Raw genomic sequence first — 141,979 nt, forward strand, 5'->3', positions numbered from 1 at the left:
GATTATAAATATGTTTAAGGAAATCAAAGAAATGAAAGAAGACACAGGAAACCAATTTAATGAAATAAGGAGGCAATACAAGACATAAATAAGAAAATAGAAATAATAAAGAAAAACCAGTCAGAATTACTACCAATGAAGACCACAGTCAATGAAATAAAAAAAAAAACAACTAGAAAATCTCACCAGTAGAATAGATGGAGAGGACAGAGAATTTATTTAAACTAGAAGATGAGGTGGCAGATCTAATACAGTACAACAAAGAAAGACTGATAGGAAAGTAAGATATTTTATATTTATAATTTACCATTTCTCTCTCTGTCTATGGTTTTTCCGAGGTAGGGTCTCACTCTAGCCCCGCTGACTTGGAACTCACTCTGTAGTCCCAGTCTACCCTTGAACTCACAGCAATCCTCCTACCTCTGCCTCCTGAGTCCTGTGATTAAAGGCATGGGCCACCACACCTGACTACCATCTCTTTTGACAAGACACTTAACATAGGTCAATCCTGAAAATACCATTGTAAGCAAGTGTAAAATTTAAATCTTCTTTATACACATTTGTAGAATACTGATCATATGAAATATGCTGTGTATAGGCCAAAGTTATAAGTTCATTAATTTTAACCAATTTATTTTAAGAATGAAGTGATTTAAATACCTACTTCTACCCTATGTAGTTAGTTCAACTTATTTCCATGATTTTAGGAGTTAGTCAAAATGTGAAATTAAAATTTAAGATTATACTTAGTTCTTAGCATGTTGCTTCAATGTCCTGTTTAAAATCGGGCTGGAGAGATGGCTTAGCAGTTGAGCGCTTGCCTGTGAAGCCTAAGGACCCCAGTTCAAGGCTCAGTTCTCCAGGTCCCACATTAGCCAGATGCACAAGGGGGCGCACGTGTCTGGAGTTCGTTTGCAGTGACTGGAAGCCCTGGCTTGCCCATTCTCTCTCCCTCTATCTGTCTTTCTCTCTGTGTCTGTCACTCTCAAATAAATAAATAAAAAATGAACAAAAAAAATTAAAAATAAATAAAAAATAAAATAAAATAAATTACATTCTCATTAACATTTGATGGAAAGTAAGGTTGTATGTTGATGGCTGAATTTTTGTCTGATACTCTTAATAAAGGTAACAATGTGTAGCTGACTTATTTATTAACTTCTGTGAGTAAATACACCTTCCAGATTAGGAAGGTGAGTTTCAGAAGTCCTACATGGTAGAGAAATCAATGATTTTTGTTTGTTCTCTTGGTCTTTTTTGGGGGATTTTTTATTATATATTATATATTATATATATATATAATATAATATAAAATATAATTTATATATTTTTTCTAGGCTGTATCATGGGTTTATAACTTTCATTGTTACACCATGTCCCTTAAGTACAAGAGAAATTCAAAAGAGATTACATTGTATGTATATTGGATTTATTTGTTTTGGAATATCTGTCTCAGTAAATTCTGTATATTAAATCATTTTTAAAACTGTCAAAAAAAAAGAGAAAGAATTCAGGGTATAGTAGGAGAAGAATTTCACTCCAAAGACATAGTAGGTATTTTCAATAAAATCATAGAAGAAAACATCCCCCAAATTGGGGAAGAGATGCCAATGCAGATACAGGAAGCCTTTAGAACACCAAACAGACAAAACCTGGAAAGACCTTTCCTCGCCATATTATAATTAAACTACCAAACATACAAACCAAAGAAAATATATTGAAAGCATTCAGAGAGAAAAATCCAGTCACATGCAAAGGCAAGCCCATCAGGATCACAGCAGATTACTCAACACAACCCTTCAAAGACAGAAGGGCTTAGAGTGATGTATTCCAAGTTCTGAAAGATAACAACTGTCAACCAAGGTTATTTTATCCTGCAAAGCTATCCATTCAAATAGATGGAGAAATGAGGACATTCCATAACAAAAACAGGGTAAAGGGATATTTGAAGACAAAATCAGCTCTACAGAAAATACTCGACAGGATCCTCCATGCTGAAGAGAAAGAAAAGCACACATATAAGGAACCTGGAAAAAAAAAACCATACTCAAATACTAGTTAATACAAGAGAGCAAAGGTAAAACTGGAAGAACTACAAAACAAGAAAAATGGCAAAAATACACACCTTTCAATGATATCTCTTAATATCAACGTCCTCAATGCCCCAATCAAAAGGCATAGGTTTGCAGACTGGGTTAAAAAGCAGGATCCTTCAATTTGTTGCCTCCAAGAAACTCACCTTTCTACAAAGTATGGACACTATCTTAGGGTGAAAGGTTGGAAAATGGTGTTTCAAGCAAATGAGCCTAGAAAACAAGCAGGGATTGCTATTCTAATATCTGACAAGGTAGACTTCAGTCCAACACTAGTTAGAAAATATAAAGGACACCAAACATATATGCACCTAACATAAGGGCTCCCAACTTCATCAAACAAATGCTATTGAAACTAAGGTTACAGATAACACCTGGCAAAAAAAAAATAAATAAATAGAGATGCATATGGATTAAATGAGGTCATAGAACAAATGGATCTAACAGATATATACAGGACATTTCATCCAGAAACTGCAGAATACCCTTTTTTTTTTTTTTTTTTCGGTTTTCCAATGTAGGGTCTCACTCTAGCTCAGGCTGACCTGGAATTAGTCTCTGGGTGGCTTCGAACTCATGGTGATCCTCCTACTTCTGCCTCCCGAGTGCTAGAATTAAAGGTGTTCGCCACCATGCCCAGCTTAGAATACATATTCTTTTCAGCAGCACATGGAACATTCTCTAAAATAGACCATATATAAGGACATAAAACAAATCTTTTTTTTTTTTTTTTTTTTTTTTCGAGGTAGGATCTCACTCTATCCAAGGCTGATCTGGAATTCACTATGGAGTCTCTCAGGGTGGCCTCAAACTCACGGCAATCCTCCTACCTCTGCCTCCTGAGTGCTGGGATTAAAGGTGTGCGCCACCACACCTGGCACAAAACAAATCTTAACAAATAGAGGAAAATTAAAATAATTCCTTGCACTCTATCTGATCACAATGGTCTCAAACTATAAATCATTAGCAAGAACAGCTATAGCACATACATAAAATCATGGAAACTAAACAATACACTACTAAATGATGAATGGATCAATGAAGAAATCAAGAAGTACAATGATTGTGATGGGGAGGTAATATGATGGAGAATGGAATTTCAAAGGCAAAAGTGTGTGTGGGGGGGAGGGAATTACCATGGGATTTTTTTTATAATCATGGAAAATGCTAATAAAAATTTAAAAAAAAAGAAATCAAGAAAGAAATAAAAATTTCATAGAGTCGAATGATAATGAGAACACAACATACCAAAACCTTTAGGACACAATGAAGGCAGTCCTACGAGGGAAATTGATAGCTTTAAGTGCCTATATTAAGAAATTAGAAAGGTCTCAAGTAAAGCCAGGCGTAGTAGCACACGCCTTTAATCCCAGCATTCGGGAGGCAGAGGTAGGAGGATCACCATGAGTTTGAGGCCACCCTGAGACTACATAGTGATTTCCAGGTCAGCCTGGGCTAAAGTGAGACCTAGCCTTGAAAAAACAAAAAACAAAAAAACAGAAAAAAAGGTCTCAAGTAAACAACCTAATGCTTTACCTTAAATCCTTGGAAAAAGAAGAACAAGGCAAACCAAAAATCAGTAGACAGGAAGAAATAATAAAGATTAGGGCATAAATTAATGAAATAGAAACTAAAAAGTGCAATCCAAAGAATCAATGAAACAAAGAGTTGGTTCTTTGAAAGGATAAACAAGATTGATAAACCTTTACCAAATCTGACCAAAAGAAAGAGAGAAGAGACATAAATTAATAAAATTAGAGATGAAAAAGGCACCATTACAACATACCAGAGAATTTAAAAAAATCATACAAGGCCACCCTGAGACTACATAGTGAATTCCAGGTCAGCCTGAGCCAGAGTGAGACCCTACCTCAAAAAAACAAAACAAAAAAAAAAATCATAGGGACATATATAAGTACATATATGCTGGAGCATGCCAGCTGAAAAGGTTCGAGCCTGATGGGGAGTGAGGATTAAGGAAAGACAAGAAAGACTGAAAGCTAGGACTCCAGGGCTGAAGCAAAAATTCAAGCCAGGACAGAAGACACAGTTTATTTACAGCATTCCTTTTTATATCTTTTTACAGTTTTTCCATGGACAAAAGTTCCATGAGTCTCACACAAGTTTCTATTAAAAAAAAAAAAAAAAACTTTCCTGGTACAGAGTTTTTGCACTTCAATCACTTCTCAGTACAAAAGACTTCCGACACTGAATGTACATAATCTTGCTTACATGTAGGTGCTATAGTTTTGCTAATGTGTTGCTGCTGAAAGCTCAGAGCTATGGATACAAGTCCAGCCAAAATGGCTCCCAGCACATCTATTCCACTAAATTTGAAAAATCTAAAAGAAAGGGATGATTACCTTGGTTTATATGACCTGACTAAATTAAATCAAGATGAGATTTAACCACTTAACTAGACCATGTAACAAGTATGGAGATCCAAGCGGTTATCAAAAAATTTCCCAACTAAAAAAAGTCCAGGCCCAGATGGATTCACTGGTGAATTTTACCAGACCTTCAGGGAAGAACTAACACTGATGATTCTTAAACTTTTCCATAAAATAGAAAAAGAAGGAATTCTACCAAACTCCTTCTATGAAGCCATCATCACCCTGATACCAAAACCAGGCAAAGATAGAACAAAAAAAGAAAATTACAGACCAATGTCCCTCAAGAACATAGGTGCAAAAATTCTCAACAAAATATTGGAAAACAGAATACAAGAATATATCAGAAAGATCATTCACCCCAACCAAGTAGGTTTTATCCGAGAGATGCATGGATGGTTCAACATACAGAAATAAATAAATGTAAAACATTATAAAAATGGACTGAAGGGCAAAATTCATATGATAATGCCACTAGATGCAGAAAAAGCATTTGACAAAATCCAACATCCCTTTAAGATAAAAGTCCTACAGAGACTGGGAATAGAAGGAACATATTTCAACATAATAAAGGCTATTTATGGCAAGCCTACAGTCAACATATTACTAAATGGGGGAAAATTGGAAGCTTGTCCACTAAAATCAGGAACAAGACAAGGGTGTTCACTGTCCCCACTTTTATTTAATATAGTACTAGAAATCTTATCCATAGCAATAAAGCAAGAGACACACATAAAAGGGATACAAATTGCAAAGGAAGAGCTCAAGTTATCATTATTTGAAGATGACATGATTCTATACATAAAGGATCCTAAAGACTCTATCACCAAATGGTTAGAGCTGATAAACACCTATAGCCATGTAGCAGGGTACAAAATAAACACACAGAGGAAAAAATCAGAGAATCACTCCTATTTACAATTGCATCTATAAAAAAAAAGTACCTTGGAATAAACCTAACCAAGGAAGTGAGGGATCTCTACAATAAAAACTTGAAAACATTGGTCTGGAGAGATGGCTTAGCGGTTAAGCGCTTGCCTGTGAAGCCTAAGGACCCCGGTTCGAGGCTCAGTTCCCCAGGTCCCACGTTAGCCAGATGCACAAGGGGGCACACACGTCTGGAGTTCATTTGCAGAGGCTGGCAGTCCTGGCGCGCCCATTCTCTCTCTCTCCCTCTATTTGTCTTTCTCTCTGTGTCTGTCGCTCTCAAATAAATAAATAAATAAAAAACAAAACTTGAAAACACTCAAGTGAGAAATTGCAGAAGACACTAGGAAATGGAAAGACATTCCTTGTTCTTGGATCAAAAGAATCAATATTGTGAAAATGGCAATCTTACCAAAAGCAATCTACACATTTAATGCAATCCCCATCAAAATCCCAATGGCATTCTTCACAGAAATAGAAAAAACAATCCAAAAATTAATTTGGAAGTACAAAAAAACCTTGAATACCTAAAACAATACTGAGCAACAAAAATAAGGCTGGTGGTATCATCGTACATAATTTTAACCTGTACTACAGAGCCATAGTAACAAAAACAGCATGGTACCGGCACAAAAGCAGATATGTAGATCAATGGAACAGAATAGAGGACCCAGATGTAAGCCTGGGTAGCTACAGCCACCTGATCTTTGACAAAAATGCCAAAAATACTCACTGGAGGAGAAAAGACAGCCTCTTCAGCAAATGGTGATGGGAAAACTGGTTATGTATCTGTAGAAGGATGAGAAATAGATCCTTGCCTCTCTCCATGCACAAGAATTAAGTCTAAATAGATCAAAGACCTTAATATCAGCCCTGAAACTCTGAAACTGCTAGAGGAAAAAGTAGGGGAAACCCTTCAACATATTGATCTTGGCAAAGACTTTCTGAATATAATCCCAATTGCTCAGGCAATAAAACCACAGATTAACCACTGGGACCTCATGAAATTGCAAAGCTTTTGTATAGCAAAAGACACTGTGAATAGAGCAAAGAGGTAACCTAAAGAATGGTAGAAAATCTTTGCCAGCTATACATCTGATAGAGGATTAATATCTAGGATTACAAAGAACCAAAAAATTACATAATAGGGGCTGAAGAGATGGCTTAGCGGTTAAGCACTTGCCTGTGAAGCCTGAGGACTTTGGTTTGAGGCTCGATTCCCCAGGACCCATGCACAAGGGGGTGCACACATCTGGAGTTCGGGCCGCAGTGGCTGGAGGCCCTGGCTCTCTCTATCTGCCTCTTTCTCTCTCTCTCTATCACTCTCAAATAAGTAAAAATAAACAAAAAAAATTTTTTTACATAATAAAAAAATAAAACAACCCAGTTAAAAACTGGGCTATGGAACGAAATAGAGAGTTCTCAAAAGAAGAATCACAGATGGCATATGTCAGGTTCACACTGCTGGTAGAAATCACCCAACCAAGAACAGCTTGTGGGGAAAAAGAGGTTTATTTTGGATTACAGGCTCGAGGAGAAGCTCCATGATGGCAGGGGGGAAAAGGCACAAGCAGAGGGTGGACATCATCCCCTGGCCCACATAAGGTGGACAACAGCAAACATCGGCATGGGGAAACTGACTATAACAGCCATAAGCCCACCCCAACAATGCACTGCCTCCAATTGCCATCTGCTGGGGAACATAATATCCAAAAAACCTAAGTTTATGGGGACACCTGAATCAAACCACCACATTCCACCCCTGGCCCCCATAAACCGATATCCATACATGAGGTAAATGCAATGCATTCAGTCTAACTTAAAAGTCCCCATATATATATACACTCCTTGATATATAATATATAATATATATATATATATATATATTGTTCATTTTTATTTATTTATTTGAGAGTGACAGAGAGAGGGAGAGAAAGAGACAGATAGAGAGAGAATGGGCACGCCATGGCTTCCAGCCACTGCAAACGAACTCCAGACGCATGTGCTGATGCCCAGCAGGCACGGGAAAAGGTATCAACTGAAAGAAAAATATATTTAAGCTTTCCAAATGGAGAACAGTGTGTGACATCAATTTGCCAAAGATGATTAGGGCGGAGCCCTTGAGGATTGCTTCTTGTAGTTTTAGTGGCGCTATAAGCCTCAGCTTCTCCAAGTATATTCTGACCAAGGAGGTCGGCCGTTAGGCCGGACACCACCAGAGAATTACACTGAGGCATAGAAGCCATTTTATCAGCCAAATTGTTTCCTCGAGAGAGACAGTGCGGTCGGCCCCAGTGTCATTTTTGGCCTTAGTCCTGGAATCAGGGGCACGGTCCAGTGTTGAACAGGGCTGGGGATATCCTCTGGGGGAGTTTAAAGACTAACCCTGAAGGCTGGACTTGGATTTGTAATCCTTGGCCCAATGAAACCCTTTCTTGGATCAGGGGCAGGGTGTGCGAGGCAAATTAGGGACTGTATGAATTGTTGGGGTACTCTTGGCCAGGTTAGGTATTCTCTTTTAAAATGACCTTCTTTAAAATGACCGCACCCAAAACAAGACCTCCCTTTTCCCCCCAAGGCTTGTTGTAAGGCACAAATCAGGGCGGCCATATCTTCACAGCAGGCACTCTGTAGGGCCAACGCCATGGCCCTTGCCTGATGGGATGTGGATCCTAATCTTTAGTGGCCACGGTCCATTTACTCATAGGGTGATCAGGTATGGGATACCCTCCTGTGAGTTGTTGGCCAGGGAGGTCCCTGATGCCCCCAAAACATTAAAGGCCATTGCCAAGGCCCTTGGTTTTCCACCAGGAATAGATGGTAAGACCCTATTGCTGAAGACTCCACATACTTGACTTGCAAGATCACTGAGAAACCTTGCTGGTGCTGAGCTGAAAACCTTCTCCATGTAGACCAGTTGACAGAAAGCTGGGAAAAGCCACACTGCATGCAGTTCAATGGGAGAGAGAGAAATCACCAGTGAAGATACTCAACAGTGGACACTGCAAGCCTTATATTTAGCCAGCCAGGCCAAATAAGCCAACAGGTGCAATAATGGCACATCTGTCATGGGGAAACCAACCACCATGTAAGTTGACTGGGGGCCTGCTCTATGGGAGGGAATACATCCCTGATAGTGAAAACCTACAACAGGGATAGTCATGAGCCCTAGGGGTGTAATGTCTGCTGCCATCTGACTAAGTGTATATACTATGCTCACCAAACTGCCCAGTAAGCACTTCTCTTGATGTTCATATCCACATATTAATGGTACTCTCACTTTTGGTTAGAGAACCTTCTCTTTTCAGATGGCAGTGACCTTGAGATGACTCAGAAAGCACTATGGTACTGAGAAGTGACAGAGGAGTGCTCACCACTGAAATATCTCAATCACACCTTCCATGGCTCAGGGTCTATTGTGGAAGAGATGGCAGAAAGAATGTAAGAGCCAAAGGAAGGATAGGGCTCCTTACAACGTGCTCCTCCAGACACAAAATGGCCTGGATATCCATGACCTCACAGTGCCTGACACTACCTACACAAGACCATCATAACAGGAAAAAAAAGATCACGACATCAAAATAAAAGAGAGGCTAATTGAGAGGGGGAGGGGAAATGATGGAGGGTGGAGTTTCAAAGGGGAAAGCGGGGAAGGGAGGGAATTACCATGGGATAATGTTTACAATTACGGGCGTTTTCAGTTAAAAGATTTAAAAAAAGAGGGCTGGAGAGATGGCTTAGTGGTTAAGGCACTTGTTTGCAAAACCAAAGGACTCAGGTTCAATTCCCCAGGACCCACATAAACCAGGTGCACAAGGGGGCACATGCATCTGGAGTTCATTTGCAGTGGCTGGAGGCCCTAGCACACCCATTCTCTCTCCCCTTTCCCCTGCCTATTTCTGTACCTCCCTCTCAAATAAACTTTAAAAAATAAAATATTTTTTAAAAAAGATTAGTTAAAGCTGGGTGTGGTGGCTCATGCCACTAATCTCAGGACTTGAGAAGCAAAGGTAGGAAGATTGCCATGAGTTCAAGGCTACCCTGAGACTACATAGTGAGTTGCAGGTCAGCCTGGGCTACAGTGAGACCCTAACTAAAAGAAAAAAAAATTGGGGGGTTGGACGGGGGAAATGGCTTAGTGGTTAAGGTGGTTGCCTGCGAAGCCTAAAGAACCCAGTTCCATTCCCCAGGACCCACGTAATCCAGACGCACAAGGGGGCGTATGTATCTGGAGTTCGTGTGCTGTGGCTGGAGGACCTGGTTCATCCATTCTGTCTTTTTCTGCCTCTTCCATTTTCTCAAATAAATAAAAAAAATATTTTTTAAAAGTTTTAAAGATGGGTTGTAAGGTGAAATTGTGTTGTGTTTGCTAGGGATGGAGTCATAGGCATGCTAGGCAAGCACTTGAAACAAAATCATGGCAGGTATGGCACTGGTGGTTCCTGAAAGGGAAGTTCCCTAACCTTTAAAATCTGTTAAGTGTGGGCTGGGGAAATGGCTTAGCAGTTAGGCATTTACCTGTGAAGCCTAAGGACCCAGGTTCAATTCCCCAGGACCCACGTAACCCAGATGCACGAGGGGGTGCATGTGTTTGGAGTTTGTTTGCAGTGGCTGGAGGCCCTGGCATGCCCATTCTCTTTCTCTCTGCCTCTTTTTCTGTTTCTCTCTCTCTCTATCTCTCTCTGTCTCTCAAATAAATAAATAAATAAAACATTTTTTAAAAATCTGTTAAGGGCTGGGGAGATGGCCTAGCGGTTGAGCGCTTGCCTGTGAAGCCTAAGGACCCCGGTTCGAGGCTCGGTTCCCCAGGTCCCACGTTAGCCAGATGCACAAGGGGCGCACACGTCTGGAGTTCGTTTGCAGAGGCTGGAGGCCCTGGCGCGCCCATTCTCTCTCTCTCCCTCTATCTGTCCTTCTCTCTGTGTCTGTCGCTCTCAATTAAATAAATAAAAAATGAACAAAAAAAATTTAAAAATCTGTTAAGTGTGACCACACAGGCAATCCTTAAATGGGTCCCCATGACAACTGTTTTTTTTTAAAAATATTTTATTTTTATTTATTTACTTATTAGAGAGAGAAAGAATGGGTACACCAGGGCCTCTAGCCACTGCAAGCAAACTCCAGATGCATGTGCCACCATGTGCATCTGGCTTATGTGGGAATCGAACCTGCGTCCTTAGGCTTCACAGGCAAGCGCCTGAATAGCAATTTACACCAAGGTATCAAAGGCCCTGTTCTGGCTCGGTTCCAGGCCATCCGCGTTTCCAGCACCCTCCACCAGAGGTCACCGCTGGTAAGGTTCCACCCATGCCTATCCTAGCTGGGCCTTGGCCTGCATCCCAGGTTTGCAGTTGTGATTTATTTTTGGCTTGTCAGTGCAACCACCCGTCACCAAGTACCAAACTCCAAAAGAGCAAGATATCTGACTTACAAGTGTCTGCTTGGGACACCGCTTCAGCCCTCTGCTGTCCCGGCCTTTAGGGCCTCCAGGACCTTTGAGATTTTTGTCCCTTTTATTCAGGGGCCTGCGAGGACCTAACAGGGTGAGTATCCAGGCAATAGGTGGGGAGCAGAGGGATTATGAGGCGGAGAAGACAGAAAAACCCAATGGTCAGGGAGCTTTCTGCAGAGGATGGGCTCTGTGCTGTGTGCTTTCTGACTCAAGGTTGGGGGGAGGGATGTAATGTTCCAAACCAGGCCACCCACTTGGTACAGGTATCAGGGGACTGATGGAGCAGAGGACAGGCCCAAAGGTAGTCTTTAATCCCAGCCCTTGGGAGGCTAAGGTAGGAGGATTGTCTTGAGTTCAAGGCCAGCCTTGGGGCTACAGAAGGAGTTTCAGGTCAGTCTAAGCTGAAAAAAAATAAAATAAATAAATCCCTAGCCCTAGTCAGGCCTCAGGGCTGGGGACAGACACACACACACATTGCCCGAATTTGCTTAACCTGGCTCTGCTAAGGAATGGAGCCTCCAGCCCAGGACTGCATCCTGGCATGGGACCAGATGCACCCTCCATGCAAGGTCAAACAACAGGAGGTATGTGAGGGGCACAGATGCCCATTTTGGGAACTTGCCTGCAAATGGGCTTGTGTGAAACAAACACCCCCCCACCCCCAGGCCCTGCTGACAGGGCAGCAGAGTTCTGTATTCAGCTCAGTTCAGGTGCTTGGCTATTGGCAAAGAAGACTGTTGTTATTCTAAACCTTCCTCCGGTTACCAGGCGCCCAGTAGCAGGGACACCAGGCTTCCTGGAACAGCCTGAGTCCTGAGGCAGCCAGGACTGCTGCTTGGCTGGTCAGCAAATTGGGCCCTTGAGAGGCCAGGCCTTCTGGGGCCCGTGGAAGTGGGGCAAGAGGCAGTGTGTGCCTGTTGTCTGTTTGTCTCTGTTTTGAGGCTAATTTTCTGCAATGGTCAAATGCTGAGTCTTAAGGTAGGGGTTCAGTTCCCTGGCAGGAGCCCTTTATGTTCCCCCTGCCCCACAGAAAAAAGAGTAGGCCAGATCTGTGTCCAAATTTGACTATGCTAACTGTGGTCTGGAGGTGTGTAGCTCAGTGGTAGAACACTTGTACAAGGCTCTGGGCTTGATTCCCACTACTGCAAAGAAACAACAAGAGGAGGGCTGAAGAGATGGCTTAGCGGTTAAGGCATTTGCCTGCAAAGCCAAAGGTCCCCAGTTCGATTCCCTAGGATCCACGTAAGCCAGATGTACAAGGTGGCGCATGCACCTGGAGTTCATTTGCAGCAGCTGGAAGCCCTGGCGCACCCATTCTCTCTCCCTCTCTGCCTCTTTCTCTGACACACTCTCTCTCCCTCATTTAAATAAATTTTGAAAATATAACAGAAGAATCAGCAGGCTGGGCATGTTGCTCTGTGGTAGTGTGCTTGCCTAGGATGCACAAGGTCCTGGGTTCAATCCCCACCATTGGAAAATGTTGCCATTGACTTTGTACTGTCTACACTGCCCCAGGACTCACTGACCATTGTTAGGTAGAATCTGAGGTATTCCATCCGCCAGAGTCTGAATCATCTAGAATCTGAGGTAGGGCTGGAGAGATGGTTTAGTGGTTAGGGTGCATGCCTGCGAAGCCTAAGAACCCAGGGTCGATTCCCCAGGTCTCACATAAACCAGATGCATAAGGTGGCACATGCATCTAGAGTTTATTTGCAGTGGCTGGAGGCCCTGGTGTGCCCATTCTCTTTCTTCCTCAGAGTCAGATGAAAATAAAAATAATTTTAGAATCTGAGGTATTCCAATCAGCCAGAACCTGGACCAGAGGCCACCTGCCTAAACATTGACTCACACCTAGGAAGCAGAAATTACTATACACCTGTGCTGGACAAAGACAGCACAGGCTAACCAAAGTGTGCTTTTTTTTTTTTTTTTTTTTTCTTTTTTCGAAGCAGGGTCTCACTTTGCAGTTCCAGGCTGGCCTTGACCTTATAACAGCCCCCCAACATCAGCCTCCTGAATGCTGGGACTAAAGGTGGGTGCCACCACGCCTGGCTTAACCAGGATGTTCTACTGAACATCACTATCTAGTGAGGGAGAACACAGCACACAGTGGCAAGAGAAACCCGAGGCTCGAACCAAGACTGTTTTGCCCAGCTCTGATGCAGTGTTTGGCTTTCATCCAGGTGCGATGTCTCATGTTTGTAATTCCAGCACTCAGGAGCTGAAGCAGGAGGACTGTTACAAGTTCAAGGCCCACCTGGGCTACATAGTGAGTTTGAGGCCAGTCTGGCCTACAGAGTAACAAGGCCAGGTGTGGTGGCACACACTTCTAATTGCAACACTAAAGGTAGGAGGATCACTGTGAGTTCGAGGCCATGCTGAAACTACATAGCGAATTCCAGGTCAGCCTGAACTAGAGTGAGACCCTACCTCGGGAAAACCAAAAACAACATAAATAAACAAATAAATACATAACAAATGGGAGCCCAGGATGATGGTGCACGCCCCTATAATCCCAGCGCATGGGGAGATGGAGGTAGGGCATGGGGAGGATCAGCTGAGGTGGGAGGATCAGGAGTTCAAGGCCAGCTTCAGCTATATGACATCCTACCCCACCTCCTCTTCCCCGCCAAAAGCAAAGGAGCAAAAAAGAGTGTTCAGTAAAATGAAAGTGCTGGTGATAGAATGAGTGAAGGAGCAGTGTGATGGAGGAATGCATTCAGGGTGAGAGTCACAGCTGGGGAAATAAGGAGAGACCACTGCAATAGAACATTGCTGTGACGAAACCTTGGCTTCTTCTCATTTTGGGTGAAAATTCAGAGAACACAGAGCAGCAGGACATTTAAATTTGTCCTTTGCAGTGTTTTTTTTTTCTTCTTTCTTTCTTTCATTTATTTATTTATTTATTTGAGGTAGGGTCTCACTCTAGCCCAGGCTGACCTGGAATTCATCATGTAGTCCCAGGCTGACCTTAAACTCTTGGCAAAATCCTCTTGCCTCTATCTCTACCTCCACCTCCAGGGTGTTGAAATTAGAGGTGTACCACTCTGTCTGGCTCCTTTTATTTGTTTATTTTATTTGTTCGTACATCAGGAGTTCAAGGTCATTCTTGGCTACAGGTGACCCTACCTCAAAACCCAACCAAAAGCCTGGTGTGGTGGTGAATGCCTTTAATCCCAGAACTTGGGAGGCAGAGGTAGGGGCCTGGGCTAGTGTGAGCCCCTACCTCGAAAAACCAGAAAGGAGGGGAAGAGGGAGTAGGAGGAGAAGATGAAGAAATAGCTTAGTGGTTATGACACTTGCCTGCAAAGCCAAAGGACCCAGGTTTGATTCCCCAGGACCCATGTAAACCAGATGCACAAGGAAGCACATGCATCTGTACTTCATTTGATGGCCCTGACACACCGACTCTCTCTCTCAAATAAATAAATATAAGATTTAAAAATGCAGAAGCAGCCGGGTGTGGTGGCACATGCCTTTAACCCCAGCACCCGGGAGGCAGTGGTAGGAGGATCATTGTGAGTTCGAGGTCACCCTGAGATTACCTAGTGAATTCCAGGTCAGCCTGAGCTACAGAGAGACTGTATCTGGAAAAACAAAACAAAACAAAAAAAGTGCAGAAACAGCTCCAGCCCATGAGGACACATCCTCCGCACTGAGGGGAACTGACTGCTTCTTTCTGCTCCTCTCTCAGGCTTCTGAATCCCCCCTCCCAAACACGGAGCATGACCCGGGACGAGGCTCTCCCTGACTCCCACTCTGCACAGGGCTTCTATGAGACCTATGAGCCCAAGGAAATCCTGGGCAGGTAAGACCTAGACCTTCCCCAGGATGTCCTGACCTGGCCTAGAGCAGGCTCTGTGGCCCGGAGAGACCCTCCACACTGGCCCCTTGAAGAATGCCTGTTGTAGGTGCTGCCTTTCTGAAGCCAGAACAGAGGAGAGGGATGTGACATCTGCAAGTTCTCCTCACAGGGACTGTGGACAAGAACATCTAAACTCACTTTGTAAGCCGGGTGTGGTGGCACACGCCTTTAATCCCAGCACTCGGGAGGCAGAGGTAGGAGGATCACCGTGAGTTCAAGGCCACCCTGAAATGACAGAGTTAATTCCAGGTCAGCCTGGATCAGAGTGAGACCCTACCTCGAAAAACCAAAAAATAAAATAAAATAAAATAAACTCACTTTGCGTTAGGGGCGGGGATCCCTCTCTCTCCCCTTTCCTGCTCCCTTCCCCCATTCCTTTTCCTCTTACCTTTGACCTCCCTCCCCTCTTTCTTCTCCTTCTTTTTCGTTTTCTTTTCGTTTTTGTTTTTTGAGGTAGGGTCTCAATCTAGCTCAGGCTGACCTGGAATTCACTATGTAGTCTCAGGCTGGCCTCAAACTCATGGCAATCCTCCTACCTCTGCCTCTGGAGTGCTGGGATTAAAGCTGTGCACCACAATGCCTGGTTTCTTCTTTCTTTTCTTTATATTTTAAAAAATATTTTATTTTTATTTATTTATTTATTTTACAGAGAAAGAGGGAGAGAGAGAGAGAGAATGGGCACACCAGGGCCTCCAGCCACTGCAAACAAACTCCAGACGTGTGCGCCCCCTTGTGCATCTGGCTAACATGGGCGCTGTGAAATCGAACCTGGGTCCTTTAGCTTTGCAGGCAAATGCCTTAACTGCTAAACCACCCCTCCAGCTGCCCCCCCACCTTTTTTTTTGAGGTAGGGTTTTGCTCTAATCCAGGCTGACCTGGAATTCACTATATAGTCTCAGGCTGGCCTCACAGCAATCCTCCTACCTCTGCCTCACAAGTGCTGGGATTAGTGTGTGCCACCACACCTTGCTTTTTTTTTTTTTTTTTCTTTTTTAGGCAAGGTCTCACTCTAGTCCACATTGGCCTCAAACTTGCAGTGATCCTCCTGTCTCAGCCTCCCAAGTGCTGACATTCCAGGCATGTGCCACCATGTCCAGCTGCACTACTTCTGTGTGCTGAGGAGCACTGAATGAGGAGTCAAGAGGTCAACCCTCAGTTGTGGGCAAGCCACTCACAGCTCAATGTCTGTATTGCCTCACCCTATCATCTCCCAAAAGCTCCCAGGGAGAGGGGAGAAGCATAAACTACCAGGTTGGCTTGGTGGCACATGTTTGTGATCCCAGCACAAAGGAAGCTGAGGCAGGAGGACCCTGAGTTTGAGGCCAGCCTGGAATATATAGAGACCCTGGGGGTGGAAGCAGAGAGAGAAACAGAAACAGAGAGAGGCAAAAAGATTGAGCTAGCTAGGCAGTGAAGACAAGGAGAGGAAAGAAGGAAGGAAGCTGAGCGTCTTTAATCCCAGCACTTGGGAGGCAGAGGTAGGAGGATCACCGTGAATCCGCAAGGCCACCATGAGACTACATAGTGAATTTCAGGTCAGCCTGAGCAAGTATGAGACCCTCGAAAAACCGAAGGAACAACAACAACAACAACAACAAAAAAAAAAAAAAAAAAAAAAAAAAGGAAGAAGGGAGGGAGGAAGGGAAGGTTACCACAGAGCAAAACACCTCTGCTCTGGCTTTGACCTGGGACTTCACCGTGGGTGAGGGGTCGTACAGCCATCTGTCCTCTGCCCCTCAGGGGAGTTAGCAGTGTGGTCCGGCGCTGCATCCACAAGCCCACATGCAAGGAATACGCCGTGAAGATCATTGACATCACAGGCGGAGGCAGCTTCAGCTCCACTGAGGTTCAGGAGCTGCGAGAAGCCACACTGAAGGAGGTGGACATCCTGCAAAAGGTCTCAGGACATCCCAACATCAGTGAGTGATGGCCCCAATCAAACCACAGTAGCCTGCTCCGCCATGATTCTGCCCTGGTACCCCAAGTCGGGGCATGCAAACACACCCCACGGCTGGCTAGAACCATGCAGGCACACTGTGTACTTCAGACTACCAGCTCCCCCCTTGCTGCTCTGACAGGGCTGGGAATGGGGGCAGATGGGGCAGGGGAGTGCCTAGTCCTGGGGCCCATGCACACCCCTGCAACCCCCTTTGAGCATTATCCCATCCCCAGTCCCCTGCTTCTGAAGCCGGTGGCAGGTGGCTTCACTTGCCACTTGCCGAGCTCTGCGGGCTCTGCTCAGGCTTCCCTGCTCCTTGACGCCAGCCAGCCGTTTCCATTTCAGTACAGCTGAAGGACACATATGAGACCAACACCTTCTTCTTCTTGGTGTTTGATCTGTAAGTACCCAACCCCGGAGTTCCCATCGTCCTGGGATCTAGGAGAACCCCTGCCCTGGTTACCCACCCACTTGTGTGGGAGATCAGCCTCTCCCCACCCATTCGGGGATCATAGATATGTTAGGGCCAGGCTGCCAGGTTTCAAAACCTGGCACATCACTTAGAGAATGGCTTTTTTTGTTTGTTAATTAATTAATTATAGCCGGGCGTGGTGGCGTGCGCCTTTAATCCCAGCATTTGGGAGGTAGAGGTAGGAGGATCGCTGTGAGTTCGAGGCCACCCTGAGACTACATAGTGAATTCCAGGTCAGCCTGGGCTAGAGTGAAACCCGACCTCGAAAAACAAAAACAAACAAACAAAAATTAATTAATTATTCATTTGAGAGAGGAGGAGGCAGAGAGAGAGAATGAGAATGGGCACGCCAAGGCCTCCAGCCACTGCAAACAAACTTCAGACACATGTGCCACCTTGTGCTTTTGGCTCGCATGGATACTGGGGAGTTGAACCTGGGTCCTTAGGCTTCATAGACAATTGCCTTAACCACTAAGCCATCTTTCCAGCCCAATCTTTAAAATATTTTTATTTATTTGAGAGAGAGAGAGAATGGGTACACCAGAGCCTCTAGCCACTGCAAACAAACTCCAGATGCATGTGCCACCTTGTACATCTAGCTTTATGTGGGTCCTTTGGCTTTACATACAAGCACCTTAACTGCTAATCCATCTCTACAGCCCCCACTTTTTTTTTTTTTTTGAGACAGGGTCTCACATAGCTTGGGCTGGCCTTGAACTACTGATCCTCTTATCTTCATGCTCCATGAAGCTGGGATGAAACTCAGTGTCTCACGCATGCCAGGGAAGCACTCTATCAAATGAACTACTCCCTGGCCCTAATTGTTTTGGGGGGATGGTTTCAAGGTAAGGTCTCAGTCCAGCCCAGGCTGACCTGAAACTCACTCTGTAGCTCAAGCTGGCCTTGAATTCACACCAATCCTCCTGCCTTAGCCTAAAAATTCTGGGATTAGAGGCAAAAACCACCATGCCTGGCCGTATTTTCAACCTTTTGAGACAAGTTCTCATGCAGCCCAGACTGTCCTCCAAATTGCTATGTAACTGACAATAACATTGAACTTCTGGTCCTCCTGCCTCTGCCTCCTGAGTGCTAGGATCACAGGTGGACACTATCAAGTTCTTTCTTTTCTTTCTTTCTTCTTCTTCTTCTTCTTTTTTTTTTTTTTTTTTTGGTTTTTCATGGTAGGATCTCACTCTAGTCCAGGCTGACCTAGAATTCTACCTCTGCCTCCCAAATGTTGGGATTAAAGACATGAGCTACCAACACCTGGCCCTTTCTTTTGTTTTAAGACAGCAATTTTCTTTTGAAAACTCTTTTTTTTTTTTTTTTTTTTTTTTTTGTCTTTCGAGGTAGGGTCTCACGCTGACCTGAAATTCACTATGTAGTCTCAGGGTGGCCTTGAACTCATGGCGATCCTCCTATGTCTGCTTCCCAAGTGCTGGGATTAAAGGTGTGTGCCACCATGCCCGGCTCAAAATTCCTTTTTAAAAAACATATTTGAGGGCTGGAGAGATGGCTTAGTGGCTAAGCACTTGCCTGTGAAGCTTAAGGACCCCAGCGTAAGGCTCCCCAGGACCCACGTTAGCCAGATGCACAAGGGGCACATGTGTCTGGAGTCTGTTTACAGTGGCTGGAGGCCCTGGTGCGCCCATTCTCTCTCTTTCTCACTTTCAAATAAATAAATTAGAATAAATAACAACAAAAAAACACATTTGAGGGCTGGAGAGATGGCTTAGCGGTTAAGCGCTTGCCTGTGAAGCCTAAGGACCCCGGTTCGAGGCTCGGTTCCCCAGGTCCCACGTTAGCCAGATGCACAAGGGGGCGCACGCGTCTGGAGTTCGTTTGCAGAGGCTGGAAGCCCTGGCGTGCCCATTCTCTCTCTCTCCCTCTATCTGTCTTTCTCTCTGTGTCTGTCGCTCTCAAATAAATAAGTAAAAATATTTAAAAAAAAAAAAACACATTTGAAAGAAAGGATGGATACACCAGGGCCCCTTGCTGCTACAAACAAGTTTCAGATGCATGTACAGGTGTGTGGTATTGGGGAATTGAACCCAGGCTGGCAGGCTTCGCAGACAAGTGCCTTTAACTGCTGTTCCATTCCCCGAATCTATTTTGTGACATCAGCTTCCTATGATGGTGGACTCCCTGCCCCAGTACTCACTCTGTAGCCCAGGGGAGCCTCAAACTTCTGCCTCAGCCTCCCAAGTTTTGGGATTACGGGACTGTGCCACTATTTCCAGCTTTTCACTTTCCTACTAATCACAGAAGAGTCTCCTAGGACCCCCTCCAGACTTCGCAGCAGCTGTCCCAACACAGCTGTCACAGGGCTCTGTCCATATGAACACCGGGGACAGATCAAATGTCTCTGACCTTTGAAGAGGTTACTATGAGAAGCTACTTTTTTTTTATTGCTGCCCTGAGATGTCCTCTAGCATGTAACTACCATGATGGTTCTTACACAGACCTTTCTAGGTCAGATAGGAAAGATGGAATTGCAATGCCTTTTAAAAAAAAAAAATTGTTACTTTTTATTTATTTATTTGAGAGTGACAGACAGGAAGAGGCAGATAGAGAAAGAGAGGATGGGCGCGCCAGGGCCTCCAGCCACTGCAAAGGAACTCCAGACGCGTGCGCCCCCTTGTGCATCTGGCTAACGTGGGACCTGGGGAACCGAGCCTCGAACCGGGGTCCTTAGGCTTCACAGGCAAGCGCTTAACCGCTAAGCCGTCTCTCCAGCCCTTGCAATGCCTTTTGACTTTTCTTTTGGGGGGGGTTTCTAGATAGGGTCTCACTCTAGCCCAGGCTGACTTGGAATTCACTATGTAGCCTCAGGGTGGCCTTAAACTCATGGAGATCCTCTTACCTCTGCCTCCTGAGTGCTGGGATTAAAGGCATGTGCCACCACTCCCGGCTTGACAATTTTTAAAAAGATTTTTTATCTATTTATTTGAGACAAAGGGAAAGAGACAGTGTGAATGGGCATGCCAGGGCCTCCAGCCACTGCAAACGAACTCCAGACGCGTGCAGCACCATGTGCATCTGGCTTACGTGGGACCTGGAAAATCAAACCAGAGTCCTTAGGCTTCTCAGGCATGCTTCAAAACTATTTTTTATTTTTATTTTTTAAAATATTTTTTAAATAATTTATTTATTTGATAGAAAGAGAGAAAGAGGGAGAAAGAGGAGAGAGAATAGGTGTGCTAGGGTTTCAGCCACTGCAAATGAACTCCAGACATGTGCGTCCCCTTGTGCATCTGGCTAACATGAGTCCTGGGGAATGGAACCTAGGTCCTTTGGCTTTGCAGACAAATGCCTTAACTGCTAAGCAATCCCTCCAGTCCTATTTTTTATTTATTTATTTATTTTTAATTTTTTAAATTTTTATTAGCATTTTCCATGATTATAAAAAATATCCCATGTTAATTCCCTCCCCTATTTTTTATTTTTTAAAACATGTTTTTATTTATTTGAGAGATAGGTAGAGAGAGAGAATGGGCGCTCCAGGGCCTCCAGCTACTGCAAATGAACTGTAGATGCATGCACCACCTTTGCATCTGGCTTATGTGGGTCCTGGGGAATTGAACCATGATGCTTTGCAGGCAAGTGCCTTAACTGCTAAGCCATTTCTCCAACCCTTTAGTTTTTATTTATTTATTTAGAGAGGAAAGTGGCAGATAGAGAATGGGTGTGCCAGGGCCTCCAGCCACTGCAAACGAACTCCAGATGTGTGCACCACCTTGTGCATCTGACCTATGTGGGTCCTGAGGAATAGAACCTGGGTCCCCAGGCTTCACAGGCAAGTGCCTTACTGCTAAGTTATCTCTCCAACTCACCTTTTGACTTTTTGAAACAGGATGTGGCTATGTAGCCCAAAATGGCTTCCAGCTTTTGATCCTCCTGCTTCAGCCTCCAAATACAGGTATTACAGGTATACACGACCAAGCCAAACTTTGAAAAATGGTTTATTTATTTATTCCCCCCACCACCACCACCACCAAGGTAAGGTCGCACTTTGGCCCAGGCTGACCTTGAATTCACAGTGATCCTCCTACTTCTGCTTCTGAATGCTGGGATTAAAATCATGTGCCACCACATGGCCCTATTTATATTTATCTGACAGAGAGAGAATAGGCACCAGAGGCACCTGCCATTACAAATAGACTCTAGATGTATGTGCCACTTTGTGGATCTGATTATATGTGGGTAGTGGGGAATTGAATTTGGGCCTTCAGACTTTGAAAATAAGTGCCTTTAACAACTGAGCAATCTTTCCCACCCCCCAAGCCAAGTTTTGTTTGCCTGTCTTTTTTGTTTTTTTGAGGTAGGGTCTCGCTTTAGTCCAGGGTGTTCTGGAATTCACTATGTAGTCTCAGGGTGGCCTTAAACTCCTTATGGTGATCCTCCTACCTCTACCTCTTTTGGGACTAAAGGCTTGCATCACCATACCCAGCTCTTTTCCCTCTCTCTCTTTCTTTCTTTTTTTCTTTCTTTCTTTCTTTCTTTCTTTCTTTCTTTCTTTCTTTCTTTCTTTCTTTCTTTCTTTCTTCTTTTTTGTTTTTTTCCAAGCCAAATTTTGAGCTGTATTTCTTTCTTTCTTTTTTTTTTTTTTTTTTCCTGAGATAGGGTCTGATGTAACCAAGACTGGCCTCCAATTCCTGATCCTCCTGCCTTAGCCTACCAAATGCTAGCATAACAGGTATGTACCACCACACCCCACAGCTCTTAAGTTTATTTTTTTCTAGGTAGGGTCTCACTCTAGCCCAGACTGACCTGGACCTGGAATTCACTATGGAGTCTCAGGGTGGCCTCAAACTCATGGTGATCCTCCTACCTCTGCCTCCTAAGTGCAGGGATTAAAGGCATGTGCCACCATGCCCAGCTTCTTCTTTAAAAAATTTAAAATATTTTATTTATTTGAGAGACATAAAGAGGGGAGAGAGAGAGAGAGAATGGCTATGCCAGGGCTTCTACCCACTGCAGAGGAAATCTAGACACATGTGCCAGTTTGTACATTTGGCTTACATGGGTACTGGGGAATCTAACCTGGATCATTAGGTTTATAGGCAAGTGCCTTAACCACTAAGCCATCTCTCCAACCCTCTTCTTAATTTTTGCTTCCTCAAAATTTATACTTTTTCTGGGCGTGGTGGCACACATCTTTAATCTCAGAGGTAGGAGGATTGCTGTGAGTTCAAGGCCACCCTGAAAGTACATAGTGAATTCCAGGTCAGCCTGGGCTAGAGGGAGAGGGAGACCCTACCTTGGAAAACCAAGAGCAAACAACCAAAAAAAAGGGGGAGACCTGGAGAGATGGCTTAGCGATTAAAGCACTTGCCTGCAACGCCAAAGGACCAGCTGGGCATGGTGGTGCACTTGGGAGGCAGAGGTAGGAGGACTGCTGTAAATTCAAGGCTACCCTGAGAACACATAGTGAATTCCAGGTCACCCTGGACTAGAGTGAGGCCCTACCTCTGAAAGCCAAAACCAAAACAAACAAACAAACAAACAAAGGCAAAGGACCTAGGTTCAATTCCTCAGGACCCACATAAGCCAGATGCATAAAGTGGCACATGCATCTGGAGTTCATTTGCAGTGGCTGGAGGCCCTGGCATGCCCAGTTTTTCTCCCTCTTCTTCCTCTCTCTGCCTCTCAAAAATAATAGTAATAATAATAATAAAATTAAAAAGAAAATCAGGCGGGGTGTGGTGGCACATGCCTTTAATTCCAGGGCCAGAGTGAAACCCTACCTCAAAGCAAACAACAACAACAAAATAAAACAAAAAAAAAAACCCTGGAGAGGTGACTTAGCATTTAAGGTGCTTGCCTGGGACGGCTAAGGACCCAGGCTCAATTCCCAAGTACCCAAGTTAGCCAGGATGGCACATGCATCTGGAGTTCGTTTGTAGTGGCTAGAGGCCCTGGTACACCCCGTCTCTCTCAGGCTCTTTCTCTCTCAAATAAATAAATAAATAGAATCGTTTTGCCAGGCTTGGTGGTGCACGCCTTTAATCCCAGCACTCAGGAAGCCGAGATAGGAGGATCACCATGAATTTGAGGCCAGCCTGAGACTAAATAATGAATTCCAGGTCAGCCTGAGCTACAGTGAAACCCTACCTCGAAAAACAAAGCAACAACAAAAATCCTCAACTCTTTCTGATCTGGTTCTGAAGTCCTGGGCTAGTCAGGGGTCCATCCTTCACCCGGAGTCCTGACAGATCCCAGCAGTGCACATCCACGGCTGAGGACCTCACCCTGGCACACATCCCATCTTTCCAGCACTCTTCCAATTGTTCCCCTCCCTCCTCCAGGTCCTCCTCACACTCTGGTCCTTGCTCCTTCATGCAGAATGGCCCACTTAGCCTCTGGAGGTGTCCACGTGGGAGATGGCTCTCTAGGGCCAGGGGAGGAGCGGGTGGTCTTGGAAAACCTCTGTTCCCACAGGATGAAGAGAGGGGAGCTCTTTGACTACCTCACGGAGAAGGTCACCTTGAGCGAGAAGGAAACCAGGTGAGGGGCATCCCTTCCCCATGTCCTAGTGCCACAAATCCAGCAGGAGGCCTGTTGAGCATCAGACTCAGTTGCAATTGTGTTGGCTTTAGTGGCCTCCCTGGCCCCTTGGCTCAGTCTCCATTGCCCCAGCCTGTCCTGGATTCTCCCTTATTCGCAGTATGGCTGGCATTAGGGCTTTGGTCTCCCTGCATCTTACCTGCCCTACAGAGAATGATAATGTGTGGATGTGTGGAACGCTCATTATGGTTTCTTTTGTTTGTTTGTTTTTCATTTTTCACTCTAGCCCAGGCTGACCTGGAATTCACTCTGTAGTCTCAGGCTGTCCTCAAATTCATGGTGATCCTCTTATCTCTGCTTCCCAAGTGCTGGGATTAAAGGTGTGCCCAGCATGCATGTGTTACCGAAAAAAATGTCACTCAATTTCCGAATCAAAAATAAAAGGGAGGGGGCTGGAGAGATGGCTTAGCGGTTAAGCGCTTGCCTGTGAAGCCTAAGGACCCCGGTTCGAGGCTCGGTTCCCCAGGTCCCACGTTAGCCAGATGCACAAGGGGGCGCACGCGTCTGGAGTTCGTTTGCAGAGGCTGGAAGCCCTGGTGTGCCCATTCTCTCTCTCTCCCTCTATCTGTCTTTCTCTCTGTGTCTGTCGCTCTCAAATTAAAAAAAAAAAAAATTAATTTAAAAAAATAAAAAATAAAAGGGAGGGATGGCTTAGCGGTTAAGGCATTTGCCTGCAAAGCCAAAGGACCAAGATTTGATTCCCCAGGACCAAGGTAAGCCAGATGCACAAGGGGACGCATGTGATTAGAGTTTGTTTGCAGTGGCTGGAGGCCCTGATGTGCCCATTCTCTCTCTCTTTCTCTGTCCAATAAATAAAAAATCTAACTCACCAAAATAAATAAGAGAGAATGAAGGATGGGAAGGAAGAAGGGAAAAAGGGAAGGAAGGGGCAAGAATCAAGTAAGGAAAGATAGAGATGAAAAAATAAAAATTAAAAAAATAAAATAAAAGGGAGCTGGCCGTGGTGGTGAATGCCTTTAATCCCAGCACTTGGGAAGCAGAAGTAGGAGGCTCATCAAGAGTTCAAGGCCACCCTGAGACTACCGAGTGAATTCCAGGTCAGCCTAGGCTAGAGTGAAACCCTACCTTAAAGAAAAAATAAAAAAATAAAAAGGAGGTGAGAATGGGGGAAGCACCAAGCAGAGGAGCCGAGCAGCATGCTGGTTAAGGATGAGAGAGTGCAAGGCCCTGGAGTGGCCAGGGCCATGTCACAGGGTGCCACACAGCCAAAGAGACAAATAAATAAAAATTAAAAATAAAAGGAGCCGGGCATGGTGGCGCACGCCTTTAATCCCAGCACTTTGGAGGCAGAGGTAGAAGGATCGCCCTGAGCTCGAGGCCACCCTGAGACTCCATAGTGAATTCCAGGTCAGCCAGGGCTAGAGTGAGACCCTACCTCGAAAAATCAAACAAATAAACAAACAAACAAACAAAAATAAAAGGGCTGGGGTAATTACTCAGTGGTTAAAGGTGCTTACTTGAAAACCTGCCGGACTAGGTTCTCTTCTCCAGCATCCATTTAAAGCCAGACATAAAAAGTGGTGCAGGGGAGGGGGGGAGGGAAGGGTATCACCATGGGGTATTTTTTTTTAAATATTTTATTTATTTATTTATTTGAGAGCGACAGACACAGAGAAAGACAGATAGAGGGAGAGAGAGAGAATGGGCGCGCCAGGGCCTCCAGCCACTGCAGACGAACTCCAGACGCATGCGCCACCATGGGGTATTTTTTTATAATCATGGAAGTTGTTAATAAAAAAAATTTTTAAGAAAGTGGTGCAAGCATCTGGCATCACTTGCAGTGGCAAAATACAAAGAACTCTTGTGTGCCCCCCTTCATAAATAAATAAAATTTTATTTTTTATTGTATTTGTGTGTGTGACAGAGAACTGGAGTACCAGGGCCTCCAGCCATTGCAAATGAACTACAGATGCATGTGCCATTTTGCGCATCTGTCTTACATGGGTCCTGGGGAATCAAACCTTGGTCTTTTAGCTTTGCAGACTAATGCCTTAACCACTAAGCCATCTCTCCAGCACAATAAATAAAAATTGAAAAAAAATTGCTGTGCATGGATGTTCACGCCTTCAATCCCAATAATAGGGAGTCTGAGGTAGGAGGTTCACCATGTATTCAAAGTCACACTGGGCTACAGAGGAGTTCCAAATCAGCCAGTGCTAGAATGAGACCTTGCCAAATAAAATAATAAAGCAAATAGGTTGGGTCTTTAGCTCTGTGGGAGGGTGCTTGGTTAGCATGCACAAGGTCCAGCGTTCCATCCCACTTGCCTGGAATAAAATGAAAATAAAAACCACATTGAGGCTTGGTGGTGAAGACCTGTAATCCCAGCACTAGGGAGGCTAAAGCAGGAGGATACTGAGTTCAAGGCCAGCTTGGGTTGCACAGTAAGACCTTGCCTTAAAAATATAAAATAAACCGGGTGTGGTGGCGCATGCCTTTAATCCCAGTACTTGGGAGGCAGAGGAAGGAGGATCACCTTGAGTTCGAGGCCACCCTGAGACTACATAGCGTATTCCAGGTCAGCTTGGGCCAGAGTGAAACCCTACCTCGAGAAACCTAAAAATAAAAATAAAATAATAATAATAAAATAAGGCTTTGTGTGGTTGGCACATGCCTTTAATCCCAGCACTTGGGAGGCTGGGGTAGGAGGATCACTGTAAATTCAAGGCCAGCCTGAGATTACACAGTGAATTGTAGGTCAGGCTGGACTAAAAAAAAAAAAAAAAAAAAAAGCCAATAAATAAATAAACCAGCAGCATGCACTTGCCCCCTTAGGAAGATCATGAGGGCCCTGCTGGAGGTGATCAGTACTCTGCACAAACTCAACATTGTGCATCGGGATCTAAAACCTGAGAACATCCTACTGGATGATGACATGAACATCAAGCTCACAGACTTCGGTTTTTCCTGTCAGCTGGAGCCAGGAGAGAAGCTTCGAGGTTTGGTACCACAGCTTTGGCCCATGCTGGGGGGCCTTGGAGATGAATACTCCCTGGGCTTTCCTCATAAATTTCCCCCTAGATTAAAAATCCTACCACTTCAGGGCTGGAGAGATGACTTAGTGGTTAAGGCACTTGCTGGCAAAGTCTAAGGACCCAGGTATGAGTCCCCAGTACCCACATAAAGCCAGATGCACAAAATGATGCATGCATCTGGAGTTTGCAGCTGCTAGAGGCCCTGGCATACCCATTTTTTTTTGTTTGTTTCTCTGTTTACAAATAAATAAAAAGAACCCAGATTCAATTTCCCAGTACCCATGTAAGCCAGATGTACAAGGTAACACATGTGTCTGGAGTTCGTTTACAGTGGCTGGAGGCCCTGGCGCACCCATTCTCTCTCTCACAAATAAATAAATAAGATCCTACTACTTCAAAAGCTACGGAGATGGCTCAGTGGTTAAAGGTGCCTGCTTGCAAAACCTGCCAGTCTATGTTCAATTCCCAGTGACCCATGTAAAGCCAGACAGACATTTGTTTGCAGAGGCAAGAAATCCTGGCATGCTGATAAACAAACATGTGAAAATAAATATAATTTAACTTAAAAAAAAATCTAGCCAGTGTGGAGGCTCAGGTAGGTGGATCACTGTGAGCTTGAGGCCAGCCTGAGTCTACATAGTGAATTTGACGTCAGCCTGGGCTAGAGTGAGACCCTACCTCGAGAAACCAAAAATAAAAAAATAAATAATCCTACCACTTCAGAGGCTACACCTCTCTTTAGGCAAAACCTCATCCTAGGGCTGGGTTTCCACTACTCAAGCTCCATGACAGCCCAGAGAGCATCTGGGGAGGTGTCTCCGTGGTTAAAGGCACTTATTTGCAAAAGCCTGCTGCCCTAGGTTTAATTGTTCAATTCCTCAGCATCTAGATAAAGCTGGATGCTGCAGCAAGAGACTCTGGTGTACACACACACACACACACACACACACACACACACACACTTGCAAATTAGACCCAGGAAACTCACAGGTGGCCCTGTGAACCTGTGTACCCTACCCCTGCCCTAGGGCCTGAAGTTGGCCAGTGTTGGGGGACAGGTTCCATTAGGCACTGTTTCTGTTCCATCTCTGATTTCCTGGACTTCCAAGTGCCCCTAACCTGTCCTGTTCCTGCAGAGGTCTGTGGGACCCCCAGTTATCTGGCCCCTGAAATCATCCAGTGCTCCATGAATGAAGACCATCCTGGCTATGGGAAGGAAGTGGATATGTGAGTATACCGGGAACTGGGGTGAACCCCAGGGCAGGAGCCCAAGTGGAGTCAGGAGCTAAGGCCAGCACTCCCCACGCTTCCCTGGGCCCGGCTACTCCGCAGGTGGAGCACGGGCGTCATCATGTACACCCTGCTGGCTGGCTCCCCGCCCTTCTGGCACCGGAAGCAGATGCTCATGCTGAGAATGATCATGGATGGCCAGTACCAGTTTGGCTCACCCGAGTGGGATGACTACTCAGACACCGTGAAGGACTTGGTGAGAGGCCAGGCACACCTGCCCCCATCCAACCCCCACCCCCAGGCTTCTGGGAGAGGAAAATGTCCAGACATGGGGAGGGGCACCTCACGATGCCTTCCTGCTAGGAGAGACCCCATGGACGCTGTCTTGGCATTCCCAGCTCTCCTCTTCTGTTCTCTCAGGTTTCTCGCTTCCTGGTGGTGCAGCCCCAGGACCGCTGCACGGCTGAAGAGGCCTTGGCACACCCCTTCTTCCAGCAGTATGTGGTGGAGGAAGTGAGGCACTTCAGCCCCCGGGGGAAGTTCAAGGTACTCAATCTTCCCTCCCCTTTGCCCAGGGCCCTGCTACAGTTGCCGTTGTTGGCTCCTGAGATCTGCAAGCGGCAACCCCCCCCCCCCCACAGAAGGCCTTATACCCCAAGGGTTTCCAGAGCTGCCCACTTTTACATACCCACCCTTGGCAGTTCCAACTCAAATTCTGACTGCAAGGAAAGCAGGTGTCAGCAGAGAGTGAGGGGACTCTATGAAGAGTTTCCCCTGCCCCCAAGCCACTTAAGACTTCCTGGCAAATAAGCTAGAGGGGCCAGAGTCTGCAGAGGGCACAGCTGCCAGAGCAGAGGTTCTCAGGGCTGGCCCCCTGCAGGTGATCTGTCTGACGGTGCTGGCTTCAGTACGTATCTACTACCAATACCGCCGGGTGAAGCCAGTGACGAGGGAGATCGTCATCCGAGACCCCTACGCCCTCCGGCCTCTGCGCCGGCTCATCGACGCCTATGCTTTCCGAATCTACGGCCACTGGGTGAAGAAAGGGCAGCAGCAGAACCGGGCCGCCCTCTTTGAGAACACACCCAAGGCCGTGCTACTGTCCTTGGTTGAGGAAGAGGACTACTGAGAGGCTGGTGGGTTGGGGGGCGGGGGTGCAAGCCAGGAGGGAGGGGAAGCCACAGACAGGTGGGCCTCTGCATGGAGGTAGTGAACCCACTCTGCCCTTTCAAAGGCTCTGCCCAAGATGAGCAGGTGTTACTGCCACCTAGCATTAGATGCAGTGGGCATGGGAAACACTTGTAATCACAGCTAGTTGGGAAGCTAAGGCCTGCCTGGGTTAATTTAGGAAGACCCTAAAAGGAAAAAAAAAAAAAAAGTAACAGGAGGTCTGGGGATGAAACTCACTGGTGAGTGTGAGGCCCTGAGTTCAATTCCCAGTATGGTGATAAATGGATTAATAAACAACTAAATAAATAAAATCAGTGTACCTTGGGCCAGAACAGACTGCAGTGGTGGGGATGGAGAGCAGATCTGTGCTGCGAACTATTAGCCTCTGGTTTTCCCACTGTCCAGATGTATACCATCTCAGTTTATCTTTATGGGGATCCAGGGTTATTAACAACTGGGCTTCTTTCCCAGGGTTCCAATGTGAGATAAAAGAGAGAAATGGGCCAGGTGGCGCAGGCCTTTAATCCCAGCACTCAGGAGGCAGAAGTAGGAGGATTGCAGTGAATTCAAGGCCACCCTGAGAATACATAGTGAATTCCAGATCAGCCTGGACTAGAGTCAGACCCTACCATGAAAAACCAAAAAAATAAAAAATAAATAAATAAAAAGAAAAAAGAAAAAAAACAAAAGAGAGAGAAATGGTTGGGGAAATGAAGGCAGAAGAATCATCATCCTTGGCTACATAGGGAGTTGAGGGCCAGCCTGGGACACAGAGACCCCATCTCAAAAAACAAAAACAAGGGCTGGAGGGATGGCTTTGCGGTTAAGGTATTTGCCTGCGAAGCCAGAGGACCCAGGTTCGATGCCCCAGGACCCACATTAGCCAAATGCACAAGGGAAGGGGGCGCACACATCTGGAGTTTGTTTACAGTGGCTAAAGGCCCTATGCGCCCATTCTTTCTCTCTCTTTCTCTGTCAAATAAATTAATTAAAATTAAAAAAAAAAAAAAAAAACAAGGCCTGGTGTGGTGGCACATGCCTTTAATCCCAGCTCTTGGGAGGCAGAGGTAGGATTGCTGAGTTTGAGGCCACTCTGAGATTAGTGAATTCCAGATTGGCTTGGGGTAGAGTGAGGCCCTACCTTGAAAAACAACAAGAAAAAAACCCAAAAACAAAGCCTGGAAAGATGGCTCAGTTGGTTAAAGGCCCTTGCATGCAAAGCCTGCCAGCCTGAGTTCAACCCCTCAGCACCAATGTAAAGCTGGTTTGCAGCAGCAAGAAAGTGGAACACAGATACCTTGGGGTTGTCCTATGACCTCCACATGCATGCCATGGCAAAAGGGCCCATACAGGGCTGGAGAGATGGCTTAATGGTTAAGGTGTTTGCCTGCAAAGCCAAAGGATCCCAGTTCGACTCTCCAGGACCCACGTAAGCCAAGATGCACAAGGGGGCGCAAGCATCTGGAGTTCGTTTGCAGTGGCCACAGGCCCTGGTGTGCCCATTCTCTCTCTCAAATAAATAAATAAAATATTTTTAAAAAAGTAACACACCACACAAATGAAATTTATAAACCAACAGCCAGGCATGGTGACACATGCCTTTAATCTCAGCACTTGGGAGTCAGAGGTAGGAGGATCACTGTGAGTTTGAGGCCACCCTGAGACTACCAAGTGAATTCCAGGTCAGCCTGGGCTAGAGTGAGACCCTACCTCAGTTAAAAAAAAAAAAAAAAAAAAAGTCAGAGGAGGGTTGGCGAGATTGTTCACCTGTTTGTTAAGTCACTTGCCTGCAAAGCCTATCAACCTGGGTTGGATTCCACAGTACCCAGGTAAAGCCAGATGCACAGAGTGGCACATGTACCTAGAGTTCATTTGCGTCAGCTGGAGACCCTGGCTCACCCATTCTTTCTGTCTCCTATCTCTGCTTGCAATAAACAAGTAAAAGACAGAGGAATGCCTGAGATACAGTATAGGAGATTTTATTGATCTCATGATGTTTAGTGACACCATGGGAGCAGGTTACTCTCTGGGAAATGCTGCTTTCAGGGATACATGGAAGTCCCTAAATAACGACAGGAGAAGCTTCTGGTATTGTCTCCCTGGGGGAACATTTACTTTGTTACTCCCACGGTGCACAGCCTCACCTGGTGAGATTCAGTTCTCCTAGACTGCTTTAATATGAGGCACTGTGTGTAATCCCAGAACTGGGAGGTTGAGGCAGGGCCAGCATGAGCTTGATGTCAGCCTTGCCTATACAGCATTGCAAGACCCCTTCCTAAACAGCAAAACGGCATCCTTTAAAAAGCCCCAATGACTGCCTTTCTATAGACAGTCCTTCAGAGGGATTAATCTACAAGAGGCAGATGAAGGGAGCATTTTCCTTCTGCAGAAACTTCCTAGGAAGATAGAGCTGCCAGATCCCTGAGTCAGGAAGAAAGGGAAGGGAACAGGACTGAAAGGGTTAAACACACTATCTTAAAGAGAATTATTCCAAATGTTGGAGCGTTTGGTCCCCATGACGTTAATACTGTGCTTCTCAGAAAACACCCGGCCACCGTCAAGTGCCCGGTCTTCTCAGGCGGCAGCAGCCTCCTCTGGGGCGAGTGCTCTGGGCTGCTTCAACCCCCAGGAGGTGCCTGCCACAGGGGGAAGGGGTGGGCAAGGAGGCCCCCCCAGGCAGTGCAGAGCCTGCAGTTCGGCTCCCTCTGGCCTCCGCACTGCTCACAGCTCCCCAGGCGGTCGGCCTACACCAGAAGCGCAGCGGAAGCCCAGGTTGTCTGAGGCTGAGTCTGGAGTGTTGCCCATCCTGCCGGGAAGCCAAAGAGAGAGCATGGGCACTGTGGCAGAAGAGGCCTGTGGAGCTCTGGCACGCAGCACCGAGGGGAGCAGGCTGGGAAAGAACCCGGCTTGAGGGCAAGGCCGCAGTGGGGTGAGGAGACAGGGAGAGAGATGAGGAGCTCTTAAAATAAAACAGCTATAGGTAAGAAATGAGAATCATAGCACTGGCCAAAGACCTCTCATAAATATTCTCACATTCTTCATTTCCCAACTGCTCAGGCAGGCAGAGAATCTAACACTACAAATACTGAGACGCGGTGCCCGAGGCAGACCAAATTTCATCTTAGAGAGTGGTCTTAGCTCAACCACGCAAGCGCACAGCTACTAACTACCCGTGTGAGATGAGCAGCCCCAGGGCCTCTCTAAGCCTTTTCTCCCTATCCCCATAATTTCATACATGTATATAATGTATTTTGATTATATTCGTGCCTATTATCATCTCTTATCCACCTCCCATTCCCACTAAGACACATCTCATTTTCGTGTCTTCTTTTTTTCTCTCTTTGTCCCACAGAGCTTAACTAGGTCTACTTACAGAGCCTAGGCGGGTTTACTTAGTAGAGCATGGGCAACTTAACAGCGGTTACACCGCTGAAGAACATCGCTCCCTTTCTCTGAGTAACCACGAGCTTTCAATAACTCCTTCAGGGGAGGCAGGACCTCATGTGGCCACGTCTTTTTTGTTTGTTTGTTTGTTTTTCAAGGTAGGTTTCACTCTAGTCCAGGCTGACCTGGAATTCACTATGTAGTCTTGGGGTGGCCTCAAACTCGCGGTGATCCTCGTACCTCTGCCTCCCTCCCTCCCAAGTGCTGGGATTAAAGGCGTGTGCCAACACACCCGCTCACCACATCCTTTTTATTTGTGAGACTTTGTTTTTGTTGTTTTTGTTTTTTGAGGTAGGGTTTTGCTCTAGCCCAGGCTGACGTGGAATTCACTATGCAGTCTCAAGCTTGCCTCCAATTCATGATGATCCCCCTATTACTGCTTTCTTTCTCCCCCCCTCAACCCCCCAAGGTAGGGTCTCACTCTGGTCCAGGCTGACCTGGAATTAACTATGTAATCTCAGGGTGGCCTTGAACTCATGACAATTCTACCTCTGAGTGCTGAGATTGAAGGTGTGCGTCCCCACGCCCAGCCTCTATTACTGCTTTCTGAGTGCTGGGATTAAAGACATGTGACACCACACCTAGCCAAAATGATTTTGAAGTGACATTTTTGCGTGCCACCCTAATTTAGAGAGTCAACTACTGCAGGAAGGAATGGCCTACTGTTGTGGCAATTACCATTTCCATTCCTCTGCCCATCTAGGTGAGAGGACTAAAGTTAAAAGGAGCCAGGCATGGTGATCCTCCTACCTCTGCCTCCCAGGTGCTGGAATTAAAGGCACATGCCAACATGCCCAGCTAATCTGCCTCTTTCTCTCTTTAATAAATAAATATTTAGAAACAAAATAAACAAAGAAAGAAAAGAAAAAGTTACAAGGGCTGGAGAGATCACTCAGCAATTAAATGTGCTTGCTTACAAAGCCTGACAGCTCAGGTTTGATTCCCCAGTACCTAAGTAAAGCCAGATGCACAAAATAAAGAAAAAAAGGAAAGAAAAATGGCAAGAACAAGGTCTTGAGCCCTTTTGCTTTCCATGGCAAGCACTGCTGTACCCACAACTTTCAGGAGAGGTGGAGTAGGGGAGGGGCATAGAAGCAGTGACGAAGGGAGCGGGTGTGCAAAGGTGGTAAGGGGTTGAAGAAGTTGGGGTGAGGATGGGGGAGGCTGCAGGAGGAAGTGGGGCATGAAAAGAAGGGCAGAATAAGAAAGGGGGTGCAGTGAGGAAGCAGTTCTCATGCCAGCGCTGGGCACCTGGGCTCCAGAGGTCTGGCATCCACACTTTTGGCCTTGGCTACTGGGGCCCTTACCTGGTGGTGACCCGGGCCCGATGATTGGCAGAGCCATCCACTGTGTCGATCCATGATGCTCCCCGGAGGACACGCATATCTTGGCCAGCAGCCTGGTATGGGGATGCCGTCCACTCCCACACGTTGCCCATAAGGTCGTAGAGCCCTGCAGCACAGCAGCAAGGGGCCCACTTACTATCCTCAAAGCCCTGGGGAGAAACAGGCTGTGCTTTCCTTTGCTACCTCCCTGAGGCACAGAGGTCACACCAAACCAGTGTGTGAGCCCTGGGAAACCTTACCGTAGTTATTCTGTGGGGGGAAAGCATTCACCGGGGACAGTCCGTGGAAGCCATCCTCAGCTTTGTCACCCTTGGGGAACTTTCCCTGGCGGAAGAAATTTAAGGTAAGGATTGATCAGCTTGTCCCAGGGTCACCCAGCTGTATCACCTGGGGAAGGAGAAGGCCAGTGAGTTAAGGTTCCTGTCCCCAGTTGCCGGTGTCCTCCACCACGGCCTCTGTGCTAGACTAGAAGTGTCCCCTGAGATACTCTCACACAGCGGTCCATGCCCAGTTCATGCTGTTCCTCCTTTCCCCACTCTCCCTGCCTTCTTCCCTGTTTCAAACCCTTCATGACATGTGCCTGTAAAGACAGCCATCCCCATCCCCATATCCCTTCTGTAGTCGCTGAAGCCCACACTTGCAACCTTCCCAGGAACCACTGATGCCTCTCCTGCAAAAAGATGTTTTTGGTTGGGGGAGAGTCAGGGTTTGAGGCAAGGTCTCACTCTAGACTAGGCTGACCTGGAGCTCACTTTGTAGCCCAAGCTGGCTTTGAACTCTCAGCAATCCTCCTAAGTCAGAGTCCTGAATGTGGGGATTACAGATGTGAAGCACAGTAGCCAGCAAAATTCTTTTTTTAATTTAATTTAATTTAATTTAATTTAATTTAATTTAATTTAATTTAATTTAATTTATTTGAGAGCGACAGAGAAAGTGAGAGAGAATGGGCGTGCCAGGGCCTCCAGCCACTACGAACGAACTCCAGATGCGTGCACCCCCTTGTGCATCTGGCTAACATGGGTCCTGGGGAATTTAGCCTCGAACTGGGGTCCTTAGGCTTCACAGGCAAGCGCTGAACCACTAAGCCATCTCTCCAGCCCTGAAATTCTTAAAAAGTGCAACCTATGGGGCTGGAGAGATGGCTTAGTGGTTAAGGCTAAGATGCACAAGGTGGCACATGTGTCTGGAATCCTTTTGTGGTGGCTGGAGGCCCTGGTGTGCCTATTCTCTGCCCCCCCACCCGTCTCAAATAAGAATAAATTTAAAAAATTAAAATTATTTAACTTATCTGCATATGTGTGTGTATGGCATGCCAGGGTCTCTTGCTGTTGCAAATGAATGCCAGGCACATGTGGCACATTCCGACTTTATGTGCCTCAGCTTCTTGAGTAGCTGGGATGACAGAACTGCACCATCAGGCTCAGTTAGGCACTGTCTTTTCCCCTTACTGCTTATCTGTTATCAGTTCCATTTAAACTTAAAGCCTTCAGAATCCCACAACGGCCTAACACAACACACGATCTGTTGCACTCAACTGAGGTTTGGTAAAGGAGGAAGACTGGTCTTACCTGCCACAGGTTGGTGCGGTTTGGCTGGAATCGGTTCCCCCACGGATAAACCTGGCCTGGGAGACAGCAAGGAGACAGAATCGAGTGATTAAAAAAAGCCAAAAAAAAAAAAAAAAAAAAAGTGAAGGAGTTAGGCTGGAGAAGATGGCTTAGCGGTTAAGGTATTTATCTGCAAAGCCCAAGGACCCAGGTTCAATTCTCCAGGACCCACATAAGCCAGATGCACAAGAAGGCGCATGCATCTGGAGTTTGTTTGCAGTGGCAGGAGGCCCTGATGTGCCCTCTCTCTCTGTGTTTCTTTCACTCCCTCTTTCTCTCTCAAATAAATAAATAAAATATTTTTAAAAAAATCAAAAAACAGCCGGGCGTGGTGGTACACGTCTTTAATCCCAGCACTCAGGAGGCAGAGGTAGGAGGATTGCCATGAGTTTGAGGTCACTCTGAGACTCCATAATGAATTTCAGGTCAACCTGGGCTACAGTAAGACCGTACCTCAAGAAACAACAACAGGTAGAGAAAGGAAGGGAGGAGGATACTTAATAGGTTGATATTGTATACGTGTAATTACAATGATTGTAATGGGGAGGTAATATGATGGAGAATGGAATTTCAAATGGGAAAGTGTGGGGGTGGGGAGGGAGGGAATTACCATGGGATATATTTTATAATCATGGAAAATGTTAATAAAAATTAAAAAAAACAACAACAACAACAACAAGAAAAAAAAGTGAAGGAGCCAGATATGGTGGGTGCCCACCTTTTATCCCAGCACCTGGGAGGCAGAGGTAGGAGGATCACCACAAGTTCAAGGCCACCCTGAGAATACAGAGTGAATTCCAGGTCAGGCTGTCAGCCTGGGTTAGAGTGAGACTCTACTTCAAAAAACCAAAAAAAAAAATAATAATAATAATAATAAAAATAAAAATTTGAGGGCTGGAGAGATGGCTTAGTGGTTAAGCACTTGCCTGTGAAGCCTAAGGACCCCGGTTCGAGGCTCAACTCCCCAGGACCCACGTTAGCCAGATGCACAAGGGGCGCACGCATCTGGAGTAGTTCGTCTGCAGTGGCTGGAGGCCCTGGCACGCCCATTCTCTCTCTCTCTCTCTCTCTACCTGCCTCTTTCTCTGTCTGTCGCTCTCAAATAAATAAATAAGTAAAAATAATTTAAAAAAAATAAAAAATAAATAAAAAAAATTTGAGTATGCATATAACCTACTGTTTTTACTGTGATAACTGTATGGTCAGGACCGTGGAATGACACATTTATGAGCACCACAGTGACAGTCATCCTACAGTCCCTGTGCCCCTAGGGAAAGGCTGTGTAGTTTTGATGGTTCTTTTTTTTTTGTGGGGGGAGGAGGGTTTCCAAGGTAGGGTCTCACTCTAGGTCAGGCTGACCTGGAATTCACTATGTAGTCTCAAGGTGGGCTTGAACTCACAGCGATCCTACCTCTGCTTCCCCAGTGCTGGGATTAAAGGTCTTTCTCAAACTGCAGCACATGGGAGGCATAGGTAGGAGGATTGCCATGAACACTAGGTCTGTATCTTTTTTTTTTTTTTTAATTTGGGGTTTTTATTGAGGTAAGGTTTCACTCTAGCCCAGGATGACCTGGAATTCGCTATGTAGTCTCAGGGTGACATTGAACTCTCGGTGATCCTCCTACCTCTGTCTCCCGAGTGCTGAGTGGTGGGATTAAAGGTGTGCGCCACCACGATTGGCTTGTTTTTTTTTTTTTGAGGCAAGACTGCCTTTAAACATTATTTTATTATTGACAACTTCCAAAACTATAGACAATAAACCATGATAATTCCCTCCTCCTCTCACTTTCCCCTTCACAACTTCACCCTCCATCATATCCCCTCCCCCTCTCAATCAGTCTCTTTTATTTTGATGTCATCTTCTTTCTTCTTTTCCTCATATTACGAGGGTCTTGTGTAGGTAGTGCCAGGCCATCTTGTGTCTGGAAGAGCACATTGTTAGGCATTCTATCCTTCCTTTGGCTCCTCCCCCCCTCCAAGGTAGGGTCTCAATCTAGCCCAGGCTGACCTGGAGTTCATTATGTAGTATCAGGGTGGCCTCAAATTCATAGTGATCCTCCTAACTCTGCCTCCTGAGTGCTGGGATTAAGGGCATGTGCCACCACACCCAGTCTTTTTTTTTTTTTAGTATCTTATTTTTATTTATTTATTTGAGAGAGGGAAAGAGGCAAAGAGAGAGAGAGAGAGAGAGAGAATGGGCACGTGAGGGCTTCCAGCCACTGCAAACGAACTCCATTTCCCTAGCTTAGCCAAGTTGTTTTCTAAAAATATTTTTATTTATTTATTTATCAGAAATAAAGAGGAAGGGAGGGAGAGGGAGATAGAGAATGGGCGTGCCAGGGCCTCCAGCCACTGCTAATGAACTCCAGCTGCCTGCGTTGCCACCTTGTGCACCTGGCTAACGTGGGGAATCAAACCTGGGTCCTTTGGCTTTGCAGACAAACACCTTAACTGCTAAGCCATCCCTCCAGCCCTTTAAAAATATTTTTATTTATTTATTTGACAAGTGAAAGAGGCAGAGTAAAAGCGAGAGATTGAGAGAGAATGGGTGCGCCAGAGGCTCCAGCCACTGAAAGAAACTGCAGACGCTCACACCGCCTCATGCACCTGGCCTATGTGGGTACTCGGGAATCAAACCTGGGTCCTTTGACTCCTCAGGCCAGTGCCATCAAAAAAATTGTTTATTCATTTATCTATATGACAGATGGCGAAAGAAAGGTAGAGAGAGAAAAAAAAATGTTTAGCCCAATTTTGGTGGTGGTTCTTTGTTCCTAAACTTTTTGTTCTAATTATATTTGCTGAAAGTAATTTAACCAGGTGTGGTGGCTCACACCTGTCATCCTAGCACCTGAGAGGCTAAAGTGGAAGGACTGCTGCAAATGTGAACCTACGCTGGGCTACATAGAAACTTTTAGGCCAGCCTGGGCTACAGAAGCCCTGTCTCAAAAAAAAAAAAAAAAAAAAAAAGCTGGGCATGGTAGCACACGACTTTAATCCCAGCACCACTTGGGAGGCAGAGGTAGGAGGATCACCATGAGTTCAAGGTCACCCTGAGACTACACAGTGAAAGCCAGGTCAGCCTGAACTAGAGTGAGACCCTACCTCAAAAAACAAAATGCAAAAGAAAAAAGGGGGGGGGGTGGGCTGGAGAGATGGCTCAGTGATTAAGGTGTTTGCCTAAGGACCCTGGGTTCAATTCCCTAGTATCCAAATAAAGCCAGATGCACAAGGTGGTGCATACCTCTGAAGTTCTTGCAGTGGCTGGAGGCGCTGGCATGCATGCCCATTTTCTCTCTCTGCCTTGTTCTCTCATAAATAAATAAATATAAAAAATGTCTGTTTGACCTTCCAGTTATTAGCTTTTAGTGTATTTATAGATCTGTTGATCTGAGTGGACTAGATCATAGAGCAATGACTGGTCCTTTGCCACAGATGGTATAAGAAACTGCTACAGGGAGTGTGGGACATTCCCACCGTTTCAAACCCCCATGCAGGGCCAGAAGAGGAGAAGAAGAAGGGAATAATCACCTTGGCATCCACATACCTTTTAAGCCCCCACGGGCAGCAAACTCCCACTCTTCCTCAGTGGGCAGTCGTCTCCCCCGCCATGCACAGTAGGCACCAGCATCATTCCAGCTCACGTGTACCACTGGGAGCTCCAATTTCTCTCTGATGCCAGAGCCAGGACCTGCGGGCTTACAAACGAGATAAAGTGAGACAGGCAGCCTTCTGGGATACAGTGGAAGGCTTGTCTCGGGTGACTGAGCTCAGTCATGCCATTAACTGGAGCAAAGAAGTGGTAAGAAATGTTTGGTGAGTAAGAGACTGCATACACCTGTAATTCCAGCGCTCAGAAAACGCAGGCGGGAGGAACCTGGGTTACCTAATGATATGCTATGTGTGTATGGGGGGGACCACACCTACCACTAGAGAGAGAAATGGGCACTAAGGAGCAGAATTAGAACCGAGGAAGCTGGGCATGGTGATGCACACCTTTAATCCCAGCATTTGGGAGGCAGAGATAGGAGGATTGCTGCGAGTTCAAGGCCACCCTGAGACTACATAGTGAATTCCTGGTCAGCCTGGGCTAAAGCAAGACCCTATCGCAAAACCTGCTGCCCCCACATTCCCCCTGAAAACTCATTTAAAAAATAGTTATTATTTATTTATTTACAGGACAGAGAAAATGAAAGAGGTACATACAATGAGAGAGAAAATGGGTGCACCAGGGTCTCTAGCCACTGAAAATGTGCACTTAGCTTTACATGGATACTGGGGAATTGAACCTGGGTCCTTTGGCTTTGCAGGCAAGCACCTTAGCCACTACTAAGCCATCTCTCTAGTCCCAAACCTCATTATTATTTTTTTTTAAAGATTTATTTTTTTTTAAATTTTTATTAACATTTTCCATGATTATAAAATATATCCCATGGTAATTCCCTCCCTCCCCACCCCGACACTTTCCCGTTTGAAATTCCATTCTCAATCATATTACCTCCCCATTACAATCATTGTAATTACATATATACAATATCAACCTATTAAGTATCCTCCTCCCTTCCTTTCTCCACCCTTTATGTCTCCTTTTCAACTTACTGGCCTCTGCTACTAAGTATTTTCATTCTCACACAGAAGCCCAGTCATCTGTAGCTAGGATCCCCATATGAGGGAGAACATGTGGCGCTTGGCTTTCTGGGCCTGGGTTACCTGACTTAGTATAATACTTTCCAGGTCCATCCATTTTTCTGCAAATTTCATAACTTCATTTTTCTTTACCGCTGAGTAGAACTCCATTGTATAAATGTACCACATCTTCATTATCCACTCATCTGTTGAGGGACATCTAGGCTGGTTCCATTTCCCAGCTATTATAAATGGAGCAGCAATAAACATGGTTGAGCATGTACTTCTAAGGAAATGAGATGAGTCCTTTGGATATATGCCTAGGAGTGCTATAGCTGGGTCATATGGTAGATCAATCTCTAGCTGCTTTAGGAACCTCCACACTGTTTTCCACAATGGCTGGACCAGATTGCATTCCCACCAGCAGTGCAGAAGGGTTCCTTTTTTTCCACATCCCCACCAACATTTATGATCATTTGTTTTCATGATGGTGGCCAATCTGACAGGAGAGAGATGGAATCTCAATGTAGTTTTAATCTGCATTTCCCTGATGACTAGTGACGTAGAACATTTTTTTAGGTGCTTATATGCCATTCGTATTTCTTCCTTTGAGAACTCTCTATTTAGCTCCTTAGCCCATTTTTTGATTGGCTTGTTTGATTCCTTATTAGTTAACTTTTTGAGTTCTTTGTATATCCTAGATATTAATCCTCTATCAGATATATAGCTGGCGAAGATTTTTTCCCATTCTGTAGGTTACCTCTTTGCTTTTTTCACTGTGTCCTTTGCGGTGCAAAATCTTTGTAATTTCATTAGGTCCCAGTGGTTAATCTGTGGTTTTATTGCCTGAGCAATTGGGGTTGTATTCAGAAAGTCTTTGCCAAGACCAATATGTTGAAGGGTTTCCCCTACTTTTTCCTCTAGCAGTTTCAAAGTTTCCAGTCTGATGTTAAGGTCTTTAATCCATTTGGACTTAATTCTTGTGCATGGCGAGAGAGAAGAATCTATTTTCATCCTTCTGCAGATATTTATCCAGTTTTCAAAACACCATTTGCTGAAGAGGCTGTCTCTTCTCCAATGAGTATTTTTGGCATTTTTATCGAATATCAGGTGGCTATAGCTACTTGGGCTTACATCTGGGTCCTCTATTCTGTTCCACTGATCTACATGTCTGTTTTTGTGCCAGTACCATGCTGTTTTTGTTACTATGGCTCTGTAGTATAGGTTAAAATCAGGTATGGTGATACCACCAGCCTCTTTTTTGTTGCTCAGTATTATTTTAGATATTCGAGGTTTTTTATGATTCCAAATGAATTTTTGGATTGTTTTTTCTATTTCCATGAAGAAAGCCTTTGGAATTTTGATAGGGATTGCATTAAATGTGTAGATTGCTTTAGGTAAGATTGCCATTTTCACGATATTGATTCTTCCAAGCCAGGAACAAGGGATGTTTCTCCACTTTCTAGTGTCTTCTGCAATTTCTCGCTTGAGTGTTTTAAAGTTCTCATTGTATAGATTCTTTACTTCCTTGGTTAGGTTTATTCCAAGGTATTTTATTTTTTTTGATGCAATTGTGAATGGGAGTGATTCTCTGATTTCATCCTCTGTGTGTTTGTTGTTAGCATATACGAAGGCTACTGATTTCTGTGTATTTATTTTGTATCCTGCTACATTGCTGTAGGTTTTGATCAGCTCTAACAGCTTGCTAGTAGAGTCTTTAGGGTCCTTTATGTATAGAATCATGTAATCTGCAAATAATGATAACTTGATTTCTTCCTTTCCAATTTGTATCCCTTTTATGTGTGTCTCTTGCCTTATTGCTATGGCTAAGACTTCCAAAACTATATTAAATAGAAGTGGAGACAGTGGACACCCTTGTCTTGTTCCTGATTTTAGTGGAAAAGCTTCCAGTTTTTCCCCATTTAGTAATATGTTGGCTGTAGGCTTGTCATAAATAGCCTTTATTATATTGAGATATGGTCCTTCTATTCCCAGTCTCTGTAGGACTTTTATCATGAAGGGATGTTGGATTTTGTCAAATGCTTTCTCTGCATCTAATGAGATGATCATGTGATTTTTGTCCTTCAACCTATTTATGTAATGTATTACATTTATAGATTTGCGTATGTTGAACCATCCCTGCATCTCTGGGATAAAGCCTACTTGGTCAGGGTGAATGATCTTTTTGATATACTCTTGTATTCTGTTTGCCAATATTTTGTTGAGAATTTTTGCATCTATGTTCATGAGGGAGATTGGTCTGTAATTTTCTTTTTTTGTTCTATCTTTGCCTGGTTTTGGTATCAGGGTGATGCTGGCCTCATAGAAGGAGTTTGGTAGGATTCCTTCTTTTTCTATTTCCTGGAAAAGCTTAAGAAGCAATGGTGTTAGCTCTTCCTTAAAAGTCTGGTAAAATTCAGCAGTGAATCCATCCGGGCCTGGGCTTTTTTTAGTTGGGAGATTATTGATAACTGCTCGGATCTCCATGTTTGTTATAGGTCTATTTAAGTGATTAATCTCATTTTGATTTAATTTAGGTAGGTCATATAGATCAAGGAAATCATCCATTTCTTTCAGATTTTCATACTTTGTGGAGTATATGCTTTTATAGTATGTCCCTATAATTTTTTGAATTTCTCTGGAATCTGTTGTGATGTTACCTTGTTCATCTCTGATTTTATTAATTTGTGTCTCTTCTCTCTTTCTTTTGGTCAGATTTGCTAAGGGTTTATCAATCTTGTTTATCCTTTCAAAGAACCAACTCTTTGTTTCATTAATTCTTTGGATTGTTCTTTTTGTTTCTATTTCATTAATTTCTGCCCTAATCTTTATTATTTCTTCCCGTCTACTACTTTTTGGTTTGCCTTGTTCTTCTTTTTCCAAGGCTTTAAGGCGAAGCATTAGGTCGTTTACTTGCGACCTTTCTAATTTCTTAATATAGGCACTTAAGGCTATAAATTTACCTCTTAGAACTGCCTTCATTGTGTCCCAGAGATTTTGGTATGTTGTGTTCTCATTATCATTTGACTCTATAAATTTTTTGATTTCCTTTTTGATTTCTTCATTGACCCACTCATCATTTAGTAGTGTATTGTTTAGTTTCCATGATTTTGTGTATGCTCTATAGCCTTTCTTGCTACTGATTTGTAGTTTAATTCCATTGTGGTCAGATAGAATGCAAGGAATTATTTCAATTTTCCTGAATTTGTTAAGATTTGCTTTGTGTCCTAATATATGGTCTATTTTAGAGAATGTTCCATGTGCTGCTGAAAAGAATGTATATTCTGCAGCCTTTGGATGAAATGTCCTGTATATATCTGTTAGGTCCATTCCTTCTATGACCTCATTTAGTCCAGATGCCTCTCTGTTTATTCTTTCCCTGGATGACCTGTCAATTGATGAGAGTGGGGTGTTAAAGTCACCCACCACCACCGTGTTTGGTGTTATCTGTGACCTTAGTTCTAATAGTGTTTGTTTGACGAATTTGGGAGCCCCCATGTTAGGTGCATATATGTTTAGGATTGTAATGTCCTCCTGTTGGAGTGTGCCCTTAATCAATATAAAGTGACCTTCCTTATCTTTTTTGACTAACTTCGGACTAAAGTCCACCCTGTCTGATATTAGGATAGCAACCCCTGCTTGTTTTCTAGGCCCATTTGCTTGAAACACCGTCTTCCAACCTTTCACCCTAAGATAATGTCTATCCTTTGTAGAAAGGTGAGTTTCTTGGAGACAACAAATTGTAGGATCCTGCTTTTTAACCCAGTCTGCAAATCTATGTCTTTTCGTTGGGGCATTGAGACTGTTGATATTAAGAGATATTATTGAAAGGTGTGTATTTATGTTTGCCATTTGTGTGTGTGTGTGTGTGTTACTTGTTCTACCTGTGCTCTCTTCTGTTAACTGGTATTTGAGTATGGCTGGTTTTTTCTAGGTTCCTTATATGTGTGTTTTTCCTTTTCTTCAGCATGGAGGATTCTATCAAGTATTTTCTGTAGAGCTGGTTTTGTCTTCAGATACTCCTTTAACCTGCTTTTGTCATGGAATGTCTTTATTTCTCCATCTATTTGGATGGATAACTTTGCAGGATAAAGTAACCTTGGTTGACAGTTGTTATCTTTCAGAACTTGGAATATATCACTCCAAGCCCTTCTGGCTTTAAAAGTTTGTGTTGAATAATCTGCTGTAATCCTGATGGGCTTGCTTTTGTAGGTAACTTGATTTTTCTCTCTAACTGCTTTCAATATTTTTTCTTTGGTTTGTGTGTTTGGAAGTTTGAGTATAATGTGGCGAGGAGAGGTTCTTTCTGGGTTTTGTCTGGCTGGGGTTCTAAAGGCTTCCTGTATCTGTATTGGCACCTCTTTCCCAATTTTGGGGAAATTTTCCTCTATGATTTTGTTGAAGATGCCTACTATGCCTCTGGAGTGGAGTTCTTCTCCTTCTACTATGCCCTGAATTCTTATATTGGATCTTTTCATAGTGTCCCGAATATCTTGAAATTCCCACTCATACTTTTCTATAAGTTTGTCTTTCTCTTTGTTGGACTGCATTAGGTCTGCCACCTGATCTTCTAGCTTAGATATTCTGTCCTCTCCCTCATCCATCCTACTGGTGAGATTTTCTACAGAGTTTTTTATTTCATTAACTGTGTTCTTCATTGCTAGTAATTCTGACTGGTTTTTCTTTATTATTTCTATTTCTCTATTTATGTCTTGTATTGCCTTCTTTATTTCATTAAATTGGTGTCCTGCCTCTTCTTTGATTCCTTTGATTTCCTCTTTGATTTCCTCTTTGATTTCTTCTTTGATTGTTTTCATGTGTTCTTTGACCTCTTTGAACATATTTATAATTATTCTTTTGAACTCTTTCTCAGGCATTTCCTCTAACTCTTTCTCACTGGAGGACATTTCTGATGCATTAATACTTTTAGGTGGATTTATATCGTCTTGCTTTTTAGTGTTTCTTGTGTTATAATGTATATATTTTTGCATCTTGGATTAAGTTAATGCTTGGATTTTCTAGCTAGCTGTGTATTCTTAGCTGTATCAATTGATTTGATGTAATATATTTTCAGGGTAGGACCTTAAGGTATTAGGTGTGGCTCTTAAGACTCTCAGAGTATCTACAAAGATGTTCTTAGGGGTTGAGTTTCCCTGCTATAGGAGTATTCAAGCAGGCTGAGTGGAATAAAATACTGGTAGATTCTAAAATTTAACTAAACACTGTACACATTCAATCAAAAACAGCCCCGAGTATGTATGCAAGAGTAGTTATTATAATGACCAGATCCTCTATCAATAAAGAGGTTTAGATTTCTGGTCTGTTGAGGTATCCAAGTCAGCTTGTGACCAAGTGAGACCCTTCCCTGGTGCAATCCCAGTTACCTTGGATGATTTTGGTCTCAGTCAAGTTGCTGCCTGGGTCGTCGGGCTGCTGTTCTGATTTCTGGAGCTGGGCACTTGCTTTTCCTACGGGGCAAACTGAGCCGCTGCTGCCGCCTCTGCTGCTCCCATAGCTGCCACCACCGGAGCCACCACCGCTGCTGAAGCTGCCGCTGCCGTGTCCACCGCCGCTGCTCACCCCGAAGCCGCTGCTGCGGGATCTGCCGCCGCTGCCGCTCCTGGGTCCGCTGGTACCGGTGCTGGAGTCGCTGAAGTTGCTGCCGAATTCTGCTCCTGCTTGGGTCCCGCCGTCAGCCCAAGTTGGCGTGGCCGGTCCCGGGCCGCTGCTGTGTTCGCTGGAGCTGGGTTCAGGCGGCGGGGTAGGGGAGGGAGCCGCGGCTGCTCTGGTTGTATCGCTGTTCCACGTGTGCTTCTACCTCACGGTCTGCTCTTCCCTCCGTTGCTCACTGCCGCTCTCCCCTCACGTTTCCCGAGTTGCGGAGAGCGCGGTGTGAGGGGAAAATCCCGCACCTGGCTTGTCCTGCGGCTTGAGCCGAGAGTCCGGCGGCTTCTGCCGCTCCGCGGCTGCGGCGGGTGGCCGAGCCGTCCCGGAGCCGCTGTTCCCGCCTGTGCAGTCTCTGGATGCTCTATAACTCTTCCACTTCTCCGCTGCCGCCTCAATTTCCTATACACCTCTCTTTTTAGTAAAAGTGTGTATTTTGCTGAGTTTTTTTGGTGTTTTTCCCCCCTAGGCTGCTTTGGCGTGGTACCTACGCCGCCATCTTAACCGGAAGCCCAAACCTCATTATTTTTGATCAGGTTAGGTGTCTAGGGAAACAAAACTTCCAGAACAAGGTTTAGCTGTGGGAGAAAATAAGAGGAACTGACACATACCTGCCTCCAAAATGCCCTTTGCACTGGCAGCCACCAGAGAACAGACTGTGAAAACAGAAGTAACATGAGAATTCTTCCTGACTTAGTCACCAAAAACAAAATGATGCAGATTTCAGGCTGTGGATGGATTTTCCTTTTCTTTCTATTCTTTTTTGGTTTTCTGAGGTAGGGTCTCACTCTAGCTCTGGCTGACCTTAAAATAACAATGTAGTCTCAGGGTGGCCTCGAACTCACAGCGATCCGCCTACCTCTGTCTCCTGAGTACTGGGATTAAAGACATGTGCCACCATGCCCGGCTCTGTTTTGTTTTTAATTTTTATTTTTGGGTTTTCGAGGTAGGGTCTCACTCTTGCTCAGGTTGACCTGGAATTCACTACATAGTTTCAGGCTGGTCTTGAACAAACAGTGATCTTCCTACCTCTGCCTTGTTTTGTTTTTATTGAGATAGGGTCTCAGTCTAGCCCAGGCTGGCCTTGAACTTATAGAAATTCTCCTACCTCCTTCCTTCAGTACAAGGATTAAAGGTGTGAGCTCTCTGGTGGATAGAATCTTTAAAGAGCAGCCCTCTCTACTCCTGTCTGTCTCTCCTGACCTTTTTCCTTTTCTGCAGTGCTGAGGATTGGACTCTGGCCCTTGCACATGCTAGGCAAGTGCCCTACCACTGAATTACCTCTCCAGCACTTGTTTTTATGTTAATTTTGTTTTGTTTTGTTTTGTTTTTCAAGGTAGGGTCTCACCCTATTTCAGGCTGACCAGAAATTCTCTGTAGTCTCAGGGTGGCCTCAAACTCATGGTTTCTGAGTGATGGAAATAAAGGTGTGCGCCAGCAGGGCTGACTTCTGATGTTAATTTTGAGTCAAAGTCTTGCTAAATTGGCCTTGAATATGCTATCTTCTTGCCTCAGCCTCCCAAGTAGCTGGACTGACCGCATGTGTCACCAGGTCTGGCGTTCACCACCCTTATTAGAGGAAAAGTTTGTTAAAACACTGTCTTGGGTCAGGAAGGATGTGAGGGTGATCTGGCTGTGACATCTGTCACCTCACTGATCAACAGGGTTGATTCAGCTGATCTAGCTGGATATGCTGGTGTCCCCTTCCTCCCTCTCTGCTCCACGTGTGGCCCTCCTGAAGCTGTGAGCTTGGTCGAAGATGATGACGGTGGTAGTTTGATTCAGGTGTCCCCCATAAACTTAGGTGTTGTGAATGCTAGGTTCCCAGCTGATGGATATTTGGGAATTAATGCCTCCTGCAGGGAGTGTATTGTTGGGGGTGGGCTTAAGGGCTTTATAGCCAGTTTCCCCATGCCAGTGTTTGGCACACCTTCCTGTTGCTGTGGTCCACCTTCTGTTGGCCAGGGGGTGATGTCCACCCTCTGCTCATGCCATCGTTTTCCCCTGCCATCGTGGAGCTTCCCCTCAAGCCTGTAAGCCAAAATAAATCTCTTTTTCCCACAAGCTACTCTTGGTTGGGTGATTTCTACCAGCATTGCGAACCGGACTGCAACAACGACCTTCCTGAACAGAGGAACGAACGGTCTTCTGCGAAGGGTACAGGAGCAGCAGCGCTCCCCTGACTGAGCATCCAAACAAGCTCTCAAGGGAGCTTCTGAAGCCTGGGTTTACTTGGCTAATTCTTAGTCTCTATGCAAGAAGAGGCTCCAGGTTAAGCGAGGAGTGTATATTCACGCTGTTCACATGGGGTGGAATCCTCTAGCTTCTGCTCTGCCTCCAGCACACAGACTCGATTCTCTACTGTGACCCAAGTGACTCCATATCCCTCAGGAGTTCCTGACAGGTCCCGCCCTGGCCCTTCCCCTCCACGACCAGGTTCTCTCACCTCCATTGGCTGCGAGGCTTGCTTTCGGAGCTCATCGGAGACAAAATCCTCAAAGACAAAGCTCCATCCAAACCCCTCAGCCTCTGTCCGGTACTTTTTCTCCCTGACAAACTCCCTGGAAAGACAGAGTTCAGTGGACAGGATTCCACACCCCATCCCTACCCTTTCCTGCTCCACGAAGCCTCGGTCCTTGTCCTCTAAGTCACACACTAGTTTTCCACAAGCTTTAAGAAATTACCCCCCCCCCAAAAAAAAGAAAAAAAAGTCGGGTGTGGTGGTGCACGTCTTTAATCCCAGCACTCGGGAGGCAGAGGTAGGAGGATCATTGTGAGTTCAAGGCTACCCTGACACTGAATTACAGGTCAGCCTGGGCTAGAGAGAGACCCTACCTTGAAAAAAAAAAATCCTTCTACTTCTGCCTACCAAATGCTGGGATTAAAGGTGTGTGCGACAATGTCTGGCAAATACATTCTCAAATAACTGAAAAAATTTCAAAAGCATATGCAGGAGTTGGAGAAATGGCTTAGCAGGTAAGAGTACTTCTCCCACAAGCATAAGGCCTGAGGACGCCTGACATGACCTGTTTTTTTTTTTTTTTTGGTTTTTCGAGGTAGGGTCTCACTGTAGCCCAGGCTGACCTGTAATTCACTATGGAATCTCAGGGTGGTCTCAAACTCATGGCAATCCTCCTACCTCTGCCTCCCGCGTGCTGGGATTAAAGGCGTGCGCCACCACGCCCGGCTATGACCTGATTTCAATCTCCCAAACCCACATAGACACTAGGGCATGGCCATGCACATCTGTAACTCCAGTCCTATGGGGAGCAGACAGCAAGCTCTGGAATCAGTAACCAACTGATTCAAGGGAACTCATGGATTAAGTAAGTAAGGAGGGGACAGATGATGTTTCTTCCGGCTTTCACACATGTATGCATGAGGCATGTGCACCTACGCACACTCGACACATGAAAAAACATATAGCTGGGTGTGGTGGTATGTGCCTGTAATCCCTGCACTTGGGAGGCTGAAGTAGGAGGATCATTGTGAGGTAGAGTCCAGCCTGAGACTACATAGTGAATTCCAGGTCAGCCTTTTCTAGAGACCCTACCTCAAAAAAAACCAAAAGCAGGGAGTGGTGGAGCACGCCTTTAATCCCAGCAATTGGGAGGCAGAGGTAGGATGATCAATGTGAGTTCAAGGCCAGCCTGAGACTCCATAGTGAATTCCAGGTCAGCCTGGGCTACGTTGAAACCCTACCTTGTAAAACAAAACAAACAACAAGAAGAACAAAAAATGTAAGGGTCTAGGGATGGCTTTGCAGTTAAAGCGTTTGCCTGTGAAGCCAAAGGTCCCAGGTTCTATTCCCCAGGACCCACGTAAGCCAGATGCACAAGGTGGTACATGCATCTGGAGTTCACAGTGGCTGAATGCCCTAGCATAACCATTCTCTATCAGTCTTCTCTCTCAAATAAATAAAATAAGATAAATATTTAAAAAAATATTTTATTATTTATATATTTGTTTATTTGAGAGAGAGAGATACAGATATAGGCAGGGAGAGAGAGAGAGAGGGAGAGAGAGAGAAAATGGCACACCAGAGCCTCCAGCCACTGCAAATGAACTCCAGATTCGTGTGCCCTGGGGAGTCAAACCTGGGTCCTTTGGCTTTATGCAGGCAAGTGCCTTAACTGCTAAGCCATCTCTCCAGCCCAAGATAAATACTGAAAAAGCCAAAATATTAAAAAAGTTTAAAAGTTGCACATATAAGCAACATACACGATACTGCAAAAAAAAAAATGAGTACAGATACGTAAAGAGAAAATTAAATAACTGTCCATTATCACATCAGGTAAAAGATACATCTTTCCACATTTGTACTCTACCTCCCCATTCTCTCTAGGGATTTATTCTTGCAGGGTTTAAGAACAAACCAAGCCGAGGATTTTTATGTTATTTAGGGCCCTTAATCCCCTTGAAGAACACCTAATGTACCTGAAATCTTTATTGGTGACAGGAAATATGTCGATGGCAAAAGGTTTTACTGTTACCTCCCGGACGGGCCCTTCTCCGTCTCGGCCATCTGGAGCATTTGTTCCCATGAGGAATTTCCCTCCAGGCAGCTGCACCATGCTAGGAGCCTGTGCATCTCCTACAGAAAAGGGGGATTAACAACAGGAATAGATGGTAAGACCCTATTGCTGAAGACTCCATATACTTGGGCTGCAAGGCCACTGAGAAATCCTGCTGGAACTGAGCCAACAACCTCCTCCATATAGACAGCTGACAGAAAGGTGGAAGAAGCCATGCTGCACGCAGTTCAATGAGAGAGAAATTACCAGTGGAGATACTCAACAGTGGACACACTGAAGTTTTAAATTTTGCCAGCCAGGCCAAATGAGCCAACAGGTGCAATAATGGCACATTTTTCATGGTGGAAACCAACTGCCCTCTAACTGGACGGGAGGCCAGCTCCATGGGAGTGAATACATCCCTGACACTGAAAACTTAAAACAGGGGTAGTCATGAGCCCTAAAGTGTAATGTTTGTTGCTGTCTGGCTAACTGTACATACTATGCTCATCAAACTGCCCAGTAAGCACTTCTCTTAATGTTCATACCTATATATGAATGCTACTCTCACTTTTGGTACAGAATCTTCTCTTTTCAGATGACAGTGACCTTGGAATGACTCAGAAGGCATCATGGTGCTGGAAAGAAGTGAAAGGAGTGCTCAGCATTGCAATATCTCTATCACACCTTCCAAGGCTCAGGGTTTATTGCAGAAAAGGCGGCGGAAAGAATATAAGAGCCAAAGGAAGGGTAGGACTCCTTACAATGTGCTCTCCCCCAGACACAAATGGTCTGGATATCCATGACCTCACAGTGCCTGACACTACCTACACAAGACCATCATAATAGGAAGAAAAGATGATGACATCAAAATAAAAGACAGACTGATTGAGAGAGGAGAGGATATGATAGAGAATGGAGTTTCAAAGGGGAAGTTGGGGGGGGAGGGCATTACACAGGATATTGTTTACAATCATGAAAGTTATTAAAAAGAAAAGGGGGGTTAAGTATAATCCTGACACACATGACAAGTAGTAATCTATGCATCCTATGTAATACCCATAATAGTATAAAAAGACAAAATATGAAAGCTTACTACTTTTAGCTTGAAATTCTTCTTCTGCCACTTAACTTCTGGCACCTTAGGCAAACTACTTCATCTGAGATTTAATTTCTTCATCTATAAAATGGGGACACATCTATTTTATGGGTGGCAGTTGTGTGCACTGAAATAACAAGTGTGAGCATTGGGGAGATTGTTCAGTGGTTCAGAGCTCCTCCTGTTTAAACATGAGTGCCTCATGGGCCAAAGACCACCAAGTTCAACTCCCCAGAATCCACGTAAAAAGATAAGCATGGCCACACACACTTGTTTGTAATCCCTCAGGGAGCAGAAACCAGAAAATTGCAGATCGATAGCACCTCCAGTTTGAGGGTAAAACCTTGTTAAAGGAAAGAAGTAAGAGAATGAACAATTAAGAGGATAACCAAAGTTCTACTCTGCTCTCCGCATGCATGCACATGGGGCATATGCATCTACATACACGCATGTACACACCACACTCATACCTTACACATATACATTCACACACACACACACACGTGTAACCAGGCGTGATACTTATAATCCCAGCACTTTAAAGGCTGAGGCAGCAGGATTGCTGCCAAGTTCCAGGCCAGTCTGGGCTACAGTGTGAAACCCTGATTCAAATGAAACAAAACAAAACAACAACAACAAAAAAAAGATAGAGGGCCGGGAAAAATGGCTCAAGAGTTAAGGGCATTTGTTTATACAGTCTGCTGTCCAACACAAAAAATGATACAAGTGTCTGGTGTTCATTTTCATTGGCAAGAGGCCTCTGTATATACACACACACACACACACACACACACACGTCAACATACGAAATGTTGCCAGGCATGGTGTGCACCTTTTTTTTTTTTTTTTTTTTTTTTTTTTTTTGGTTTTTCGAGGTAGGGTCTCACTCTAGTCCAGGCTGACCTGGAATTAACTCTGTAGTCTCAGGGTGGCCTTGAACTTATGGCGATCCTCCTACCTCTGCCTCCCGAGTGCTGGGATTAAAGGCGTGTGCCACCACGCCCGGCCCGTGGTGTGCACCTTTAATCCCAGCATTCAGGAGGTAGAGGTAGGAGGATGGCTGTGAGTTCAAGGCCACCCAGAGACTGTAGTGAATTCCAAGTTAACTTGAGGGTAGTGAGACCCTATCCCAAAAATACAAAACAAAGCAAAACAAAACACACACCAATAACAACAACAACAACAAAAACATGAAATGTTGAACACAAGGCAGATTTTTCCTCTACACAACCTTTTACCCCAGATAATTTATTATCATCTTTTTTCTTTTCAAGGTAGAGTCTCGCTCTGGCTGAGCTGGAATTTACTATGTAGCCTCAGGCTGGCCTCAAAACTCAGTGATCCTCCTACCTCTGCCTCCTCACTGCTGGAATTAAAGGTGTGTACCACCACACCCTACCCGCCTAGTAATCTTTAAAAATTTATTTTTATTTATTTATTAGAGTCAGAGGGAGAGGAGAGTGGGAGGGAGGGAGAGAAAGAGAGCGCATGAGAGCGAGAATGGGCACACCAGGGCTTCCAGTCACTGCAAACAAACTCCAGATGCATGTGCCCTCTTGTGCATCTGACTAACATGGGTCCTGGGGAATTGAACCTGGGTCCATTGGCTTTGCAGGCAAGCATGGCTAAGTCAGCCCTCCAGCCCCCAGCTAGTAATTTTTTTTTTTTTTTCTGAGGTAGGGTCTCACTCTGGTCCAGGCTGTCCTGGAATTAACTCTGTCATCTCAAGGTGGCCTTGAACTCATGGCAATCCTTCTACCTCTGCCTCCTGAGTGCTGGGTTTACAGTGTGTGCCACCACGCCCGGCCCAGCTAGTAACTTTGAAGCTATAACCTCCAATACACTTTGTGCCCTTCACCAACATTTCTGTGTACGTATTTCTTCTCTTTTTCCTCTGTACGTCTTGAGCATGAACCAAAAAAAATTGTTTTTACTTTCTTCAAGGCAGAATCTCATTGTAGCCCAGGCTGGCCTGGAGCTCACTCTGTAGCCTAGGCTTGCCTCAAACTCACTGCATCCTCCTACCTCAGCCCCTGGTGCTGTGATTCAAGGCATGTGCCACTACATGGAGCTTACCAAAAATTTTGGGATGGGATTTCACTGTTACATGTCCTGAGTTTACAAGGAGTGTGCCCACCTTAGATGCTTTTATTTTTGGGGTGAAGGGTTGCACTGAGGATAGACTCTGGGACTTGAAGACACTAAGCTGATGGATACCCCAGCCCTCAGCATAGACTCCTATTTTTTGTTTTGAAGCAAGGTTTCACTCTGGGCAGGCTGACCTCAAACTCATGACAATATTTACCTCAGCTTCCCAAATGCTGGGATTAGGGGTGTTGAGGCTCACAATTTAAACTGGTTTTGTTTTCCTAAACCTTTGACCTCTACTTCCCCAAGTGCTGGCATTACAGGCAGTTAATTTTGGGTATGTGTGATTTCTTTCTTTTCTTTTCTCTTTCTATTTTATTTATTTATTTCTGAGGCAGGGGTGGAGGTGGAGAATTGGCAGGCTAGGGCCTCTAGCCACTGCAAACTCCAGATGCATGAGAATCTGGGTTTGTTGTTGAGGTAGTCTCTCTAGCCCAGGCTGACCTGGAATTCACTATGTAGTCTCAGCATGGCCTGGAGCTCACAAGGATCCTCCTACCTCCACCTTCCAAGTGCTGGGATTAAAGGCGTACACTTCCATGCCCGGCTTTAAAATATATATATATTTCATTTATTTGCTTGTTTATTTATTATCTGAGAGAGAGTCAGATAGAGAGAATGGCGTGCCATGGCCTCTAGCTACTGGAGAACTCCACAGGCGCATGTGCCACCTTGTGCAACTGGCTTATGTGGGGCCATGACTGGCTTGTGTATGTGTTTTTAAATATTTGTATTTATTTATTTGAGAAAGAGTGAGTATGGGCACACCAGGGCCTTCTGCCACTGCAAAGGAACTCCAGATGCACGTGCCAGTATGTGTTCTGGCTTTACATGGGTACTGGGAAACTGAACGGCTCAGGCCTTACCAGCATGACCCTTCGACCTCTGACCCATATCTCCAGACCTTGTGTGATTTTTAAAAAAATCTTTTAAATTTGTATTTATTTACTTGAGAGAGAGAGAGAGAGAGGGAGAAAGGCAGATAGAGAATGGGTGTGTCAGGGCTCCAGCCCCTGCAAACAAACTCCAGACACATGTGCCACCTTGTACATCTGGCTTACGTGGGTTCTGGGGAATTGAACCTGGATCCTTAGGCTTTGCAGGCATTTAACCACTAAGCCATTTCTCCATCTCACACTTTGTGTGATTTTTACAAGCAGCCCCCGTCCCCCCACCCCCCAGGTAGGGTTTCACTCTAGCTCAGGCTGACCTGGAATTCACTATGTAGTCTCAGGGTGGCCTTGAACTCACAGCCATCCTCCTACCTCTGCCTCCCCAGTGCTGAGATTAAAGGCGTGTGCCACCATGCCTAGCAAATAAAAGTATTTTTATTTGTTTATTAGTTTGAGAGACAGAGGGAGAGGGAAGGAGGGAGGAGAATGGGTACTCCAGGGCATCCAGTCACTGCAAACAAATTCCAGATGCATGTGCCACCTTGTGCATCTGGTTTACATGAGTCCTGGGGAATCAAACCTGTGTCCTTTGGCTTGGCAATCAAACACCTTAACTGCTAAGCCATTGTTCCAACCCTAAAAATATTTATTTATTTTGTTTTTTCAAGGTAAGGTTTCACATTAGCCCAGGCTAACCTGGAACTCACTATGTAGTCTCAGGATGGCCTCAAACTCATGGTGAGCCTCCTATCTCTGCCTCCTGAGTGCTGTGATTAAAGGCATGTACCACCACGCCCAGCTATTTATTTATTTATTTTCTTTGGGACAGAGAGAGAGAGAGAGAGAAAATGGGTGTGCCAGAGCCTCTAGTCACTGCAAATCAACTCCAGATGCATGCGCCTCCTTGTGTACCTGGCTTATGTGGTACCTGGAGAATCGAACCTGGGTCCCTCAGCTTTGCAGGCATGTATGTGCCTAAACTGCTAAGCCATCTCTCCAGCCCCTAAAAATATTTTTAATAAATAGTAAAGCAGACCAGGTGTGGTGGTGCTCATCTTAAATCTCAACACTTGGAGGCTGAGACATGAGGATGGTCCTGAGTCTGAGACCAGACTGGGGTTACAGAGTGAGATCCAAATTGGCCTGAGCCAATTGGGAGAGCCTACCTCAAAATAAATAAATAAATAAATAAATAAATATATAAACATATATATATATATATACATATACATATACATATACACACACACACACACACACACACACACACACACACACACACACACACATATATATAAAAGACAGCAAAAAAACAGGGCTTAGCGATGGTTCAGCCGTTAATGCACTTGCCTGCAAAGCATAATAACCCAGGTTCGATTCCTCAGGTCCCAAGTAAGCCAGTTAGTTGCACAAGGTGACACATGCGCCTGGAGTTCGTCTGCAGTAGCGAGGGGCCATGGCACGCCCATTCTATCTGATTCTCACAAACAATAAGTAAATAAGCAAAAAAAAAAAAAAAAAAAAAAAAGCCGGGCATGGTGGTGCACACCTTTAATCCCAGCACTCGGGAGGCAGAGGTAAGAGGATCGCTGTGAGTTCGAGGCCACCCTGAGACTACCTAGTGAATTCCAGGTCAGCCTGGGCTGGAGTGAGACCCTACCTCGAAAAACAAAAAGCAAAGCAAAACAAACAGCAAAAAAAGAAAAAAGAAAAAAGAAAATAGGGACTCACGCCTGTAACCCTAGCACTCGGGAAACCGGAGTATTGCTTCAAGTCCTAGATTCGGCCAGAGCTACATAGCGAGACCCTGTCCCAAAGTCAAAATAATGGACAGAAGTCGGCGAGGCTCACGCGTCCCTGCCCGCGCCCGCGTGATGAGAGGAACACGCACACTGACCTGGCGCCAGCACAGGGATGAACGCGAACCACAGCAGCTGCACGAGCGCGAGCCCCATACCGACCGCCCCTCGCGAGCGGGCCACTGCGCCTGCGCAAGGACCCACGGGGGGCGGGAGGGGGCGTGACCTACCCGCGCGCAAGCGCACAGCGTCTCCCAGTCCCAGGCGGCAGGTCAGGGTTCTCTGGCCCCTCCCACCGACCGCCCACTAACTTTTAAAACTGTAATTAGCGGTGTGTGGGGCCACATGCCTTTAATACTAGCACTGGGGTGTCTGGGGCAGGAGGATCGCCATGAACTCCAGGCCACTGTGAGTTTACATAGTGAACTCCAGGTCAGTTTGGGCTAGAGACCCTACCTTGAAAAGTCAAAATAATTTTGAGAATGAGCCAGGCGTGGTAGCTCACGCCTTTAATCCCAGCACTTGGAAGGCAGAGGTAGGATTGCCGTGGGTTCAAAGCCACCCTCAGACTACCAGGTGAATAGGTGAATTCTAGGTCAGCCTGGGCTAGAGCGAGACCCTACTTTGAAAAACCAAAAAAAAAAAAAAAAAAAAAAACCACCTCTCTCCAGCCTCAGTAAACTATTTCGAGTGCATTCTGGTATTAGAGGTGTGCGCCACCAGGCCCTAAGACTTGGGATCTTCTAGCAGAACTTTTTCTTTTTTGTGGTTTTCCGAGGAAGGGTTCACTCTAGCTCAGAACGACCGGGAATTCACTATGTAGTACCAGGGCGGCCTCGGACTCTCGGCAATCCTACCTCTGCCTCCCCAGTGCTAGTATTTAAAGGCATGTGTCACTACACACCGCTATTGGGATTAAAGGTGTGCGTCACCATGCCTGGCTCTTATTTTCATTTTATTTTTCAGGGTAGTTTCACTGTAAACCAGGCTGACCTGGAATTATGTAGTCTCATGTTGTACACCGTCCAGCGGTGTTTGAAAAAACGTGAAATGAACACACCACAGGCAAAATATGATTTCATGGAGAGTCAAGGAGATGAGTTTGAGCGCTTTTCCCATTGACTACTCACACCTTTTATTTAGACTCAAGTAGCCAAAGCAAAGGGAAGTCAGGGTAAAACAGTTTGCATCAGACAAGATGATCGATCATGAACTAGGCATGGTAGCATATGCCTTTATTCTCAGCACTCAGGAGACGGAGGTAGGATAGCTGTGAGTTTGAGGCTACCCTGAGATTAGTCAATTCCAGATAAGTGTGGGCTCCAGTGAGACACTACCACCACAAAACAGCAATAAAATAATCATGAGTTGTTCAGGTTTATTTCATCAGGAAGTCTTTGGAGAAGCTGTTTTCCCCCTTCAAGAAATTCCACCCAAGGTTGATAGTTTCCCTTAGTTTGGTCTCCAGTCTCAGTGCTGGGATTAAAAGACATGTGCCACTAAACCTGACATATATTTTTTAATTTATTTTTTATCTATTTGTGGGGGGGGATGAGAATGGGCGTGCCAGGATCTCCAGCCACTGCAGACTAACTCCAGACCCGTGCGCCCCCTTGTGCATCTATCTGGCTAACGTGGATCCTGGGGAATCGAGCCTTGAACCGGGATCCTTAGGCTTCACAGGCAAGCACTTAAACGCTAAGCCACCTTTCCAGCCCGACTTATATTTTTTTTGAAGTAGGGTATAGCTCTAGCCCAGGCTGACCTAGAATTTATCCTGCACTCCCAGGCTGGCCTCCTACCTAGGTCTCTGGAATGCTAGGATTGCTTGAAGGTGTGTGCCACCATGTCTGGCCCACTTGCTATTTCTCCAAACCTTTTTATCCCTGGTATTTTGAAGCCAGGTGTGGTGGCACATGACTTTACGAGTCCCAGGCCAACTGTGATTTGAGGTCCAGGTCAACCTGAGTTGAGTCAGACTCAACCTCAAAAAAATCTTGTCGGGGCGCACGCGTCTGGAGTTCGCGTCTGGAGTTCGTTTGCAGAGGCTGGAAGCCCTGGCGCGCCCATTCTCTCTCTCTCCCTCTATATGTCTTTCTGTGTCTGTCGCTCTCAAATAAAAAAAAATTAAAAAAAAAAAATCTTGTCACTGCAAATGAACTCTAGACTTATGCATCACTTTGTGCACCAGGCTTTAATTGGATACTGAGGAATTAAACCTGGGCTGTTAAGCTTTGGAAGCAAGCACCTTTAACTGCTGAGAACACATGGGTTCAAAAACTGTTTATTTTCACGTGTGTACAGGCATATTAGTCTCTTGCAATGCAAATGCCAGACATACACACATCTTTGCCATCAACTTTCCACAAGTGCCTGTAACATGGAGCCACCTCCCCAGCTCTGACTGTATTTTAGCAACTATTTCAAAACCATATCAAATCTAATTGACACAATTTCACTCAAAAATTTATTATAGATGTTTTCAAAACTTTATGTTATCAGTTATGTCTCATGTTAGCATTACATTCAGATGTTAACAGGGCAGTTGGCTAAAATTTAAAATACACCCCCAAGAATAAAATTGTTTTTTCAAGGTATCATTATAGCCCAAATTGGCTTAAAACTCCTGTGTTTATGTCCAAAGTGCTGGGATTACAGGTGTGTACCACCACAGCTGGGTTCAAAAAATTAACAGTACAATTCTTCAAGGAACAGTTAAGAAACAAGGTAGACAGCATGCCAATTTAACATGTACATTTTTTAATCATTGCAGCTAAAACAAAACTTGTTCACCGGGTAAAAAGGACTTTGTGTGTACACTCAGTGCAATAAAAAAAAAAATACCATAGTTATGATTTTACAGTATAATTTAAACAGATTCCAAGTATTCTTTTTTTCATAAGGGAAGAAAATTCCTCTGAAAGTCACTTGAAGCTTGCACAAAAATGGCCATTTCTACAAGAGATTCCGATTCAGCCTTTCAGAGATGACATTCCAGCTCGCATGATCTCATCAACCAGGAGAATGTTGGTAGCAATCACAGTGCTGAAAGGAAAGGGGGGGAGGGGGGAATCAGACAACCCAGGCATGAACAACAACTAACAACTGGTTGGCTTAGTCTCTATGCTTAAGTTGTTAACATTTTAGGGAGGGAGGAGGAGTAACAACCAGGAAATTTCCATAGAAGACTGAGCAGCATTTTAGCCTTCATATTCCCAGGCTTACCAGGAATGAAGCAGCTGTTTCTTCACACAGTAATTATCCCACACACCTACATCTGCTGCCACCATCGGTTCACCTGTAAGTACCCAAATCTGAAAGTCAACATTATCAGATGCTGTTTAAAAGGGAGCCTTAATTTTGTTAAGGAACCCTTGCTAATCTGAAATAGAAAACAGGGCTGGAGAGATGGCTTAGCAGTTACGGCATTTGCATGCAAAGCCAAAGGATCCTGGTTCGATTCTCCAGGACCCACATATGCAAGATGCACAAGGGGACGCATGCATCTGGAGTTCTTTTGCAGTGGCTGGAAGCCCTGGCGTGCCCATTCTCTCTCTCTCAAATAAGTAAATAAAATATATATATATATTTTAATTTTTTATTTATTTATTTGAGAGCGACAGACAGAGAGAGAGAAAGACAGGTAGAGCCATCTCTCCAGCCCAAAATATATTTTTTTAAAAATTGGAGTTTCATACACGGATAGTGACAATTGTACATCACTACTCAGCTGTATCGACAAGTCTGTACTCTGGAAATTGTAGCACCAACCCTATACTTGAAATATATGACTTAGTCACTTTCATTTGTCTACCACAGTATATCTCAACCCAGAACCCAGGGTTCTGTAACACATTTACCCAAACAAACAACAACACACCAAGACGTTGCTCCCCTTTTCTCATGTTTCCTATCTTCACCTTATCTATAGTATAGTATCTATACAACTGTGTATACAATATAGTATTGTATAGTATCTATACAAATAGATGCATTCTCTCACCTGTGTTTAAGTCCACACCTACAAGCTGACCAGTTTCTGTATGTTCAGCTTTCATTTTAACTAATGTTTCCTGAAGGTCAAAACCAGAGTTCTGTGCAAGAACCTAAAGTAAACAAATTTGTGAAAAGATGAAAAAAATACAAATTGAGAAGTAAAATCTCAGCTGGACATGGTGGCGCACACCTTTAATCCCAGCACTTGGAAAGCAGAGGTAGGAGGATCACTGTGAATTTAAGGCCACCCTAAGACTATATAGTGAATTCCAGGTCAGCCTGGGCCTAGAGCGAGAGCCTACCTCAAAAAACAAAAAGAACTGGCTGAAGTAAAGCATACCCTCTGTTGAACATAAAGAATGCTAACACAAAGCAAAAGCATGATTGTGTTCAAGAACAACCCCAATGAAAATAATAACTCAATGATCCTACCCACGCAGCCCTGCCTGGCCCAGTAGTGGGCTGTGCACAAAGGCTGAATGCAAACACTAAAATAGTCCACACTCCCAGAGAAACAAAATACTCTAATATGACAGAAGGATAACTCCAGAATCGGTGATAAAACATCAAAAATCCACATTATAAAGTCAGGCGTGATGGTGCACTTTTAATCCCAGCACCCGGGAGGCAGAGGTAGGAGGATCGCTGTTGAGTTTGAGGCCACCCTAAGACTACATAGTGAATTGCAGGTCAGCCTGAGCTACAGTGAGACCCTACCTCGAAAAACAAAACACAAAAAAATCCACATTATAAAAAAAAAAAAAACTTACACTATCAAAAAGGTCCATTTATTTGTTTTGATGTAGTTAGCTTGGCCTGGTGACACATACCTTTAACCCCAGCACTGGTGATGGCTAACAGGAGTATTACTGTTGAGTTTGAGGCCCAGCCTGAGCTAAAGAAGACCCTGCTTTAAAAGAAAAAGTGACTTAAGTATTCAGACCTTGGGAATAATGAGTAGTGCATCCGCAAATGCCTGGACTCCAAGCTGGGCCCTGCCCTTCACACTGGGCTTATATTTAATCAGGGCTTCTGCTATCGCCACTTCTACAGCACCAGCACCTGGAACCACACAGCCTGTTGGGTGGGCAGCAAGGAGAAACACTGAGTTATTAGAAAACGAAACTGTATAGAGCCCATAAGGTCAAAGCACACGTACTATTTCTTACAAACTTACTATGACCACAATTATTCACCTACAGCATTATGTTTTACAGTCATAGAATGGAAGCCAGGGCCTGGTGTGTTGACAAGTGGTGCATCGCTGGGCAACATCCCCAGCTCACAGAATTAGTAAACTGCAATACAACGAATTAATTAACATCAAACAACAAAATGAAGGTGGGCATGGTGGCCTATGTCTAATCCCAGCACCCAGGAGGCAAAGGTAGGAAGATGGCCTGAGCTTGAGGTCACCCTGAAACTACTTAGTGAATTCCAGGTTAGCTTGGGCTAGAATGAAACCCTACCCTGAAAAACCAAAAAAGTAGCCAGGCATGGTGGTACACACCTTTAATCCCAGCACTCGGGAGGCAGAGGTCGGAGATCACTGTGAGTTCAAGGCCACCCTGAGACTACATAGTGAATTCCAGGTCAGCCTGGACTAGTGTGAGACCCTACCTCAAAAAACCAAAAAGGAAAACCAAAAAAGTTCTAGAAAGAGCACTGGCAGATTTAAGTAAAACATGGCAACAGACAAGGTTCACCTGAAAAGGATATCAGTCTGATTCTTCAGACACCCATACTGAGTTAAAAGATATCATAAGAGCACTGGAGAGATGGCTTAGCGGTTAAAGCATTAAAAAAAAATTAATAATCCTAAGTCGTTTGGCCTTGTTTCAATGTTGTCCATAAAGGGATTTGGTTCAAATTTTTATTTCATCATCAGTACAAACTGCTTTCTCCAAGATGGTCTGAGAGTCACAGCGAAAATCCACTGGAATAAAGTACATCTCAGTTTGAAAGCAGACTGTATCCTCTGAGATAACCATTTTACTGATGCCACATTTACAAGTATATAAAATGGTAGAAATGTTTGTATCCATGTCATAAGGCAGCCCAGCCCCAGAAACAACTCATCAGCATGTATGTAGATGGTTTCTGTTCTCAGCACAAGGCGATTAAGACAGCAAGAATCAAGATCTCTAATGCCACAGAGAGCTTCATCAAGGCTGACTTCCAGCTTACCAATACTCAGGAAAGCAGTGTACTTGCTTTTAATTAATGATGATACACCATAAAAAACAACCAAATATATCATCATTCATTTTAAAAGGAAGACTTTACTTTTGCATGGTGTCTGGCTGTGTAAATTACTGACTAAAGAACACAGTATTCAGCCATGCTATTTTGACTTAAGAGTTCCACTTAAAACAGTAAGGTTCTTACCATCATCAATGGCATTTTTGACAGCCCTCAAGCCATCTCTTATTGCATCCTTGATCTGATTGAGTGTGTGCTTATTTGGTCCTTTGATCAATAATGTGACAGAACGGGGATTGTTACATTTCTCAATAAAGGTGAATTTCTCTTCTCCCTGTGTGCAGAAGAGGTGTATTCAAAAACAGTTTATTGTTGGAAGAATTTTTTTTTTCTTTATAAGATTTTTTTTTTTGGGGGGGGAGAACACACATTTACAAAATGATTTTTAAAATACATTTTATTCATTTTTTTGAGGGGGAGGGAGAGAATAGCCCCCTTCTACATTTGGCTTACGTGAGTCTTAGGGGAATTGAACCAGGGTCCTATGGCTTTGCAGGCAAACATCTTAACCACTAAACCATCTCTCCAGCCCCAAAGTAAGTTTTTTTTTTTTTCTTTTAAAGGTAGGGCCTCATCCTAGCCCAGGTTGACCTGGAATTCACTATGTAGTCTCCAGCTGACCTTGAACTCAGTGATCCTACCTCAGCCTCCAGAGTGCTGGGATTAAAGTGTGTGCCATCATTTATGCAATGGAGTTATACTAAGCGGTAAAGAAAAATGAAGTTATGAAATTTGCAGAAAAATGGATGGACCTGGAAAGTGTTATACTAAGTGAGGTAACCCAGGCCCAGAAAGCCAAGCGCCACATGTTCTCTCTCATATGTGGATCCTAGCTACAGATGACTGGGCTTCTGCGTGAGAATGAAAATACTTAGTAGCAGAGGCCAGTAAGTTATAAAGGAGACATAAAGGGTAGAGAAAGGAAGGGAGGAGGATACTTAATAGGTTGATATTGTATATAGGTAATTACAATGATTGTAATGGGGAGGTAATATGATGGAGAATGGAATTTCAAATGGGAAAGTGTGGGGGTGGGGAGGGAGGGAATTACCATGGGATATATTTTATAATCATGGAAAATGTTAATAAAAATTAAAAAAAATAAAAAATAAAGTGTGTGCCATCATGCCCAACCAAAATGATTTTTTAAGCCAAAGTATTTATTACACTTAGACCACCACAACATGAAAAATCTGGTCTCGAATTTGAATTTTCCACTAAAGAATAAGTAACAGAAGTACTATTATTTTTATGAAGCAAGCACTTACCAATGTGTACTCATACACAAGTCCTGCATATCCCAAACAGTCAGGATTTAGGTCATCCAAAGAATTTAGAGCTACCCCACCACATGCAAGAGTCAGTCTGAAATATTAAAGCATTTTAAGGAAAATAATTAATGTTAACAGTGATGTTCCAACAATTTTCAGGCAGAACAATTTCATAATTACATGCTAAATGTAAATGTATTTCTATTTAAGCCTTCCCACTTGCCACTATCCAGCTGAAAACTCAACTTCCCTTTAACCATCCTTTTAATAAAACCTCCCGTGCCAGCCAAAATTCAGTATAAAATCAGTTTTTTTAGGGAAAAGTATTTCTATAACCTTAACCTTTCTTCTTATAAGAGAGGGAGACACTTGGAGCCCAGGAGGAGGTGGCCTTAAACTCTTGATATTACTGCCTCCAGCTCCCAAGTGTAGGGATTATTGGCATGTGTATGGCCATACCTGGCACACTATGTGAACTCTTGATGTTGCCCCTCTTAACAATTAGGTACAATGCATGTTATGGCTTAAGAAATAAACCAGTTGGAATCCCAGCACTCTGGAGGCAGAGGTAGGAAGATCTGTGAGTTTGAGGCCAGATAGACAGACAAAACGAGACATATAAACAATGGACAATCATTTAGCTTACAAGAGTTGGATTCTGATAAATTACAACAAATTAACAGGCTTATTAAATAAAATACACTACAGAAACTCATTTGAGCTGACAAAACTGAGATGGACAGTGAGAATGACATAGCATGAAATTTGATGCCACTGAATTGCACTTTGAATTCCAAGTTAGCCTGGGCTAGAATGAGACCCTACCTTGAGAGACAAAACAAAAATTATTTTAAATTTAATTTTTGTGACTAAAATGCAATTTACTAAGAAAAAAAAAAAAAGCAAGTCCAGAGTACCAAGAGGTAGAACACAGAAAGGAAAGGTTGTGCTGTGAGTTAAGACCTTAAAAGCAGGAGAGCTTAGCCATGTCAAGTGATTATGGATTGCACATTTATGAAGTGGATAAAGTAGTGGCTGGGAATTGTGGCGCACACCTGCAATCCCAGTACTCGGGAGGCTATGGCAGGAGGGTTGACAGTTTAAGGCCTGCTTGAACTATACAGCAGAAAAAAAAAAAAAAACTAGTCAATTTTGCCACATTAAAAGTAAAAGAATATATGAAATCTAGTTGAGAAAAAAAAAAGTTAGTAGACTACCTGGAAGGAGGATCAGTGGGGACAGTAAGGAGGGACAGAGAGGTTAATGGGGGATGTGAGTGAATATAATCAAAGTACATTTTGTACTTGTATGAAAGCATAATACACACAAATTTAAAAACTGTAACAATCAGTACAGAAAGAGGACTAAGTCTGCAAAGTAAGTGAAATTCTCTTTGGATAATCTGCCCATACCTCTCCATATTCCTTCTTTTCGCTCTGCGCAAAGCAACTATGCCTTCTTTTGCAAGAGCATCTAAGGAGAAGGGGTCAATTCCCTGTAATAAAAGGAAAAACTAATTTTAATAGCTTTTAACTTAAAAAAAAAACCAACAAGATTTTTGGTCTATACATTTTCACTCACCTTTTGATTAATAACAACAAATCCTTTATCTGAATCACCACAGACTTTCTTTTTCAGTTCTATTATTTTTTTAACTCTATCTTCAATGAATTTTCTTTCAGCTCTTACTAGCTTTTCTCTTTCCTCTGCACTCTTGTAAAAAAAGCCCGAATTCACTTCTCTAGAAAAGATAGACAATGGGGTAAACTTCCATATTTGTTTATGGCATGGGGTAGGGAAGAGGATTGAACTTGACTTTGTACATTCTCACTAAGGGCCCAACCACTGAGCTTAGTGTCTGTACCACCCAGCTCCCATGTTTACTTTTTGCCTCATTCTAAACTGAGGCATTTCTGTCCTTGGAGTGGGGAAAATGAATGTTGAACTGTAAGTTGCTTTAAAACATCCATCCCTTGCCAGGGGTGATGGTGCACGCCTTTAATCCCAGCACTTGGGAGGCAGAGGTAGGAGGATCGCTGTGAGTTCAAGGCCACCCTGAGACTACACAGTGAATTCCAGGTCAGCCTGGGCCAGAGTGAGACCCTACCTTGGGGCGTGGGGGGACATCCATCCCATTTTGAAGGAGCCATAAACTCACGTTTTCTCATACTCTAATGACACATTGCATGTGAGGATGTATGCGTTCTCTACTCTTTTCTTCATGTCAGGATGCCGTGCTCCATGATCCAATACAAGTCCTCTAATTAAGCTGTAAAAACATAAAAGTTGATATTGCTATTTATTTTTAAGACAGGAGCCTAACATGTTAAAAAAACTAACAGTGTTATGCTGACAATTTTCACACCTATATACTCATTTCTAGTATTATTTGAACAGAACCTTCCAGTAATACCCTAGGGAGGTTAAGTGTGTAGATGCAATGTTGTAGGACATGAGAACACCCAAAGAAAAGTATCCTCATCTTTTACAGATGACTTTGTAGTTTGTCAAATGTTACTACCTTTTCTTTTTGCTTCTTTTTATTTATTTATTTGACAGTGACACAGAGAAAGAGAATGGGCGTGCCAGGGCCTCTAACCACTGCAAACTAACTCCAGATGCGTGTGCCCCCTTCTTCATCTGGCTAATGTGGGTCTTGGGGGATCGAGCCTTGAACCAGGGTCTTTAGGCTTCACAGGCAAGCAAGCACTTAACCGCTAAGCCATCTCTCCAGCCCTGCTACTAACTTTTAAAAGAGAAATGTGTAAACATTTCACTAAGTGCAAAATCACTTTTCTGAATCATTGACCACAACCACATTCCCTCCAGTTCAAGGGTGTGTTACTAACCAGGCGTAGTTGTGCGATGCCTTTAATCGCATCACTCTGGAGGCAGAGGTAGGTGGATTGATATGAGTTTGAGGCCACCCTGAGACTACATAGTGAATTCCAGGTCAGCCTGGGTTACAGTGAGACCCTAATGTCATACCTAATAATTTATTCAATATAAACTTATGTTTATCCATAGAAATAAATCTGCTAAAAACGACACTGTACTAAGCATCTACAATTTCTCAACACAAGAGTTCCAGGAGTGAGAGTACAGCTCGGAAGAACAAAATATTTCAAAGCACTGGGCATGGTGGTGCATGCCTTTAATGACAGCACTTGGAAAACAGAGGTAGGAGGATTGATCGCTATGATGTTTGAGGCCAGCCTGGAACAACAGAATGAGTTCCAGATTAGCCTGGGCTAGAGTGAGACTCTACCTCAAAAACCAAAAATATTTTTTGTTTGTTTTCCAAGGTAGGATCTCTCTCTAGCTCAGGGTGACCTCGAACTCATGGCAATCCTATCTCTGCCTCCCAAGTGCTAAAAACTTCAAAACATGCCTGGAAGGATGGCTTAGCAGTTAAGGCACTTGCCTGCAAAGCCAAAGGACCCAGGTTCAATTCCCCAGGGCCCACATAAACCTGATGCACAGGGGGAGCATGCACCTGGAATTTGTTCACAGCAGCTGGAGGCCCTGGCGTGCCATTCTCTCTTTCCCTCAAGTAAGTTAAATAAATAAAAATAAAATATTTAAAACATTGTGCACTGACCTTGTATCAGTTTCAGATTTATGTTTCATCTCCATGATTTCAACCATGAAGAGGTCAATAGGTTCATCTTTTTTTTTAATGGCCAAAATGGAGTCCACGACAGCCTATAAGAAGCATTGTATGAATTAACTTGCAAAAGTTAAAACACTGGAATTTTAAAAGGATCCAATCAAGGTGCCTCCTTACTGAAGCAGGCAGCTTGTTAGTCTCATAACTTATATCCCTAAAAACAAACAAACATCCCTCTAATATTTTACTTTTTTATTATTTGAGAGAGAGGCAGAGAATGAGTGCACCAGGGACTTCATCAGCTGCAAACAAACTCTGCACACATGCACCCCCTTATGCACATGTGCGACACTGTATGCTTGTCACTGTGTGTCTGGATATGTGAGACCTGGAGATTCAAATATAGGTCCTTAGGCTTTGCAGGCAAGCACCCTAACTACTAAGCCATCTCTCCAGCCCCCTCCCCCGCCTAGATCCTACCTCAAAAAAGAGATTAGTACAGTAATTTGAAGGTTCCCAAAACAAACAAGTGTCCAAGGACAAAAAATGCTAGCCTGATTTTATTATTATATATTCCATACTTGAATAATTAGTTCCAATAAATGTAAAGAATTTTAAAAATACTCATTGCTAGATGCTTTATAAAAGCTTCAACTTGTTCAACAAATTGTTCATTTCCTTATTTTATCTTCTGGAGTCATAGATTAGGAAAAGAATAAGCCATGTATTTCAGCCTATGACAGTGGAAGACCTGGCATGTAGACCTGCTAAGATTCCCCAAGTGTAGTAAACCACATATACTACACATTGAAGACATACCTCTGTTAATACATCTGCAAGTTCAGCATGAACTTTAGTTCGTAGAGATGTTCTGGCCACATCTACAAGTGTTTCCCTATCCATCTCTTTGCTCACTTTAATTTGTTCCAAAATTTGAAGGGCCTTTTCCTTTGCAGCTTCAAAACCTTCAGTGATTATTCTGGGATGAAGACCCTAATACAAAACATCCATTAACCCATGTGTTTTCAACTAGATGCAATTAATAGTTTATGGAAAATCAGGTTAACTACGGGAATTCTGAATCACATTATTTATTATACAATTAAAGCAACGTGATGTACTGATTTTTTGAATACATTTAAAAGGATACAGTACTCCTTTCAATGCAGAGGAAAAGAACAGACATTACTCTAGCACAGAGTCAAGGCCAAGAGCACTATAAAGCACACTTGGGTGTTCACTGTGCAAACTAATGAGAATACTAAAACCCAAACTGGCTCCTAAAACCACAATCAATATAAACATCATGCTGGGCATGGTGGCACATGCCTTTAATTCCAGCACTTAGGAGGCAGAGGTAAAAGGACTACCACCAGTTCCAGGCCGCCCTGAGATTATAGAGTGAATTCCCGGTCAGCCTGGGCTAGAGTGAGACCCTACCCCCAAAACCAAAAATAAATAAATAAAATTTACATCACATCTTTCTACAGGTAGTCTAGAATTAATTCACAAAATTTAAAATCAAAAAACTAGGAGCCGAGCATGGTAGTGCACACCTTTAGTCCCAGCGCTTAGAAGGCAGAGGTAGGTGGATCACTGTGAGTTTGAGGTCACCCTGAAACTACATAGTGAATTCCAGGTAAGACTGAACTAGGGCAAAACTCCACCTCAAGAAACCAAAATAAATAATAAAGGGACTCCTATGTCGTACATGCAAACATTTTTATCTAGTTGGATTTTTCCTTATAAATATGCTGGATTTCAACTTTGTCAGACCGGGATAAAGACAGAATCTCAGAATTAGGTGCCCTTATCTCCACATTTTAATATTAACATTAGCTTGCAATTAACACATCAATTTCTAGCAATGACCCCTAGATAAACACTGCACAAATGTACCTCAGAAATGTAGAGATCTGCCTGCTTCAGCAGCTCTCCAATGATGAGAACATTTGAAGTAGTACCATCACCAGTTATGTCATCCTGGGCTGTGGCTACTTTTGCTATTAAGGAGGCAGTTGGGTGTTGAATTTGCTGAGAATAGAAAAAGAAATTAAATGACTTAGCTGTACTTCAAGTAAACTCTATCACAGTCCTCTTTAAACGCAACATTCTACTTGATATATTGCTTTGACTAACTGCTATGCAATTCTGTACATCAACATGATGATCAAAACATTTTCTGAGCCAGATGTGGTGGTGCACACCTTTAATTCCAGCACCAGAGGGAGAAGGATTGCTGTGAGTTCAAGTCCACCCTGAGAGTACATAGTGAATTCATTCCACATCAGCCTGTGCTAAAGGGAGACCCTACCTCAAAAAAACAAAGACAGGCTGGAAGGATGGCTTCGTGGTTAAGGTGTTTGCCTACAAAGCCAAAGGACTGGGGTTTGATTCCTCAGGACCCACGTAAACCAGGTGCAGTTGGCACATGCGTCTGGAATTCATTTGCAGTGGCTAGAGGCCCTGGCATGCCTGTCTTCTTTCTCTGTATCTGCCTTTCAGTCTCTCAAATAAATAAATAAATCCCAAAAGTCTATTAATTTTGTGCTTATTAGGTACATACATGGTAAAATTTCTATATTAAATATGATTATAAACTCTGTATTCTAGGCTAGCTACCTTTAACTCAAAATATGTGCTAGCCGGGCATGGTGGCATACCTTTAATCCCAGCACTCTGAAGGGAGAGGTAGGATACTATCTTGAAAAACAAAAAATCTGCATGAAGATGGCATGGCATACCATTGTCAAGACCCCAAATTTTATTCTCAACTCAAGAGAACAAGATACAAGTCAGTTTTTTCCTGGGGTTTGAACTGCTAGGTTTTGAGAGTTGAGTAAAACAGGAACTCTTGTCAACAAATTATTTTTGATCTCTGGTATTGCTGGGTAACATACATGCTAGGCAAGATGGCTCTGGCCTAAAATCCAAGCAAATCTGGTGACAGGCAGGAGTATCATGAGCTAGAGGCCAGCCTGAGATACACACAGTGAAGAACTGCCTCAGAAACAGTAACTGTAGCCAGGCATGGTAGCGCACGCCTTTAACCCCCGAGGTAGTTGTTTAGTCACGAGTTCGAGGCCACCCTGAGACTACATAGTAAATTGCAGATCAGCCTGGGCTAGCGTGAGACCCCCCCCCCTACTTGGTGGAAAAAAAAATCCACTGTACTGTGTCAATCATCTGTAATTTCTCAGTTTATAGTCTGAAAGCTATGAATCTAATTTTCCCCACCTTGAGAAAGAACATGATAAAGATTCCTACTACAGAAAGTCAGGGATCTTTGTGATCCTCAAGGCAGCCTCTCACCATTTCATGAAGCAGCACATTGCCATCTTTAGTAAGCTTGATATCTCCAGCACCAGAAACAAGCCTGTTTAAAGAGCAGAAACTGATAAAAATAATGACTTTTTCCAACAAAGACCAAATTAAGAATTTCAGTTGGGCATAGTGGTGCATGTCTTTAGTCCCAGCACTAGTTAGGGGTACGAGGCCACCCTGATAATACAATTCCAGGTCAGCCTGGACATGAGCGAGACCCTACTTTGGAGGGGGGGGGGGCAACATGAGGATTTATAACCCCAAGCACTCTGGAGGCTGATAGGAGGATCACCATTAGTTGGAGGCCAGCCTAGGGCCATATTCACTTCCAGGTCAACCTAGCCTAGTCAACCAGGACTCAAAAATACAAAAACATCTTATGAAAGGGAGGAAAAGGTCCACAGGGAAAGGGGAACAATAGAGGACAATGTCCGAGATAAAAGCAAAGTAAAATGATCTATGTATCAAATTTTCACGACGAAACCCATTTTATAAAAAAATTGCTGGGCATGGTGGCGCACGCCTTTAATCCCAGCACTTGGGAGGCCGAGGTAGGAGGATAAGCCGTGAGTTCGAGGCCACCTTGAGACTACACAGTGAATTAATTCCAGGTCAGCCTGGGGTAGAGTGAGACCCTACCTCGAAAACCCAAAAACTATAATAATAACAAATTAAGAAAGGAATTAAGGCTGGAGTGATGGCTTAGTGATTAAGGCTCTTGCCTGCGATCCTAGGTTCAATTCCCGAGTGCCCTCGTTAAGCCAGATGAAAACGCATGCGTCTTGAGTTCGTTTTGCAGGGATCCCTGGCACACCCCTAAACTCGATCTCGTTCAGTCTCCTCTCATTCTTAAGTGGGCCGGCCTACTGCCATCCTAGGACACCGCGACCACAGGGATGGTTTATGTAATCCTAAAGATAGCGTGCGCGCCCCCACTCCCTCAGGAGAAAATAGGTGCGGTGAGTGCCTGGGGAGGGTGGGCGCAAACGCGGGCAGCTTTGTTCTCGGGGACGCTGCAAGACCGAGACGGAAAAAGCTGAGGCAGAGGGGCTCTGTTCAGAAAACTGTCCGGACCCAGAAGCCCGGAAAGAAACCCGCAATGGCGAGCAGAGCCCGGAAGTGGCGGACCCCCGGCCCGCCATGCCCGCCCCACCCGCTCACCGGCCGCGTCTTACATCTTCATGGTGCCCTTAGGCCCTAAGTTGGTCCTCAGCACGTCCTGCAGCCCCCGAGCTGCGCTGATGTTCACCGCCAGCGCCGCGTGCGCTCGGGCCACCTCGGCCTTAGGATTTAGGGTCTTCACCGCCGACATAGCCGCCCACCAAACGCAAAGGAAGAAAACAACGCGCCAACTTAAGCACAAGACTCGCTCAACGTGGTCCGAGAGGCACAGCTCGGCTCTTCTGGAAAAGTCTGGCGCACATGGCCCGCCCCCAGCGTGCTTACGCCGCACCGCTATTGGAACCTGACTCAGCCGGCACTCGCTCATTGGATCAGTCAGCTGTACGTCACCCAAGGCCCCGGGCTCCTCACGCCAGGTTGCGGCGTCAGTGCGCACCAGAGAAATCTGTTCCCCGGGAGTTTGGACTCTGACTCTAAAGGTTCCGGTGTCGCTGAGGCCCATTTTTTTTGGGGGGTGTGTGTGTGTGAGTGTGTGTGTGTGTGCTCGTGGATTACAGGCCTAAGGATTGAAAGGAAGCTGTTTCCGTGCCCTGCTTTGCGCTCAGGGCCTTCAGGGCCCGGGTGTGAGGGATGCAGTGACCTCTCCGCGCGTGTGCGCGTGACCGGAAGTGTGGAATTCTCTCTGCTGGAGGCCTCTGGTCCCATGATGTAGGCTGCGGATTGTTCCTGCACCCTCTTAAGATGCTCTTCCGGATCCCTACCTTTATTTTATCCCCTTGACTGTGTAAACTAGATGGCGGTAAATCCTGTGCGGACGTGAAAAGCACCCTTTCTCTGTATCTTGGCGTTTTTTAAGACCAGGGAAGATGAAATGCAATTCCAGGTAGAAAGTGCAATGTGTGTATGGCCACGGTTGCTCATGCCTTTAAAAAAATTGTTTTAAGCTTTATTTTAATTTATTTATTAGAAAGAGAATGGGCGCACCAGGGCCTTTAACCACTGCAAAGTACTCCAGACGCACGCACCACCTTGTGCGTCTGGTTTACATGAGTTCTGTAGAATCGAACCTGGGTCCTGAGGCTTCTGCAGTCAAGTGCCTTAAACTCGAAGCCACCTCTCCGGCCCCCTTTATTACGTTTTTAAATTTTTATTTGGTTACTTATTTAAGAGACAGGGAATGAGCCGGGCATGATGGTACATGCCTTTAATCCCAGCACGTGGGAGTCAGAGGTAGGAAGATCACCGTGGCTTCAGGACCACCCTGAGACTACATAGTGAATTCTAGGTCAGCCTGGGCTAGAGTGAGACCCTACCCTACCTCAAAAAAAAAAAAAAAAAGTGAGCGCGCACCAGAGAATTGTTGTGCCAGGGTATGTAGCCACTGCAAATGAACTTCAGGCTCATGCACCACCTTGTGCATCTATGTGGGTGTGAAAGGCCCAAGAATTCAGAAGCTCAGAAATACTATCATGCTCCAAGGGGAGCTTAAGCGGGCTCCCTGTATACCTCAAACTCCAGGCTTTACTCTCTGTTGGAAGCAAGTGAAGAATCCCTCTTCTCATTATATCAGAGCCCGCTCCTAATATAAAACTAGGTAAAAAGGGCATGAGATAGCCCTCAAGGATGGGAAATGATAGCCCTCAAGGGTGGGAAATGAGTAATGAAGTGAACCACTTATTTGGTTTCTGTAAATAGCCTGCACTATATGCCTTACACTATAAGGCTTAATAGCCCACACTGTAAGCCTTAGTAGCTGGCACCATAAGCTGTAGCAGCCTGCCTCAGACCACCAAGGTCATAGGAGGCTGATACCACTCTCTGCTACCCCCACCTAAGGAATTGCGCAAAGGCTGACCTTCAAGGTCATAGGAGACTGGTACCACACTCTGCTACTCCCACCCAAGGACCTGCACAAATGCTGACCACCAAGGTCATAAGAGAATGATTGGTCCATGAGGGGCTTGAACAAATTAAACTAATTGGCTCAGAAATTATGGGGTGGCACAAACTGACTGGCTTGCACCCTGCGGGCTCCTGATATTAAAAAAATGATTGGTCTAATGCACAGGCTTTGTTAGAAACCCTATAAAAACTGTCCTGTTCCTGCATTCGAGGCTCTGCAGTCCTCTACCCCCGTGAGGTGTACGACTGTGGGCCCCAGCGCGCTTGGAATAAAATCCTCTTGCAGTTTGCATCAAGACCGCTTCTCGTGAGTGATTTGGGGTGTCGCCATATCTGGGCAGAGCGTGGGGGACCCCCTGCTGGGGTGTTTTCCTTCAGGTGCTGAGCTCCAGACTCATGTGCTATCTTGTGCATTCACCTTTATGTGGGTACTGGGGATTCTAAACCTAGGTCCTTTGGCTTTGCAGACAAGTGCCTTAACTGCTAAGTCATCTCTCCAGCCTTATGATTTTATTATTTTTTTCATCTTAAGTTTTTATTTTGACATGGTCTCACAAAGTTCTCCAGGCTGTCCTTGAACTCACTCTGTAGTGCAGGTAGCTTTCAACTCATGTTCCTCCTGCCTCAACCTATCAAGTGCTGTTGATTACAGGCAAGTGCCACCATGCCCAGTCATTCTGGATGAGTCTGTAAACTTGTGTTTTAGATGAGATTAATGTATAAGTTACTGGGGCTGAAGGGATGGCTTAGCAGTTAAGGCATTTCTCTGTAAAGCCAAAGGACTGAGGTTCGATTCCCCAGGACCCACGTAAGCCAGATACACAAGGGGGCACTCATGTCTGGAGTTCGTTTGCAGTGCCTGGAGCCCTGGAATGCCCATTTTATCTTTCTCCCTCTCTTCCTCTTTGTCAAATAGATAAATAAAAATAAAATATCAAAAAACATATAAGTAGGTGGACGTGGTGGCACACGCCTTTAATCCCAGCACTTGGGAGACAGAGGTAGGAGGATCGCCTTGAGTTCGAGGCCACCCTGAGACTACATAGTAAATTCCAGGTTAGCCTGAGCTCCAGTGAGACCCTACCTCGAAAATTATATATATATGTTATTGTACTTGAAGAAAGTAAATTGCCCTCTAAGTGTGGTAATTTATAATCAAATTAGCTGAAGCCTATAATAGAATAAAGATTGACCTCCTGGCCTGATGTTCTGCCAGCAGACTGCCTTTGGAATCAAACTACAACTCTCTTTTTTAATTAATTAATTTGTTTATGAGGAGGGGGAGGGAGAGAGAGAGACAGAACAAGAACTTTTGCTGCTGCAGACTCCAAATGCATGCACCACTCTGCATCTGGCCCTATGTGAGTACTGGGAAATTGAACCCAGGTGTTCATGCTTTGCAAGCAAGCTCCTTTAACCACTGAACCTTATCCACAGCTGTTAAACTATAGCTTGTTTGTTTGTTTTTTTGTTGGGTTGGTTGGTTGGTGTTTGTGACAGAATCTCACTATGTAGCCCAGGCTAACCTGAAACTCTCTCTGTAGTTCAGGCTGGCTTTGAACTCATAGCAGTCATCTGCCTGAGCTTCCTTAATGCTGGGATTATCAAACTACAACTCGTGTCTGGGTTTTCAGCCTGTTGGCCTACAATTTTGGTTTTACCAAGCCTCTAAAATTTTGACCTAATTCCTTCAAATGTTTGTGAGTTTATACACCTCCCATTAACTTTTCTCTGGAGAACTCTGAAAAACCATGGTTATCAATTTGCTTTCTGCTGGCAGGCTTTGTTCTGTTTTGGTTTTGTTGAGGTCAGGTCTCAGGCTGGCCTCAAACTCACAGGGTTCTTCCTACCTCTGCCTCCCAAGTGCTGGGGTTAAAGGTGTGAACCACCTTGCCCAACATAAAGATTTTTTTGTTTGTTTGTTTGCTTGCTTTTTTGAGGTAAGGTCTCACTCTAGCCCAGGCTGACCTGGAATTCACTATGTTGTCTCAGGGTGACCTCGAACTCACAGCGATCCTCCTACCTCTGCCTCCCAAGTGCTGGGATTAAAGGCGTGTACCACCACTCCCGGCAAACATAAAGATTTTTAAATTGTGTGTGTGTGACGTATGCACGCGCACATATGCACTTGCCCCATGCATATGTGTGTGTGCAGAAGACAGAGCAGAATATCAGGTTCCTCTTCTTATCTTTCTTCTGCCTTGTTTCCGTGAGAGTCTTTCACTGAACCTGTAGCTCACTGTTTTTTCAGTTAGACTTGCTGACCAATGAACCCCAATGACCCTGTCTTATCCTCCTTAGCACTGAGGTTATATGTGTGACCACTTCTAGCTTTTTACATGGGTATTGGGATTGAACTCAGGTCCTCATGCCTATGCAGCAGTTCTTCTTGCCTCTTGAGCCATCTCATCAGCCCCACACCTCTTTTTGAGACATGGTCTCCTATAGCTCAGGCCAGCTTTTAACTCCTGAGATTCCTGACACCACTTCCCAAGTAGTTTTAGGATTACTGACGCTTAGGGCCTCACACATGCTAAGCATCTATTCTACCACTAAGCAACATTCTAAAGCCTCATTTTTACCAGCTTGAAACTAGCTTATTAGTTTAACTTTTCCAGGTTTTAAAATATTTGATTTTTATTTATTTGAGAGAGAGAATAGGTGCACCAGGGCCTCCAGCTACTGCAAACAAACTACAGGCAGGTACATGTAACATCTTGTGTATCTGGCTTACATGGGTCCTGGGGAATCGAACCTGAGTCCTTTGGCTTTGCAGGCAAGCACCTAAGCCATCTCTCCAGCCCAATAAACTTTTCATTTTGAAATTATTTCAGACTCACCAGAATTTGCAGAAATAGTGCAGAGTTCCCATGTCCTTTACACAGGTTCCCCAAATGTAAACATCTTGCATAACCAATGTCAACAACAAGAACTGAATGTTGACATACTGTCTAATCTATACATTTACTTTTTGTTTTTCAAAGCTAGGGATTGGAACCTTATTCATTCTAGGCAAATAGTCTATACCAAGGTACACCCCAGCCCTAGATTTTCTAGCCATATCACTAACATTCTACTACTGGCCTAGGATCACATACATAGTCACACTTTGAATTTCATTGTCACATCCTTTATTCTAAAGTAGCCCCAGAAGCTTCTTGGTCTTCAATGATTCTGGTGTGTGTGCGGGGGAAGGGTGGAGAGGGATGCTGCAACGTAACCTAGGCCTTGCTAAGCATATGTTCTGCCACTGAATGACATCCTCATGCTCAACCTTGTTTCATTTATCTTTTAATTTATTTATTTAATGGGTCTTGGAGGTAGGGTTTCCACTCTAGCCCAGGCTGACCTGGAATTCATTGTGTAGTCTCATGGTGGCCTTGAACTCATAGCAATCCTCCTACCTCTGCCTCTTGAGTGCTATAATTAAAGGCATGTATGCTACCGTGCTACCCTGCTATTTTAGTTTAGTTTAGTCTAGTTTTGAGAGAGAGACAAAGAAGGAGAATGGGCACGCTAGGGCCTCTAGCCACTGCAAACAAACTCCAGATGCATGTGTCACCTTGTGCATCTAGCTTACGTAGGACCTGGAAAATTGAACCTGGGCTGTTAGGCTTCACACTAAGCCATATCTTCAGCCCTGTTTTTTTAATTTTTAAAAATATATTATTATTTATTTGACAGAGAAAGAGGGAGAGAGAGAGAAAAAATGGTGCAGCAGGGCCTCCAGCCACTGCAAACAAACTCCAGACGTGTACGTCTGGCTAACATGGGTCCTGGGGAATTGATTCTAGGTCCTTTGGCTTTGCAGGCAAATGCCTTAACCACTAAGCCATCCCTCCAGCCCTTAATTTTTTATTTATTTATTTGAGAGAGCGAAAGAAAGAGGCAGACATGCAGAGAGAGAGGAAAAAAGAAAAAGAGAGAGAGAGAGAATGGGCGCACCAGGGCCTCCAGCCACTGCAAAGGAACTCCAGACACAGGCACCACCTTGTGCATCTGGTGTGTGTGGGTTCTGGGGAATCAAACCGAGGTCCTTTGGCTTTGTGGCTTAATCGCTAAGCCATCTATCCAGCGCTTCTTTTTTTAAAGATTTATTTATTTTTATTTATTAGAGTCAGAGAGAGAGGGGGAGAGAGTGAGAATGGGCATTCCAGAGCTTCCAGCCACTGCAAACGAACTCCAGACACAGACACCACCATGTGCATTTGGCTTATGTGGGACCTCAAGAGTCAAACCTGGATCCTTAGGCTTCACAGGCATGTGCCTTAACCACTAAGCAATCTCTCCAGCCCCCACCTCCCTTTTTTAATGTGTGCCCTAAATGAACTGTCTACTACATTGCCACCTCATGCCAAAAAGTATTAGTACAGGTGTGATTTGGATAAGAATACCTTCAAAAGCTGATTTTGTTCAAACTAATATCTGAGCTCTATTTAATAAGTCTATGAAGTATGAATGATAGCATAAAAAAACTCTTCTAGTCATTCACACTATTCTACTTGGGTTTCTTTTTCATGTTGAAATATAATTCCCAATTACGCTGGGCATGGTGGTACATGCCTTTAATCCCAGCATTTGGGGAGGCAGAGGTAGTAGGAATGCTATGAGTTTGAGGCCAGCCTGAGACTACATAGTGAATTCCAGGTCATCCTAGGCTAGACCAAGACCCTACCAAGAAAAATCAAAACACCAATATATGTATATATATATCCCCATTACTATTTATTTTATTTTCGGTTTTTTCGAGGTAGGGTCTCACTCCAGCCCAGGCTGACCTGGAATTCACTATAGAGTCTCAGGGTGGCCTTGAACTCATGGCAACCCTCCTACCTCTGCCTCCCGAGTGCTGGGATTAAAGGCGTGCGCCACCATGCCCAACGCCATTACTATTTAAACTGAGGTATAGATACTTAATGTTTAACATCTTATCTTCTTTTTAAAAAATTTTTATTTATTTATTTGCAAATGACAGACAGACACAGAGAGAAAGAAGCAGTTAGAGAGAGAGAGAATGGGCCCACTAGGGCATCCAGCCACTGCAAATGAACTCCAGACACATGCGCCCCCTGTGCATCTGGCTAACGTGGGTCCTAGGGAATCAAGCCTCGAACTGGGGTCCTTAGGCTTCACAGGCAAGACCTTAACCGCTAAGCCATCTCTCTAGCCCACATCTTATCTTCTTATACTTACTTCAAAACTACTTCAAAAGGGGCTGGAGAGATGGCTTAGCAACTAAAAGCACCTGCTTGTAAAATTACTAAAAAATGTATACAGGTTCTTGACTATATTGTGATTTCAGAATAATAATAACTATTATTATTATTTTGGCTTTTCGAGGTAGGGTCTCACTCTAGTTCAGGCTGACCTGGAATTCACTCTCAGGGTGGCCTCGAACTCACGGCGATCCTCCTACCTCTGCCTCCCGAGTGCTGGGATTAAAGGCGTGAACCACCACGCCGGGAGGCAAAGTTAGGAGGATCGCCGTGAGTTCGAGGCCACCCTGAGACTACAGAGTGAATTCCAGGTCAGCTTGGGCCAGAGCAAGACCCTACCTGGAAAAAAATATTTTAGAACCTGCAGTAGGCCTCCACCTCCTGAGTAGAGGTGTTACACCCACAGGCACAATTGGCTGGGGATGTAATCTAGGGCTTTGTGTGTGTTAGGCAAGCATTCTACCAACTGAGCAACACGTTTTTACCTTTTATTTTGCAACAAGGTCTTAATAACTTCTCCAGGTTGGCTTTCTACTCATGCTGTAGTCCAGGCAGGCCTTGAACTTACAGTCTTCCTGCCTCAGCCTCCCGAGTGAGATGACAGAACTGTGTCACCAGACCTGGCTCTGAATTGTATTTTACCTCATTATCTCAAAATATAAGGCTGGGGATGTAGCTCAGCAGTAGCACATACAGGTACTTAGTACCCCCAGTGCCCTGGGTTAAATCCCTAACACCAGAGGTAGGAAGGCAACACTAGAATTTGTCTTCTCTATCCTTCATCAAGCCATCGTCCATTATCCTGGGAGAAATTAAACCATGTGTCCCAAATTTGCATCCATTTTCAACTAATGGATGATTCTGGGAATATCTAAGTTTCAAACATTTGTCTGAGCAAAGTGCATTGGAACTCTTGTGACTGGACTGAATGATGTTCCCTGAGCCTTGGAAGTGTGATAGAGGTGTTTCAGTGCTGAGCATTCCTGTCACTTCTCAGCACTATGGTGCCTTTTGAGTCATCCCAGAGGTCACTGCATGCCACATGCCTTTAATCCCAACATTTGGGAGGCATAGGTAGGAGGATTGCCGTGAGTTCAAGGCCACCCTGAGACTACATAATGAATTCCAGGTCAACCTCAGAAAACAAAACAAAAAATTAAAAGCTGGGCATGGTGGCACATGCCTTAAATGAATTGCAGGTCAGCCTAGGCTACAGAGAGATCTTATCTGAAAAAAAATTAAAAAACAGAAATAAAAATAAAATAAAAAGAAGGAAAATAAATTAAGGCCAGAGATGTATGTAGCCCAGTGGTAGAATGCTTGCCTAGTATGTGCAAAGTCCTCGGTTCAATTTCCAGTAACAAGAACAAACACTGCAGGGCTCCAGAGATGGCTTGGAAGGCGCTTGCCTTGGAAGCCAAAGAGCCTAGGTTCAATTCCCCAGGATCCACATAAGTCAGGTGCAAAAGGTGGTGTTTGTGTCTGCAGTTCCTTTGCAGTGGCCAAAGGCCCTGGCATGCCCATTCTCTCTCTTTCTCCCTCTCTGGCTCTCTCAAATAAATAAATAAAAATAAAGTAAATTAAAAAAAGAAAACACTGCAGGTGCAAAGTCTTATTTTTGTCACTCACGTTTTTCTGCAGTTCAGTTGCGAGTATAAGTAGGTTTCTCATTCCCACGGGAGCGAAATGTGAAATGTGGATTTCAGCAAAGTCTCCCTCGGGGCTTCATGCATTACAAAATGAGCGCAGAGGTCCCTTGCTCCGCTCAAAGTGGTGTGGCAACATGGAGCCTTTTCTGAAAGCTGGGGAGAACTTTGGATCCAAGGCTGCAAAGCAGAGAGGTGCAAGCCTGGCTCTGAAGCCTGGGGGGGGCGGGGGAGGGAGGAGAAGGTGGACTATAGAAACCCCGCCCAATGTGGGCGTGGCCAAGGCGTTCTTCCAACCCGGCTTTGCAGAGCTGAGATCTGGCGTTTCTTCTGGAGAAAAGCACATGCCACGCTGATCTGAAGCCGCCCCACTCAGCAGCCGACCCCGGACGGAGCGATCGCTGAAGGCTGTGCTCGCTTTCACGGGGGCCCTCCCTCCGGACATCGTCCCACAGCCTCCCTGCACGCCCTGCAAACCCCGGGGCCGCAGCTGCGGAAAGACGCGGACACCCACGGCCCAGGAGCCAACAGCGACACCGGTAAGTCCCCTAGTCCCCTGCATGTGTGTGCCCAGCTCGCCCAAGGACCGGTCCTTCCTCTTTCCCATCCAAGGCCTCTCTCATTCTGCATTCGTTTTTCTTACTTGGGATAAGTAATTTTTCTCCCGTAATTTCAAAGTTTTCTTTTTCTTTAATTCATTTTTTTGGAGAGTCTCATTCTTTTTTTTAAATCCTACAACAAACAGTATGAATGAATGATGCAATCCTGCATAGGGCAATCATCAGTGTCAGTATAAAATCAGGAGAGTTGGGCGTGGTGGCGCATGCCTTTAATCCCAGCACTTGGGAGGCAGAGGTAGGAGGATCACCATGAGTTCAAGGACACCCTGAGACTACATAGTGAATTCCAGGTCAGCCTGAGCTAGTGTGAGACCCTACCTTGGAGAGAGAGAGAAAAAAAAAAAGATCAGGAGAAAACCAAAACCCAGAGCTCAAGTGTATCAACGTTGTCATCTTTAACTTTAGAAGTAGGTTTTTAAGTAATGCTTACCAGGTAGATTGTTAGAAAGATAAAGTCTAAGCTGGAATGTGGCAGAGTTGGTGGAGGGAGTGCTTGGCTAGCATGCATGAAGCCCTGGGTTTCATCCCAGCACGGTATAAAGCAGGTGTGGTGGCACACACCTGTAATCTAAGCACTCAGGAGGTGGAGGCTGGAAGATCAACAATGCAAGGCCATCATCTGTACATAGCAAGTTTGAGGCCAGCCTGAGCTGCACGACACCTAGTCTCAAAAAAAGGGGGGAGGGGTGCGTGGAGAGATGGCTTAGTGGTTAAGGCGCTTGCATGCAAAGGCAGAGGATCCCGATTCGACTCTCCAGGACCCACATAAGCCAGATGCACAAGGGGGCGCATGCATCTGGAGTTCGTTTACAGAGGCTGGAGGCCCTGGTGTGTGTGTTCTCTCTCTCTCTCTCTCTGTGTCTGCTTCTTTCTGCCTCTCAAATAAATAACTAAAAATATATTAAAAAATAAAAAGGGATGGGGTTGGAGAGATGGCTCAGCAGATAAGGTGCTTGCTGCAAAGCCTAGCACCATTTTGAAGTGTGCAGTACCCAAATCTTTCTCTTTTTTATATAGGATCTCATGTAGCACAGGTTAGTCTGTAGCTGAGGATACACTTGAACTTCTGATCCTCCTGCCTCTACCTCTCCAGTACTGGCAGTGTCATCACACACTGGATGCCTGGGGGTAGAGATGGCATCCTGTCTACATGCTGCTAGGCAACTGACCCACATCCTTGGGTCCCTTCGGCATTTTCTTTTTTTAGAAGAAGCTTTGTTTTATTTATTTATTAGAGTCAGAGAGTGAGAGTGAGAATGGATGTGCCAGGGTTTCCAGCCACTTGAAAATAACTCTCGACACATGTGTCACCATGAGCATCTGGCTTACATGGGACTTGTAGAATCAAAACTGGGTCCTTAGGGGCTGGAGAGATGGATTAGTGGTTAAGTGCTTGCCTGTGAAGCCTAAGGACCCTGGTTCGAGGCTCAATTCCCCAGGACCCACATTAGCCAGATGCACAAGGGGGCGCATGCATCTGGAGTGCAGTGGCTGGAAGCCCTGGTGTGTCCATTCTCTCTTTCTCTCTGCCTGTTTCTCTCTGCCTGTCGTTCTCAAATAAATAAGAATAAACAAACAAACAAAAAAAAAAACTGGGTCCTTAGACTTCACAGGTATGCACCTTAACCACTAAGCCATCTCTTCCACCCTGTTTTAATATTTTTATTTGCTTATTTGAAAGCCGATAGAGGATAAGAGAGAGGGAATGGGCATACCAAGGCCTCTTGCCACTGCCAACAAATTCCAGATGCATGCACTACTTTATGTATCTGGCTTTACGTGGGTACTGAGGATTTGAACCTGGGCCTCCAGGCTTTGCAAGCAAGCATCTTTAATGGATGAACCATCTCTCCAGCCCCAAAATGTTTTTTTTTTTTTTTAAATCACTTACCTGATTTCTTTTTTTCTTTTGTTGCCCCCCCACCCCTAGGTAGGGTTTATCTAGCCCCGGCTGACCTGGAATTCACTATGTAGTCACAGGATGACCTTGAATTTACCTCCTACCTCTGCATCCCAAGTGCTGAAATTAAAGGCGTGCACCATCATACCTGGCTCAAGTTTTTAAAAAATTTATGTATTTGCAAGCAGAGGGAAACAGAGAGAATGGGTGCATTAGGATTTCCAGCCACTGCATACAAACTCTAGACGCATGTGCCACTTTGTGTATCTAGCTTTACATGGGAATTGGAGAATCAAATTTGGGTCCTTAGGCCTGGCAGGCAAACACCTTAACTGCAGAGCATTCTCTCCAGTCCAAATTCTTTTTTATAAAATTATATTTTGGGGACTGGAGAGATGGCTTAGTGGTTAAGCATTTGTCTGTGAAGCCTAAGGACCCTGGTTCAAGGCTCAATTCCCCAGGACCCACGTTAGCCAAATGCACAAGGGGGCACATGCATCTTGAGTTTGTTTGCAGTGGCTGGAGGCCCTGGCATGCCCATTCTTCTCTCTCCCTCTCTCTCTCTCTCTGTCACTCTCAAAAAATAAAACTGAACAAAATTTTTAAAAAATTATATTATATTTTTATTGATTTATTTGCAAGCAGAGAGAGATAGAGAGAAGAGAGACAAAAAGGCCTCCAGCCACTGTAGTAATACTCTAGATGCGTGTACCACTTTGTGCATCTGACTTTACATGGTTACTGGGGAATTGAGCCTGGGTTATTAGGCTTTGCAGGCAAGCAGTTAACCCACTGAGCCATCTCTGCAGCCTCCTGATTTCCTTTTTAAACATAGGGCTGGAGAGATGGCTTAGCAATTAAGGCACTTGCCTGTGAAGCCTAACAACCTAGGTTCGATTCTCCAGGACCTGTATCTGGCTTTACATGAGTACTGGGGAGTCAAACCCCAGCTGCTAGGCTTTGCAAGCACATACTTTCAACCCCTGATCCATCTTCCCAGCCCCCTTAATCACTTTTAATTTTGGTGAGGTCCAATTGGTCACCCTTTTGTGTTTCATTTAAGAAAATCATGAGGGCTGGAGAGATGGCTCAGCAGTTAAGGCACTTAACCTGCAAAGCCTAAGGACCCAGGTTGGATCCTTATGTAAAGCTTAGATGTTCAGGTTTTCAGTCAACAATGGTTGAGTCATCCATACATTTTGTGCGGGGAAGGGGGTGGCTTGGTTTCCTTGCCTACTTATGTGCCTGTTGGCGGGACTGAATTTCTGGAGGGTTCTTAGACTGAGTTCCTCACTGTCTATTGGCTGGAAGGCCTTCAATTCTTGCCACAGCCTTTTCCATAAGGTACTTCCTTCCCTTAAGACAAGAGGAGTGTGAACAAGGTAGAAACCAAATAATTTTCCTTCCTTCTTTCCTTTTTTTTTTTTTTAATATTTTTTTGTTCATTATTTATTTATTTATTTGAGAGTGACAGACACAGGGAGAAAGACAGATAGAGGGAGAGAGAGAGGATGGGCGTGCCAGGGCTCCAGCCACTGCAAACGAACTCCAGATGCGTGCGCCCCCTTGTGCATCTGGCTAACGTGGGACCTGGGGAACCAAGCCTCGAACCGGGGTCCTTAGGCTTCACAGGCAAGCGCTTAACCGCTAAGCCATCTCTCCAGCCCCCTTCTTTCCTTTTTGAGGTAGGGTCTGGCTGGCCTTGAACTCACAGCAGTTCTCCTCTCTCTGCTTCCCAGTGCTGGAATTAAAGGCACACACTCTCATGCCCAGCTTTTTGTCTTTCTTTCTTTCTTTCTTTCTTTCTTTCTTTCTTTCTTTCTTTCTTTCTTTCTTTCTTTCTTTCTTTCCCTCTCTCTCTCTCTTTATTTCCTTTTCTTCTTTCCTCCTTCTTTTTTTCTGAAGTAAGGTCTTGTTCTAACCCAGGCTGACATGGAATTAAGTATGTAGTCTCATGATTGCCTTGAACTCACAACAGTCCTCCAATCTCAGCCTCCTGAGTGCTGGGTTTAAAGATGTGTGTCATCACACCTGACTGTCTCTTCAATTTTTAAGTAAATATCTAGTCAATTAATTAATTTTTCCATATAGTGTAATTACTTTTGTTATACTGGATATGGGCCTGGGTACTCTACCAATAAGCTACAATTCAGTCTTCTCAAATCATTTTATTTTATTTTATTTTTTTATTTTTATTTTTTGGTTTTTCAAGGTAGGCTCTCACTCTAGCTCAGGCTGACCTGGAATTCACTATGTAGTCTCAGTGCGGCCTCGAACTCACAGGGATCCTCCTACCTCTGGCTCCCGAATGCTGAGATTAAAGGCCTGGCTCTGTTTCCTGTTTTAACAGAGTAATGGCTGTTTCATTGTCAAGTTCCTCAGTCTGTTACTTTGTTCTCCCAGCATATCTTTTGCCCATTCTTTCATTTCCATATCTGCTAACAAGGTATACTGGCTTCCTGGTAGCCTGAAGCTACAGTAGAGTGGAAGCCACAGAAGAGGATGTGTTGGCTTCCCTGAAATCAAGCAGCTCCCTGGGGAAGCAGTCTGAGGAAACTCTGGGTCTGAACTGATTTTGGAACAATCTCACCAGGAGGTCAAGCGAAGCCAGATAGGCTCCCTCTGTCTTGCCATGCATCTGCCCGCTTAGTGTTCATTTCCTTGTTCTTCCTTTCTAGACTCTTGTGGAACGTACAGATCTTTCTAGAGGAAATCTGTCCTCAGAAGCGTGCACTGCATTTTTATTCAGCAGAAGAATAGGGTGGGGGGGGGAGCATTGCCGCCTAGGAATCCAGCACTGGAGAAACGTGAGTCTAAGACATCTTTTTTTTCTTTTTTCTTTCTATAAAGTAGGGTCTCACTCTAGTCCAGGCTGACCTGGAACTCACTCTGTGGCCCCAGGCTGGCCTTGTACTCATGGTGATCCTCCTACCTCAGCCTCACAAGTTACTGAGATTTACCACTACTGGGTACTTAAAATTTTTTTTTAAATTTATTTATTTGCATGTGTACGTGTGTGTGTATAATCCTGCCAGGGCCTCTTGCCAGTACAAACAAATGCCTGATGCTTGCACTGCTTTTTACATCAGCCTTTACGTAGGTGGCTGGGGAATTAAGCCTGTGCTAACAGGCTTTGCAAGCAAACACTTTTCACCACTGACCCATCACCCTACTCCCAGAAGTCTTTGTGCCTTTAGTTACTGTGTTTGTCTGTCAGTTCACCATCTTTTCCTTCTTTGTTTCCTTCCTTTCTTCCTTCCTTCCTTCTATCTCTCTCTCTTTCTTCTTCTTTTTTTTTTTTTTTTTTTTTTTTTGGTTTTTCAGGGTAGGGTCTCACTCCAGCTCAGGCTGACCTGGAATTCCCTGTGTAGTCCCAGGGTAGCTTCAAACTCATGGCGATCCTCCTACCTCTGCCGCCCTGCTGGGATTAAAGGCGTGCGCCACCACGCCTGGTTTACAGTTGGCCATCTTAACTGGAATTAAAAAACAGCCCTACAGTGCACACATACAGCCTCTTAAGTGTTACAAGAACAGATTTCTTTTTGCTTTGGTTTCTGAGATAGGCTCTTGCTGTGTATCCCAGGCTGGCCTGAAACTCATGGCGATCCACCTGCCTCAGCCTCCTCAGTCTTGGAATTTCAGATGTGCAACACCATGGCCAGCTTGGATATCTGTTTCTTCAAACATACACTGTAAGTGCCCAGCCATGGTGACATACACTGCAATCTCAGCACTCCAGAGGCTGAGGGAGAAGGAACACAAATATAAGCTCAGCCTGGGTTACATAGAGAGTTCCAGATCAGCCTGGGCTATATGGAAAGACCCTGTCTCAACACAAAACAAACTAATAAACTTCAAAACAAAAAATGTTGAAGTGGCCAGATGTGGTGGTGTACACCTTTAATCCCAGCACTCGGGAAGCAGAGGTAGGAAGGACAGCCATGAGCTCAAGGCCACCTTGAGATTACGTAGTGAATTCCAAGTCAGCCTGGGCTAGAGCAAGACCCTACCTCAAAACAAAAAAACAAACCAAAAATTTTATTGTAGCCTGGAGTTGTGAGTTCAAGACCATCCTGAGGCTGCATAGTGAATTCCAGGTCAGCCTGGACTAGAGTGGGACCTTACCTTGAAAAAAAAAAAATTACTATAACTTGTTCTAAACTTAATCAAACTTGAAAGTTAATAAATTACATGAAAAAATAAAATTACGTGTGTGTGTGTGTGTGTGTGTGTGTGTGTATGTATGTATGTATGTATGTATGCATATTCAGTGGACTAGCCAGAAGCTTTGCAGAATCTGTTTTTGGAGGATTAATAGCTTTCCCTGAAGACCAGAGGTAGCTAAAGAGTTAATAACTATTCCTAAGACTAGAAGGCCATAAAGAAGCAGCCTTGACAGGCCCGACAGTTCCCCTGATTAATAAACTTTCCTTAATTCAGAAAACCTTGAAAAAAGTTACTCTGAGCAAGGACACACATATCTACACTTTCCTTGAGCCTACAACTGGTACAGTCTGTTTTTCTTAGGATCTTCCTTATAAGCTTGAACCCCAGCCTAGCTCATCCCGCGGGAAGGCTGCTGCCCCTCGCTGTTCCTCTCAATAAACAATCTGTCTGTGGAGATCAAGTTCAGTGTTCTCTTTTGCTTTTCTCTTATATGCTCCCTACATTTGGCGCCGTGACTCAGATCAGAGCCCTCCGGGACTTTTGGGTTGCAAGCCCTCCCCTTCTCTTTCCCTCTCCTCTGTACGTCCTTGCCAATGTTTCACTCCCTCAGGAACACTAAAACTTGCCATGCTCACTACTTTAAACTAAACAGCTGCCTAAATAGCTTGATACCTGGGGGCTTCTTCCTCTTGTTTTCACCCTCTCCCTCTTGACTTTTGAGCTCCAAATGAGAGGCCGTTGCCGTGTGACCTGCTGCATCCACACCCTCATCAAATCACAACCTTCAAGACAAGGTATTCATTTCACTTTCGGTCTGCTGTGGAGGTGCCCCATTTCAAACCTTAGAAATTCTGGAAGTTTCTCACCTCTTGGTCCATGGATGATCAGAGGCTTCAGGAGCCTTCCATATATCGCTCTACTGGACACCCCAAGTATTAAGAGTATGGAGACACTCCCTCCTAATCATTGGGTTTTGTTTGCCCTCCCTAAGCCTGGTAGATGTTCCTGGTGGCGGGATTGGTTATTGTAGGCTTTCTCCTCCAAAGTGGGCCCTAAATTATCTATTCCAAAAGACACTGAAAGACCCCCAGAGGGAGACCTTCACTCAAGTCTCAAGATAGCACGCACCCACGGGAGACCAAACTTGCTGCAAAAGCATGAGGCTTTATTTGGGAAACCAGAGCTCTGGGGTCGACACATATCTCATGCAGGAGACAGAGGAGTCGACCCTGAGCCCTATTGGGTGTTTCTTTTTATAAGGTTTTTAGCAAGGAAGGGAAAGGTGGGGGGTTCACAAGGGTATTTGCAAAGCTTGTACAGTTATGTCTACATATCTTACTTGTGCATAACCAGAGTTTAAGTCCTTGGTCAGGCTGTCTTGGGAAACTATTTTTTTTCCTCTTCCCGGGACATAAAGTTTAGGTTGACCCGACCAACCCATATCTTGGGCCACTCGCAGCCTATCTTTTAGCCTATTTTTTTATTTACTCCTTCCTGAATATACAGTTCAGGCTGTCCCCTAGCTGTTTCTTCACTAAGTTTACTTTAAAATTTTCCATCCTGCCTTTCAACACTTCATTGACATATCTCAACACTAACTTAAAAAACTCAGACTATCTGAGCTCTGGCCTACCAAGTTACTCTTAACTCTATATTCAAATTTGGCCATAATAGTCTCTAAACAATGGCCAATGCTGATCTAAATTTGGTACTTTGGATTTCAACATTCTCATTGATCTTTATAACTTTTTTCCAGTGACACAAGTAGTTCGAGGTTCCCTCCCCCATCCCTTCTAGAACTCTGTCTCTCCCACACAGCTCTGCCAGCTGGCCATGACTTACCAGGATCTCTCCCTGTCACACAAAATTCGAGCTATCCCACTAAATCAAATACAAACACCACCTCCAAAAAACCTTCCTTTAACTTCTACAAATAGATATCTAATTTTTAACTTCTACATAAAGATATCTAATTTTTCTCTCCTTGCTACAAGTTAAAAATCACAGGTTTCTTGTTTTTTTCCCCCCTTTTCCCCTTCTTTTCATTACAATCCACAAAAAAAACAACCCACCAAGTTGGGCGTGGTGGCACACACCTTTAATCCCAGCACTCAGGAGGCAGAGGTAGGAGGATTGCTATGAGTTCGAGGTCCATAGTTAATTCTAAGTCAGCCTGGACCAGAGTGAGACCCTACCTCGAAAAAAAAAAATCTGTAATCCCGGCCTCCTTATATAATGGCCACACACACACATACAAAATATCAACTTTAAATTCAAACCACTGGCTTTTGCCCTGTTAAGATTAAATCCTTACCAATTTAAAACAACTAAAATCTTGGCCCAGCATGGTGGTGCATGCCTTTAATCCCAGCACTCAGGAGGCAAAGGTAGGAGGATTGTCATGAGTTTGAAGCCACCCTGAGACTGCATAGTGAATTCTAGGTCAGCCTAAGCTAAAGTGAGGACCTACTTCAAAAAAAATCAAAACAAAACAAAAAAAGATGGCTAAGCAGTTAAGCACCTGTGAAGCCTAAAGACCCTGGTTCGAGGCTCGATTCCTCAGGACCCACGTAAGCCAGATGCACAAGGGGGCACACATGGCTGGAGGCCCTGGTGCTTCCATTCTCCCTCTCTATCTGACTCTTTCTGTCTGTTGCTCTTAAATAAATAAATAAATAAATAAATATTTAATATATCTATATATTATATATATATTATATTTATTTATTTGAGAGAGAGAGGGGGAGAGAAAATGGGTGCACCAGGGCCTCCAACCACTACAAATGAACTTCAGATGCATGCACCTCCTTGTGCATCTGGCTTTTGTGGGTCCTGGAGAACTGGGATCCTTCGGCTTTGCAGGCAAACACCTTAACTGCTAAGCCATCTCTCCAGCCCTCAAGTAAATAAATAAAAATAAACAACAAAAATATAAAAACAAACTAAAATCTTAAAATCTTAAAAAGCTATGTCTCTCCATGTGAACATTGTCATGTCTTATGTTGGCCAAGCATGTCATGTCACATGTGTTCTATGTTTCATGTGATCTGTCTTTCTGTATGACTAAATTCATGATTATTAATTGTTCTAATACTTATGGTCATTAGATGTTCTGATGCTTATATATCTTAAGATAATGTTAAATTCTTTTTTTTTTTTTTTTTTTTTGAGGTAGGGTCTCGCTCTAGCTCAGACTGACCTGGAATTCACTATGTTCACTATGTAGCCTCAGGGTAGCCTCGAACTCACAGCAATCCTCCTACCTCTGCCTCCTGAGTGCTGGGATCAAAGGTGTGCACCACCACGGCCAGCAAATGTTAAATTATTTTTTTTTAATTTATTTAATTTTTTTTTCTTTTCACAATTTTTATTAACATTTTCCATGATTATAAAAAATATCCCATGGTAATACCCTCTCTCCCCCATGCACTTTCTCCTTTGAAATTCCATTCTCCATCATATTACCTGCCCATCTCAATCATTGTACTTACATATATACAATACCAACCTATTAAGTACCCTCCTCCCTTCCTTTCTCTTCCCTTTATATCTCCATTTTAACTTACTGGCCTCTGATACTAAGTAGAATGTTAAATTCTTAAAACCAAGTTTCTGTTATGTTTCTCACTTTAAATTCTTTTTTTTTTTTGTTTTGTTTTGATTTTTGTTTTTTCGAGGTATGGTCTCAGTGTAGCTCAGGCTAACCTGGAATTCACTATGTAGCCTCAGGGTGGCCTCAAACTCACTGTGATCCTCCTACCTCTGCCTCTCAAGTGCTGGGATTAAAGGCGTGCGCCATCATGCCCAGCTTCTCACTTTAAATTATTTTTTGGGGGGGTGGGCTTTCAAGGTAGGGTCTCTCACTTTAAATTCTTAGGTTTTCTGCTAAAGATATTTTTCTACAGATTTCAAATAATGAAATGATTAAAGTCTGGAGAAGATGGTTTAATGGTTAAGGCATTTGCCTGCAAAGCCAAAGGACCCCAATTTGATTCCTAAGGACCCATGATGCACAAGGTGGTGCATACATTTGCAGCTCTTTTGCAGTGGTTGGAGGCCCTGGTGTACCCATTCTCTCTCTCTCTCTGGCCTCTTTCTCTCTCAAATAAACAAATAAAAATAAAAAAAAAACTGAAATGAAATAAAATAAAATGATTAACTTTGTGATACTAAACTACTTACTTCTCAGTCAATTGATAACAAGGTAAATTAATTGGGTAAAGTTTCTCCTAATTGTCCTGTAAAAAATGATTCAAGTTTTGTAAAAGAAAGACGAGATGAGATTATTAAAAGATAATATAAAAAGAAACTTTCAGTAATAAATACACAAAACATTATTTAAATAATGTTTAAATGGCCGGGTGTGATGGCACACTCCTTTAATCCCAGCACTCGAGAGGCAGAGGCAGGAGGATCGCCATGAGTTCAAGGCCACCCTGAGACTATGTAGTGAATTCCAGGTCAGCCTAAACTAGAGTGAGACCCTACCTTGACAAACCAAAAAAAAAAAAGATGTTTAAATGGTCAATACAAGTACAAAAAGGTGTGAGGATATAAACAGTAAGATTAAAAAACAAAAGATGATCTTCAGACAGAACTAAAAAATGATAAGACATTAGACAGCCTACATATTCCTGATTACAACTTCTCTCCATAGTCTGTCTGACGGTTCACACAAACTGTTAACTGACAGGGAGACAGATGAAGAAAAACATTCTAACTATTAGAAAAACTAAGTCTTAGAGTAAAGGTTTACTTATTAGTGTTTAATTTTCCAAGATAAGGATCTCATACTAAAAACATTAAAAATTTAAAAATAACTCCTATTTTACTTAAACTGAAAACATTGATTATTTATCAATGTTTTCTCTTTAAAAGCAGATTTGTGGGCTAGGCATGGTGGTGCACGCCTTTAATCCCAGCACTTGTGAGGCAGAGGTAGGAGGATCGATGTGAGTTCAAGGCCAGCCTGAGAATGCATAGTGAATTCCAGGTCAGCCTAAGAGCCTTGAGCTAGAGCGAGACCCTACCATGAAACAAACAAAAAAAAAAACAGATTTGTAAAAGGTTGTATTAGAGCTTTTGTTGAACAGTTGAACATATTCAACAAAGACCATTCTGCTTTTTTCTATATCATCAAAATAACTGTCTCATTTATGTATCTCAAGTTCATTGTTCATAACTAAATTAACTCTTAAGACATATTCTCTACATCAGGGTTCAGCCCTGTTTCCAACCTTCCCTAGTAACTGGTACCCACACAGATATCTAAACTAATCAAAGATGTTACCAAATGCACATACCAAAATTTTATACTGTCTTATTTAACATGTTCTGCCTATACTTATAACCATTAGATATTTAAAAAAATAAGATGTGCCTACCTTGAAAAAGGCTGTTTCTCTATATTTCTCTTGCATTAATTGTTTATATTGTTCAAACAGTTCTCTATAATAAGGTAATACATTTATTTATAATGTCATGCCTCATTATGATAAAATAATTTAAAGGCCTCTGACCTAGTTATGTCTTGTACTGTGATCAACTTTTGTGCTAATTATGTCCCACACTACATAATGTTTTGTACTGACACTGTAATTTTTGTACTATTTAAAGGCCATAGTTTAAATTACAACTTCTGGCCAGTACTAAAATTGTCTTGTGTTTCTTCTTAACTCCATAACACAGCTACAAATATCTCTCTACTAATTAACCATTTTTTCAGGCTTTAAAAGAGATTTCCCTGGATTCATGCTAATGTAAAAATAAAATGAGCTGGGCGTGGTGGTGCATACCTATAATCCCAGTACTCCGGAGGCAGAGGTAAGAGGATCGCTGTAAGTTCAAGGCCAGCCTGAGACTACAGAGTGGGACCCTACCTCAAAAAACCAAAAAATAAACAATAAATAAAATAAAATGATTCCTGGGCTGGAGAGATGGCTTAGTGGTTAAGCACTTGCCTATGAAGCCTAAGGACCCCTGTTTGAGGCTTGATTCCCCAGGACCCACTTTACTCAGATGCACAAAGTAGCACATGCATCTAGAGTTCATCTGCAGTTGCTAGAAGCCCTGGTCTGCCCATTTCTTACTCATTCTCTCTCTCTCTCTCTCTGTCACTCTCAAATAAATAAGTAAAATAAACAAAAAAAAAGTTTTAAAAAAAGATTCTCCACTCCATCTCTGATACTGGTTCTGTAAGCCTTAGTTTCCCATATCAATATCAATGTTAACAAGGTCAAGATATTTTTAATAATTTTGTCTACTTAAACTCTTAACTATAACAATAGGTTTCTTAAATGTTATACTCGTACATGTTTTTCTGTTGGGTAGACTTTTATTTACTTACTATAAACTTATTCTAATAAATAAAACTGTGTCTAATTATATAAAATATGTCATATAACCAATACAATTATATAAAAATAATTTTATTATGTTTATAAAATAAACAACTGGTAATAACAAATTATCAAGACTAAACTTTCAGCCTAACATCCTTTCATTAGTTCTTCTAAAAATAAGTCTTTTTTTAATCTTTGGACCAAGTAAGTAAAAACTATAAACATATAAAGATTTATACCAAAAAAAAACTTTAAACCTAAACTTCAAAATTAGTTAACCTCTTAATCTCTGTCATGTATTTCAAATACTGTTTTGTTCATTTTTTATTTATTTGAGAGTGACAGACAGAGAAAGGCAGACAGAGAGAGAGAGAGAAATTGGGCATGCCAGGGCCTCTAGCCACTGCAAACGAACTCCAGATGCATGCGCCCCCTTGTGGGTCTGGCTAACGTGGGTCCTGGGGAATCAAGCCTCAAACTGAGGTCCTTTGGCTTCACAGGCAAGCACTTAACCACTAAGCCATCTCTCTAGCCCTCAAATATTGCTTTAATACTAATCTTTTATACTTCCTATGTTACCTAAACTAAATCTTTATATTTCCACAAATTCCAATTTACTTGCCACCTAAGTTAACACCTCCATCTTCCTTACCTATCACCTATATTATTATTTTTCCAACCCTAAATATAATGTTTGTGTCATCTGTAAATGTCATGTCACATACAAAAAAAAAACTTATACATGGATAATAACCAAATAATAATGGCTAATTAATTTGACATGACCTAGGTGTTTCTTTCCCAGTGGCTCTGATAACTGTCATTCTCCTAAAGAGCTGCCTCCTTACCTGTTCATAAGATTGACATGAGATAATAGCCTACTATGAACACAAACTACAAAATAAAGTTTGGCAAATAAAAAACTAAAAGAACTAAAAGCTAAAACTCCGAATAGCCACACCTGTGTAACTAAAACTTTAATGATGGGCTACAATAATAGTAAAAAAACTAAAGTTACCAATCCAGAGCCAATAATATTTTAGATTGTATTAGCTTTTTAATGGCCAATAATATTTCTCTACATGTGACCTAGGACATCTCTGTGACCAGCTAAAATACTTACTGTTACAAATTTAAAAATTTTCACAGATCTACTCCCTTCATGTTAAACCTATCCTGTCTCTGACATGTACTTTATTCCCCAGATTATGATAATAGTCACCCTTGCTTTTAGTCCTTACATACTCAGATGCCTCACTCAATTCCTCCAAGACAAAATACAATCCTTCACTTCATAGCAAGTCATTAAACTCTGTATGATCAGTAAATATCAGCCCCTAGACATCCAACCTCCACAAGACTACACAGGACACCCCCAAAAATCTATTGCCCCCCCAACAAAAAGTAGCCTGAGAGTTCATCACATCCCCCCACCCCATTCTGGGCCACACAGTCCACCCCTACATGCCCCGCTCATCCCCAGTTCTCCGCAATCTTTTCTACCCTTCCAGAGTCTGGACTGAAGGGTTAATAGCTTTCCCTGAAGACCAGAGGTAACTAAAGAGTTAATAACTATCCCTAAAACTAGAAGGTCATAAAGAAGCAGCCTTGACAGGCCCGACAGCTCCTCTGATTGATAAACTTTCCTTAACTCAGAAAACCCTGAAAAAGCATATTCTGAGCAAGGACACAAATGACTACAGTTCCTTTTCTACTTCCCTTGGGCCTACAATGGTACAGTCTGTTTTTCTTAGGCTCTTCCTTATAAGCTTGAACCCCAGCCTAGCTCATCCTGCAGGAAGGCTGCTGCCCCTCACTGTTCCTCTCAATAAACAATCTGTCTGTGGAGATCAAGTTTGGTATTCTCTTTTGCTTTTCTTTTAATAATTTCCTTCCAGTTTTGCACTGCTCAGGGGCCTCAATAGATTTGCCCCCAGTGGGCTGGCTCAGTGGTTAAGGTGCTTGTTTGCAAAGCCACAGGACCCAGGTTGGATTCCCCAGGACCCACGTAAGCCAGGTGCACAAGGGGGTGCATGCATCTGGAGTTTGTTTGCAGCAGCTGAAGATGGGTGCACTCATTCATATTCTCTCTCTTTTTGCCTCTTTCTCTCAAATAAATTAAAAAAAAAATCAAGTATTTTTTAGGTTTGCCCACACTATCAAAGCTGTGCTTAACTTCTGTAACCACTGTATCCTAGCTGGCCTTGAACTTCTGCTCCTCCTGCTTCCACCTCCCAAGTGCTGGGATGACAGACGTGTATCACCACATTGGCTTTTTACCTGTTTTGATACAGATGTGAAGGTAAAAGATCAGTCCGGTGATAGAGGAGTTAAGGTAATCTTAGGTGCTTCTTGCAAGATACTAGAGGGAAAAGTTGGGATTTGTTTGGGCAAGGTGATTTTTTTTTTTCCCTCTTATCCAAAATCAGGTCTCGTAAGCGTGTCCCTGAAGCAAAGCCTGTACTTTGGAGCTCGGGATAAGAAAGGCTTGTCAGCAGTAGTTTTTAAAATCACTCTGTTGGACCAGCTGGAGCTTTAGAAGGCAGTGGATGGGACTGGACCTGTGTTTGAACACAGACCCTTCTACAAGGAGATCCCCCCCCCAAGTCCTGGGCCCTCCCTCCCCTCAAGAGCCCGATGCAAAAGTCCTAAAGTCCATTCCCAGCAACGATTTTTTTTTTCTTTGTGTGAAATTCAAATGTACACAGTTTACTATGAAGTCACCGCACTTACAACTTAGCAAATTGTTTTCCCCTTGACTGAATCTTATTTATTTGCAAGCAGAGTGTGTATGGGTTTGCCAGGTCTCTTGCTGCTGCAAGTAAACACCAGATGTATGGACCACTTCATGCATCTGCCATTATGTGGGTCCTGAGAAATCAAACCTGAGTTGGCAGGCTTCTCAAGTAAACCCTTGTGCCCCCACCTTTTTATGATAATTTATTTAATAATCTAGGAAGCTGGCAGTCATCCTCAGTTCCAGTGCAGTTTCAGGTGCAATTGGGAATTCAGGAATCTTGGTGGAACTGTTAGTGTAGCAAAGCTTGTAGGTAAAATACATGCATACTTTTTTTTTTTTTTTTTTTTCAAGGTAGGGTCTCGCTCTAGCCCAGGCTGACCTGGAACTCATTATGGAGTCTCAGGTTGGCCTCGAACTCACAGAGATCCTCCTACCTCTGCCTCACAAGTGCTGGGATTAAAGGTGTGCGCCACCACGCCCGGCTACATGCATAATCTGGTACCACACGTGAAGGGAGCGCTCTAAAATTGACCTCAGTGGATTCCTTCTCAGCAAACTGACCTGGCCCGCTCAGCATGGCTCTTATTGTTCCCAGAGTTAGTGCACGTTCTCTTTTTACAATAAATTTGCAGCCATCAGAAGATACTAATTTGACATCAGAACCTTCACAGCCACCATAGGTTTTCTTCTCTCCATCCATTATGCTCTCAGGAAATTCTACTTGGAACGTTACCAGTTTCCAGTCAGTCCCGCAGCCACCACAGTGTGTCCCTGCACACTGCCACAACCCATATTCAGGGTCACTCCCTCACCCCCAGATGCCTACCCCAGTGAGTTCTTTTTTTTTTTTTTAATTTTTTATAATTTTTTAAAATTTATTTATTTGAGAACCACAGACACAGAGAGAAAGACAGTAGAGGGAGAGAGAGAGAATGGGCGCGCCAGGGCTTCCAGCCTCTGCAAACGAACTCCAGACGCATGCGCCCCCTTGTGCATCTGGCTAACGTGGGACCTGGGGAACCGAGCCTCGAACCGGGGTCCTTAGGCTTAACAGGCAAGCGCTTAACTGCTAAGCCATCTCTCCAGCCCCCCCAGTGAGTTCTTGAGCACTGGAAGAGAGTCACAGCTTCTGACCTTACCCCTGCAACACACACACCTTTTCTTTCTTTTTTTAAAAAGAATATACTCTTTTTTTTTTTCTTTCTTTCTTTCTTGTTTAGTTTTTCGAGGTAGGGTCTCACTCTAGCCCAGGCTAACCTGGAATTCACTATGTAGTCTCAGGCTGGCCTTGAACTCACTGCGATCTTCCTACCTCTGCCTCTCAAGTGTGGGGATTAAAGGCGTGCGCCACCACGCCAGGCTCTCTTTTCTCCTTTTTTGAGACTGGCTTTGAACTTTCTGTGTAGCCACTGATAACCTTGAACTGCTGATACTTCTATCTCTACCTTCTACGTGCTGGGATTGCAGATGTTTGTTACCATGCTTGGCTTCTTGGCATTGCTGAGGGCCTCTTAAAGACAGGCCCAATTTTGTCTTAACCTCAGGCCCTGACATGACTTTATTTATTTATTTATTTATTGGTTTATTTTTATTTATTTATTTGAGAGCAACAGACAGAGAAAGAGACAGAGAGAGAGAGAGAGAGAGAGAAAGAGAATGGGTGCGCCAGGGCCTCCAGCCACTGCAGATGAATTCCAGACGCGTGCACGCCCTTGTGCATCTGGCTAACATGGGTCCTGGGGAATCGAGCCTCAAACCGGGGTCTTTAGGCTTCACAGGCAAGCGCTTAACCGCTAAACCATCTCTCCAGCCCTTGGCTTTATTTTATTATTTTTGTCGTCGTTATATTTATTTGCAAGACAGAGGAAGAGTATAGGCATGCCAGGGCCTCTTACCACTGCAAATGAACTCCAAATGTGCTTTACATGTACACTAGAGAATTAAATTCAGGCCAGCAGGCTTTGTGAGCAAGTGCCTTTAACCACTAAGCTATCCCCTTAGCCTCTAGCTTTATTCTTATTGGTTTTGAGGCTGTGGATGTCTGCCAGTCATTCTCAGATACACTGATTGCCTTATGCACATTCCTGAAATGTCTCACTAAGCCCATTTTGGCTCCTGGCTTCCTCTCCCTCACCTAGTGCTCAATGTCCATTCTCTGGAATCACACTGCTTCTCTGAGATAGCTGGCCCCTGGCCAAGTACCATGGATTAGATTGAGTCGGATTGGCCAGAGCCAAGGGAGTGGTTGCTGACCCACAGAAAGTAGGGTATGGAGCTGTCTGGCTCTAGGGGCACTGGTGATTTAGTAGAGCTGTTACTATCCAATAGTCTCAAAGAATAGACAGACTTCCCTCACACTTGGCATGACATCACCCATGGTATTGGTCACCAAGCAGGACATTTTATCTATCGATCGATTGATATATCCATCCGTCCATCCATCCTCTATCATCTATCTATTCATCCATCCATCTACCTACCTATCTAATTTAATCTATCTGTCTGTCTGTCTGGAGACCACATCTCATGTAGATTTATGTGGGTACCAGAGAATAGAACCCAGGCCATCTGGCTCTGCAAGCAACTGCCTTTAACTGCTGAGCCATCTTCCAGTTCTATTTTAGGTTCTTAACAGTGGTTAACTTTTTTTTTTTTTACTTAGTTTATATAACTTTATTTATTTTTATTTTATTTTTTGGTTTTTCGGTTTTTCAAGGTAGGGTCTCTCTCTAGCCCAGGGTGACCTGGAATTCACTATGAAGTCTCAGGGTGGCCTCGAACTCATGGCAATCCTCCTACCTCTGCCTCCCAAGTGCTGAGATTGAAGGTGTGTGGCACCATGCCCAGCTGTAACTTTATATTTTATCTCTGTGCATTTGATATCCAAATTTTAAAAATTAATTTATTTTTTATAATATTTATGTATTTATTTGACAGGAAGAGTGAGAATGAATGGGCACACCAGGGCTTTTACCTCCTGGAAATGAGCTCCTGACACATGTACCACTTTGTGCAGCCAGCTTTATGTGGGTACTGTAGAATTAAACCCAAGCCATCAAACTTAGCAAGCAAGCACTTTAACTGATGAGCCATCTCCCCAGTCTTTTAAAAAATATTTTATTTATTTATTTATTTATTTAAGAGAGAGAGAAAGGGGCAGGTAGGTAGAGAAAGAGAATGGACATACCAGAACTCTATATGTATGTGCCACCTTGTGCATCTGGCTTACTTTGGTACTAGGGGATTGAATCTGTACTTTAACCATTAAGACTTCTCACGAGCCCTGCTTTGCTTTGAGGTAGGTTTGAATAAACAACTGTGATAACTTTAGCTCTTATTTTTAGAGCCATAGAAAGGTTTTAAGCCAGTGATGTGTCCTGATCCTATTTCCAACATAAAGTGATAATTCCAATCATCATGTTGGGAACTAACATAGGGACAGAGACTTTTTAGGCTGGTGGTACAATCTTGGCAAAAAACAGTGATGACTTGAGCTACAACAATAGCTATGGATGTGGTTTTAAAAAGAGGGTCTGATTTCAGTTAGATTTTAATTTTTATTTATTTATTTATTTGATAGCGAGAGTTAAAGAGGCAGAAAGAGAGAGAGGGGAAGAGAATGGGTGTGCCATTGCAAAGAACTCTAGATACATGTGCCCCCCTTGTGCATCTGGCTTACGTGGGTCCTGGGGAATCAAACTGAGGTCCTTTGGCTTTGCAGGCAAACACCTCAACAGCTAAGCCATCTTTCTAGCCCCCCTTTGTTTTGAGACAGGTTTGAATAAGCATCTGTGATAACTTTAGCTCTTACTTTTAGTAAAACTAAGAGCCATAGAAAGGTTTTGAGCCAGTGATGTGTCCTGATCCTATTTCCAATATAAAGTGATAATGCCAGTCATCATGTTGGGAACTAATATAGGGACAGAGACTTTTTTTTTTGGTTTTTCGAGGTAGGGTCTCACTCTGGTTCAGGCTGGCCTGGAATTAATGTAGTTTCAGGGTGGCCTCGAACCATTGGCGATCCTCCTACCTCTGCCTCCCAAGTGCTGGGATTAAAGGCATACGCCACCATGCCTGGCTAGGGACAGAGACTTTTTAGGCTGGTGGCACAATTTGGCAAGAAACACTGGTGACAAGCTACAACAATAGCTATGGATGTGATTTAAAAAAAGGAGGAGAGGCTGGAGAGATGGCTTAGTGGTTAAGCGCTTATCTGTGAAGCCTAAGGACCCTGGTTTGAGGCTCGATTCCCCAGGACCCACGTTAGCCAGACAAGGGGGCGCATGTGTCTGGAGTTTGTTTGCAGTGGCTGGAAGCCCTGGTGTGCCCATTCTCTCTCACTCTCTCTATCTGCCTCTCTCTCTCTCTCTCTATCACTCTCAAATAAATAAAATAAAAATGAACAAAAAAAAATTTAAAAACAAGGTCTGACTTTGGTTAGATTTTAAAGGTAGAACCAGTACAGTTTCCTAAAAAGTTGTGTGTGGTGTGCAAAAAAGAGAGCCATCAGGATAATGAGTGAAGAAAGCTGGGTGTGGTGGCACATGCTTGTATTCTTTGCATCTGTGAGGCTGAGGTAGGAGGATCACTGTGAGCTCTGGGCCAGCATGGGACCTTGCATCTAAAATAAAAGAGAACGAAACAGAAGGAACTGGGGAGATTGGCCATTGGGCAAAGCACTTGCTAGATAAGCCTGAAGCCCTGAGTTTGTATCCTTAGAACCTCTGTAAAACTGGATGTGTAGTGACAGCATCTGTAATCTAAGTGCACCTATAGTGAGCAGAGAGGCAGAAACAGGATAACCTGAAGCTCACAGGTGAACTGAATAGTGGACAAGAAACTATACATTAAACCAGGTGGAAGGAGAAGACCTACACCTGAGGTTGTCTGCTGACTGCTCCCCCACCATGTGCATACTGTAGCAGTCACTCCTGCCTTTACATACATGCATATACACACACTTAAAGAAAAAAGAAAAACTAGGAGTAGATGGTAAGACCCTATTGCTGAAGACTCCACATACTTGGGCTGCAAGACCACTGAGAAATCCTGCTGGAACTGAGCTGATAACCTCCTCCATGTAGACCAGCTGACAGAAAGCTGGAAGAAGCCATGCTGCATGCAGTTCAATGGGAGAGAGAGAAACCACCAGTGAAGATAGTCAGCAGTGGACACTGCAAGCCTTATATTTGGCCAGCCAGGCCAAATGAGCCAACAGGTGCAATATTGGCACGTCTGTCATGGTGGAAACCAACTGCCCTCTAATTGGACTGGAGGCCCACTCCACGGGAGGGAATACATCCCTGATACTGAAAACTTAAAATGGGTAGTCATGAACCCTAGGGGTGTAACATCTGCTGCTGTCTGGCGAAATGTATATATTATGTTTACCAAACTGCCCAGCAAGCACTTCTCTTAATGCTCATATTATATTAATGGTACTCTCACTTTTGGTAGAGAATCTTCTCTTTTCAGATGGCAGTGACCTTGCGCTGACCCAGAAGGCATCATGGGGTGGGAAAAGAAGTGGCTGTAATGTTCAGCATTGCAATGTCTCTATCACATCTTCCAAGGCTCAGGGTCTATTGCAGAAGAGGTGGCCGAAAGAATGTAAGAGCCAAAGGAAGGGTAGGACTCCTTACAACGTGCTCCCCCAACACAAAATGGCCTGGATAGCCATGACCTCACAGTGCCTGACACTACCTACACAAGACCATCATAATAGGAGGAAAAGATCATGACATCAGAATAAAAGAAGACTGATTGAGATGGGGAGAATGGAGTTTCAAAGGAGAAAGTAGGGGGAGGGAGGGTATTACTATGGGATATTTTTTATAATGATGGAAGTTGTTAATAAAAAAAAAATTGAAAAAGAAAAAAAAGAAACAAAGTAGGCTGGAGAGATGGCTTAGTGGTTAAGGCATTTGCCTGCAAAGCTAAAGGATCCTGGTTTGACTCTCCAGGACCCATGTAAGTCAGATGCACAAGGGGGCGCATGCGTCTGGAGTTTGTCTGCAGTGTCTAGAGGCCCTTGCACACCCATCCTCCCTTCCCCCTGCCTCTTTCTCTCTCAAATAAATAAATAAAATATGTTAAAAAGAAAGAAAAGGATGAAAGCAGTTGCTCTCCAAGGGAAAGAAGGACAGCTGTAAGAATGGATAGGTCCTGAGCTGGGCATGGTGGCTCACTGTTATAAACCTAGAACTCGGAGATGTGTTAGTTACCTTGTGTTGCTGTGACCAAAAGTCATTTACAGCAACAACTTCAGGGAGGAGAGGTTTATTTTAGCATATGGTTTCTGAGGGTTCAGTCCTCAGCTGCTTAGCCCCATGTGCCTGGGCAGAACGTTGCCATGGTGGTGGGAGTGTGACTGAGGACAGCTGTTCACATCACAAGGGATCATGAAGCAGAGAGAGACCAGAAGTGCCCTGGCATTATGCCTCCAATGACCTGCTCTGTGTGGTCTCCTTCCTCCAGCTAGGCCTTACCTCCCAAAATAGTGCCACCAGCTCCCAAAACATGCACATGTGGGGCACATTACACATTCAAACCATAAGGAGAAGCTGAGACAAGTGGTTTCAAGCCAGGTTTATGGGATGGCAAGGTTTTGTTCATTTTCCCAGTTGACTCCAGGCCAGAATCTTGAATCACTTCCCTTTCTCATCCCCAGTCTTTTTTTTTTTTTTTTTTTTCCATTTCCACTCTTTAGCAGTGACACTCCACTATAAGTATTGTTGAACCTTTTTTGTTTTTCCAAGGCAGGACCTCACTGTAGCCCAGGCTGACCTGGAACTCACTATATAGTCTCAGGGTGGCCTCAAACTCATAGCAATCCTCCTACTTTTGCATCCAAAGTGCTGGGATTAAAGGCGTGAACCACCATGCCTTTTTTTTTTTTTTTTTTTTTTTTTTGAGTTAGGGTCCCTGACCTGGGATTCACTATGTAGCCTCAGGGTGGCCTCGAACTCATGGTGATCCTCTTACCTCTGCCTCTGGAGTGCTGGTATTACAGGTGTGCACTACCACGCCCAGCTCTTTTTTGGATTTTTTGAGGTAAGTTCTCACTCAAGCCCAAGCTGACCTGGAACTCACTCTGTAATGCCAGGCATGCCTTGAATTCATAGCAATCCTCCTACCTCTGTCTCCTGAGTGCTGGGATTAAAGGCATGCACCACCAAGCCAAGCAAAAAAAAAAAAAAAATATATATATATATATATATATATAAAATATTGTATTTATTTTTAAATTTTTTGTTTGTTTATTTATCTGAGAGTGATAGACAGAAAGAGGCAGATAGAGAGAGAGATATGGGTGCGCCAGGGCCTTCATCCACTGCAAACAAACTCCAGATGCATGCGCCCCCTTGTGCATCTGGCTAACATGGGTCCTAGGGAATCCAGCCTCGAACCGGGATCCTTAGGCTTCACAGACAAGCACTTAACCACTAAGCCATCTCTCCAGCCCAGATATTTTATTTTTATTTATTTATTAGAGAGAGAGAGAGAATGGGTGCACCAAGGTTTCTAGCCACTGCAAACGAACTCAAGATGCATGTACCACCATGTACATCTGGTTTACGTGGGGTTCTGGGGAATTGAACCTAGGTCCTTAGGTTTCACAGGTAAGCTCCTTAACTGCTAAGCCATCTCTCCAGTCCCAAGTGCCTCCAGCCAGTGCAAACTCCAGATCCATGTGCCACCTTGTGTATCTGGCCTCACGTAGGTCCTGGGGACAAACCTGGGTCCTTTGGTTTTGCAAGCAAGTGCCTTAACCATCGCTCCAGCCCCTATCTTAATCTCTCTCTTTTGAGGTAGGGTCTCACTCTGTCCTAGGATGATCTGGAATTCACTATGGCTCAGGGTAGCCTTGAACTCATGGCAGTCCTTCCACCTTTGCCTCCCAAGTGCTAGGATTAAAGGCATGTGCCACCACAACCAGCTGTATCTCCTTGTTTTAATCTTTGCGTATGTGTGTACAAATGTGCATGTGTATGGGTGCGCTTATGCCATGGCCCATGTGAGGAGGTCAGAGGACAACTTCTGATGTCAGTACTTACCTTCCACCTGGTTTGAAGGACCGTCTCTGTTGTCCTTCACTTTATATGTCAGGCTAGGTAGCCCACAAGCCTCCAAGGAATTCTTATCTCCCTGCCTCCCAGCTCCCTGTAGGAGTGTAGGGATTGCTAATGCTGCCACAGTGTGGCTCTGGAGATCTGAACTGGGTTGTCACACTTGCACAAGTACTTTTACCCACCGAGTCATTTCCCTGCAGCCCTATATTTTATATCATTAAATACGTTTCTCTTTTTCTCTTACAGGAGGAAAATTCTTGCAAGTATGGTCTCCCACTCAGAATTGAGGAAGCTCTTCTGTTCAGCAGACGCAGTCTGTTTTGATGTGGACAGCACGGTCATCAGAGAAGAAGGAATTGATGAGCTGGCCAAATTCTGTGGCGTTGAGGATGCTGTGTCAGAAATGTAGGAAACATCTTTAGTCTCTTCATGGGATGACAAAGAATTTCAAAAAAGTAGCAGTGGCTTTTTTTTTTTTTTTAAGATGAAATACTAGTCCAGAGGACCAGAGAGATGGCTCAGTGGTTAAAGGCATTTGCTTGCAAAGCTTGATGACTCAGGTTCAATTCCCCAGCACTGACATAAAGCCAGATGCACAAAAAGTGGCACATTAAATCTAGAGTCCATTTACAGTGGCAAGAGGCCCTGGCATGCTGAATACACACACTCTTTTTTCTCATTTTCTCCCCCTTCTGCTTACAAAAAACAAATAAAAATTAAGCCGGGTGTGGTGGTGCACACCTTTAATCTCAGGAGGCAGAAGTAGGAGGATCACTGTGATTTGAGGCCAGCCTGAAACCACATGGTGAATTCCAGGACAGCCTGGACTGGAGTGAGACCCTACTTTGAAAAACCGAAATAAAAGAAAAATAAATAAAATAAAACTGATATTAGTCCAGGGCCCATAATTCTCAGATCTTAGTTATGGCCTGCTGCTAAGGAAAACACTAGGTTTTACCTCCTATCACCTAGGACTGATTTTGGTAGAGCGCCTTTTTTATTCACCATTTACATGAATAAGGCAAGTATTCTGTCCAAACACACTTACAAGTACACGTGAGACATATTCTTAGATGGATATGGAGAATGAGGACAGGAAGTAAGCAAATAAGGTACTCAGGGCTTCCAAAGAAAGTGGCTGTAGAGAGGAGGGCCACATTTCTCAGGGCCAATGGAGAGTCAGTTAGTGCCCATGGCACCAAAGCATTACTCTCTCAAGCAAAGCTCCTGTAACCACAGGCATGTGTGCTGGAGACCGGGTCTTCTCCTGGTGCTGACTCTGAAGACCTGGCATGTGGCCTTCGATGGCGGCTGCCACAGCTAGCCTGATTTTTGGGTCTTCCTCCTAGGACACGGCGAGCGATGGGTGGGGCAGTGCCTTTCAAAGCTGCACTCACCGAACGCTTGGCACTGATCCAGCCCTCCAGGGAGCAGGTACAAAGGCTCCTAGCTGAACACCCCCCACACCTGACCCCCGGCATAAGGTAAGCACAGCCTTAGTCGTGGGGACATTGTGTTTGGGCACTCTTTACTCTCAGCGGTATCTGTCACTGCCGGGCTCCCGTCTGTGTGATTCTTTTGACACCTACATAGAGACTTGTTTGGCTGGTTGTCTGGTCTTGCCCATGTCTGCCCTACTTTCTCCCCAGGGAGAATGTAGGCTTCTCTTGAGTCTATCTTGTCATTATGCATTCATTTCCTAAAGCAAAAAAGCCTCACCTATCAATATATAAGTGCATCTAAAAGTATATATGTAAACCAGGTGTGGTGGCTCATGCCTTTAATCCCAGCACTCAGGAGGCAGAGATATCATAGATCACTGTGAGTTCGAGGCCACCCTGAAAGTACATAGTAAATTCCGAGTCAGCCTGGGCTAGAGCAAGACACTACCTCAAGGAAAGAAAGAAAGAGAGAAAGAAAGAAAGAAAGAAAGAAAGAAAGAAAGAAAGAAAGAAAGAAAGAAAGAAAGAAAGAGGGAGGGAGGGAGGGAGGGAGGGAGGGAGGAAAGAAAGAGGAAGGGAGAGAAAGAAAGAAAGAAAGAAAGAAAGAAAGAAAGAAAGGGGAGAGAAAGAAGAGAAAGAAAGAAAAAGGAAGAGAGAGAAAGAGAGAAAGAAAGAAAACATGTAAGGTTCTGCATGGTGGTCACCTGTATGTAATCCCAGTACTTGGGAGACTGAGGCAGGAGAATTGTGAGTTTGAAGCCAACTGGACAGCATAGTGAGGGGAAAAAAACAAAACAAAACTACATTCTGGGTGTGATGGCACATGCCTGTAATCTCAGCAATTGAAAGTGGTGACAGGAAGATTGAGAGATTAAGGTCATTCTTGGTTATAGGAGATCCTACCTCAAAAACTAACCAAAGGGCTGGATAGATGTATTGGTGGTTAAGGCACTTGCCTGCTAAGCCTAAAGACCCAGGTTCAACTCCCCAGAACCCACATAAACCAGATGCATGTGGTGGTGCACGTGTCTGGTGTTCCTTTGCAGTGGCTAGAGGTCCTGGTGCACCCATACTCTTTCTCTCTCTATTAAATAAATTAATTAATTAAAAGGAAAAAAAAAAACACAACTAAGGCCAGTAGTTGTGGTTCATACATGAAATTTTAGCACTTGGGAGGCTGAGATAAGATAAGATAAAAATAAATTGCTGCTTCAAGTTCCAGGCCATTCAGTAAAACAAAACAAGCAACAAAATTACTGACCCCCCTCCAAAAAAAAAAAGTCATGGTTAGAGACAGGGATGAGCATGCACAAATGCTTGCCATGCCAACATGAGGTCCTTGTTTACCTGAGTTTGATTCTGTAGCACCCCAGTAAATAGCTGGTTGTGGCCACACACACACACACCTGTAACCCCGGTACTGTGGGGAGGAGACCCACTGAGGATCACTGATCAGCCAGTCTGACCACAAAATGGCAGCTCTGGGTTCAGTAATAGACTCCATGTCAAGGAAATAAAGTGGAAGAGTGACAGAGGCCACCCGATGTTCTGCTCTGGCCTGTGCACACACATACCACACTACACATGCTACATACACACGCACGCACGCACACACACACATGCACGCATGCACACACGCACAGACAAAAACAGCATATAATTTCCATAGCCAAGGCATTCAGAAGAAAACAAAGTAGTTTTTGGTGGTGGTGGTGGTGGTGTTTGGTTTCCTTTGAGGCAGGGTCTCACTCTAGTCCTGGATGACCTGGAACTTACTCGGTAGCCCCAGGCTGGCCTTAGGGTGATCTTACCTCAGCCTCAGTCACAAGTGCTAGGACTAAAGGCATCTGCCACCATACCAGGTCAAAATAGTTTATTTGTTTCCCCTCTGTTGTATTAATTGACACTTGGCACTTTATTTTTTCAGGGAGCTGGTAAGTCGCCTACAGGAACGAAATGTTCAGGTTTTCCTCATATCTGGTGGATTCAGGAGTATCGTAGAACACGTCGCTTCAAAGCTCAACATTCCAGCCACCAATGTATTTGCCAACAGGCTGAAGTTCTACTTTAATGGTAAGATTCCCGCCCCCCCCCCCCCCCAAGGTAGGGTCTCATTCTGGTCCAGGCTGACCTGGAATTAACTCTGTATCTCAGGGTAGCCTCGAACTCTTGGCGATCCTCCTACCTCTGCCTCCTCTGAGTATTGGGATTAAAGGCATGCGCCACCACGCCCTAATGATACAGTGTTTCCATAAGTTCTACTATTCAGAATGCCAGCATTGTTGGTGGGAATGCCGTGGCAACAGGAAGCAGTGCAGTCATGTGTGTGATGACGCATGTCCTTTCGTTTTTTTAAATTTTTTATGAGAGAGAGAGAGAAAGAGAGAGAATTGGCATGCCAGAGCCTTAGCCCCTGCAAACAAACTCCAGACACATGCACCACCTTGTGCATCTGGCTTCTGTGGGTTCTGGGGAGTTGAACCTGGGCCCTTTGGCTTTGCAGCCAAGTGCCCTAACCACTGAGACATCTCTCCAGCTGCCACCATTCTCTCTTTTCTATCTGCCTCTTTCTGTCTTAAATAAATAAATAATTCAAAAAAAAAAAAAAGAGAGAGAGAGGCTAGATTCCCCAAGATCCACATAAGCCAGATGCTCCAGGTGGCGCATGCATCTGGAGTTCCTTTCCAGCTGCTGGAGGCCCTGGTGTACCCTCTTTTTCTCTCTTCCTCTTTCAAATAAATACAAATAAAATATATTTCATAAAGAAAAAAGAAAAAGAAAGAATGGACACTCAGGGCTTCTAGCCATTGCAAACAAACTCCACATGTATGCACCATCATGTGCATCTGGCTTGCGTGGCTTCTGGGGAGTCGAACTGGGCCCTTAGGCTTCACAGGCAAGTGCCTTAACCACTAAGCCATCTCTCCAGCCTGACTGATGTCATTAGCTCTTTGGCATTCTTTGTTCTGCAAATAACATCTGTCCTGACTTTTCGTTTTGCTTTTATTTTGTAAAAATATTTTTTGTTTATTTATTTAAGAGAGATAAAGAGAGTGGGCATGCCAGGGCCTCCTGCGACTGCAAATGAACTCCAATGCATGTGCCTCTAGCTTTATGTGGGTACTGGAAATCAAACTCTGGACAACAGGTTTGGCAAGCATCTGGCTTTACATGAGTATTGGGGAATTGAACCTGAGTCCTTAGGCTTTGCAGGCAAGTGCCTTAACCACCAAGCCATCACTTGAGCCCTCATTTTTGTTGTTGTTGTTGTTTTAGTTTTTCTCGGTAGGGTCTGTCTCTAGCCCAGGATGACCTGGAATTCACTATGTAGTCTCAGGGTGGCCTCGAACTCATGGCAGCCCCTCCTACCTCTCCCACCCAAATGCTGGGATTAAAGGCATGCACCACCACCCCTGGCTCTCCTCTTGATTTATTTTTATTTATTTGAGAGAGAGATAGAATGGATGCGCCAGGGCCTTCAGTCACTGCAAACAAACTCCAGACACATGCGCCACCTTGTGCATCTGGCTTATGTGAGTCCTGAGGAATCGAACCTCGGTCCTTTGCCTTTGCAAGCAAGCACCTTAACCACTAAGCCATCTCTCCAGCACCTCTTTTGATTTTTGAGGCAGGGTCTCACTCAAGCCCAGGCTGAGTTGGAACTCGGTGTGTAGTCCAAGTGGCCTCAAACTGACCACACTTGCTGGGAGTGGTGGCACACGCCTTTAATTCCTATACTTGGGAGGCAGAGAAGGGAGAATCCCCATGAGTTCAGAGCCAGCCTGTACTATCGAGTGAGTTCCAGATCAACCTGGGCTAGAGTGAGACCCTACCTTGAAAACAAAAGTAAAAACAAAAATAAACAAAACCTTACCTCAGTTCTACTTCAGTGCCACCAGGTCCAGCTCTGTTCTGGCTTTCATACGCATAGTAACAACTCTCTGTATAGAAATGTGTGCATTTACTAAAATGTCAATTTCTAGGTAGCCTGCATGGTTTTTCTGATATGGTTTATTTCAGTTTTTTTTTTCTTGTGCATTTGAAGCAATTTAGACCAAAGACGGAGTTTTGCTAATAAGGTGCCATATTCCAACTGGCCCTGGGGATGCCTTCTGGTCCCTCTCTGGGTCATCTTAGATGCACCCCTATGTCTTATATTGTCTTGAGAGCTCCAGTTATACCAGGCATGGTGGCATAAGCCTGAAATCCCAGCACTTGGAAGGCAGAGGTGGGAGGATTGCTGTGAGTTCGAGGCCAGCCTGGGACTACATAGTGACTTCCAGGTCATCCTGGGCTAGAGTGAGACCCTACCTCAAAAACAAACAAAAAAAGAGATAGAAATGATTGAGAATAAGTTGGTATTTCCTCTTAGGTGAGTATCACCATGGTAAATTTAATATATTACTATTTATTGATGGTCTGACATCTCAACACGGTTTAGAATTACTGCATTGGAAGCTTCCAGGATATAGTCATTTCACCTCAAGGTGACCTTTACAAGGATAAGGGTCAGAGTCTCAGACTGTGTGTCAGACATTTAGCCAGATCAGTGACATTTAACTAAGGATCTCATTTGTGGAGAAAGCTGGTCCTAGTCAGATTCTTCGGCGAACCTCTAACACTGACACCCTGTTCTTTCCAGGTGAATATGCAGGCTTTGATGAGACACAGCCAACAGCTGAGTCTGGTGGGAAAGGAAAAGTAATTAAATTTTTAAAGGAAAAGTTCCACTTTAAGAAAATAGTGATGATTGGAGATGGAGCTACAGACATGGAAGCCTGTCCACCTGCCGTACGTATTCAGGGGGTTTTCTTGCTTTCAGGTTGTAATTCTGTTTTATATTTCTGGAATTTATATTTCTTAGAACTACACAAGGTTTTGTGCATGAGTTAAATAAGACAGCTAATTTATCACTATAAAATAATGGTTTGGTGAGTAAGAGCATTTGCTGTGCCGTCAGAAGGACATGAGTTCAATCCCCAGCACCCATGTAAAAAAACTGGCCATAGGTTTGGAGAGACAGCATAGCAGTTAAGGCCCTTGCCTCCAAAACCTAAGGACCCAGGTTCTATTCCTAGTACCCGTCTAAGCCAGATTCACAAGGTGGCTAGAGGCCCTGGTGTGCTCATCCTCTCTCAAATAAATAAGTAAATTATATATATAAAACCTGGGTATGAATACACATGCTTGTAACACCAGCATTGAGTGGGGTGGAGAATGGAGGATCACTGAAGTTCCCTGGTCAGCTAGTCTTAACTAAAACTTGGGACACTCCTGGTTCTGTGAGAGCCTCTGTCACAGGGAAAAGAGTGATAGGGGAGGACACCTAATGGTTTCTGGCGTTTGCATGGGGTGTGTGCATATACATACAATAACAAAAACAATTAAAATCCATTCATCCTTTTTTTTTTAAATTTTTTATTTATTTATTTGAGAGCGACAGACACAGAGAGAAAGACAGATAGAGGGAGAGAGAAAGGGTGCGCCAGGGCTTCCAGCCTCTGCAAATGAACTCCAGACGCGTGCGCCCCCTTGTGCATCTGGCTAACGTGGGACCTGGGGAACCGAGCCTCGAACCGGGGTCCTTAGGCTTCACAGGCAAAAGCTTAACCGCTAAGCCATCTCTCCAGCCCTCATCCTTATTTTTTTAAATGCTTTTTTTTCTGATTTATTTTTTATTTATTTATTAGAGAAAGAGAGAGAATGGGCACACCAGGGCCTCTAGCCACTGCAAACAAACTCTAGATGCATGTACCACCATGTGCATCTGTTTACGTGGGACCTGAAGAATCGAACCTGGGTCCTTAAGCTTTGCAGGCAAAGGCCTTAACCACTAAGCCATCTCTCCAGCCCCTGTTCATCCTTATTATGTCAACTCACTTTTTAGAAACCTGAGAATGCATATGAATAAGGGAATCAAACTTTTCAAAACTTTTCTGTTCCTGGGCATGGTGGCACACACCTTTAGTCCCAGCACTGTAGAGGCAGAGGTAAGGGGATTGATGTGAGTTCAAGGCCACTCTAAGGCTACATAGTGAATTCCAGGTCAGCCTGAACTACAGCGAGACCCTACCTCAGAAAACCAAACAAACAAACAAGAAAACACTTTTCTCTTGCCAGGTGTAATTGCTCACACCTTTAATACCAGCACTCAGGAGACAGAGGTAGGAGGATTGCTGTGAGTTCAAAGGCCACCCTGAGCCTATGTAGTGAATTCCATGTCAGCCTGGGCTAGAGTGAGACCCTACCTAGAAAAAAAAAAAGAAAAAGAAAATTAAAGGGCTGAAGAGATGGCACAATGGTTGAGGTGCTTGCCTGCAAAGCCAAAGAACCCTAATTCAGTTCCCCAGTATCCACATAAAGCCAGATGCATAAGATGGCACAGGTATTTGGAGTTTGTTCCTTGCAGTGGCTGGAGGCCTTGGTGCATCCACACACTCTCTCTCTCTCTCTCTCTCAATTAAATAAATAAAATTAATTTTTTTAAATATATATTTTTAAAATTAAAAAGCTAGGTATGGTAGTGCACACCTTTAATCCCAACACTCAGGAGGCAGAGGTAGGAGGATCACTGCGAGTTTGAGACAAGCCTGGGAAGTATTTGTCTAAATATATATCTTATACTTATGTATATATATTGCCCTGGGCTACTACTGTGTCATTTTTAAAAAGTTCCCTCCCTCCCTTTTCCATTCTTAGGATGTTTTCATTGGATTTGGAGGAAACGTGATCAGGCAACAAGTAAAGGAGAACGCCAAATGGTATATCACTGATTTTGTTGAGCTTTTGGGAGAACTGGAAGAATAATAGCAGTTTTAATGTAGCTCCTAACAATTGGAGATTAATTTCTCAAAGGTTAAACACATTGATAGTATTTGCTTATGATTGTCTGAGACAACCTGATGTATACAGTTGGTACTGATTATAATTATATGATCAAGTAAATAGGTTCCTAGGAGAGTCTAGGAAATTGCTATTTTTTTTCCCTACTGTAGTTCCAGATTTATTATGACCACTAATTACCTGGAGAGTTTTATAGTCTGAATTCTTTATGTATATTCCTAGCTATATTTTCCCTGAAGCCTTTTAAAGGTCCATAGTAAATTAAACACTTCTACTTTTGGCAATGATTCAGCAGCCTTAGGTGAATATTGGGTTTCCCTTTGATATATAAATAAATTTTTATCCATCTATCAGAACAGATTTGTGGAACCTTCAGTTTTGCCTCTAATGCATTTCACTGACTAGTGCTTCAGGAGCTATGTTTCAGAAGCATACCTCAGCAAGGAAGAGGGTTGAGATTTCTCTGTACGCATCACTGGGATATGGGGTAGAAATCCTTTTTTTTTTTTTAATTTTTTATTTATTTATTTATTTGAGAGCCACAGACACAGAGAGAAAGACAGATAGAGGGAGAGAGACAGAATGGGTGCACCAGGGCCTCCAGCCTCTGCAAACGAACTCCAGATGCGTGCGCCCCCTTGTGCATCAGGCTAACGTGGGACCTGGGGAACCGAGCCTCGAACCGGGGTCCTTAGGCTTCACAGGCAAGCGCTTAACCGCTAAGCCATCTCTCCAGCCCAGAAATCCTTTTTTAGATCTTTCAAGGTACGGTCTTGCTCTAGCTCAGGATGACCTGGAATTCACCATATAGTCTCAGGGTGGCCTTAAACTCACGGCAATCCTCCTACCTCTGCCTCCCAAGTTCTGGGATTAAAGGCATGTGTAACACCTGGCCATTTTTTCATTTTTTAAATTTCTTTTTTAAAATTTTTTATTATTTATTTGAGAGAGAGCTCTAGAGACAGGGAGAATGGGTGCACCTGGGCCTACAGCCACTGGAAACAAACTCCAGATGCATGTGTCACCTTGTGTATCTGGCTTATGTGGGTCCTGGGGAATCAAACCGAGGTCCTTTAGCTTTGCAGGCAAGCACTTTAACCACTAAGCCATCTCTCTGGCCCTTTTTTTTTTTTTAAATATTATTTATTTATTTATGAGAGAAAGAGGGAGATAGACAGAATGGGCACTGCAAACAAACTCCAGACACATGCACCACCTTGTGCATCTGGCTTACATGGCTATTGGGGAATCGAACCCGGATCCTTAGGCTTCGCAGGCAAAATATCTTAATAGCTAAGCCATCTCTCCATCCCCCCTTATTTTTTTTAAGAAATATTATTTATTATTTGCAAGCAAAGAGAGACAGAGGATGAGAGTGCCAGGGCCTCAAGCCACTGCAAACAAACTCCAGATGCACATACCACTTTGTGCATCTGGCTTTACATGGGTACTGGAGAATCGAACCTAAGTTCTTAGGCTTCACAGGCAAGTACTTTAACTGATGAGTCATCTCTGTGGCTCAAATTTTTATTTGGGAGCACATGCATCTTGAGTTCATTTGCAGTGGTTGGAGGCCCTGGTGCACCCATTCATTCTCTTTCTCTCGTTCACTTGCTCTCTCTGTTTGCAAATAAATAAATAAAATTTGGGCTGGGTATGGTGGCACATGCCTTTAATTCCAGCAGTTGGAAGGCTTAGGTAGGAGGATTTTCATGAGTTCGAGGTCAGCCTGGGCTAGAGTAAAACCCTACCTCAGGAAAAAAAAAGAAAAAAAAAAAAAGAGCAAGGAGAGAGAGATAGAAAAGAGTCAGAAAATAAAATGGGCATGCTAGAGCCTCTAGCCACAACAAACAAACTCAGATGCATGCACCACTTTTGTGCATTTGGCTTTACATGGGTGCTTGCCTGCAAAAGCCAAAGGACCCAGGTTTGATTCCCAGGACTCATATAAGCAAGATGCATAAGGTGGTGCATGTGTCTGGAGTTCATTTGCAGTGGCTGGAGGCCCTTGTGTGCCCATTTCTCTGTCTCTTGCAAATATATAAATAAAGAGAAGCCAGGCATGGTGGTGCACGCCTTTAATCCCAGCACTCAGGAGGCAGAGGTAGGAGGATTGCCGTGAGTTCGAGGCCACTCTGAGACTACCAAATTAGTTCCAGGTCAGCCTGGGCTGGAGCGAGACCCAACCTCAAAAAAACAATAAATAAATAAAATAAAAATAAATAAATAATAACAAATAAATAAATAGATGGGCTGGAGATATGGCTCAGCAGTTAAGGCAATTGCCTACAAAGCCTAATGGCCTAAGTTGGCTTCCCCAGTTCCCACGTAAAACTAGATGCACAAAGTGGCCCATGCATCTGGAGTTTGTTTGCAGCAGCTAGAGGCACTGGTGCACCCATTCTTCCCCCACCCCCTTTCTCTCTCTCTGCTTGCAACTAAGAGGAAAAAAAAAATTAAAAGAGAAATTTTAGTTGTTGTTTTGTGTTTTTCATGGTAGGGTCTAGCCCAGAATGACCTGGAACTTACTTTATAAGCTGGTCTAGCCTCAAACTCATAGCAGTCTTCCTGTGTCTTTAGTGCTGGGACTAAAGGTATACATCACCATGCCTGTTCTAAGATTTCAGTTTTGAAAGTGTGAGATTATATGCCATCCCTGCTGGAAAAGTAGGAGGGAAAGAAAAATATATGCAGTGGATATATGCAGTATCCATGCAGTGGATACTGTTGGGTGATTAAGTAGAAAAGACCAAAGGATTTTTTTGTTGTTGTTGTTTGGGTTTGGGACGGAACCTAGGGCCTTATACATGTAAGCAAGTGCTCTGTCTCTCCATATACTACATCCACAGCCTCAATATTTTGTTGTGCTTAGGTTTGATCTTTAAACAAAGTTATTCATGTATGTATGTATGTATATCTAAGAGAGGGAATGAATGGGCACATGAGTGCCTGTGGCCACTGCAAACAAACTCGACACATGCACCATGTGGGTATTGGGGAATCTAACCCAAGCCAGCCGACTTTGCGAGCAAACGCCTTTAACCCCTGAGCCATCTCTCCATCCCTGTTTGACCTTTTTTTTTTTTTTTTAATAAAGATTTTTATTTATTTATTTGAGAGTGACAGAGAGAGAAAGAGGCAGATAGAGAATGAGAGAGAGAATGGGCGCGCCTGGGCTTCCAGCCACAGCAAACGAACTCCAGACGCGTGCGCCCCCTTGTGCATCTGGCTAACGTGGGACCTGGGGAACCGAGCCTCGAACCGGGGTCCTTAGGCTTCACAGGCAAGCGCTTAACCGCTAAGCCATCTCTCCATCCCTGTTTGACCTTTTGAGAACCTCCATGTATACACTGTACCCTTATCATAATTCCCTCCCACCACCCTCTTGTCTTCCCACCCATATCCCCCTCCATTGAACCCCTTCCCAGCCTCAATGCTTTATTAGTGTACATTGAAATTTTATAACACAGCCAAATAAATCTGATGTGCCAATTTGCCTTCAAAATCAGTTTTGGGCAGCTGGGCACAGTCGCACATCCCTGTAACCCCAGTTCTCGGGAAGGTGAGGTAGGAAGATGATTTGAGTTTGTGGCCAGCCTGACCTACAGAGTGAGTTCCAGGTCAGCTTTGGCTAGAATGAGACCTTGCTTCGAGGAAAAAAAAAAAAAAAGCCAAGTGTGGTAGCAACACCTTTAGGCAGAAGTAGGAGAAATAGCATGACTTCAAGCTATCCTGGGACTACATAGTGAATTCCTAGTGAGCCTGGGCTAGAGTGAGATTCTACCTCAATCACCACCCCCCCCCAAAAAAAAGTATTCTATGCTGGCCTGAGTTACATAGTAAGATCCTGTCTCGAAAATCAAACAAACACACCAGGTTTTGTGGGAGACATAGAATGGGCTTGGCAAGAAGCACACGAGATGACAAACAACGAGGCTGTTGTTCCTCAGCTGTAAATGCCTCCTGGCAACACTCCCAGATGCTGCTGCTCTGTGGACTTACGCTTGCAGACTTGTAAACTGGATAGGACCAGGCATGCCGGGCCTCTGAAGAGTGAGTGCTACAAAGGACCTTCGCTGCCTCCAGCATTGGGGAGAGGGCTATTGACAGTGGTGGGAGCTGGGACCCAGGAGATGGTCCCCCAGAAGTCCACCTGTTTGTTATAAGAGGCTGCCTTCCACAGAACAATGGCTTGAAGAGGAGGTACATACTGAATTTGCCTCAGGCGAGTCTGATGTGCTGAGTGAGATCCACATGGTGATGTCCACATGGAACCCCTGTACAATTCTACATCAGTCCAGTGGCCCACAGGCTGCCCAGCTCTGTGTAACGGCCCAAAGCAGCACACACAATCCCTTCTTTGTTGTGTCCCAGGGATGAGTTGAATTGAGACAAGAACTGTTCGAAGCTCCTCTCATGCTTTCATAAGTCTAGGCTTGCTGGAAGCACAGGGGATTTCTTCCAGGAGTTACACCCATGTGCACGTGAGGGTGGAGTCACAGGGTGGTGGCTGTGTGAAATGCCACCATATTTCTCCAGGAGTTACACCATGGGCACATGAGGGTGGAGTCACAGGGTGGTGGCTGTGTGAAATGCCACCATATTTCTCCAGGAGTTACACCCATGTGCACGTGAGGGTGGAGTCACAGGGTGGTGCCTGTGTGATATGCCACCATATTTCTCCAGGAGTTACACCCATGTGCACGTGAGGGTGGAGTCACAGGGTGGTGGCTGTGTGATATGCCACCATATTTCTCCAGGAGTTACACCCATGTGCACGTGAGGGTGGAGTCACAGGGTGGTGGCTGTGTGAAATGCCACCATATTTCTCCAGGGGTTACACCATGTGCACGTGAGGGTGGAGTCACAGGGTGGTGGCTGTGTGAAATGCCACCATATTTCTCCAGGGGTTACACCATGTGCACGTGAGGGTGGAGTCACAGGGTGGTGGCTGTGTGATATGCCACCATATTTCTCCAGGGGTTACACCATGTGCACGTGAGGGTGGAGTCACAGGGTGGTGGCTGTGTGATATGCCACCATATTTCTCCAGGGGTTACACCATGTGCACGTGAGGGTGGAGTCACAGGGTGGTGGCTGTGTGATATGCCACCATATTTCTCCAGGGGTTACACCATGTGCACGTGAGGGTGGAGTCACAGGGTGGTGGCTGTGTGATATGCCACCATATTTCTCCAGGGGTTACACCCATGTGCACGTGAGGGTGGAGTCACAGGGTGGTGGCTGTGTGATATGCCACCATATTTCTCCAGGAGTTACACCCATGTGCACGTGAGGGTGGAGTCACAGGGTGGTGCCTGTGTGATATGCCACCATATTTCTCCAGGTGTTACACCATGTGCACGTGAGGGTGGAGTCACAGGGTGGTGGCTGTGTGAAATGCCACCATATTTCTCCAGGAGTTACACCCATGTGCACGTGAGGGTGGAGTCACAGGGTGGTGCCTGTGTGATATGCCACCATATTTCTCCAGGAGTTACACCATGTGCACGTGAGGGTGGAGTCACAGTGTAGTGGTTGTGTGAAATGCCACCATATTTCTCCAGGAGTTACACCATGTGCACGTGAGGGTGGAGTCACAGGTTGGTGGCTGTGTGATATGCCACCATATTTCTCCAGGGGTTACACCCATATGCACGTGAGGGTGGAGTCACAGTGTAGTGGTTGTGTGAAATGCCACCATATTTCTCCAGGAGTTACACCATGTGCACGTGAGGGTGGAGTCACAGGTTGGTGGCTGTGTGATATGCCACCATATTTCTCCAGGAGTTACACCATGTGCACGTGAGGGTGGAGTCACAGGTTGGTGGCTGTGTGATATGCCACCATATTTCTCCAGGGGTTACACCCATATGCACGTGAGGGTGGAGTCATAGGGTGGTGGCTGTGTGATATGCCACCGTATTTCTCCAGGAGCTATACCATGGGCACATAATGGTGGAGTCACAGGGTAGTGGCTGTGTGATAATGTTGCAGCATTTCTCCCAGGAGTTACACCATGGACACAGGGTGGAGTCACAAAGCGGTGGCTGTGTGATGTGCCACCTGTTCTTGCAATACTGTTTTTTCATTCTGGCTCTGAAATCTATTTACGTAAACAGAAAAATATAAGGAATGGAAATCGTCCTGCTGTTAAGTTGAAGCAATAGAAGCCCTTCTAGCTGGGCTAGGATAACACTGTAATCCTAGCACTCCAGGGGCTGAGAAAGAGAGGTCTTGTATTCTAGGCCAGTTGGCAGAGTTAAAGAAAAAGAAGACACAGGGGCTGGAGAGATGCTTAGCAATTAAGGTGCATGCTTGCGAAGCCTAGGGACCCAGATTCGATTCTCCAGGTCCCATGTAAGCCAGGTGTACATGGTGGCACACCCATCTGGAGATCGTTTGCAGTAGCTGGAGGCCTTCACATGCCTATTATCTCTCTTTCTCTCCCTTCCTCTCTCAGTCTCAAATAAATAAAAATAATAAATCTTCAAAAAAAAAAGAAGACACTGGATGGGCATGGTGGGTGCACACCTTTTATCCCAGCACTTGGGAGGCAGAGGTAGGAGGATCGCCATGAGTTCAAGGCCACCCTTGAATTCCAGGTCAGCCTGAGCTAGAGTGAGACCCTACCTCGAATCCCCCCTTCCCTCCCAAAATTAGTTACTTGTGAAGGAACCCCAGCAGGGGGACCCCACGCTCTGCCCGGATATGGTGACACCCCAAATCACTCACGAGAAGCGGTCTTGATGCAAACTGCATGAGGATTTTATTCCAAGCGCACTGGGGCCCACAGTCGTACACCGCACAGGGGTAGAGGACTGCAGAGCCCCGAATGCAGGAACGGGACAGTTTTTATAGGGTTTCTAACAAAGCCTGTGCATTAGACCAATCATTTTTTTAATATCAGGAGCCCGCAGGGTGCGAGCCAGTCAGTTTATGCCACCCCATAGTTTCTAAGCCAATTAGTTTAATTTGTTCAAGCCCCTCGTGGACCAATCATTCTCTTATGACCTTGGAGGTCAGCATTTGCGCAGGTCCTTGGGTGGGAGTAGCAGAGTGTGGTATCAGCCTCCTATGACCTTGGTGGTCTGAGGCAGGCTGCTATAGCTTATGGTGTGAGCTACTAAGGCTTACAGTGTGGGCTATTAAGGCTTATGGTGCAGGTTATTTACAGAAACCAAATAAGTGGTTCACTTCATTACTCATTTCCCATCCTTGAGGGCTATCTCATGCCCTTTTTACCTAGTTTTATATTAGGAGCGGGCTCTGATATAATGAGAAGAGGGATTCTTTACTTGCTTCCAACAGAGAGTAAAGCCTGGAGTTTGAGGTATGCAGGGGCCCGCTTAAGCTCCCTTTGGAGCATGATAGTATTTCTGGGCTTCTGAATTCTTGGGCCTTTCACTTGCAAGCAGAAAGAGAGGTAGAAAAGAGAGAGAATAGGAGCACCAGGGCCTCCAGCTGCTGCAAACAAACTCCAGATGCATGTGCCACTTTATGCATCTGGCTTTAAATGGGCACTGAGGAATCAAACCCAAGTCATTAGGCTTTGTAGGCGAGCACCTTAACCTCTGAGCCATTTCTCCAGCTTTTGTGTATTTAAGAAAAAAGATGAATCTCAGCAGGTGGAGATAAAAGGATTAGGAATTCAGGCCAGCCTCAGCTACATAGAGAGATTGAGGTCAGCTGGGATATAAGAAACCCTGTCTCAAAAAAAAGTAAATAAATAAAAATAGGCGGATGTGTTGATGCACACCTTGAATCCCAACATTCAGGAGGCAGAGGTAGAAGGATTGCTGTGAGTTTGAGGCCATCCTGAGACTACATAGTGAATTCCAGGTTAGTCTAAGCAAGGGTGAGAACCTACCTCAAACAAACAAACAACAAAAGACAGCTGGGCATGGTGGCACACGCCTTTAATCCCAGCACTCAGGAAGCAGAGGTAAGAGGAGCGCCGTGAGTTCGAGGCCACCCTGAAACTCCTTAGTGAATTCCAGGTCAGCCTGGGCTAGAGTGATACCCTACCTCAACCACCCCCCCCCAAAAAAAAAAAAAGACAGAAAGACACAGGATGACTCCTACACCATTCTTCTCTGGAATTAATTGCTACTTAAGGAATCATTTCTATTTTCTCCTTCCCAGGCCATTGTTTCTCCATGGCAGGCTGCCGTCCTCCAAGGTGTTTTCCCATCTTTGCTCATGTGATTCTTTCAACCCTAGGGTCAGCAGTATGGAAACTGCTTTCTGCTTTTCAGAGGTTAGAAGCACATTCAGCAGTTAGTGATAGCTACCAGATAACACTCAGCGCAGGAATGATTTCCTCAGCTTTCCTTCTTGTGGATCACCAGAGTTAACCATTTACTGGAGGAGCCAGGAGATCCACCCCAATGTAATGCTAATTAACACTGTGTTAACATATTTGTTTTGTGTGTGTGTGTTTGTGTTTACATATTAGTGCAACAGATGAGTTGAGGGTACAGTACAATCATGCAGTGCTTGCTTAGCATGCAGAAGGCTCTGGGCTCAATCCCCAGTATGGCAAAAATTTAAAAAGCTGAACATGGTGGCGCAGGCTTTTACCCCAGCACTCTGGAGGTAGACGTAGATTGCTGATGCCAACCTGGGACTACAAAGTGAGGTCCAGGTCAGCCTGGGCTGGAGTGAGACCCTGCTTGGAAAAAATAGAAAAAAATAGATGAACTACTACTCCCTAGAATGGAAGGCCTATTTTGGGGGGAAAAAAAAGTATATTTAGTATTTTTCTTTTTTTTTTTTCTTGAGGTAAGTTTTCACTCTAGTCAAGACTGACCTGGAATTCACTATGTAGTCTCAGGGTGGCCTCGAACTCACAGCAGTCCTCCTACCTCTGTCTCCCGAGTGCTGGGATTGAAGGCATGTACCACCACACCCTGACTTTATTTATTTTGTTTTTTTGAGATAAGGTTTCACTCTAATCCAGGCTGACCTGGAATTCACTATGTAGTTTCAGGGTGGCCTCAAACTCATGGTGATCTTCCTACCTCTGCCTCCTGAGTGCTGGGATTAAAGGCATGTGCCACCACACCTGGCCTTTTCTTGATTTTTGAAAATATTTATTTATTTGGGAGAGAGAAAAAATGGGTGCTCCAGGTTTCCAGCCACTGCATATGATCTCCAGATGCATGCACCACCATGTGCATCTGGCTTACATGGATTCTGAGGAGTTGAACTTGATTCCTTAGGCTTCACAAGCAAGTGCCTTGACCACTAAGCCATCTCTCTAGCCCTTTTTAAATTTTTTTCTCAATTTTTATTAACGTTTTCCATGATTATAAAAAATATCCCATGGTAATACCCTCCCTCCCCCCTTTCCTCTTTGAAACTCCATTCTCCATCATATCCCCTCTCCATCTCAATCAGTCTGTCTTTTATATTGATGTCATGATCTTTTCCTCCTCTTATGATGGTCTTGTGTAGGTAGTGTCAGGCACTGTGAGGTCATGGAAATCCAGGCCATTTTATGTCTGGAGGGACCTTTTTAAATTTTTTTTGTGTCAGGGTCTTACTCTGGCCTAGGCTGACCTGGAACTCACTTTGTAGCCCAGGCTGGTATCAAACTCATGACAATACTACTACCACAGTGTCTGAGTGCTAGGATTAAAGGTGTGTATCACCAAACCCAGCTCTTTCTATTTTTAAAAATTTTTTGTTTATTTTATTTGAGCAAAAGAGAGAGGCAGATAGAGAGGATGGGCACACCAGGGTCTCTAGCTACTGCAAACAAACTCCAGACATATGCACCACCTTGAGCATCTGTCTTTACGTGGATACTGGAGAATAGAACCTGGGTCCTTAAGCTTTGTTGTCAAGTGCCTTAACTGCTAAGCCATCTTTCTAGCCGTCAATTTATGAGGTAGGGACTCACTGTAACCCAGGCTCACCTGGAATTCACTGTGTAGTCTCAGACTGGCCTGCAACTCACAGCCATCCTCCTACCTCAGCCTCCCAAATGCTGGCATTAAAGGCATGTACCACCATGCCTGGCTCTTTCCTTTTTTTAGAGACAGTGTCTATGTATTCCAGGTTGGCCTCTAACAATGTAGCCAAGGATGAACTTGAATTTCTGATCCTCTTGTCTCCACCACCTGAAGATAGGGTTAAAATTGCAGGCATGTGCCATCATGCCTGATTTATGAGGTGCTAGGGATGAAGCCCAGAACCTTGTGAATGCTAGGAAAATGCTCTACCAACTGAGCTGCATGTCCAGGCTTGGTTGAGTTTAACGCCAGTCTGGGCTATAGTGTGAGACCCCATCTCAAGAGAGAGAGAAAGAGGCAGATAGAAAGAAAGAATGGATACACCAGGGCCTCCAGCCACTACAAACAAACTCCAGAAGGATGCCCCATCTTACGTAGATCCTGGAGAATTGAACCTGGGTCCTTTGGCTTTGCAGGCAAGTATCTTAACCACTACGTCATCTCTCCAGCCCTATATTTTTTAAAGATATTTACTTCTGGGTAATATGTTGGTGTAGTAGCCACGCCAAAGCAGCCTAGCGAGGGAAGTAACCAGAAAAGAGCAAAATATACTCTTCCACCAAAAAGTGAAGCTGTAGAAGGAATTATCAACTACAGCAGAGAAGCAGGAGAGACCCAGGGCTTCCAGCAAACAAGAAACCAGCCAGTATCCTGCTGAGGCATCAGTGGCCCCCATCTGTGTGCCTGGCCGGCAGGTGCAGAAACCAGGTGAAGGGGATTTTCCACTCATACCAGCCTTCTCGCAAAGTAAAGGAACCGGAAGGGGAAGACAGCAGGGACCAGCTGAGCAGTTTAGGAACGACTCCAGGCATCCTGCACAGCCTCCCAGCCCCCCAGCCGTCAGCGCTGTGAATTGCCACAGAACTCATCCATTCCCCTACCCCACTCCCCAGTTGCATGGCATCCAGCACAGCTGATCGGAACACAAGGTCCAGTGACCCAAGCAGCCGAACTGAGTCCACAGTGCAACAGAGAGGGATCGAGGCGGGCACTCAGCCCTGGTGAGATTGGAAGGCGTTCTGAAAGGTAACGGGGCCTACTTACACAAAGCCAGTTATGTAAGCCTGCACTGAAGTGCTAATCTCTCCTTCCAGGTCAGGGCAAGGTGATGCGTTAGTTTTGATTGGTGTATTCTTGGTCGGCTTTCCCATTCTCAAGCTGTATTTTGGTGTTGACTACTGTTGCCTTTGACATTTTCTGATGTTCAGTGCCTTTGTCTTCATCTGTCATTCTTGGGGGCAGGGTCTTACTCAGCCCCAGGCTGACCTGGAACCTATTTCAGACCAGAAATCTAAGCTTCCCAGTTGACAGGATGAACTCTAAGGACCCAGGTTTGATTCCCCAATACCCATGTAAGCCAGATGCACAAGATGGTGTATGGGTCTGGAGATCGTTTGCAGTGGCTGGAGGCTCTTGTGCACCCATTCTTTCTCTTTATCTGCCTCCTTCTCTCTCTCTCTCTCTCTCTCTCTCTCTCTAGTAATAAAAGAAAGGAGGGTGTGGTGTGGTGGCGCACGCCTTTAATCCCAGCACTCAGGAGGTAGAGGTTGGAGAATCTCTAAGAGTTCAAGGCCACCTTGAGACTACATAGTGATTTCCTATTTTATTAATTTATTTATTTTTAAAGTTTTTTGTGTATTCTTATTTATTTATTTGAGAGCAATAGACAGAAAAAGAGGCAGAGAGAGAGAGAGAGAGAGAGAGAGAGGGCGTGCTAGGGCTTCCAGCCACTGCAAATGAACTCCAGATGCATGCGCCCCCTTGTGCATCTGGCTAACGTGGGTCCTGGAGAATCAAGGCTCCCGGGTCCTTCGGCTTCACAGGCAAGCACTTAACCGCTAAGCCATCTCTCCAGCCCTTTATTATTTTTTTTTATTAACAACTTCCATGATTATAAACACTATCCCATGGTAATACCCTCCCTCCCCCCACTTTCCCCTTTGAAACTCCATTCTCCATCATATCTCCTCCCCCTCCCAATCAATCTCTCTTTTTCTTTGTGAATGGGCATGATTCTCTGATTTCATCTTCTGTGTGTTTGTTGTTAGCATATAGGAATGCTACTGATTTCTGTGTATTTATTTTGTATCCTGCTACATGGCTGTAGGTGTTTATCAGCTCTAACAGTTTGCTGGTAGAGTCTTTAGGGTCTTTGTGCATAGAATCTTGTCATCTGTAAATAATGATAGCTTGATCTCTTCCTTTGCAATTTGTATCCCTTTTATGTATGTCTCTTGCCTTATTGCTATGGCTAAGACTTCCAGTACTATATTAAATAAAAGTGGGGACAGTGGATACCCTTGTCTTGTTCCTGATTTTAGAGGAAAAGCTTCCAGTTTTTCCCCATTTAGTAATATGTTGGCTGTAGGCTTGTCATAATAGCCTTTATTATGTTGAAATATGTTCCTTCTATTCTCAGTCTCTGTGGGACATTTATCATGAAGGGATGTTGGATTTTGTCAAATGTTTTTTCTGCATCTAATGAGATGATCATGTGATTTTTGTCATTTGGTTCATTTATATAAATACATTTATCGATTTGGGTATGTTGAACCATCCCTGCATCTCTGGGAAAAAGTCTACCTGGTCAGGGCAAATGATCTTCCTGATATATTCTTGTATTCTGTTTGCCAATATTTTGTTGAGAATTTTTGCATCCATGTTCATGAGGGAGGTTGGTCTGTAATTTTCTTTTTTTTGTTCTGTCTTTTCTGGTTTTGGTATCAAGGTGATGGTGGCTTCATAGAAGGAGTTTGGTAAGATTCCTTCTTTTTCTATTTTATGGAGAAGAAGCACTGGTATATATGTATTTCCCCATTTTTTTCAAGTTAGGGCCTCACTTTAGCTCAGGCTGACCTGGAATTCACTATGCAGTCTCAGGGTGGCCTTGAACTCATGGCAATCCTACCTCTGCTCCCCAAGTGCTAGGATTAAAGATGTGCACCACCATACCCAACCTATTTGCCAATATTTTGTTGAGAATTTTTGCATCTATGTTCATGAGGGAGATTGGTCTAAAATTTTCTTTTTTTGGTCTGTCTTTGGCTAGTTTTGCTATCACAGTGATACTGACTGGCTTCATAGAAGGAGTTTGATAGAATGCCTTCCTTTTCTATTTTATGGAAAAGTTTGATAAGCAGTGGTGTTAGTTCTTCCATGAAGTTCTGGTAAAATTCACCAGTGAATCCATCTGGGCCTGGACTTTTTTAAGTCGGGAGATTTTTGATAACTGCTTAGATCTCCATACTTGTTATAGGTCTATTTAAGTGATTAATCTCAGGTTGATTTCATTTAGGTAGGTCATATAAATCAAGGAAATCATCCATTTCTTTCATATTTTCTTACTTGGTGGAGTATATGTTTTTATAGTATGGCCCTGTGATTTTTTTTTTTTTTTTTTTAGTTTCTCTGGTATTGGTTGTGATGCTGCCTTTTTCATCTCTAGTTTCATTAATTTGTGTCCCTTCTCTCTTTCTTTTGGTCAGTTTTGTTAGGGCTTATCAATCTTGTTTATCCTTTCAAAGAACCAACTCTTTGTTTCATTGATTCTTTGGATTGTTTTTCTTGTTTCTATTTCATGAATTTATGACCTAATCTTTATTATTTCTTCCCATCTACTGATTTTTGGTTTGCTTTCTTCTTTTTCCAAGGATTTAAGGTGAAGCATTAATTTTTTTACTTGAGACCTTTCTAATTTCTTAATATAGGCACTAAAACTATAAATTTCCACCATAAACAAACAAACAAAAGAGCCGGGCATGGTGGCGCATGCCTTTAATCCCAGCACTTGGGAGGCAGAGGTAGGAGGATTGCCGTGAGTTCAAGACCACCCTGAGACTCCATAGTGAATTCCAGGTCAGTCTGGGCCAGAGTAAGACCCTACCTCGAAAAACCAAAAAAACAAAACAAACAAACAAAAAAACCCCAAACCTATAAATTTCCCTCTTAGAACTCCCTTCATTGTGTCCCAAAGGTTTTGGTATGTTGTGTTCTCATTATCATTTGACTCTATGAAGTTTTTGATTTTCCTTCTTGATTTCTTCATTGATCCATTCATCATTTAGTAGTATATTGTTTAGTTTCCATGATTTTGTGTATGCTCTATAGATTTTCTTGCTATTGATTTGTACTTTGATTCCATTGTGGTCAGATAGAATGCAAGGAATTATTTCAATTTTCATGTATTAAGATTTGCTTTGTGTCCTAATATATGGTCTATTTTAGAGAATGTTCCATGTGCTGCTGAAAAGAATGTATATTTTGTAGCAATGGGATGAAGTGTCCTGTATATATCTGTTAGGTCACCTTGTTCTATGACCTCATTTAATCCAGATGCTTTTCTGTTTATTTATTTATTTATTTTGCCAGGATGACATGTCAATTGAAGAGAGTGAGGTGCTGAAGTCACCCACTACAATTGTATTTGGTGTTATCTATGACCTCAGTTCTAATAGTGTTTGTTTGATGAAGTTGGGAGCCTCTAGGTTAGGTGCATGTATGTTTTGGATTGTAATGTCCTCCTGTTGGAGTGTGCCTTTAATCAATATAAAGCGACTTTCCTTATCTTTCCTAACTAATGTTGGACTGAAATCTACCTTGTCAGATATTAGGATATTAATCCTTGCTTGTTTCCTAGGCCCATTTGCTTGAAACACTGTTTTCCAACCTTTCACCCTAAGATAGTATCCATCCTTTGTAGAAAGGTGAGGCTCTTGGAGGCAACAAATTGAAGGATCCTGCTGTTTAACCCAGTCTGTAAACCTATGTCCTTTGGTTAGTTGGTTGATATTAAGAGATATTATTGAAAGGTGTGTATTTATTTTTGCCAGTTTTTTTTGTATTTCTTCCAGTTTTACCTTTTCTCTCTTGTATTCACTAGTATTTGAATATGGTTTGTTTTTTCCAGGTTCCTTATATGTGTGTTTTTCTTTCTCTTCAGCATGGAGGATTCTTGCAAGTATTTTCTGTAGAGTTGGTTTGGTCTTCAAATATTCCTTTAGCATGCTTTTGTTGTAGAATGTCCTTATTTCTCTGTCTATTTGAATGTATAGTGTTGCAGGATAAAGTAACCTTGGTTGACAGTTGTTATCTTTCAGAACTTGGAATACATCACTCTAAACACTTCTGGCTTAAAAAAATTTTTTTTGTTTATTTTTATTTATTTATTTGAGAGCAACAGAGAGAGAGAGAGAAAGAGGGAGGAAGGGGGGGGGAGAGAGAGAGAGAGAGAGAGAGAGAGAGAGGGAGGGAGGGAGGGAGGGAGAGAGAGAATGGGCACGCCAGGGCTTCCAGCCACTGCAAATGAACTCCAGACATGTATGCCCCCTTGTGCATCTGGCTAACATGGGTCTTGGGTAATCGAGCCTTGAACCGGGGTCCTTAGGCTTCACAGGCAAGCACTTAACTGCTAAGCCATCTCTCTAGCCCACTTCTGGCTTATTTTTAATTTTAATTTTTAATTTTTTTTCTCAATTTTTATTAAAGTTTTCCATGATTATAAAAATTATCCCATGGTAATACCCTCCCTCCCCCCAACTTTCCCCTTTGAAATTCCATACTCCATCATATACCACCCCCATCTCAATCAGTCTGTCTTTTATTTTGATGTCATGATCTTTTCCTCCTCTTATGAGGGTCTTGTGTAGGTAGTGTCAGGCACTATGAGGTCATGGATATCCAGGCCATTTTATGTCTGGAGAGAGCACGTTTTACGGAGTCCTACCCTTCCTTTGGCTGTTACATTCTTTCTGCCATCTCTTCCGCATTAGACCCTGAGCCTTGGAAGGTGTGATTGAGATGTTACTCAGTACTCCAGTCACTTCTTTCCAGCACCATGATACCTGCTGAGTCATCCCAAGGTCACTGCCATCTGAAAAGAGAAGATTCTCTACCCAAAGTGAGAGTAGCATTAATATGAGGGTATAAATATTAAGAGAAGTGCTTACTGGGCAGTTTGATAAGCATACTACATACATTTTTCCAGACATCAGCAGATGTTACACCCCTAGGGCTCATGACTACCCCTGTTTTAAGTTTTCAGTATCAGGGATGTGTTTCCCCCCATGGAGTGGGCCTCCAGTCCAATTGGAGGGCAGTTGGTTTCCACCATGGCAGATTTACTTCTGGCTTTTTTTGTGTGTGTTGAGTAATCTGCTGTGATCCTGATAGGCTTGCCTTTGTATGTAAATTGATTTTTCTCTCTAACTGCTTTCAATATATTTTCTTTGGTTTGTATTTTTGTAGTTTAATTATAGTATGGCATGGAGGGGTGCTTTCCAGGTTTTTTCTGTTTGGTGTTCTAAAGGATTCCTGTATCTGCATTGACATCTCTTTCCCAATTCGAGGGAAGTTTTCTTCTATGATTTTGTTGAAAATGCCTACTATGCCTTTGGAGTGAAATTCTCCTTTTACTGTACACTGAATTCTTATGTTTGATCTTTTCATAGTGTCCTGAATATCTTGAAATTCGCATTCATACTTTCCTATTAGTTTGTCTTTTTCTTTGTTGGACTTTACTAGGTCTGCCACCTGGTCTTCTAGTTTAGATATTCTGTCCTCTCCTTCATCCATTCTGCTGTTGAGATTTTCTACAGTTTTTTATTTCATTGACTGTGTTCTTCATTGCTAGTAATTCTGACCGGTTTCTCTTTATTATTTCTATTTCCTTATTTATGTTTTATATTGACCTCTTTATTTCATTAAATTGGTTTCCTGTGTCTTCTTTGAGTCCTTTGATTTCCTCTTTTATTCCTTTGATTTCCTCTTTGACTTATTTGAGCATATTTGTAATCATTCTTTTGAAATCTTTCTCAGGCATTTCCTCTAACTCATTCTCACTGGAGGTCATTCTGATGCATTATTACTTTTTGGTGCATTTATATTGTCTTGATTTTTGGTATTTCTTGTGTTCTAATGTATATATTTTTGCATCTTGGATTAATTTAATGCTTGGATTTTCTAGTTAGCTGCAGTATTATTAGATATATCAATTAATCTGATGTTATATATCTTCAGGGTAGGAGCTTAAGGTGCTAGGTGTGGCTCTTAAGACTCTCAGACTATCTACAAAGTGACCCTAGGTGTTGGGTTTGCCTGCTATGACAGTATTCAAGAGGGTGAGCAGGATAAAATACAGGCAGATTCTAAATTTAACTAACAATGTACACTTTCAATGAAAAACAGCACAGAGTATTTATTCAGGAGTAGGTATTATGACAACCAGATCCTCTAACGAAGTCACAGTCCCTTAGTGTGTATGTTGGCCACACCCTTAATCCTGTCAACTAGGTTAAGATTTCTGGTCTGTTGAGGGTTTCATATCAGCTTGTGACCAAGTGAGACCCTCCCCTAATGAACAACAGAAGAGAAAACAAAGCCATTATAAACCAGGAAGCAACACCTAACAAAGCCAAAATATAGCTTATTTAAGAATGGCAAATCCGACCAGCCATCAGACTTAATATATAATTTATCCTGATATGAAAGGTACAATTGACACTTCTGATGCAAGCCTATATGCCAGCCTTATTTGGCAGGTACTGACCTTGTGTAATCCCAGTTACTTTTGGAATGATTCTGGTCTCTAAAGTTATGCTATGCTCATGCTTGGGTCCCTCTTTGTTGCACTGTGGGCTCAAGTAGGCTGGCTGAGCCACTGATCACTGCTCTGGTCACTGGTGCTGGGTGCTGTGAGCTCCCTTCCCCAGGTCTCTGGTGCTTATGCTGGTGGTGGGGGTGGGGAGGCTGTGGATGGTGGCTCTAGTTCTCCTGCTGGTCCACGTGATCCTCTACCTCATAACTGCTCCTCTGTTGGTCGCTGCGGTCCTCCCTTCACATTTCTTGAGTTTGCAAAGAGCTCTGTTGTGAGTGGAAAATCCCCTCACTTGGCTTTTCCTGCGGCTGAAGCCGAGCCTTGCAGCTGTGGCCCTGTGGACCTTCTGCCTGCCTATGTGGGCTCTGGATCTCTCCTACTTCTCTGCTCTCATTGGTAATTTCTTATAAACCTCACATTTTAGTAGAAGATTGTATTTTGCTATTTTCTTTTTCTTGCCTTTTTTCCCCCCTAGGCTGCTTTGGTGTGGTTTCTACACTGCCATCGTAACCGGAAATCCTCACTCAGATAAAAAAATATATATCTTTTAATTGTTTGCAAGCAGAGAGAGAGAGAGAAAGAGAGAATGGGTACATCAGGGCACTCTAGCCAGTGCAAATGAACTCCAGATGCATGTGTTACTTTATGCATCTGGCTTTATAGGGGTACCGAGAATTGAACTTGGGTCATTAGCCTTTGCAGGCAAGTGCCTTAATTGCTAAGCCATCTCTAAGCCCCCTCTCACATTTTTTTTTTTTTTTTTAGCTAGGGTCTCACTCTGTTCCAGGCTGACCTGGAATTAACTATGTTAGTCTCAGGGTGGCCTTGACTTTATGGTGATCCTTCTACCTCTGCCTCCCGAGTGCTGGGATTGAAGATGTTCACCACCATACCGGCCCACATTTTTTTTTTTTTTGAGGTAGAGTCTCACTAGCCCAGGATGACCTGGAATTCACTCTGTAGATCAGGCTAGCCTCAAACTCATAGCAATATTCCTACCTGTGCTTCTGGAACACTATTTTTAATTAATTTTATTTCTTTTCATTTACTTGTGAGGAGAGAGAGTGTGTGTGTATGAATGCACCAGGGCCTCCTACTACTGCGAACCAACTCTAATTTCATGTGCTACTTTGCGGGTAAGGGCCTTTAACCACTGAGCCATCTCTTCAGCCCTTTTTGTTTTTTTTGAGGCTGTGAGGCTAGTCTGGGGTTTTCAATCCTGTGCCACAGCCTCCAGAGTGCTGGGATTATAGATACTTCATGCAATTTGTGCTGTCCTTTCTCTCCCTATTTATTTTCCTTTTTTTTGTTTATTTTTATTTATTTATTTGGGAGTGACAGAGAAAGAGGCAGAGAGAGGGAGGGAGGGAGGGAGGGAGGGAGGGAGGGAGGGAGAGAGAGAGAGAGAGAGAGAGAGAGAGAGAGAGAGAGAGAGAGAGAGAGAATGGGCATACAAGGGCCTCCAGCCACTACAAACTCCAGATGCATGTGCCACCTTGTGCATCTGGCTTATGTGGGTCCTGGGGAATTGAGCCCTGAACCAGGGTCTTTAGGCTTCACAGGCAAGTGCTTAACCACTAAGCCATCTCTCCAGCACTCTTTTTCATTTATTATTTATTTATTTATTTATTTTTTAGACAGGGTCCATATAGCCCAGGTGCTGGCCTTAAATTTTTTCTTTTAATTATTTACTCAAAAGGGGAGAAATTGGGGCTGGAGAGATGGCTCAATAGTTAAGGTGCTTGCCTGCAAAGCCTAAGGATCTTGGTTCAGTTGCCCAGTACCCATGTAAAGCCAGATGCCCAAGGTGGTACATGTACCTCAAGTTTGTTTGTAATGGCCACAGGCCCTGGAGTGCTCATATTCTTTCACTCATAAATGAACAAGCAAACATTTCTTTTTTTAAAAAAAAAGAAAGCAGAGAGCAATACAAAAGACAGACAGAATGGGCACGACAGGGCCTCCAGCCATTGCAAACTAACTCCAGATACATATGCCACTGTGCATCTGGCTCTACATGGGTAGTGGGGAATTGAATGTGGTTCATCGGGCTTTGCAGGCAAGCGCCTTAACTGCTGAGCCATTTCTCCAGCCCCTCAACTTATTTTTTTGTGAGTATATGTATGTTCACATGTCTGAGTATGGGCATGCATGTGCCACAGCATGTGTGTGAAGCCAGCGGATGATCTTGGGTGTTGGGTCTTTCTTTGTCTTCCACCTTAAAGCAGATTCTCTTTTTTTTAAATTAATTTTTATTGACAATTTCCATAATTATTAACAAAATCCTATGGTAATTCCCTCCCTCTACCCACTTTCCCTTTTGAAACTCCATTTTTCATCATATCCCCTCCCCCTCTCAATCAGTCTCTCTTTTGTTTTGATGTCATCATCTTTTCCTCCTATTATGATGGTCCTGTGGTAGGTACTGTCAGGCACTGTGAGGTCATGGACATTCAGGCCATTTTGTGTCTGTAGGAGCACGTTGTAATGAGTCCTACCCTTCCTTTGACTCTTAAATTCTTTCTGCCACCTCTTCTGCAAGAGATCCTGAGCCTTGGAAGGTGTGATATTTCAAGGTGGGTGTGATGGTGCACGCCTTTAGCACTCGGGAGGCAGAGGTAGGAGGATCGCCATGAATTCGAGGCCACCCTGAGATTACATAGTGAATTTCAGGTCAGCCTTGGCTAGAGTGACACCCTATCTCAAAAACAAAACAAAACAACAACAACAACAACAAAATATTTCAGTGCTGAGCACTCCTCTGTCACTTCTGAGCACTCCTCTGTCACTTCTCAGCACCATGGTACCTTCTGAGTACTCCCAAGGTCACTGCCATCTGAAAAGAGAAGCTTCTTTAACCAAAAGTGAGAGTAGCATTAATATATGGGTATGAACATTAAGAGAAGTGAAGCAGGGTCTCTTTGTGCCTGGTTAGCTGCCCCACAAGCTTCTGGGCACTCGACTGTATCTGCCTTTCCCTCCTTTCTCACTGTACGTGCACCAGGATTATAGACACCCACACAGCATCCAGTTTTTATGTGGGTTCTGGGGCTATGAACTCAGGTATTCATTCTTCTTTTTTTTTTTTTGGTTTTTTGAGGTAGGGTCTCACTCTAGTCCAGGCTGACCTGGAATTAACTCTGTAGTCTCAGGGTGGCCTTGAACTCATGGCGATCCTCCTACCTCTGCCTCCCGAGTGCTGGGATTAAAGGCGTGCACCACCATGCCCGGCTCATTCTTTTTTTCCTCAATTTTTATTAACATCTTCCATAATTATAAAAAATATTCCATGGTAATAGCCTCCCCCCACTTTCCCCTTTGAAATTCCATTCCCCATCATGTCCCCTCCCCACCTCAATCAGTCTCTCTTTTATTTTGATGTCATGATCTTTTCCTCCTCTTATGATGGTCTTGTCAGGCACTATGAGGTCATGGATATTTAGGCCATTTTATGTCTGGAGGGAGCATGTTGTAAGGAGTCCTACCCTTCCTTTGGCTCTTCCATTCTTTTTTTTTTTTTTTTCCTCAATTTTTATTAACATTTTCCATGATTATAAAAAAATATCCCATGGTAATACTCTCCCTCCCCCGGTATTCATTCTTGTGCAGCAAGTGCTTTTTATCCAGAGCCATCTCTCCAGTCTTGAACTCTCTTTGTGTTTCCAAGGCAGGGCCTCACTTTAGCCTAGACTTACTTGGAACTCATTCCGTAGCCCTAAACTGGCCTCAAACGCACAGTAATTCTCCTACCTCAGCCTCCTGAGTTCTGGGTTTATAGGCTAATGCCACTCTGCCTGGTATAGTCAACATAATTTTCTAAATGAAAATTCTCTGCACCTACCCCATCCTTTTTTTAACATCCTATTTATTTATTAGAGAGAGAAAGGCAGATAGAATGGGCATGCCAGGGCTTCTAGCCACTGCAAACGAACTTCAGATGCATGCGCCCCTTTGTGCATCTGGCTTATGTGGTGTTGCAGTCAGGTTCACATTGCTAGTAGAAATCACCCAACCAAGAGCAGCTTTTGGGAAAAAGTTTATTTTGGCTTATAGACTCCAGGGGAGGCTCCATGATGGCAGGGGAAAATGATGGCATGAGCAGCTAACATAAGGTGGACAACAGGAACAGTAGAGTGTGCCATACACTGGCAAGGGGACACCGGCTATAATACCTACACACCGCCTTTAACAATACACTGCCTCCAGGAGGTGTTAACTCCCAAATCCCCATCAGCTGGGAACCTAGGATTCTGAACATCTAAGTTTATGGGGAACACCTAAATCAAACCACCACATATGGGTTCTGGGGAATCAAACCTGGGTAAGCACTTTAACCACTAAGCCATCTCTCTAGCCTGGTATCTAACCATTCTTTTCCAGTTCTGAACAACTAGCTTTGCACTTTTATTTTATTTTAAATATTTTTTTTAATTTGAGAGCCACAAAGAAAGAGGCAGATAGAAAATGGGTGTGCCAGGGCCTCCAGCCACTGCAAATGAACTCTAGATGCATGCGCCACATCTAGCATTATCTGGCTTACGTGGGTCCTGGGGAATTGAGCCTCGAACCGGGGTCCTTAGGCTTCACAGGCAATTGCTTAACTGCTAAGCCATCTCTCCAGCCCATAGCCTTGCCCTTTTGTTGTTGTTTGAGGTAGACTCTCACTAGCCTGACCTAGAATGCACTTGGCAGTCCCAGGTTGGCCTTGAACTCACAGTGATCCTCCTACCTTTGCCTCATGAGTGCTGGAATTAAAAGGCGTGTGCCACCACACCTGGCTTAAAATACTTATTTTCAAAAATCACATCACAATGTTCACAAAAACTCCAAAGATTTTTTTTGTTTTGTTTTGTTTTTTTGAGGTAGGGTCTTGCTCTCGCCCAGGCTGACCTGGAATTCACTACTTAGTCTCAGGGTGGCTTCGAACTCTCAGAGCTCATCCTACTTCTGCCTCCCGAGTGCTGGGATTAAAGGCATGCGCCACCACCGCCTGGCTAGGAAGATAGATTTTTACCTCCTTATTTTGAAGCTAAACAGAGGGTTATAGAATCTAACCACTGTTTACTGGCAGATCAGAATTGCTGGGCAAAAATGTAGGTTTTTAAGGGTGTAGTGGTTCATACCTATAATCACAGCATTCTGGAGGATGATGTAGGTTTGCTGTGATTTTGAGGCCAGCCTGGGTTACAGAGTGAAGGCCTGTGAGACCCTACCTCAAAACAAAACAAACAAACAACAACAAAAACCCACAGACACACAAACCAAAGTTGGGTGTGATGGCTCACACACACCTTTAATCCCAGAAGTCTGAGGTATGGGAATCACCAAGAGTTTTAGGCCAGCCTGGACTACAAAGTGAGTTTCAGGTTAGCCTGGGCTAGAGTGAGACCCTGCTTCAATAAAATGAAACAAAAGCCCAAACCAAATGGACAATGTGGGTGTTCTCTGCTGTGCTATTTTGCCTCCTGTCTGCACAGCACTAGTACAAGTCCTTTACAACACACATTCTTAACAAACGATCTCAAGAGCTGTGTGTGGTTGTATGCACTTGGAGTCTTAGCATTTGAGAGGTGGAGGCAGGAGGATAGGAGTTAAGAGTTAGGCCCTGTGCCATCCTGAGACTACATAGTGAATTTCAGGTCCGCCTGGGCTAGAGTGAGACCCTACCTCAAAAACCAAAACGACGAAGAAAAACAAAAAGATCTCAAAACAGAATGAAATAATAATTTAAAAAAACCCAAACCAATCAACAGAACAAAAAAGATCCCAAACATGCACTGTGTGAAAATTAAGAGGATTTTATTTACTTTTTTATGCTCTTGGAGAAAACCATTCACATGTAAAAGTATGACATTTGATAAGAGATTTATTCACACTTTATTTTATATATAAGTTCCTCCATTGGTGGAACAGAATTTCATAGGACATAATTTTTTAGTTTAATGGGACTTTCACATGATCACAGTCACAAAATTGGCACACTATATTAATAAAATCAAACAACTAGACAATGTATGTATCTTTATGTCAAATCTCAGCATGCACTATCTTTCACACATGATCTTGGAAGTATCTGCTATGAGCTTACTAAAATATTAACCAGAGAAGGTCTGAGGTCACAAATGACAGTTTACAAAATAAAACCTCTTTTCCAATAGCTACTTGTTTTATAGAAAAATATTACAAATAAAATTAGTGCTATTCAAGGTGTTCATTTTGAAATCACATGATACACAGGTTCAAACCATTGTTTTCCTCTCACATGGAGACACACACGCTGTGAAGACTGAATTACTGATGAAATGTGCCTAACCCGACACTGCCCGTTTAGTGATATCATGTTGCATACTCTGTGGGCACAGTCAGTGAGTGGATTAAAACATTTCTAGTTAATGGGCACACTTATAATTTGTTCCTAGTTTGAGACTCAGAAAAAGTGTTTGAGAAACAGGACAAAATGTGTATTTTTGTCTTCCCTCCTGAAATTTGTCAAAACTTTTAAGTTTAAAACAGATTCCTCCCCCAACTCTTTTTGGTAGAAAGAAATAGCTAATTGCTTTTCATAGATGGAATCTTATTCAGATGTATTCAATTCTTTTTTCAAGGTAGGGCCTCACACTAGCCCAGGCTGACCTAACAGTCACTCTGTAGTCAGGCTGGCCTTGAACTCAGTGATCCTCCTTCCTCTGCCTTCCAAGTGCTGGGTTTGAAGATATATGCCACCATACCTGGCTGGCTGGCTGGCTGGCTGGCTGGCTGGCTGGCTGGCTGGCTGGCTATCTATCTATCTATCTATCTATCTATCTATCTATCTATCTATCTATCTATCTATCTATCTTTAGATAGGCTCTCATTCTATAGACCAAACTGGCCTGAAATCCACTATGTAGCTTAGACTGGCCTAGAACTTGCTGCAATTCTGCTTCAGTCTCCAGAGTGCTGGCCTGAGCCACCATGTCTTACTTCAAGTTTTCATTTTTTTCTGGAGGGTGGGAGGTTAACATTGGACAAACAGATGTTTCCAAGAGTACAGCTATAGTCAAACTGCCTTGGTTTCTCCTTTCACATGATTATAGAAATTTTAAAGAAAAGAAGCCTCACAAGCTATGTACAGCAGCTTACACTCAGTGTTTCTTTGTCACTTGATGTACAGTTAAAATTAATTCATGGCAAATGCTCATCACATCATCTGTGTAGGCACGTCAAAGCTCTGGAGCTTCACTGCAGGGGTGAGGTCTTCAGTGGGATCATGATTCTGGACTCCATCTCCTGAATAAGCGGGACTGAAAACAGGGGCGAGGTTACTGTGCTTGTACTTTCCCAACACACGGTGGCCAATACACATCAAGTGGCTGGGAATGTTCAGAAAACATGCTGCTCTAAGACAGGGCACCAAAAAACATAGAACTATTATAGGGACAGAAATATGCAAGCTATATTGGACCAGCTAATCTCTTATATCCCAGGATGGTGCTAAAGTTGAAAGTGATCTTAACTAGAGATCTGTTTCCTTTGTGGGAAATTAGAAAAGTTCATATGTAAAAAAGATTATTTCTGAAAAGTTTCTTTTGAACTAAAATTTACAAAAAGCAAGTACTACATTTGAACATATTCTATAGAGATGAAAAGATAGACTGTACTTGTAAAATTCTGCTGAGTAAACATGCTCTGGAAACTGAAAAATTTAAGAATAAATTAATTGCAGTTTATATTGGTCCTTGGGATGAAACCCAGGGCTTTGTGCATGCTAGGCAAGCACTTTAACAAAAAAAAAGAGGCAGATAGAGAGACAGACAGAGAGAATGGGTGTGCCAGGGCCTCCAGGCACTGCAAAAGAACTCCAGATGCGTGTGCCTCCTTGTGGATCTGGCTAACATGGGTCCTGAGGAATCGAGCCTCAAACCGGGGTCCTTAGGCTTCACAGGCAAGCGCTTAACCACTAAACCATTTCTCCAGCCCTCCCAACTATATTTTTTATTTGTACATGTGCATATGTATGAGCATGTCAGGGTCTCTTGACACTGTAAATGAACACCAAACACTTGTGCCATATTTTGTGTCTAGGTTTTATGTGGGTACTGTATAACTGACCCAGGCAGGCAGGAAGGCTTTGTCAGCAATAAAAGATGAGCCAGGTATGGTGGCACACGCCTTTAATCCTAGCACTCAAGAGGCAGAGGTAGTTGGATTGCTGTGAGTTTGAGGCCAACCTGAGACTACATAGTGAATTCCAGGTCAGCCTGGGTTAGAGTGAGACCCTACCTAAAAAAAATAAAAAAGACCCACTACTGTATCCTACATTAGTCTCTTGCTTTCTTGGTGAGTACACAGATGAAATATGCTTGATTCACATCATGGCTGCTATTTATTGCCTCTACCACTACCTGTGGTTTGTACTGACCAACTATTTTCTTACACAGGTCAAACAATGGCGTTCACCATACATATTTATACATGTATATGTGCATTTACGAAAACGCACACATACTATGCATATGGGAAGTATCAAATTTAATTTCAAAATTAATCTTGATTTTTGGTAGACCCAGGGCTAAGCCATAGCCTCAGTCCCTATTTTTATTTATTTATTTGAGACACACAGAGAGAATGAAAGAGAAAGAGGCAGATAGAGACAGAATGGGTGTGCCAGGGCCTCTAGCCAGTACAAATGAACTCCAGATGCATGCGCCACCTCGTGCATCTGGCTTATGTGAGTAATGGGGAATGGAACCTGGGTCCTTAGGCTTTTCAGGCAATCACCTTAACTGCTAAGCCATCTCTCCAGCCCAGTTTTCTTAATTTTTTAAAAAAGTCAAGGGACTGGAGATGCAGCTCTTTGTAGCATATGTGTCTAGCACAAGTAAAGTCCTGGGATTGATCCCAGGTACTATATAAACTGGGTGTGGTAGTGCACACCCATAATCCGGCACTCAGGAGGTAGAGGCAGGAGAATCCTAAATTCACCTGGTCTACATAGGAAGTCCCAAGCTAACCTGGGCTATGTGACACCCTATCTCAAAAGAAAAAAAAGAGTCAAGTTAGCATCAAAATTGGGCCTGGCCGGGCGTGGTGGCGCACGCCTTTAATCCCAGCACTTGGGAGGCAGAGGTAGGAGGATCACCATGAGTTCGAGGCCACCCTGAGAATACACAGTGAATTCCAGGTCAGCCTGGGCTAGAGTGAGACCCTACCTTGAAAAACAAAAAAAAAAAAAAAACAAAACAAAAAAAAACAAACAAACAACAAACTGGGCCTGACTCATGTCTTCTCAACCTTATACCTTACCACCACATTTAAAAAGATATACATACTAGCTTTAGGTAAAATGTAACTGAAACAGTAAGAAGAAAAGAACCAAGTCTCATAGGCCTGTTACGGGCTTACCTGTGTAGTATACCAATTCTTCCCAGCCGTGTTTGTGCCATGCTGCATTCCGTATGTCTTCCCTGGTCTGCAGATCTTTGTAAGCTTAAACATAACCACATGGAAGCAAGACCCAAGTCAGACACAGTGCCCACATTCCACCCACATGCCCATCCCATTGGTTATATCTTCTGTTTGTTTGTTTTTTCTTTTCTTTTTTCCCCCTGAGGTAAGGTTTCACTCTAGCTCAAGCTGACCTGGAATTCACTATGTAGTCTCAGGGTGGCCTCGAACTCACAGTGATCTTCTACCTTTGCCTCCCGAGTGCTGGGATTAAAGGTATGCACCACCACTGCCAGCTTAGAACACATTTTTTGTTTTTGTCTTTGAGGTAGGGTTTCACTGTAGCCCAGGCTACCCAGAATTACTATGTAGTCTCAGGGTGGCTAAGAACTCACAGTGATCCTCCTAACTCTGCCGCCCAAGCTGGGATTAAAGGCATGTGCCACCATGCCCAGCCAGAACACATTTTTTTTTAAAACATTTGTTTCTAAACCTATTACATTTGAAAACTCTTTGACATGCAGCCAAATCTCAGCCAGCTATACCATGTACTGTCAGGGTGTTCTGTGAAGCTGAGTGGAGGGGTTACTGGTGGCATCCATCTCTCAGTACAGGATTTCAGGAGTCTCTTAACATCTGGACAGTGGACAGAACTGAGATGGTGACCAAGGAGCTTGGCTGAAGCAGGGGCTTCTAGGAGTCACACTGGCTATTTTCCTCATTTTTTTTTTCCCCAAGGTAGGGTCTTACTCTAGCCCAGGCTGACCTGGAATTAACTCTGTAGTCTCAGAGTGGCCTTGAATTTACAGCAATCCTACCTCTGCCTCCCAAATCCTGGCCTTTCTCCTCATATTCTGAATGGGAAGACTTAGGTTTCTGTCAATGAAACTACCATGGGCCCAGTCTGCACTACTTGAGTTTGTCTGTTTTTCTTTTGCCTGATGATGAGAACTGTACATGTCAGGCAAGTGCCCTACCACTGAGTCATACACCAGCCATAGGATTTTGGAGATTGGGTTTTGCTTTATAGATCAGATTGGCCTTAAACTTTTGATTTCCTGCCAGTCTCCTGAATTCTGGGGTTACAGGGACATGTCACTATGCCTGACCATTCCATCCACTCCTATTATCAATTTATAAACCATAGATCCATGGGCTTTTTTTTTTTGAAGGTAGGGTCTCTATAACCCAAGCTGATTTGAAATTCACTCTGTAGCCCAGGCTTTAGACTCAAAGGGCTTCTTCTACCTTAGCATCCCTGGTACTGGAACTAGGACCCATGGACCTCCTGCTGTAAGCCTTTTTTTTTTTTCTGGATAGCCCAGCACTTATATGCACCTGTGATCTTTGAGATTGCTGACTCCAGATATGCTCCATGACAATATAATTAGTAATGGACTCTTAAATCCTAGTAACTTGACAGAGGAGTGTTCAGCACTGAAATATTTCAATCACACCTGCCAAGGCTCACAGTCCATTGTGGAAGAGGTGGCAGAAAGAATGTAAGAACCAAAAGAAGGATAGAACTCCTTACAACGTTCTCCTCCAGACACAAAATGACCTGGATATCCATGACCTCACAGTGCCTGACACTACCTACACAAGACCATCATAATAGGAAGAAAAGATGACAACATCAAAATAAAAGAGAGACTGATTGAAAGGGGGAGGGCATATGATGGAGAGTGGAGTTTCAAAGGGGAAAGGGGAGGAGGGAGGGAATGACCATGGGATATTGTTTACAATTATGGAAGTCATCAATAAAAAATATATTATAAAAAACCCCTAGTAACTCACAGAACCATACCTACCCCAAAGATGGTGCACCATGTATAGCTGCCCAATCTGAGAGAAGAACCCCCCCACGGCCTCATTCCCATCCTGTCTATAGCGGATTGCACGAGCCCTGTAAGAGAAAAACAATGTAATCAGTAGATGGACAGTATGATGTACACCTGCAATCCCAGAACTTGGAATTCTATCAGAGGCTGGAAGGTCTAGGCCAGCTCTCGCTACATGGTGATTCCAGGTCAGCCTTGGCTATTTTTTTTCTTTCTTTCTCTCTCTCTCTTTTTATTTTGGATTTTCGAGGTAAGGTCTCACTCTAGCCCAGGCTGACCTGGAATTCACTATGTTGTCTCAGGGTGGCCTCGAACTCTCCGTGATCCTACTTCTGCCTTCCCAGTGCTGGGATTAAAGGTATGCGCCACTATGCCTGGCTCAGCCTTGAC

At 43.9% G+C, this 141,979-nt stretch overlaps 6 protein-coding genes and 2 non-coding genes across 11 annotated transcripts in view; 2 read left to right on the plus strand and 6 right to left on the minus strand.

The window, feature by feature from the left end:
* The first annotated feature begins 10,817 nt into the window (after positions 1 to 10,817).
* Phkg1 (phosphorylase kinase catalytic subunit gamma 1) lies at positions 10,818 to 29,060 on the plus strand. Its single transcript, XM_012949696.2, has 10 exons — positions 10,818 to 10,953; positions 14,557 to 14,670; positions 16,468 to 16,646; positions 17,012 to 17,069; positions 23,574 to 23,645; positions 26,502 to 26,665; positions 27,838 to 27,928; positions 28,034 to 28,187; positions 28,352 to 28,477; positions 28,812 to 29,060. The coding sequence occupies exons 2-10, from the start codon at positions 14,588 to 14,590 to the stop codon at positions 29,058 to 29,060; spliced, it is 1,176 nt and encodes a 391-aa protein (XP_012805150.1). The 5' UTR covers positions 10,818 to 10,953; positions 14,557 to 14,587.
* A 2,004-nt stretch (positions 29,061 to 31,064) lies between these two features.
* Positions 31,065 to 56,420, minus strand: Sumf2 (sulfatase modifying factor 2). 2 transcript variants are annotated; one of them, XM_045143280.1, is made up of 9 exons: positions 56,337 to 56,420; positions 50,279 to 50,379; positions 48,232 to 48,346; positions 46,397 to 46,441; positions 39,043 to 39,193; positions 35,460 to 35,515; positions 34,131 to 34,215; positions 33,853 to 33,997; positions 31,065 to 31,907 (listed from the first exon to the last, which is right to left on the minus strand). In XM_045143280.1, exons 2-9 carry the CDS (start codon positions 50,374 to 50,376, stop codon positions 31,823 to 31,825), a joined length of 780 nt encoding a protein of 259 aa, XP_044999215.1. In that variant the 5' UTR covers positions 50,377 to 50,379; positions 56,337 to 56,420; the 3' UTR covers positions 31,065 to 31,822. The 2 variants fall into 2 exon arrangements, with proteins under 2 accessions (XP_044999215.1, XP_044999214.1); XM_045143279.1 differs by having other exon boundaries at positions 50,223 to 50,379.
* A 2,271-nt stretch (positions 56,421 to 58,691) lies between these two features.
* Cct6a (chaperonin containing TCP1 subunit 6A) lies at positions 58,692 to 80,664 on the minus strand. 2 transcript variants are annotated; one of them, XM_045144100.1, is made up of 14 exons: positions 80,571 to 80,664; positions 70,690 to 70,753; positions 69,277 to 69,411; positions 68,197 to 68,370; positions 67,369 to 67,472; positions 65,926 to 66,036; positions 65,349 to 65,508; positions 65,180 to 65,262; positions 63,765 to 63,861; positions 62,623 to 62,770; positions 61,178 to 61,311; positions 60,242 to 60,344; positions 59,464 to 59,536; positions 58,692 to 59,283 (listed from the first exon to the last, which is right to left on the minus strand). In XM_045144100.1, exons 2-14 carry the CDS (start codon positions 70,690 to 70,692, stop codon positions 59,211 to 59,213), a joined length of 1,398 nt encoding a protein of 465 aa, XP_045000035.1. In that variant the 5' UTR covers positions 70,693 to 70,753; positions 80,571 to 80,664; the 3' UTR covers positions 58,692 to 59,210. The 2 variants fall into 2 exon arrangements, with proteins under 2 accessions (XP_045000035.1, XP_045000034.1); XM_045144099.1 differs by lacking the exon at positions 80,571 to 80,664 and adding an exon at positions 71,877 to 72,115.
* LOC123459131 lies at positions 62,437 to 62,579 on the minus strand. The gene has a single exon (XR_006636042.1). It is a non-coding gene; the product is annotated as a small nucleolar RNA SNORA15 (small nucleolar RNA).
* On the minus strand, positions 68,491 to 68,625 carry LOC123459139. Its single transcript, XR_006636048.1, has one exon. It is a non-coding gene; the product is annotated as a small nucleolar RNA SNORA22 (small nucleolar RNA).
* Positions 80,665 to 80,913: 249 nt separating the features above from the next.
* On the plus strand, positions 80,914 to 113,068 carry Psph (phosphoserine phosphatase). 2 transcript variants are annotated; one of them, XM_045143902.1, is made up of 7 exons: positions 80,914 to 81,126; positions 85,786 to 85,914; positions 104,674 to 104,832; positions 105,777 to 105,911; positions 107,797 to 107,942; positions 110,512 to 110,660; positions 112,569 to 113,068. In XM_045143902.1, exons 3-7 carry the CDS (start codon positions 104,693 to 104,695, stop codon positions 112,674 to 112,676), a joined length of 678 nt encoding a protein of 225 aa, XP_044999837.1. In that variant the 5' UTR covers positions 80,914 to 81,126; positions 85,786 to 85,914; positions 104,674 to 104,692; the 3' UTR covers positions 112,677 to 113,068. The 2 variants fall into 2 exon arrangements, with proteins under 2 accessions (XP_044999837.1, XP_004662682.1); XM_004662625.2 differs by lacking the exon at positions 85,786 to 85,914.
* LOC101596538 (elongin-C-like) lies at positions 96,560 to 97,055 on the minus strand. The gene is made up of 2 exons (XM_045143487.1): positions 96,856 to 97,055; positions 96,560 to 96,689 (listed from the first exon to the last, which is right to left on the minus strand). The coding sequence occupies exons 1-2, from the start codon at positions 97,053 to 97,055 to the stop codon at positions 96,560 to 96,562; spliced, it is 330 nt and encodes a 109-aa protein (XP_044999422.1).
* A 23,982-nt stretch (positions 113,069 to 137,050) lies between the features above and the next one.
* Nipsnap2 (nipsnap homolog 2) overlaps positions 137,051 to 141,979 on the minus strand; it is a 24,073-nt gene continuing 19,144 nt past the window's right edge. Inside the window, exons 8-10 of the mRNA XM_045144042.1 lie at positions 141,560 to 141,654; positions 139,707 to 139,790; positions 137,051 to 137,605 (exon numbers count right to left, since the gene is read on the minus strand). Coding sequence (XP_044999977.1) covers positions 137,541 to 137,605; positions 139,707 to 139,790; positions 141,560 to 141,654 — 244 coding nt within the window. The 3' untranslated portion in view covers positions 137,051 to 137,540. The remainder of the gene's footprint in view (positions 137,606 to 139,706; positions 139,791 to 141,559; positions 141,655 to 141,979) is intronic.

This window comes from Jaculus jaculus, chromosome 2, assembly GCF_020740685.1.
Source record: "Jaculus jaculus isolate mJacJac1 chromosome 2, mJacJac1.mat.Y.cur, whole genome shotgun sequence".
Taxonomy (NCBI): domain Eukaryota; kingdom Metazoa; phylum Chordata; class Mammalia; order Rodentia; family Dipodidae; genus Jaculus; species Jaculus jaculus.

Excerpts from the sequence above, each read along its gene's own strand:
- Phkg1 (XM_012949696.2), top strand. The coding sequence starts at position 14,588 with ATGACCCGGGACGAGGCTCTCCCTGACTCCCACTCTGCACAGGGCTTC. Across the intron at positions 17,070-23,573 it reads TTCTTGGTGTTTGATCTGTA|CCACAGGATGAAGAGAGGGG; the intron begins AGTACCCAACCC and ends AAACCTCTGTTC. Across the intron at positions 28,478-28,811 it reads GCCCCCGGGGGAAGTTCAAG|GTGATCTGTCTGACGGTGCT; the intron begins GTACTCAATCTT and ends GGCCCCCTGCAG.
- Sumf2 (XM_045143279.1), bottom strand. The coding sequence starts at position 56,394 with ATGGGGCTCGCGCTCGTGCAGCTGCTGTGGTTCGCGTTCATCCCTGTG. Across the intron at positions 39,194-46,396 it reads AAAGGGCATTTTGGAGGCAG|CCCGCAGGTCCTGGCTCTGG; the intron begins GTATGTGTCAGT and ends CTCGTTTGTAAG. Across the intron at positions 33,998-34,130 it reads CCCCCCACAGAATAACTACG|GGCTCTACGACCTTATGGGC; the intron begins GTAAGGTTTCCC and ends GCTGTGCTGCAG.
- Cct6a (XM_045144099.1), bottom strand. The coding sequence starts at position 72,013 with ATGTCGGCGGTGAAGACCCTAAATCCTAAGGCCGAGGTGGCCCGAGCG. Across the intron at positions 63,862-65,179 it reads AAAAGAAGGAATATGGAGAG|ACTGACTCTTGCATGTGGTG; the intron begins GTATGGGCAGAT and ends TTAATATTTCAG. Across the intron at positions 61,312-62,622 it reads CAAAAATGCCATTGATGATG|GCTGTGTGGTTCCAGGTGCT; the intron begins GTAAGAACCTTA and ends CCCACCCAACAG.
- LOC101596538 (XM_045143487.1), bottom strand. The coding sequence starts at position 97,055 with ATGGATGGAGAGAAGAAAACCTATGGTGGCTGTGAAGGTTCTGATGTC. Across the intron at positions 96,690-96,855 it reads GCGCTCCCTTCACGTGTGGT|AAAAAAAGTATGCATGTATT; the intron begins ACCAGATTATGC and ends AAAAAAAAAAAA.
- Psph (XM_045143902.1), top strand. The coding sequence starts at position 104,693 with ATGGTCTCCCACTCAGAATTGAGGAAGCTCTTCTGTTCAGCAGACGCA. Across the intron at positions 104,833-105,776 it reads GAGGATGCTGTGTCAGAAAT|GACACGGCGAGCGATGGGTG; the intron begins GTAGGAAACATC and ends TCTTCCTCCTAG. Across the intron at positions 107,943-110,511 it reads GCTGAAGTTCTACTTTAATG|GTGAATATGCAGGCTTTGAT; the intron begins GTAAGATTCCCG and ends TGTTCTTTCCAG.